The following is a 132473-nucleotide window of genomic DNA, read 5'->3' on the forward strand; positions in this document are numbered from 1 at the left end:
TTTGGATTTGAACAATTCTCTCCAGGAGATGAAGTGCCTTCAGCCAAAGAAATGCTCTCTAATGGTGGGAATGTCAGTCACTGTGTCAAAAGTTTAGGGGACATATTTTTAATCAGGATGTCCTGGATATCCACAGTCATTCACATTACAATGTAGAATCTGGCTGTCCATTTACTATGTCTAAGGTAGCCCTAGTTTAAATAGTTGGATTGACCCTGCTCTTCTTTGAGTATTGTAATTCTGTAGTCTTGGCTTAGTTCTCACCAAAGATGCTCAGTTTTTCAGTAATGTTCCTCATCTATCAATTAGGTCCTAGAAGGTTAAAAATATGTACATGATGTTAAACTATGAAAAATAAAATAAAGTAAATCAAACAATGGATAAAATGTTTCCCTTTCTCTTGAAGTCAAACATCAAAACAGTTTGTTCTCTGCTTTGCTAGGAGGTGATAATTGTTTCTAATGGGTTAGAAACAACATACTGGCTTTTGTTTGTATTAAGTTTGGAACAGGAAAGCTTTAAACTATTAACTCTTTGTAAACCACACATTTTCTTAAATTTCTTCATGAAAAGAATAGTTTTGGTATAGTCATCTTCTCTTGGTGCCGAACAAAACAAAGACATTAAATTTTAGATCCTTGTCAGGGCACTACACAAAATATAGACACATATTTACACAAATAAACTTTCCCTTACACACAGGGGAGAAGTTTGGGAAAAGTAGAATACATTTTAAAATATATATGTATATATATTTATATATACATATTTAAATATATATATATGTGAGTATTGCACATGCATATATGTATATTCATTTGTACTTACATATACATATGATTGAATTGGATCTGTGATTTCATTGGTATGAGGTCTTCATAGATAGCAAAACACTCTTCCAATATAGATTGGTACCCTTTCTGCAACTTATAGTCTTAGAGAAGTACCTAGGATACTGAGTGACTCTAAATTGTTGCCCTTGGTCACATTGTCAGTGTGTCCAAGGCAGGTCTTGAATATAGGTCTTCCTGGAATTGTGGCTAAATCTTGCTTAATTGTGTCATGTTGCCTATACACACATGTACACATGTGTGTATCATATTACTCATATACACATTTTATATGATGTTTCAATAAGATATATACATGATTTAGTCTGATTGCTTATTCATAAGGAAAAATGTCAGAATATTAAAGAAGCAAACATTCAAAATATTTTAAAATCTACAGCAAAATACATATGAAAATGAGAGGGTTGAATCCTGAGGCTCCTTCCAGCTCTGATATTCTCTGAGTCTGTTAATTTACATGACATTGCTCATTCCAGTTAGTAATTTATTACCTAATTGAATTAATGAGATTTTTCTGTCTGCATTTATAACTGCTTTTTTCACTATTCAAATTATGTATACCATTTAGCAAAGAAAGTTTTGGGTAGGTATAAAATGCCAGATATAATGACAAGTACCATAACTACTCCTTTGTCCTACTATATTCTTTTTCATTATTAATAGATTTATCTGGAATGAGTATTCAAGTAGTATTTGCCACGGCATGAATAAAATGATCAAAACTCAGACTGCTCCCTTGTTAACAGAACTTAGCACAATGCCACTAAGTTTCAGCTCAGTGATGGAGCAGTTTCTATGGGAATCACTGTGAGAGGATGTGGAGTCAGAAAGGAAATCATTTTCCTCTTTGAAAACCAGTGTTCACACTAGGCTTAGTTCCTTCAAGATTTGAGTAATCCCAGCCTTTCTCTTTTCTGCTGCTTCAAACAGTATATATTTTAGCAGGAGTTGAAATGAGCAGAAGTGAACATAGCAGAGGAATTACATAAGAATTCACAGTGACTCAAAAGTGACTGTTAGAATGAGGGAAATGGAGGGAATCCTTGTTTTCTAATATCAATCAATCAACAAGCTTTCCCCCCACAAATATATTTTTTATTTCATTAAATATTCCTTAATTATATGTGAAATAATTTAATTTTTTTTTAAATTGAGTTTCAAATTCTCTTCCTCTCACCTTTCCCTATCCCCTTTTTCAGCAGGCAAGAAACTTGATATAGATTAGATATGTATAGTCATGCAAAATATGTTTCCATATTAACCACAAACCCCAAGAAGAATAAAGTAAAAAAAATGCTTCAATCTACATTCAGTTGTTTCTTTGGAAGTGGATAACATCATAAATGTTATCATTATCAAGTGTTCCATATTTATATTTGAAAGATTTATATATCTTTCAAAATTGTCTTGAATCATTATATTGCTGAAAATTGCTAAATCATTTTTAGTTGATCATCATACGATATTGCTGTTATTCTGTACAAAGTTCTCCTGGATCTGTTCATTTCACTTTGCATCAGTTCATATGTCTGTCTAGGTTTATTCTTTGAGTATCCTGCTCATTATTTCTTATAGCACAATAATAGTTCATCACTATGATATACCCCAACTTGTTTAGTCATTCCCCAAATGATGAACATCCCCTCAATTTCTAATTCTTAGCCATCACAAAAAGAACTCCTTTAATTTTTTCATATGTGTAGGTCCTTTTCCTTTTATTTTTTTAGAATACAGATTCACTAGTGGTATTTCTGGCTCAAAGGTTATGTTCAGTTTTATAGCACTTTAGGTAGGCATGGTTCCAAAATGATCTCCAGAATGATTAGCTCAGTTCACAATTCCGCCAACAGTGTATTAATGTTTCAATTTTTCCATATCCCAGGGGCACCAACCTTGAATTCAGGAGGACCCGAGTTCAAATCTGGTCTTAACACTTAATACTTCCTAGCTGTGTGACCCTGGGCAAGTCACTTAACCCCAGCCTCAGGGGGAAAAATTTTTTTTTTCCATATCCCCTTGAACATTTGTCATATTCTCTTTCTTTCATATTAGCCCATTTGATAAGTATGAGATGATATCTAAATTTGCATTTCAATAATCAGTAATGATTTAGATCATTTTAATATGACTATGGATAGCTTTGAAGTCTTCTAAAAACTGCCTTTGACCATTTATCAATTGGGGAATGACTCACATTTATATACATTTGACTCAGTTCTCTATATATCTGAGAAATGAGGCCTTTATCAGAAAAACATGCTGAAAAACATCTAAACTAGGAAGAGCCAAAACAAAAAAAGAAAATTATAGACCAATCTCCCTAAAGAACATTGATGGCAAAAAATTTAAATACAATATTAACAAAGAGATTACAACAACTTATTACCAAGATAACACACTATGACCAAGTTGGATTTATACCAGATTGATTCAATATTTAGAAAACTACTACATAGTTGACCATATCAATAACAAAACATATAGAAATCATATGATTATCTTAATAAATGGAGAAAAAGCTTTTGACAATATACAGCACTCATTACTATTAAAAAAAAACCACTAGAAAGCATAGGAATAAATAGAGTTTTCCTTAAAATGATAAGCAGCATCTACCTAAAACCACCAGCAAGCATTATTTGTAATGTGGAGAAGCTAGAAACATTCCCAATTAGATTAGGGGTGAAGCAAGGATGCCCATTATCACCACTATTATTCAATATTGTACTAGAAATGTTAGCTTTAGCAATAAAAGAAGGAAAAGAAATTGAAGGAATTAAAATAGGCAATGAGGAAATAAAACTATCTCGTTTTTGCAGATGAAATGATGAAATGCTTAGAGAATCCTTCAGCTTCAACTAAAAATCTATTTGAAACGTTAACAACTTGAGCATAATTGCAGGATATAAAATAAACCCACATAAATCATTGGCATTTCTATATATTACAAAGTCCAGCAGTGAGAAATAGAAAGAGAAATTCCATTTAAAATAATTATAGGTAATATAAAATATTTGAGAGTCTACCTGCTAGGAACTATATGAACCCAATTTCAAAACATGTTTCACACAAATATAGTCAGATTTAAATAATTGGAAAAATATCAGTTGCTCATGGATAGGCCCAGCTAATGTAATAAAAATGACAATTAGTCTACTCATTCAGTGCCATGCCAATCGAACTTTTAAAAGCTAGAAAAAATTAATAGGGGCAGCTAGGTGGCGCAGTGGATAGAGCATCAGCCCTGAATTCAGGAGGACCCGAGTTCAAATCCGATCTCAGATACTTAACACTTCCTAGCTGTGTGACCCTAGGCAAATCACTTAACCCCAGCCTCAGGGGGAAAAAAAATAATTATTCATTTGGAAAAAGAAAAGGTCAAGAGTATCAAGGGAATTGATGGAAAAAAAAATGCAAAGGAAGGTGATCTAATAGTACCAGACCTATAGTGGTCTTTGAAACATTATTTAATTATTCATTATTTACATTAAACATTTAATTTTATTAAATGTCATTAAAACAATTTGGTACTGGCTAAGAAATAGAATGCTGGATCAGTAGAATAGATCAGGTACATAAGACAATTTTCAGATGAAGAAATTAAAGCCATATGAAAAAACGCTCTAAATAACTATTGATTAGAGAAACACAAATTAAAACAACTCTGAGGTACCGTCTCACATCTCTCAGATTGGCCACAATAACAAGAAAAGAAAATGATAAATGTTGGAGGGAATGTGGGAAAACTGGGATACTAATGTATCATTGATGGAGTTGTGAAATAATCTAGCCATTCTGGAGAACAATTTGGAACTATGCCCAAAGGGTTTATAAAACTATGAATACTCTTTGATTCAGTAATGTTATGAGTCTGTATCCCAAAGAGATCATAAAAAAGGGAAAAGGACTTCATGTGCAAAAATGATTGTAGCAGCTCTATTTATGGTGGCAAAGAATTGGAAAATGAGTGGATGCTCATCAGTTAGGGAATCGCTGAATAAGTTGTGGTATATGGAAATAATAGAATACTATTGTGCTATAAGAAATGATGGACAGGATGATTTTTAGAAAAGCCTGGAAAAACTTAAATGAATTGATACTGAATGAAGCAAGCAGATCCAGGAAACCATACACAACAACAGCAAGATTGAGTGACGATCAACTATGACAGACTTAGTTCTTCTCAGCATTTAAGTGAACCAAAGCAATTCTAATAAACTTTGTGTGGAAATGCCATCTGCATCTAGAGAGAGAACTATGGAGAAAATGCAGGTCAAAATATACTAGTTTTACTATTTTTTTCTTCTTTTTTTTCCTTTCTCATAGTTTTTCCCCTTTTGTTCTGATCTTTCTTTCCCAACAAGACTCATATGGAAATATGTAAAAAATTAATGTACTTGTATAACCTAAAAAAATTTTTAAAAAATTTTTTGCCCAAGTTTCCAGCTTTCCTTCTGATCTCTGACTAACATTTATTAAACACCTGACTAATAAGGCACTGTGCTTGGTCTTAGAGATAGAAAAAAAACAAAAACAAAAATGAATAGTCCCTGTCTTGAAAAAGCATATATTTATTTGGGGCAGGTATACATATAATGCAAATATATGTACAAAGTCAATACATGATAATTTCTATGGGAATTAAAGATACTAGCAGCTTGGAATAGGGGGGACACAAGAAAGACTTCATGCAGGAGATGGCACCTGACTTGGGTTTTGAAAGGAGCTGGGCAGATATGAGAAAAGAATGTATATCAGGTATGTGCCAACACATAGAGATGGGGTCAGGGAGAGAACAAGTATTTAAGTGGCTACTATATGCCAGAGCTTATACTAAGTGCTTTTCATATAGCTTGTTTGATCCTCAATTGATGGGGAATGGGATGTTATGTTTGGGCTAAGGAGGTCAGGTTGGCCAGATCACTTAGTTTATGAAGGAAAGATAAGTCTGGAAAAATAGACTGGAATATCACTTTGGCAGTTGTATGGAAGATGAATTGGAGAATGAAGACTGAATGTAAGAAGACTCAAAAGAAAGCTTTTGTTGTAGTTTGGGAGAAAAGGGATAATAAGGAGGTGAGCTGGGATGAGGGCATGATAATCAGACTTAAAATCAGGTTAGCCTGTGCCATTAGACCTTTGGGTAAGTGTCTGGACCTTAAAGATACAGTTAATTTTCCCCTGATATTGTGATATTGGAGATGACCAGTTAGGGGTGTTGAATTAGATAGAGAGAACAGCATATTTAAACAATTTACTTAAAAACAACTTAGCTTTTGTAGTGGTTAGTAAATTATTTTGAAATCCTTCATTCTGGGAATGTGTTTCTAGAAATACTAGCCCAATTCTGACTATTTGTCTGTCCTTCCCCATGAAAATCCAACTTAATTACCTTCTTAGGGAGTAAAGACAATTTTAGAGGACAATATGTTTCCCTTCTCCATAATTGTCAGCTTTCAAAAGGACCAAGAACTTTGGAATTAATGATTGACTTTTAGGTTTGGGGGACTGTTTTTACATCTCTGAAGGCTATTCAGCTATTCAATTCAATTCAATTCTACAAATATTTATTATTTAATAGTTCTGTTATTTCAGATCTAGCATGAAGGATAGTTTTTTTTTTTTTAATAGGTCATAAGATTTAGAGTTAGGAGGGATTTTAGAAATCATCTATTTCAATTCCTTTATGATAAGCATACAGGTTTATAGAGACAAATTGACTTGTCTTAAAATCACATATTGAATAGACTTTTTCTTCTGAGTTGTATATGTTCAGAGATTTAGAGCTGGAAGCTCATCATACACAGATTTACTTTCCCAAGGTCAAACAGGTAAGAATCAGCAAACCTGAGACTTGAATTGAGGTTCTCTGACTCCAAATTCAGTTGTCTTTATAATACTTCCGGGAATTTTATCTCTGCCTTTTAGTCATGATTCCTTCCTGAGGCTTAGATTTCTACTAAGTTACCTGAAATTCCTCAAATTCCACTTCAAAACAAGATAACTTCTTTTGACTTTCCACAGGATGAGGAAGTAAGCAGACATTCCCTATTTAAATTCCAAGGTAGAATCTAAGACAGGAGCTGAATGTTTCATGAGATCACTGGAAAGATAAAATTTGATTTTTCAATTGAATTCAGTCTTTATGACTTCCACAGATACTTTGACAGATTTTTGCTCTCTTGAGCTGATCAGATATTATGACATGTGGAGATATCTTCCAGGAAAGTCCTTAAAATTTAAGCTATTTATTTATTTAAATTTAGCTATTGGCCTGGAAATCTTTAATTAGCAAATAGAAATAAAATATGCCCGTGGCATTTATATACCACTTTAAGATTTGCAAAGTACTTTAGAAATATCATCTCATTTGATCCTCACCACAACTCTATGAGGTAGGTACTATCATTAACTTCACTTATAGATGAGGAAACTAAGGCAGACAGAGCTTAAGTGACAAGCCCATATAAAACTACTAAGTGTTTAAAGCCATATTTGAATTTGGATCTTTCTGGCTCAAGGTTCAGTAAGCTGTGAATAGGGATGAAAGCAACAATAGTTTACATTATATTCTAAGATAAGCAAATTATATATGGGTGAAGCAGCAAGCTTTATTTCTATCACATTCTTGTTTTTACAAATGGAAAAACTGAAACCCAGATTGGTTGAATGTCTTTCCAACTGTATTGTTACAGAGATGGTCACATCCAAGATGAGAACTCAGGTCTCCTGACTCTCAAGACTAGCTGTCCTACCTGGAAGTTAGACCACTTTTCAGAATATTATCTCTCTTTCAAGGAGGTGGATGCTTAAATCTCGGTGGGAGTTTGACTTGTTATAATGTTCTATTGTATTGGGGTGTAATTAGAGGCCTGGCAAGAGTCTCCATTCCATTTTCTTCTGGTCCACTAAGAGGCAGCATGCTCAATGATCAGAAGATGAATTTTATCTTTGGCTTGTTATCTCACTTGTTATCAAGTGTTATCTCACTTGTTAGAATATAAGCTCTTTGAGGGCAGACATTCTTTCATTTTTGTGTTTTTATTCCCAGCCTTTAACACAGTGCTTAATCCAAAGTAAACACTTCATAAATTCTTATTCGCTTCTTGAAACACCTTAGAATTCCTATCTATTGGAAAAGATTTTTTTTTTTAAACTTCTCACTTCTTTCTTTCACTTCTATATAAGCAGAACTCATATGCTTCTGAAAGTCTGTGTGAAGGTCTGAAAAGCTAAATTTAAGGCTTTAAATTTCACGTTCAAGGTGGAAAACACAATCCAAGAAGCTGCAATTTCAGATTGGAGGATCATAATAACTTTTTCAGCCGAAACACAAGTAGGATGGAGGAGTATTTACTCTCATGTATAAATCAATAAGGCTGTAATAATGGAATATCATACTATGTAGGGTTTTTTTTTATAATTTTTTTTCACAGAATATGTGCATGAGTAAATTTTTTTTACACTATTATCCCTTGTATTCATTTTTCCAAATTATCCCCCCCTCCCTTCACTCCCTCCCCCCTATGACAGGCAATCCCATACATTTTACATGTGTTACAATATAACCTAGATATAATATATGTGTGTAAATACCATTTTCTTGTTGCACATTAAGTATTAGATTCCGAAGGTATAAGTAACCTGGGTAGATAGACAGTAGTGCTAACAATTTACATTCACTTCCCAGTGTTTCTTCTCTGGGTGTAGATATTTCTACCCATCATTGATCAACTGGAAGTGAGTTGGATCTTCTTTATGTTGAAGATATCCACTTCCATCAGAATACATCTTCATACAGTATTGTTGTTGAAGTGTATACTATGTAGTTTTTAATGGAGAAATTCTGGCTTTTTCAAATGGGGAGGCCTAACTGTATCTCAGTGAGAACCACGGCTGGTTTGGAGCAAAAGTAGACGTGATTACATCCCAAATAACATCAATTCTACCTGCTCTTTCAGACTTGTTTGAGACCAATAATATCTCCTATTTCCCTTTTTAATAGACTCAAGATACAAGCCTAGATGTTGAAATCATACAACTTTAAAGGAACTCTAGTGCCCTTTGACAAATGACAACAATATGCAAGAGCATTTCTTAATTAATTAAAAGATGTTAATCATCATCTTGTTGTACTAGATTGACCATTGTAAAAAACATAATTTTATAGGAGATACACATTTCTCATTCATACATATAGTACTTGTCTCTGTCTTAGATAGGACTGTATTTGTGTATTGATTTATTTTTTAAATTAAATTGAATTTTTTCCAATTAACTCAAATTCTCCTTTTCTCCCTTTTTTTCTTTCTGCTCTACCCATCATCCTATCCCACTGAAAAAGAAAGAAAAACAATTTAATAGGAAATGAGACCTCCTTTTTGTCCAGAAATCTTACTTCTTCTGTCAAGCAAAACAAATCCCCATTAGCCATGTCCAAAAAAAAAAGTTTAAATCTGTACTGTAAGTATATCATCTCTGTCAGGAGATATAGGTAGCATATTTCACTGTGAGTCTTCTGGAATTGTCATTGGTCAAAGCATTAATCAGAATTCTTAAGGCTTTGAAAATTGTTTGTTTTTACATACAGTTTTCTCCTGATTCTGCTCCCTTTACTCTGTAACTGTTCACAGAAGTCTTCCTAGGTTTCTCAAAAATTGTCTCCATCATTTTTTTTTGTTATAGTATAGTAGTTTTTGATCATATTCATGTACCTGTTCAACTTTTCCCCAATTGTTGGGCACCATCTTAGAAAGAGGGAATGCAAGACTTCCTTTTCCACATTTTTAAACTTAGAATGCAAACACTCTTGAGAACCAAAAATATATAGTAGCCTCAATAACTATTTCCCTTAAACTTCTTTTGTCAAATGGGAGAAAAACAACAACAAAACAACAGTAACAACAGTACCCTGTGCCTTAAAAAGAAAACTAATTAGATTCTCTAAATTTGAGCTAATCATAACAATAAGTTATAGTAGCAGTTGCTTTATCTCTTTGAACTCAGATTATTTTTCCCCCTCAATAGTATTTTATTTTTCAAAATGTACAAAGCTAGTTTTCATCATTCATCTTATAAGCTTTTGTGTTCCAATTCTTTTTCTCCCTTCCTCTCTTACCTCCCCAAGACAACAAGAAATCTGATGTAGCTTATACATGTGCAAAACTTTTAAAGATATTTCCATATTTGTCATGTTGTAAAAGAAAAATCAGACCAAAAGAGAAAAAAACACAAGAATGGAAAAGCAAACAGACAAAAAGGTGAAAACACTATGCTTCCATTCACATTCAGTCTCCATAGTTTTCTCTCTGGTTGTGGATGGCATTTTCATACCAAGTCTATTGGAATTGCTTTGATTCACTGCACTGTTGAGAAGAGTCAAGTCCATCACAATTGATCATCACATTATCTTGTTGTTACTGTGTACAGTGTTCTCTTAGTTTTGCTTACTTCACACAGCATCAGTTCATGTTAAATCTTTCCAAGCTGTTCTGAAATCAGCCTGTTCATAATTTCTTATAAAACAGTAATATTCCATTACATTCATATATTAGGTTAATGTTAGTAGGCTGATTTATTATAGATTAGGGACTTTAAGATTTTAAAGTTGAAAGGGCCCATTGTCTTTTGTCCAAGCCCAAAGAACAAACAGGTAGTAGAACCAAGAATCAAATTCTAATCCAAACTCCAAATCCAGGATCTTTCTTTTTTAAAAAGTTTATTTATTTTTATTTTTATTAAAAGTTTATTTATTTTATGAATTATTTTGGGAGAGAAAAATCAGAGCAAAAGGGAAAAATCATGGAAGAGAAAAAAAACCCAGAAAAAAGAAATGAACATAGCGTGTGTTGACTTACATTTCAATATCTATAGTTCTTTTTCTGGCTGCAGATGGCATTTTCTGTCCAAATCTATTGAGATTGCTTTGGATCACTGAACTACTGAGATGATCCAAACCTTTCATAATTGATCATTGCACATTCTTGCTGATATTGTATACAAGGTATTCCTGGTTCTGCATATTTTGCTCAGTATCAGTTCATGTAAATGTTTCCAGGCCTTTTTGTCATCAACTTTTGTTTTTAGAATTTTTTGTAGAACAATAATATTCCATTACCTTCTTTTGCCATAGCTTTTTTTCAGCCATTCCCCAATTGATGGGCATCCACTCTTTTTCCAGTTTTTTGCTATCATAAAAAGAGCTGCTACAAACATTTTTGCATATGTGGGTCCTTTTCCTTTCTTCATGATTTCCTTGGGATACAGACCCAGTAGTGACACTGCTGGGTCAAAAGATATGTACAGTTTTATAGCCTTATGGGAATAGTTCCAGATTGCTTGAATCATTTCACAACTCCACCAGCAGTATATTAGTGTCCCAGTTTTCCCACATCCCCTCCAACTTTTATCATTATCTTTTACTGTCATCTTAGCCAATCTGGGAGGTGAATCCAGGATCTTTCTACTAAATTCTAGTTTCACAGACACAATTTATTTAATACATGCAAGTACTAGAAATGTTTTCTTCAAATTTTTCCTAAAATTTAGTGAAATGTGACTAGTTTTTTTTTTTTGTGTTTTTTTTTAAATAAGTTTTAAAGGCGACTTTAAAGATTCCTTGTTGACTTTCCCATGGAACTGTGGACTGAGACTATAACCTTCAGATTAAGACATTAATCTGACATTAAATAAGACCAAGACTCTTTGACATTTTGACCCTAGGAGGATTTTCTTTCTCATGGGTAAGTTTTCATAATAGTTGGTAAGGAACATTGAAAGTTACAATGAATAGGGTTCACAGACACCCTGTGTTCAGCTATTTCTGTGGATGTTAGAACTGAAATCCAACAAAGTGATTTATCAAATAAATCCTACCTAAGATGTTTTTAGCAAAATGAAATAAAATTCAAAATTAAAATGAATGAGTGAATGAATAATAATAAAAAAAAAAAGATGTTTTTGCCTTAAAGGTTCAGGGAGATCACAAAATATAAGGATGGTGAAATCATGACATATGAAGCCAGGAAAAGCACACAAGTCTAGAATACTTTTTCCTTAATGTACTACTATCAGAGTAGAATGGGAAGGACCTCATTTCACATTTACATGGAATTTTATTGTTCACACATTACTTTTCGCCTAATTCGCCTGGAAAAACATACCATCTCCCTTTTACAAGGTAGAAAATTAGGACTAAGAAATGTTAGGTGAGTTGTTCAGCTTAGGCGAGGCATCTTTTCAAACTGTCTTCCATTATCTCCACTACACCATACTCTGTTCAAATTGGTGAAGGTCACAGAACTTTGTTTTCTTCTTCATGTTCTCTCAGTATAGAAACTCTCACTAGCTTTTCCTTGTATTTTAAAAGAAGTGATTATTAAATCAAATGGAATCATTTGTGGGATCTGTAGGGGAAGACAAACCTATTATATTAGTGTTAGAAGGAACTTTGAAGGTCATCTAGGATTATCACTATTGAAATCCTATTTACAAGTGGTCATTCAGCCTTTGCTTAAAGACTTCTAGAAATCTAGTGATGACTTCCTTATTCTTCTCATCCTACTTGACCTTTCTTTTCTACACAACCCATTCTATATTTATGTGAATTGTAAATATTAAGAAACTTTTCCTTCAATTAAACCCCAAATCTGCTTCCCTATAACATGTAGGATTGTAGAATTCAGAGTTGGAAAGACTTTATAGATTCTCTAAGTGGGACAGTGAAGTATAGGGTTTTGGATTTGGCATTTAAGGACCTGAAGAGCCAATCTCTTCAAGTTACTGTGTTAAGTATGGGCTAGTCACTTTCCTCTATTTTCCTTAATTCACTGAAGAAGGAAATGGCAAACTACTCCAGTATCTTTGCCAAGAAAACCCCATGGAGAATATTGGCACGCTATTATCCACAAGGTTACGAAAAGTTGGTTACAACTGAACGATTGAACAATAACTTTGGGCAAGGACATGAGTTTCCATCTCTGTAAAATGAGGGATTTGGATTAGAAGGAGGGAAGAAAAGAAGAAAGAATGAATTTATTAAGCACTTACTATGTGCCAGAAATTTTTTTTATAAGCTTTACATAATTTCATGTGATCCTCATAACAACCATGAGAGATAGTTGTTATTATTACCCTCATTTTACAGTTGAAGAAACTGACTCAGACAAAGGTTAAGGGACTTGTCCAGGGTCATCCAGGAAATGTCTGAGACCAGATTTGAACTCAAGTCTTCTTGCCTCGAAGCCCAGTGATTCTGTTCATGGAGGCACCGAAATGATTTCTACAATTCCTTTCAGTCTAAATCTGTGAATTTTGTTATCTAGCTCAGTTAGTTCTGTAATTTTATCAATGAGAAAAATGATGCTGAAGGGAGCTTCCTCATAATTTTAAAGTAAATTTATTTTTATGCTTGCCTATCCTTCCTTTGCTATAAAGGTAGCACCTAGAATTGAATACTTCTGATCGAGTGTGAGCTAAAAAGCATAGATATATTTATTAATTTTAAGCAGAAGCATCAACCCATTCTCTTGCTCTCCAAACTTATACATATATATATACATATATACCTATACCACACATATACACACATAAATTTCCTTTCTATTAATTGAAATACCAGAAATAAGAATTTCCTTTATCTCCTATCTTCCTTCTCTACTCTTGATTCTCTAGCCCTGTGAAACTCAGGAAAGGAAAGAGTCTTATTTAAAGGCAGATCAATTATCATAGTTTGCACCACAAATATTAAACATTTTATATTACTACTTGATCAGTATCTTTATATAATAACTATAACATGACTGGAATTTTATTCAAGAAGATCTAAGTTCAAATCCCACTTTAGAAGTGTATTACCTTATAGAAATCTGAGCCAATCCTTTAACCTTTCTAAGCCTCATCTTAGAGACTTGATGGTATCTGCAATCCTTTCTAGCTTGAAATGTATAATACTAACAAATTGTGTTGTACTTTAAAGTTTTTGGTGCACTTTCCATCCATTATCACATTTTATCCTCACTAGAATCTTGTAACATAATTGCACATGTATAATCTATATCAGATTTCTTGCCATCTTGGGGAGGGAGGGAGGAAAAACAATTGTAACTCAAAATCTTTTTTAAAATGAATGTTTAAAATTGTCTTTACATTTAATTGGAAAAAATAAAATACTATTAACATTTTGAGAAGAATCTCATAAGATAGATACTATTTATATTTTCACAGAGAGGTTAAATTACTTGCCAAGATCACATAGCTAATAAGTGTCTGATGTGGGATTTATGTATCTAACTGACTACAATTTCTTAACTTGATCTACAATATTGCACTGTTTCTTACCTGGTATGATATGAGATTCACTAGGTAGTCTGCAAATAGTAGGGTTTCTGAATAAAAAGCAGACTGTGCTTCATTATTAAATAAAAAGCCAAATCCAGAATGAAATATTATAAATGTAGCCAAAAAAAGCAAAAAAACAAAACAAAAAAAAACTAATAGAATTTGAGATGGATAATATTAAAACTCAACCATTAGATGGAACTTCCAAAGATCTTAAGATAAGTTGAAGCCTAAGGGCTAGAAACTTGAACTGTGTTTTCTAAAATATAGAGTTCTGCTAAGTCATTTCTCCACAAAAATGCCAAATCAAGGACTAATGATCAACATCGTTAAAATGAAAGATAAAATCAAAAGCAAGTACCAAAGTCTTGCTAAGGTTCTATCTTAATGAAACACATCTGTTCTATTTAGGACTTCTGCTGGTCCATTCTGATGACCTAGAGTAAATGATTTAGTCAATCAATGAAAGTTTACATAGTTCAGCAAACATTTATTAAGTGCCTGCTGGGAGAAAGGCGCTGGGGATACAAAGCCAAAATTAAACAGTATCTGACCTTCAATATTGCTTCAGAAAGAGGGCACCAACTTCACTACTATGCTTTATATGCATTACTGTGAATATCAGCCATTTCACTTATTGACTGATTGACTTTTGTTATTACTAAGGAAGAATTTTATATTAATAGAGGCGGATTTCTTCCTTCTGATTTACATACTACCTATAAGCTCTTGCTTTGTATAATCTTTATTATGGAATCCTGTAGAATTGGAAGAGAACTTCTTAGATTGTCATCTATGCCAACTTTTTCCTCTTCTCTGTATGTGGGATTCCAATAATATGTCAAAAGGCTTTAAAATATGATCATTTCTGATGACTGAGGTGAGCAGGAGCAAGAGAACATTGTATACAGTAACAACAAGATTATGTGATGATCAACTATGATAGACTCAGCTCTTCTCAGCAATGATTATCCAATATAATTCCAACAGATTTGGAATGGTAAATGTCATCTATATCCAGAGAGAACTATGGATTCTGAATGTGGATTGGAGTATATAGCATTTTCACTTTTGTTTGTTTACTTACTTGCTTTTTCTTTCTCATTTTTTCTCCCCTTTGGTCTGATTCTTCTTGCACAACATGACAAATATGGAAATATATTTAAAAGGATTGTACATTGTTTGCTGTTTGGGGGAGGGGGTAGTAGGGAAGGAAGGGAGAAATAGATTTGGAACACACAATCTTAAAAAATTGAATGATGAAAACTATCTTTACATGTATTCAGAAAAATAAAATGTTATTGAGAAAATAAAGTAAAATATGATCATTTCCCAAACAAAACTTTTCCCAACTAAAATGTGCCTCTCTTGCCTTATAGGACTCTAGTTCTCTCAAATATCCAGAGTTTTATTCCCAGTATGATATCCATCAACATTGACAGCTTAGGGAGAGAAATATGGTATAATAACAGAGAATCTAAGGAAGGTTGTTGATCTGCATTAGGAAGCACGAATATAGACCACCTCTAAATATATAGTAATGATAAGAATGCAGAATAGACTAAAATTAGAGCAATCAATGAAGCAATCAGTAAACATTTATTAAGTACCTACTCTGTGCCAGGCACTATGCTAAGCCCTGGAGATACAAAAAAAAAAAGGGGAAAGCTATCCTTGCCCCCAGGGAGCTTGCAATCTAATAGGGGAGACAACATGCCAACAAATATATACAGAGCAACTTATACACAAAATAAATAGGAAATCATTAAAAGAGGGAAGGCATTAGAATTAAGAAGGTTTATAAAAAGGCTTCCTATATAAGGTAGGATTTTAGTTGGGTCTTAAAGGAAACCAGGGAAGTCAGTAGTTAGAATAAATGAGAGAGAATATACCAGGTATATGGGTCAACCAAAGAGAATGCCCAGAACCAAGAGATGAAATGATTTGTTCATGGAACAGCTAAGAGCTTAGTGTCAACAGATCAGAGTTTATATCAGAAAGCAGAATGTAAGAAAACTGGAAAAGTTGAAAAACTGGCTAAGCTTATTAGGGGCTTTGAATGCCAAACAGAAAATTTTGTATTTACTCCTGGAAGCAATAAAGTTTACGATATTAATTATAATAATATAATTATATAAAAGTACAACATGTGTTTTTCTGTTTAATTTTATATATATTTATATCAATATATTATATTTAATTACATGTATTTTTATATATTTAATTTTATATATTAAACAAATAAAATAACAAATTAAATTGGAATAGAATAAATAAATAAGATTAAATAATGAATACCCCAAACTCCACTGAGTTTATTGAGTATGTGGGATGGATTGGAGCGAGGATATGATATGAGAATAAGAGACATACATAGTTTGCTATGAGACTCAAGGAAAGAAAGATCAGTTTTGACTGGAGGATTCTAGAAGGGCTTCAAAGAGTAGGCAGCATTTGCACTGGGCTTGAACATGTTTATAGTTTCAGGCATAAAATAAGACATGAACAAGGTACAGTTATCAAGCATAAATGAGAAATATTTTGAATAGAGTATAATGACTATAAAGGGGAACAGAGTGGGATAAAGCTAGAAAAATAAGGAAAGCCTTAAGCTCCAGGCAAAGAATTTTAACTTTAGTAGGCAACAGAGAACTTCTGAAGGGCCTCTTCATGCAACATGCCCTTACTCTTACACTAGAGCTGCTTAGGAGTGACTCAGGATCCAAGCTTCTCTTAGTTCATTCACTTAGTATATAACATGATCAGATTTTTGCTTAAAGAAGATTAATGTATTACCAATGTGAAGGATGAAGGAGCAACTCGAGTAGAAAGCCTTGTTATGTACTTGTTGCAAAATTAGTCTAGGTGTCTGATAATGAAGATTTATGCTAATATGGCAGTGATCAAAATATAAAGAAGAATATACGAATTCAGAGATATTGAGCTTAGAATTGACCATACAAAAGTAACTATTCATCTCAAAATCCAATTAGGATCTATATACAGTGAGATTGGTCAAAGAAATTCGGGAATCTAGAGACAAAGTGAATGTTATGGTTTGGGAAAAAAGAGCAGTGTCCTTCAGAAGCTGATACATAATCCTAGCTAAGTCTAAATGGACTAACTTCCATATTCTATCTCTTGCCTATCTGACATTACTCAGATAAATAGTTCAAACACACTATTCTTTAGCACCCAGCTGGGAATTACCAGTCTAAACTCAGATTTTCAGAGGTAAATTCATCCGATGCCCATTAGTGACTGCCTGGGATAACTGAAGTTAACTTTTTCAGAGTTTAATTTAAACTTCTCACTCTACCCTCACGATGCCTGATTAACAACCACCACCAGTTTAAGAATGCAGTTTAAGTTGACCCTGGATTAAAAGTGTATAATCTTGGCCAGGTCAGTCAAACAATTTGCTTTCAAAAAGTATTCAGAGAATGTTCTTGCCAATATCCTCCCTCATTTAGACACTTGCATCCTCTGGTGAGATCTTATAACCTTGACTAGAGCCAAGAACTGCTTGAAATAGCAGCCAAGCATTTTTTTCCTTACCCACAAAAATGTTTGTATCCCTCACTCTGACCATAAAATATGTGATATTAATTTAATTCTCAACTTGTTCATAACTTTTATTTTAGATGTCCAATTTTTAGTTCTATCTTTCCTTATCCTCTGGACTTGGCCTGCCTGCCTTCTTGGGTGGTTTATTCCCTTCCTGTTTCCTTGTTCCCTTGGCAGATCACTGAATGAATGAATCAAGAAAAACTAGGGTCCTCAGTCACCATTAAACATTACTTGTATAATAACAATTTGAGAAATCTCATCCTTGGTAATACTCTCCTTCTTCACTGTTCTCATCTCTACCCTTTAGAATTCCTTGGTTTATTTATTTTTAAGACTTGACTCTTAAGAAAGATAGCATGGGACAAAATAGAAAGGATACTGGATTCCTTTATTGCCATAAAATCCTAATTTGATCATTTCTCCAGCCATGAAATTTATTGATTTTACTCCCAAGGAGAGCATACTCTACCTGATTCAGCCATGTTGGAAATGTTTTGACTATAATATAGGAAACAAATTATTTCTGCTTTCTAGATAAATATGGAAAATCTTACATCAGCTGGTTGGCTCCTAGTGATTGTTACCAAGCATGGAAATCTCTGAAATAAAGATTAAAAGAAAAAAGAAAGGATATTGGATTTGTTGTCTTGACTAAGTTCAAATCCTGGCTTTGCCACTTTCTACTATCAATACAACTTTGGGCAAGTCATATTATTTTAAGCAATCTGGTTCTTGGTTTCTCTATCTAGAAAAGGAAGGAAACATTAGATGGCTTCTAAAGTTCCTTCTACTCTAAAGCTATGATCCTTATAGGAAAATTGTCCTTATTCTTCTAGTTCAGGAATTCTTAATGGAATTTTTGTTTTTTTGGAAAATAATTTAATAACAATGTCAATATATTTGTTTTTTTTTTTTTTTTGCAATCCTACATATTTATTTTTATGCATTTTAATATATGCATATTATTTTGAGTAGAAGTCTGTGGACTTTACCAATCTACAAGAAGGGCCAATGATATACATGAAGATTAATAACTCTCACAGTTTTGGTTTTCTCTTTTTCCTCTTCAAACTATGTAAATTTATATTAATATTTTGGGACAGCTAAGTGATGCAATGGATAGAGCACTGACCTTCAAATCAAGAAGACTCATTTTCATGAGTTCAAATCTAGCCTCAGACACTTGTTAGCTATGTGACTACTCAAGTTATTTTAACCTTGTTTGCCTCAGTTCCTCATCTATAACATGAGCTGGAGAAGGAAATGACCACTCCTATATCTTTGCCAAGAAAACCCCAAATGGGATCACAGAGGGTCTGAAGAGACTGAACAACAAAAATATTTATATTTTTAATTCCTCGGAAGAATTATAAGTTTGTTGAGGTTAAGAACTGTTTTTCATTATGTTAGGGCCTAAACCAGTATGTCATACAGAAAAGGCACTTACCTCAACATCAGAGAAAGAATTATGGAGATTGAATGTAGATCAAAGTATAGTATTCTCACCTTTGTTGTTATTACTTGTTTACTTGCTCATTTTATTTTTATCTCATCTTTTTCCCCCTTTGATCTGATTTTTCTTGTGCAGCATGATGAATATAAAATGCATTTAGATGAATTGTATGTATGAACTTATATTGTTCTAGGGAGGGTGGGGAGAGGGAGAGAGGTTGAAAAGTTTTGCTTTGCAAACACAAGGCTTTGCAAAATGTTGATAACTATCTTTACATGGATTTGGAAAAATAAAATTCTTTTAAAAAAAGAAAAAGAAAAAGCATTTAGTAAATACTGAATCAAACGGATTGGATTGTCTTGATATTAATATATCATACTCATATTGATTCCTCTTTAGTTAGTAATGTGTCCAATCTAGGTCTTTTCCAACCAAGTATATTCCTCTTTTCACTCTTGATAGAAGACACTATCAGTTTAAGATCTAATTGTTCTCCTGCTCCCCTCCCCCCCCCAAAAAAACCCCAACAAAACAGTGGTAAGATTGGATTGGCATGAAGACATGGAGCATATAGAGTACTTTCTTACAGACATCTAGAACAGATAGGAAATATCAGTACTGTCAAAGGATGTACATTCTCATTATGGCTTATCTAATATGCTCCAGGGCTATTACTGGTGGTGGAAAAGAGAAAATGAACTTGCTGAGAGGCTCCTATCATACTCTCCATGTTGCAGATCATTCTAGGGAGGGGAAGTAAATCCTTTGCTGTGTAAGCATTTCATTGTGGCAGCAGTAACTAGTTGATCATTCCCTACTTCTGAGAACAAGTCTAAAACAAAGAGGAAAACCAGGGAAGCAAATGCAAAAGCTTTTTTTTTTTTTTTTTGTCTAGTCATTTAGCCATGTCTGACTCTATGTGACTCCATGAACTTTGTATCTGGGTTTTCTTTGCAAAACTACTAGAGTGGCTTGCCATTTCCTTCTCTAGTGTGTTCCCATTTTACAGATGAGGAACTGAGGCATAGGGTTAAGTGACTTGCTTAAAGTCACATAGTAAATATCTAAGACTGAATTTGAACTCAGGTCTTGATTCTAGACTTGTTGCTCCATTTACTGAATGCCCCAGAAAAAGCATATTCTCACGCCTCCTGAATTCTCCCTCCCTCCCTCCTGCTCTCTCTCTTTCTCGATCTCTTCCTCTCTTTCTTTCATTTTATTTTTTGTTATTCTGAACCTGACAAACACCAATGAATAAAAACATTTCTATATGCAAAGAACAGGAAAAGGGATACATTTAAGAACATTATGTACAGTTTGGTTTTTTTTAAAGTATATAACAAAGTCAACATGTAAGTTTCAAAGCTGTTTCTCATCTGTCTCCTTCTGAATTTCTTTTTGTTGTCTTCAATGCATTGAAAAAATGCTTCAGTAACTCTTTTTTTTTAAAATCCCCTTTTTAGCTGTTTTTGGGCTTTGCTATTCTAATTTTTCTCTCCCTTCCTCTCTTTCACTTATTCTCTCTTTCCTTCCCTCATCTTTGTCTTTCTCCTTCTCTCCGTCCCCTGTTACTCTCTCTCCCTTCAAACTTCCTCTCCATTAAAAACCAAATGGAAACTCAAAATGTTCCTTTTTAGCAAATAAGCTTACTCAAGCAAACTTGTTGTTCTATCATGACTGATTCTTCATGACCCCCTATTGAGGTTTTCTTGGCAAAAGATATTGAAGTGGTTTGCCATTTCCTTCTGCAGCAAATTTTACAGATGAGGAATCTGAGGCAAACAGGGTTAAGTGACTTGCTCAGATAATGTAGCTAGTAAGTTTCTGAGACTGAATTTGAACTAAGGTCTTCTCAATTCCATGCTCAGATCTTTACCCACTGTGTCACTGAATCAAGCAAACATCCACATGTTGGACTATGTATGACTGGGAACCTCTGCTTCTGCATCTCTAGGCCACTCTATTGGAAGAGAAAATAAAAAGTTTCATCAGGAACTCTTGTTTATGCTTAGCCATTGCGTTCCTAAGTCTTTCCCAGCTTGTTGTTGTTTGTTTGCTAGTTATTGTTGTTTTTAACATTGTTGTAGTAACTGTGCCTCCTGCATCTTCAAAGGGAACCAGGAAACTGTGTAACAGTGGCACATGTTATCTATTTATATAGCTAAATCCTAGAAAATAAATCCCATTAGAAATGGGAAAAATGTGCCAGGAGACTTCTGTGGGATGAAGACTCAGTCACTATCTTCAACCATCACTTTAGCACCAGATCTGCTATGTCCAGAAGAATAAGAACTGGACTTAGAGATGTGAACTTCAGATTTAAAAAAAAAATTAATAATCACTTATTTTTTGTTTTTAAAATAATAGCTTTTTTATTTTTCAAAATACATGCAAAGAGAGTTTTCAGCATTCTCCCTTGCAAAACCTCTTGTTGCAAGTTTTTCTTCCTCTCTCCCTCCTCACCTTTCCCCTTTTCACTAATCACTTCTTGAGATAAGAGACTTATTCTCTTAGTTAGAAAAACTTTTTTTTTTTTTTAAGATAGAAAACTCTTTCTAACTCTATTCTGATTAGAAGAAAAAAGGGGCTGGATTCTTCAATAACGCTGGCTAACATCCTTGGTTGGATGGTTGAAGCTGTATAACCCTGCCAGAATTATATAACCTCTATGATCTTCAGTTTTCTCATCCATAAAATAGAGTATAATATCAATCATGCTTGCTTTAGATACAGGGATGTTGTGAGGAAATTGCTTTTTGAATCTTGAAGTCATACAGAAATGAGTAATTATTATTACTGTTATTAAGTGAGGTGAAAAATTAGGCAACAGAAAACAAGTCAGAGAAACAAGGTTTCAAAGCTTCTGATTTTTGCTTTCTTGAGTCTCCTATGATAGTTAACTATGAGTATACAAAAAATATTAAGCTAAGTGATGGAAAGAATATAATAGTTAGAGAAGGTATAATTTAGCATAAACCTAAGACTCCAGTAAGAATAGTTATATTACATGACATTACATGATAAATGCATTTGCAAATTTCAAAGCAAGGTGCTATGAGAGGACAGTTTGTCATCAATCAAGGAAATGAGGGAGGTCTTCTGAGTGTAGATGGCATTTGAGGGTGTCAAAGAAAAGTAGGGAGTAAAGAAAGGCATGGAGACAGAAGAGGAAATAAATATATGAAGAACTTCAAATGTTCTTATTGGGGAACCCCTCACCTTAGGCTGAAAAGACCATCATAGAAAATGAGAGTAGTAAATATCATTTTCCCAACTTCAAGTCTCTCAGAAAGGATGACAGCTATCATGTTTTCTTAATTTCATTTCAAAGCAGTGAATGAAATCATAGAAAGGGCAGACATGGAGAGTAATAAATTTTTTAAAAGCTAACTTGACAATGTTCTCTAAATAGAACTGTTGATTATAAGCGCCTCCCTTTTAAGAAAAGCTTCTGAAGTCAGCTCCATCCATAAAAATGTCAATGGCATAATTCATTACCCTTTCCTTATTCATAACAACAGACTTGAAAACATTAGACACTCCATCTGTCATAGCCTGCTCCCTCCAGCAAAGGCACTGATTGGAATAGCAAGGGGTGTGACCAGAAGACCAAGCTGACAGGCCCATGTATATATAGCATTTCACTTTGAGAGATGCCATTATTTTTTGTTTATAAATAGCATCCTCTCCCCTTCTCCTGCCCAAAGTAGAGTAATCATAGCTAGCCTTAAGATTTGCAAAATACTTTACATATGTTAATAATTATTAAATCAACATAAAATGTTAAGAAATAATTATGACAATAATAATAAGATATATATATATATGTGTGTGTGTATATATATATATATATATATATATATATATATATATATATCTGTATATGTATGTTTATATATATATATATAGCATCTCATCCTAGAGATAGGTGTGTAATTATCCCATTTTACAACTGAGGATATTGAAGATGTCCAGGCAGCTACAAAGGCAGATTTGAGGAAAGTTTTAAGCTTGTCTTCTTGACTTCTAGTCACTTAGCTAGGCCCTACTGGAGTTTGAAGGCATTAAGTAGGGCCATTGTCATCATATCACTGCCAGATTTTTTTATTTAAAACTTTATTTAAAAATTAAAATCAACAAAAATTTTCATTAAAATATGGACTGTAAGTAACTACAGAATTCAAAGGATACTTGGTGCATTAGTCCTGATAGAACTAATTCTATAGAATGAGGATCAATCATCTAGTTTTACTCATTATCAACATGGAAAATTACCTGAAGCTCTTAGCAAAGTTTTCTGAGGTCCTGAGTCAGCAAGACACTGCCAGGAACTTAAGAAAGGGGGGGAAAGCATCAACAAAAGCAAAATATCATGGTTAAGCGAGCAAGCCCCATCATGCAAAGGGATGAGCTCTCTGGGTGGAGGCAAAACACTTAAATTTTATGGACATGTGATTTAAGACATGCCTTGAGGAGCAAAACTATGAATTAAGGTCAACTAAAACCAGCAAAATAATGCTGAGTATCAAGAGCCCAAGAGGGAATATTGGCAGAAGACAATCCATTCGAAAGTCTTTCATTCTGGAAGACAGTCTTTGGATATATTGAAGAATTCTGTCCTAATTTGCAGTATAAACAGAAAGCTTCATAACAAAGGATTTGAGTTTTAAGAGACAGTGCCTACGATCAAACTCCCTCTTGAATATGAGCAAATAACTTAACCTCTCTGAGCCTCAGTTTCCTCAGAATAATAGGAGCTGTCTGATGAGGATTAAATGAAATCACATATATACAAAGTGTATATACCTTTATATCTATCTATCTATATAGATATATATCTATATAGATAGAAGTAGATATACCTGTAAACCTTAGAGCATCAGTTAGGTTTGAAATACTATTAATCCTCATCATGTGATATTGACTCCCAAGCACTGGTGTTCCCTTTCCCCAGAATGATCACTTAGTCTTCATTCTTTCCTTTCCTCTCTCCCTCCCCCCTGCATCCATCACTCTTCATTCTCCCATCTTTCTCTCTCTTTTTTTGTCAACTTTGTTGTGTAGAGGCTATGAGTTTGGAGAATTCATTGGAGAAGAGGATTTAGAAACGAGATGGACCTTGGAAGAAAGGAGGAAAGGAAGGAAGGAAGGAAGGAAGGAAGGAAGGAAGGAAGGAAGGAAGGAAGGAAGGAAGGAAGGATTTATTAAGTTTCTAATATGTTCCAGGAACTGTTAACAAGTGCCTTGCTATTATCTCATTTGAGATTCCCAACAACCTTGGGAGGTAGGTACTGTTATAATCACCCCCATTTTATAGTTGAGGAATTGAAGCAAACAAGGTTAAGTGAGTGGTTTAAGTATTCTGGACTCCAGGTCTAGCATACTTACCCTTTGTGTCACTGAGTGGTCTCTAAGAGCTTTTCCTCTTGAAGTCATCTAGTACTAAACCATCTTTTTATATATGAGAAAACTGAGGTTCAGAGGAGATAAATGTCCTGTAAGAGATCTGATTGAATTACCTACTTCCTGCTGTATTATTAGTGAATAATAATTCATTATTTTTTCCCTCAGAGTGTATACTAATTTAATTTAGAAAGGTCAAGGTCCCAGGCCATTGTCAATCATTTTAAATTTTACTTGCCCCTGGATTTTGAGGACTCCGGAGGAGAGAATGAGGCTGATGACCTTGTATAACAATGTTTCACTTAAATCCACTTCTTACAAGTGCACTTACAAGTGAAAGTTAAGACATCACTCTGTGATGTTATTGGACCTCTTGGAGAATGAAGGGCAAACAATAACAATATAAACAGGATTTGTGATTTTAGTAGATAGAGCACCCCCAACATGGGTATTCCTCCCAAAAACTTTAGATTACAACTTGTTTCTGACCTAATAGATGAATCACAGAGATTTACCTGAGGTATATAAAGTTAAGCAGCTTACTCAGGGTAAAGTTTCAGAGATGGGATTGAAACCCATGTGACACCAAGTCCAGAATTATCCATTCTGGTACATTAGACAAGGACAAGGACAATAAATCTCCAATCACCAGGTTGAAGGATGAATTGCAATTAATAATACAATTGTTCATTCTCTTTACAAGCTGAGAATTTGGAAGAAGAAATCATAGAGCTAGAATGAGGTCTTAAATGCAATTTAATAGAATGCTTCTTATATAGATAAGGATACAAAGGTCCATAAAAGGATGGTAAATTTAGAAGTGCTGGAAGGGATCTAACAAACCACGTATTCCAGGCCTTTTGCAGATGAGTTACTTACTTCAGTAAGACTATACAGGTAAGAAGCAGTACAGATGGGATTTGAATCCCAAGTTTCTAAATCTATCATACTTTCCATAGTTCCACAAAGCTTCCAAAATAATTTATCCAGAGGGTTCTATAAAAGTAAAATTGTACATTTAGGAGGCACAATGAGAGAGTTAGTTGGAGTCAGGAAGACCTGAGTTCAAATATAGCCTTTGACACTTAATTAGCTTTAGACATTTAACCAGATATGTGACTGCCTTGATTTACTCATCTAAAATATGGGGATAACAATAGCATCTATTTCTTAGGCTTTTTATAAGGATAAAATGGGATAATATTTGTAAAGTCCTTAGCACAAAGCCTGACACATATATTTTAGTGGTTTCTCACTCTCATCTTTCCCTTTGGGGTTTTCTTGGGCATTTCCTTCTCCAGCTCATTTTACAGATGAGGAAACTGAGGCAAACAGAGTGAAGTGACTTGCTCAGCATCAGTGTCTGAGGGCAGATTAGAATGCAGGAGTTCCTGACTTCTGAACCAGTACTCTATCCATCCTCTGTGCTCCCTAGTTGGCCTTACCTGGCACATAGAAAAGACTTGATGCTTATTAAATTTAAAAAATAATAATAATATAACTCTTCAATTGTAGAACCTGACATCAATAGGATCCATTTGAGTTCAAAACACTTAACACTTACTAGATGTGTGATCCTTGGCAAGTCACTTAACCCCAAATGCCTTATTAAAAAAAAAAAAAAGAATTTCAGGCTTGAGAGGGTTCTCAGAGGGAGTATGCTCTAAACTAAGAGGAACTTATCTATCTAGTCTATCTAATGCTATCTAGTCTAACCATCTCTTTTTTCAGAGTGGGAAATTGAGTTCTAAACAGGTTCAATGACCTCTCTAAGATCACAAAGTACTAAAAGGCAGAAGGAGCATTTGAACCCATTCCTCTAAGTCTGTATTCATTCCCATTGTATCATATTGTCTCTCTCTGACAGCCAATCTTTATGTGAGGACCTCAATGGTGGCAACTTCCTTCCTTCTGAAGTATGACAAAGCTCAAAGCTTATGGAGGAAGGGCTACCAACTCTTGAGTTTTCTGAATCACATCAGAACTCTTTCTACTGGACTACATTCAATATGTTTGTCATAGAGGCATCTTGTAATTTAGCTGGTGAAACAAAATTTAGAAGAGGGGATGAATTTAGAGCTCTGAAAATTATTGGGAAGAAATGAAGCGATAAGAGCGAATTCCCTTGTATACAAATCCTCACATGCAGGAACATGCATAGGAACATATGTGCACACATACACATCAGCTGGCTCTGTTACTGACAGTTTCCTTTTCATCCCTGATAATTCCACATGGTTTGGTCATGCAGAAGAAAAAAGACCTTTAGACATGGATTTAAAAAGTTTTCTGTAAATATTTTATTCTTTCATATTTCATAAATCAAAAAGAAATATTTGGTAATAAAAATAACAGAGAACTATTATTTCTTCAAGTCTATGTTGATATGTTTCCAGGCTTCTCTGTTCCCTCAAGACTCAACATTCATTTCATGAAAAGCTTTTGGAGTTTTTGTGTGTGGTTTCTGATCAATATTAGTCTTCTCAGCTATTTACAAATATATTACAAAGGTTTGGCCACAGGGCAAAGGAAGATTTCAATGATCGATTGTAAGGATCAGTAGCTCCTATCGAACTTCAGTGTTTTTTTAGAGAAACTATACAGCATAAGGAGACTGAATAATTTATACTTTTTTTTTTTTTTTGTAAAAGAAAAGCATGAAAAGTTTTTGGTTATAAAGTGTGTAGACTGTTTCCGTGGAGGCTACTGACCAGCTTGCTCAGTCGGAGGACAAGAATGTGATGTGATGTCACCATGTTTATACATAGCCTCATCTAAATCCAATGTTTTTTGGTTGACCATAAGGGTCATGCAGCCATGGTAGAATGCAGTGACTGGAGCTGACATCACAGGAACATCTGGGTTAAAAAGGAAGGAAAAACAAAACATCTTTAGCATGACATGCCATCTGTAATGAATGTGTCCCTCAGCTTCAGAAAATCATCCCTTTGATAATAGGCCCCATACAGTGGTCAGTTTTCTCCTCCCTGTGCTCATTCTGTCACCAGTCAATAATCTTGCCCATTCTTTATCCTTTGCTTTTCTCTGATCCTGTGAATTCTCCTTATAGTACACATATTATGTATTGTATATTACACAATACATATCTTATTTCACTTGAGCTTCTGTTCCTAGGAAGTACAGACTAATAGGGGAATAAAACACTAATAATAGTTTGAAAGAGTATACAACATTATGTGATGACACCAGAAACTATCAAAACCAGTTGCTCTCTGATGTCTGATAGGGAAGTTAATTACCATGTTACTAGGAAAAGCTTTCCCTTTAAAATCCATCTTAGTTAGGTTTTAAAGGAGAAGTAAGGATTCAACAAGGAAAAAGAAAAAAAGGAAAGGCATTCTAGATGGCATAGGCAAGAATGAGATATGGAAGAATATAATCAAAGATATAGAAGAGAGAGAATACAGCATGAACCTGAAGGTAAGAGCTGTGTAGTTTGCTTTGGGATACAGAGTACAGAGAAGGGGATAATATGAAATTAGTTTGGAAAAAGAGGGTACCATGAGTTTGAGGAAGCCAGGAGGCAAATTTCACTTTTATTTAAAAAGCAAAAAGATTATTGAAGGAGTAAGATGATTCAAGCTAGAAATCTTTAGCATTTAGCTTGTTATTGCAGCCAAGAAAAATGGATTGACTCAGGGAGATAACTGACATGTATAAACATCTGGCTCTGGCTTTATAGCTACCATCATATTACTGTGATCACATGCCTATGGGCAACAATATTTAAAAATAATTAAATTGGAAATTCTGACTATCAGACTGACATGCTACTTCTTTAGATTCAATACTTCCTAGCCTTTAATGGGTGACCCTTAGTATAGAATAGGCTAGTGGGATTATATTTACAGACATCTTATCATTTCACAAGAAGCAACTTAACATGTGAGACATGATGTAACATAACATAGCAAGGGGCAATTTTTGTCTTCTGGATCTTCTATACACTATAAAGATGTCTAACATGCATTTTGAACAGATATCTATGTGCAGATTGCTCTTAAAGTAAAGGGAAGAACATTAACTTGGCTCAAGCCAATTGTACTATAGTTAGAACTCAACAAGACACCTCCAATTTATAGACAAAAGAAAGTTGGAGAGAAACCACCTGATCATAGAGCTGACTTTGGAGTCAGGAAAGCTCAAGTTCAAGACATATTACTGGGGAACAAGTCACTAAACCCAGGCAACTCCCTCTAAGACTCCAGAGTATGGAACACTTGCCATTTTGCATTGGTTGGGAGCAAGGGTATTCTGATAAGTGTTTTAGCAATTGTCTCTCTTAAAAAAAATGAATATGTAATACATTTTAAATTCAATCTGCATGATTAATTCAATCATAAGCCTTAAAAATAATCAACAAAACAAGTTAGGTCCTCATTTGAAGCATTTGCTTATATCCAATGTATAAAACATTTGACATTCAGCTGCGGAGTCTAGAGCATATTTTGAGGTTGGCTCCAGCATATCCTTGAGTAGGGGGAATTTCCTCACTAGGGATTCCCTCAGGCTGGTGAAATCTGAATAAGCAATGCTGACCACAGTCTTTGGTTGCAGAAGTGATTTCCCCACTCGACCAGAGAAAGTCTATAATCTAGCTTCTCCTTTCCCTACTTAAAAAAGTCCTAAGCCTCATTTTAATCATGAGAAAACTGAACCTTCCTCTAAGTTTCACTTTGCTGTAAATAACTTCATAAAGGTCAAGGCAGATGAGGGCAACCATATTGCTCTTATCCTCCCACTACTACTGGCATGTGGACAGAAAGGAGTGGAAATTTGTCGTAGCAGAATCACAGCCTTACCTGGGAGTCCACCAGCATATGTTTTTAAGGAACTCTGTGTGTATTTTTTCAAGGCAGACAATCTTTCATTCAATTGGAAAGGGCTCACTTCCATCTGTCCCTTCGTTCCATCCACAGTCAGGGCTATCTCTCCCTCCTTTATACGGACTTCCACCAAGTGGTCTTGACCGTCACAGACTTTGATTTCCATGAAGGTCATAGGCACATGTTCTATTGCCAGGACAACTAACTAAAGAAAAAAAACAGATAAACCTGAATAAGCAAGGGGAGATCAGTCAGAGGCATACATATTTATTTATCATTTATTCAGTCAATTAATAAGCAATCATTAATAAGCCCCCACTGTGTTCCAAACACATTGCTAGGTACTGGGCATACAAAGACAAATATGAATCACTCCTCATCTTCAAGGAGATTACAGTCTGCTAGAGGGGTACAACATGTTTACCGAGAACAGGCAGCAAGGTTTTGGGTAACTAGGTGGTGTAGCAAAGAGAACACTTGATCTGGAGTTAGGAGAACTAAGCCCAAATTTGGTCTCTGACACTTACTGGCTATGTGACTGTGGACTTAACCCTATTTGTCTTAGTTTCCTCATCTGTCAAATGAACTGGAGAAGGAAATGGCAAACCACTCTAGAATCTCTGCCAAGAAAATACCAAATAAAATCACAGAAGAGTAAAAAATGACACAAAGTGACTAGGAAAATATATAAAAAATATAGGATATACAAAAATCTCTAGTGATGTGCCTATACAGAGAAGGAACTACTGGGAGCATTTGGGAAGGCTTCTTGTAAAAAATGAGCCTTGAATTAGAGATCATTATTGATCACAAAATAGAAGATTTTGATTACATCAAACTAAAAAGTTTCTGTACAAACAATACTAATGCAAACAAGATTAGAAGGGGAGTAACAAATTGGGAAAATATTTTTAAAAGTAAAGGTTCTGACAAAGGTCTCATTTCCAAAATATATAGAGAACTGACCCTGATTTATAGGAAACCAAACCATTCTCCAATTGATAAATGGTCAAGGGATATGAACAGACAATTCTCAGATGATGAAATTGAAACTATTTCCACTCATATGAAAGAGTGTTCCAAATCACTACTGATCAGAGAAATGCAAATTAAGACAACTCTGAGATACCACTACACACCTGTCAGATTGGCTAAGATGACAGGAACAAATAATGATGAATGTTGGAGGGGATGTGGGAAAACCGGGACACTGATACATTGTTGGTGGAGTTGTGAAAGAATCCAGCCATTCTGGAGAGCAATTTGGAACTATGCCCAAAAAGTAGTCAAACTGTGCATACCCTTTGACCCAGCATTGCTGTTACTGGGATTATATCCCAAAGAAATACTAAAGAGCGGAAAGGGACCTGTATGTGAAGGTTATGGAATATTATTGCTCTGTAAGAAATGACCAGCAGGAGGAATACAGAGAGGCTTGGAGAGACTTAAATCAACTGTTGCTGAGTGAAATGAGCAGAACCAGAAGATCACTATACACTTCAACAACAATACTGTATGAGGATGTATTCTGATGGAAGTGGAAATCTTCAACATAAAGAAGATCCAACTCACTTCCAGTTGATCAATGATGGACAGAAATAACTATACCCAGAGAAGGAACATTGGGAAGCGAATGTAAATTGTTAGCACTACTGTCTATCTACCCAGTTTACTTATACCTTCGGAAGCTAATAATTAATGTGCAACAAGAAAATGGTATTTACACACATATATTGTATCTAGGTTATATTGTAACACATGTAAAATGTATGGGATTGCCTGCCATCGGGGGGAGGGAGTGGAGGGAGGGAGGGGATAATTTGGAAAAATGAATTAAAAAAAATGAGCCTTGAGAGAGTCAAGAGTTTTCCAAGAGGGAGAAGCAAGAAGGAAGAACATTTTAGTCATAGGGAAAGAGTCTGGACAAAGGTATTAAGGTATAAGAAATGGAATGTTGGGTTAAGGATTCAGCAAGCAGATCATTATGGTTAGCTTTTTGAGGAGGGGAATAATATGGTCAGATATAGTCAGACCTGGGTTTTAGAATTAGCATTTTGGCAGCTGGGCAGAGGATAGAATGGAAAGAAGAGAGATGCAGGGAAGTCAATTAGGAAACTATTATAATAGGCCAGGAGAGAGGCAATGAGGGCTTGAACTTGTGGTAGGGATAGGGAGAATGGGACAGATCCAAGAGTTGTTGGAGGTGGAGTTGTTGGCAGCTGGTGGATAGTGCTCTATACCAGAGCCATAAGGAATGTTACCCAGGACAAGCATCACAAAACAAGCTCAATGCAATTAGTATGAATGACATCATAATAAATTTAATTAATTTCTTTTCTATGATGAATTCATTTGACTTGGAATGGAATGGAAAAGATTTTGGGATACCTTGAATTTGCTGTTGGAGCAAAGTATCTTAGGGTGCAGGTGAAGAAATTTTGCCTCATTTAGTAGCTCCTGGTTTTAAATAATTATTCTTGCTAACTAAGTGCTGAATTGAGTTGTTTTTACTTGAAGGAGCTACAAGGTACTTCTAAATCGCAGTGCCCTGAACAAAGTCTGGGTCAGCCAATCCAAGTGATGGTTCTGAGGCTTATAGAACAAAGCTTGGTTTTCCTTTTTTAAGAATATCAACAACATGGAGATTATCTTGGAACAATTCATCTACCAGTTTCATCCAATGCCCATTACTCTTCCCAGGGTTCCAAGTAGAACATATATTTAGACTATGGGCTAGATATCTGCACAGTTCCAGAGAGAGGATTATACATTCTAGAAATTTAGGAAGCCAAATATGCATGTCTTTGTACTGAAAGTAGAGGCTAAATTTAAGTATTTCCTGAGAAAGGAAATGTTGACTAATGCTTATTCTTTTGGTGTGTTGCTCAGTTCATATTAACAATGCAATCAAAAGCCAATCTTTAATTGCATCTAGTTAATAGCATAACAGCATAATCTAGTTTCAATGGTGTGTCCACAAAGGATCCAATAAGACTCTACCACTGAGTATAATGTGAACTCTTTGGAGAGTAGAATAAACCTTTGACTAAGTGCTTCTGTACATTTCCCTTCCTGACTCTCCCATCCAAGGAGGAAGTTCATGAACAGAAAGCTATTTAAAGGAACCCACCTATGTATGTTATCTTGCAAACATTGGTTGTTTGGCCTGGGAGAAAAATTGGAAAGAATGTATAGACCATGGTCATCTCTGGTCAGTACACCTGAAAGCTAGCTCATCATCTGGCAGATTTACAAGGTAGAGAGCCTCTATTTCATGGTTCCAGTTGGGCTTCTTTAAGTAACACTGGTTTTTCAAAGAATCCTAAGTTTTGAGCTGAAAAGGACCTAGAGATTTAGTACAATCTTTTCAATTCATAAATGAGGAAATAAAGGCCTAGAGAGAATAGTTTTCCCAAGATCAGGCAGGCAATACTAATGATAATTATAATAGTTAATATTTATATAGTGATTACTATATGTCAGACACTGTAATAAATGCTTTACAATTGTTCTCTCATTTGATGCTCATAACAACCATGGAGGTAAGTGCTATCATTATCTTTATTTTATAAATAAGAAAACTCAGGAAAATAGTGGTTAAATGACTTGATAGGGTCACACAGCTAGTAAAGTCAAATTTGAATGCAGGTCTTCTTGATTCCAGGTCTGGTGCCCTATATGCTCTGCCAACTAGCTGGCAACTACATTTTTTGTTGCCCCTAAGGCCAAATGAGACTTTTCTAAGCTTTTGTGCCATAGTTTTTCTAGGATCAAAAACTAAGATAAATTTTAAAATCTAGTTAAAGTAAGTTTTTGAATCTACAAAGCATAGAAAACAAATAACTTTGCGCACTTGGAGAAAGATTGGCTAATAAAATAATAATAATGAATAGGCATTTATGTAACACAAAATTTTGCAAGTACTTTATAAGTATTTATATCTTATTCTCATAACAACTGGGGCAGTAGATGTTTTATTATCCTCATTTTACAAATGAGGAAACTGAGGCAAAACTAAAGTTAAAAGATGATTTACATAGGGTTACTGAGTGATTAAGGCTGGATTTGAACTCAGGCCTTCCTAATGAAAGTTTCCTGTTTGGACAAGTTGTGAACAGTTTTAATAGCTTTTCCATTATTACTGAAATTAGTGGAAACACTTACCTGTTTTTTGAGTTTTACTCCAGTATCAGTGGCAGGGCGGATCTCAGCAGTTATTTGTATTCCCCAGGTTCTCTGAATTTCATCTCCATTAGCTGGTTGAGCTATGAAGAAAGGCACATGGAAGGAAAAAAAAAAGAATAAAGGGATAACAAGAGGGGTTGAGAGAGAGAGAGAGAGAGAGAGAGAGAGAGAGAGAGAGTGTAAGTATACAACCCACTTCAATAGCTTTGATGATGCTCCAAAGCAGAGAATCTTAGGCTTGTGTGTTTGTGCCAAGGATTCCTTGAACACTCTGGGACCCCTTTTAGAATGAAGTTTTTAAATGAAGGGATAAATTACATCAGATTATAAAATAAACCAATTATATTAAAATATAATTATCAAAAATTTTTTCTAAAAGTTTATGAACTCCAGGTTAAGAACTTCTGTTCTAAAAACCAGGGCTTCTCAAACTTTCTACTTGTGACCCCTTTTCACTTGCGAAATTTTTATGTTACCCAACATATGTAGGTAAATAAAATTGACATACAAATTAAACATTTACTGATAATAAATCATAATTTCATGACCTGCTATTCAGATGAGACCCCATATGTGGGTGATATATGTAAAAATATATGAACCATATTTTAAGAAGTTGGGGTATCTAAAAGGTCATAAGCAATGTTGTATAATGGAAAAATGCACACAATGGTAAATCTGTCCAATTATATTCAGTTGAGCTTGAGATTTTAAGGTAGTAAACAGGAATAAATAACTTGGAAAGAAGCCAATCTAGTAGTTGACTCTGCAAATAGTGTCTAAATATATACATGAAGGGCAATGGGATGTCCTACAACTGTAGAGAACTAAGTGATTTCTAAGGTCCCTTGCAGATCTAAAATTGTACAAGTGTATGAATAGCCCTCTCATCCCTCCACTTGTCTTTGAATCTGTCCCATTGTCTATATTGTTTTTTTTCTGAATTCTTCTGTCTTCCTAGAGGAATTCAATAGCTGGCTTCTCTAATCTACAAGAAATCATAAAACTCTTCCTGAATCCCTTTTGAGATACTAAATCACCCTAATAGCTGTTGAATCTTCTAACTGATTTTTCAGGTGATTTAAAAGACAGATAAGTACATGAAAAAAGTAAAAGTGATACAGATGCCAGGCATTCTGAATATGACTTCAAGCAGAAACAAATGTTTTCTATCTTGTGATTAAATGTACTTGATAATAGCTTCCTCATTCAGTGGAGCAGAGTAGGGGGGGCTGGAAAGAGCAATTAACTCTGGAAATGGGGAGCTTGGGATCAAGTCCCAGTCTTCTCCTACCTAGCTAGGAGACCTAAAACAACTTACTTTATATCTCTTAGCCTCAGGCTTCTCAGGCCCTACTAAGGGCAATAATATTAGTGTTAATACTTCGAAGGATCAAATAAGATTAATTATGAGATACATGGAAGGCATTATACAAATGTAGCTTTATCAATAAATAACTTCAAAAACTTGAAGTAAGTTTTTCCGCTGTGATTTGCATTTTGCAGAAACAATTTTCAAGAAAACAGTACCCCAGGGTATCACACCATCTGAGAGTTATTGGCTAAAGGTAGCTAGAGGGTATAGTAAATAAAACATTGGACCTAGAATGAGGGAGATTTGAATTCAAAACCAGTTCTGGGACACTTTCTGGGTGACCTGGGAAAATCACTTAATCTTTATCTGCCTCAATTTCTTAATCTGTAAAATAGGGATAATAACAGCACATTTCTCCCAGTATTGTTATGAGGCACAAATGACATAATATTTGTATAGTACTTATTTGCTATTATCATAGTAAGTGCCATATAAAATATCAACTATTAAATGTGCTATATAGATGCTAGCTATTGTTATTCAAGCAATTCTGCGAGACTGTGAGTTATAGAACAGCTTCTGAACTGCCTCTCTAGCAATTCCCTCTGTTGATGTAATTATAGGTCTAGACTCTACTAAAAGTTAATTTTTAAGTTATTTGAGATTTTTTTTTTGTTTGCATGGGTTTTGGGAGGTATGTTTTGGTTTTTCGTTTTATATTTTTGTTTGATTTTGCATATTTTTAAGAAATTGAACTTATGAGTTCATCCTTGTGAGCAATTATCTACTCTATAGATAGACTTATCTATAGCTATAGATAGACTGGGAATTTTAAAGATGCTTAAAAAAAGATGCTGTAATTTATAATTAGCAATATACTCTTCCTTATTTAGGAGAATAAACTTCTCTAAGGCAATTGTTCCCAAGGAAAAAAATATAGAAACTATACCACTTAACACCCCGCCTCCAAAATCCCTTCTGAAAATTTCCCAAGGATATAAGGACTTAGTGAGTGCATAACCCCTTCCTAATTCCTAATAGATATTCCTAATAGATTCATCTCATATCCCAAAACAGACATGGACAACATTTAGGATTTATGAAGAGTCCAGAAGAATCTTCATAATGTGGGCATCATTGTCCTAGGACTTCATTCATCAAAAAGATAAGGTTGAAAAAAATTAGCTTTCAATGTAGAGGAGTGGTAGGAATTTTCAACAAACTGACAAGCTGAACAAGCAAACATTAAATATGTCTGTGCTCCTCCCTGAATTGGGCTTCATTAGGATGAATTCAGTTAAACTCTTGGGAAATGGCATGGTCTATAACAGTCTTGAATGATGGTGGTTCATTGTTGCTTTGGTTGAATGAACAGGTTGAGAAGGTATGAATGAGAATTAAAAGAGAATCACAGAATCTCAAGAGTTAGAAAGGACCTTAAAGACTATTTAATCCAAATAAAGATGGCTTTTATACTATATCAAACAAATGGTTGCCTAGCCTTTGCTTGAAGATCTTTAGTGGAACTCTATCTGTCAAGTCCATTACATTTTGGGGTAGTTTTAATTCTTAGGAAGTTTGCTTTTTTTAAATTTTTGCATCAAGCTGAAATCTGCCTCTTTGTAATCTGGTTGGTATCTCTTAATCCCATTTGGGATTTATTTGGCAAAGATACTGGAATGTTTTGCCATTTCCTTTTCCAGCTCATTTTACAGATGAGAAAACTGAAGCAAACAGGGATAAGTGACTTGACCAGGGTCACACAGCTAGTATTTATCAGAGGCCAGATTTGAATTCACTTTAGGCCCTACCCTCTATCCATAACACTAGGTAGTCAGTATATACAAATCACACACACACACACACACACACACACAGACATTTCACCTAATTCTGACCTTTGGGGGGTTCCAGAGTAAATAAATCCCTTTTTCCACATGACAACTATTAAATACTGAAAATCAGTATTCATATCTTAAAAGGGACTTAAGATTAAACATTGGTTGTTCCTTAAACAGCTAAGCCATGAATTTAAGGTCTTTAAGTCTTCTTTCTTTCCTGTAGAGGGCCAAAATTCTGGAGAAGTATACTTGAAACAAGGTGTTAACTCAGTGGAATTGATGAGATGATGGTTCTCTAGTTCACATATACACTAAGGGCTTAGTATGGTGATGTAATGGTTCTCTAGTTCACACATACTCAGTATGCTGTAATGATGTAATTGTACTAAGGTATATAAGGGCTGAGTAGGACTGGGAATGAAACATTCCATTTTTGATCATCTTCCTGGTGACTCTTCTGCCTCCTGCACTCCTCCACTAAGACCAAGGACTCGGGCTGATCCTGAGGACCTCCAGAAAATTGGCCTGAACATTACACTTTCCCTCACATGAAGACCCTCAAACTGAACAATGCTCTTGCTAAGAAGGTATACTTAGAGTCGATCTAGACGTGGCCTAATTGAGGTCAAAGATTTCACTTTTTCAGATATAAAATGGCTTGAATGTTGAATAAGAGCAGCAATGTTAGAGAGACATTTCTAAGACTGAGTTCGAATGTGGGAAAAGGAAGGTTACAAAAAAAAAATCTCTAAAGAAAAGGTTACAATTCCATCAGTGACCAAGAAGTTGGGCAAGAAAGAGAGCAGTTGGGTAGTGAGGGGAAGGTGAAAAGTAGGATCAAAACCACATTCATCTTGAAATGACAATAATCCATATAGGTCAAAATATCACCCCTACACCCCCCCCCAAAAAAAAAGCAACACAAAGAAAAAGGATAAAAAGATGGATTAAATGGCCCTTGCTACCTTTAGGTTGATTATAGCACTATTTAGGAAAATTAAGGACTCTTGCTAAAGAGAAGCCAGGAGTGATATATTCGGCAATGGACAGAAAGTTGGAATACTGCAAGATCTTATTATCCTTTCTAAATGAAGATGGAAGGATTATATGAAATTGTTAAATTTCATTGACTTGATGTCTTAACTGTTCTTTGATATACGTCTAGTTCCTAAATTCTTACATGTTTCCTATGCTGTTTGGGTGCCCCAGACATCATGACCAAGATGAGAATAAAGCATTTTGGAGTAGGGATGCCACAGAGAGATAGTTGTGAGACTGATCTAGGATCTGAATGTGAGAATAAAGAGAGAAAAAGGCACAGCAAGAGCCTAATTTCATCACTGATGAGAATTAGAATGAAAACATAGATGGTATGCTTAACAAATTTAGAGCTATGAATAATATATTAATTAATATAAAGAACTGACATTCCACTAAATCTTAACACAATGGAATAGAATTTAATAATTTTGCCCTCTTGAAGATTCATATTTTCATATAGTTAGAACAGGAATCAACATCTTTGCCCCTTTATCCAATAATATTTAAATGTATCTAAGTGAAAGTCATTGGATATATATACACATACATATCTCTATACTATTATTAGGCAGAAGTTTTATTTATTAAGTAACAAATTTATCAAAATATGATATAAGTTTCAAGGACAAACTCCTTTCAGTCCAAGTTTCTTTTTGACCAGAGAATAATATTGTTGTTCAGTCATTTCTGATTTTTTACTGGACTGGTTTGGCATTTCCTTCTTTAGATCATTTTATAGATGAGGAAATTGAGGCAAACAAGGTAACTTTTCCACTAGGGTCACACAGCTAGTAAATAAGGAATATGATTATAGCCATTGTATTGTAATCACTTACTGTAATTTAGACTAAAATATGCAAATCCACTGCCAGGGTAGAAGGATCCTCTTGACATCACTGAGAAACACTGCATTCTGCTATTCGTTTTTACTATATCTTGGATTGTGGTATCATCCCCATCCAACCAGTTCCAGCTCCTCATGCAACCATCCAAACGAGGGTTAATCTGGAAAGACAGGAGAATCCCAATAGCTTTCTTGGGGTTGGGGGGTGGCAAGGAAAGGTGTGTGCTCCCAGAGACCAAAAAAGGGGCAGTGGGACCCAGTGGTGTCACCAAATCCATAGAATAACTCATCAGGAGACAGTCAGGAGTAACTCTCCATTTACAGATACATTTGGAATAGATATATCTGACATTATTATAGCTTTCAATCAGACCATGTTTCGATTTGCAAAAATCCAATTTATTTTAAATACCCACAGAGGAGTTGCTAGGGAACTCAGAAACTATCTATTCCAACCTAAAGCTCAAGTAAGAATTCCTTCTATAAGACCAAAGAAGGAGACAATAAGATCAATACTATTATCAGTGATTGTAAAGGGCTGAAATTCTGAATAGGTGAACTGGAATCAGACAACCGAGCACTTAAGGCTAATTAATTATCTATTGGATAATACTCTATTAGCATATGCTTGGAAAAATGGCCCTTCCCACTATTCTGTGCAGGCTCCATCTTTTGGTGTATAGAGATAATCACAGGAGGGATTGGGAGTGGAGTAAGACAAGCCAGAATCACTTTGGAGGAGGATGAGGAGAAGGGAGATTGATTGGTGGAGCGTGTGTAGCAGTTTTGTCAATCCTCTTCACTTGTCCCCCTAAAGACCAAGGATTTTTGCTTATCCTGACTGCAGCTGATTCTGAGGCCTCCAGGGAGCTAATCCGGACTTCACATTATATATTGTATGTGATACACACATTTATATGGTATATTAAGCTAGACAAAACTATCGCTATCACAATCTATGCCCTCCTTCAGTCTGAAAATTATGCTTCTCTTATTGCATCTTTCCTGAAGCTACATTAGCTTTTTTAGCTGCTATATCAGTTAAACTAATATTGGGTTTGTAGACTTCCAAAACTTTCTAGTCATATCTTCCATTCAGTATTTGTGCAATTGATTTTTTGAATTCAAGTACAGTGTTCTACATTTATTCCAACCAAATTCCAACTAAATCTTTTTAGTTATGATGCATTATTCTATTTTGCTCAGATTTTTTTTGGGGGGGTGGCATCCCAATTCTATCATTTGCATTAGCTAACATATTTCTCTTAGCTTTGTGTCACCCATAAATTTGATAAGCATACCAAATATCTTAATCCCAATATCATATCAAGGAATTATATGCAACTTATTAGTGCTGAAAGGATCTTGGCACTCTTAGATATGGGGTAATAGTATCTAAAACTGGAAGAGAATTTGGAGAATATAGAATTCAAACCATTCATTTTAAAAATAAGAGAATAAAGCCCATTTTATCTTCTGTGATCCCTTATATTCTTTTTTGGTCATGAACTGTTCCCCAATTTAATACAGATATAAAGGATAATTTTTCCCTTGTTCCTCTAATTCATTTATGATGTCACCCTTGATGTCTAAAGTATGTATCCATTTGGAGCCTATTTTGTTTTTCCTTCTTTTTAAATGGTGGGGGGAAATGGGAAGGAGAAAAATGGATATCTGTTCACCAATTTTTAATAAAAAAAAAAAAAAAAGAAAGGAAGTGCTAGAAAGCTTATGTGATTTTTCCAAGATTTATTAATCAAGTCCAGAAAATAATACACTGAAGTTCTTTGTACTTTGACTTTCCTTCCTTTAAAACTGATAGTAAAACATCTGTACCCACCTCAAAAATATGACTAGAGAAGATGGTCATTAAAAAAAAAAAAACAACCAAATAACTTTGTGTTAGATATCTGTTCCCTGATATTCTTAAAGCTAATTTTGTTTAAACTATATAGGAAAATTCTGATCAACTCAAGGCCTTTTAATGTTAATGCTATCCATGTCAGAATGCTCAGTGGTAGGCAAATTTTACTGACTTTTGTTTACTTTATCTCTAAAATTAATGGGCCAAGGAGGTCTAGTATCAACTGCTGTTGAACTTGAGACCTTGAAAAAATGAATCAGGCCTTGGAGGGGAATGTGAGAGCTGACACTCCCTTATTCCTCAGATGCCTCCCCTCTGACCACCTGTGAAGAGCAAAAGCTAGGGAAGGTAGCCAAGAACTTTCACAATCTGGCATCCCTAGATGCTCATGCAGCTTTTTTCTTTGTTATGGAAATTAAATTTACACTCACGAGAATTTTAGCCAATTATCTGAGGATCATTAAAGATAAAGAAAAACCAAGGTGAAAGGTCCATTTTCACAAAGGGAGGTTGGGGTGGGAGTGAGGAAGAAGGCAAAGATAGTTTTTTGAAAAATGATAGCTTCAGATTTTCTCACCAAGATTATTTCTATGGAAATTTTAATATGAATAACTTTCTAACATACTCCCAAATTTCAGTTCAATAAAACAAGTTTCTCTTTTGAAAAAGAGAAAGAAAATTACTTTTCTCTTAATCTTAAATGATTTTCACTCTGAAAGCTAAGTTGGAATAAAGAAAGAGGGATGACTAGCTCATATGACTTTAAAAATGTAGATCTTCTTTTTGAAATGGTGAAATAGCTTTCTCCTTTTCCTAGGCCCCTTGCCAAGCTTAGTTAATATTATCCATTGGCAGATAGAGGAAAAGTATCTTCCTAACACAAGTCTCAGCCTCTAGGACATACTGACATACATTCATTAATAGTCAGTGATTAATGATGGTACTTACCGGGTGAATGAGGTATTTATCTTTAAAAGGAATGCCTCCTACTGTTAGGTTCAGCTGATACAATCCTCGGTACAACTGAAAAAGTTCCCCAGAGACTGCTATTTTCATAACAGCATCACTGTTAACCTTGATCACAAGATTTCTCTCCACCTCCTCAACAGAAATCTGAGGGAGAACAAAGGGTGAGAATTTTCCTTTAGAGAGGGGCAACTGAATTCCAGGGGAGAGGATAGAAACTTACTTCTACAACTGCTCAAAACTTCAGCTGCTTTGACCTTTCTAAGTTCAGGGCAAATGAACTCATAAGGAACAACATGCATTTTTGCCATGAGCCAGGACAATGTTTTGAGAACTTAGAAAAGCTGGTGCTGTCAATTGAAAAGCAGCAGCAGGTCTGTCTAATACTATGATGCATACTTAATATAATAAGACATGATTTACAACATAATCTTTCAGGGCACCAAAAAGTCCACTTTTTAGATACTGGACTCATCTAAAGAACAAATAGACTGATGTCTAACTATTAAAAGCATCAAACAAAGGTTAGAAGACCCAGACATATTTGCAATGTGGTTTTTCTCTCTTTAAAGATCTCAGACTTCATATATACAAAACATCCTTTGGAACAGCTAACAGTGAAATCTATTTTCCTTCTTCCCTCTGGGTGGACAGAATGTTCTTCATCTTTTCTGGCTCTCTGAAGGTGTACAAGACATGACTCCAGCAGTAAGAAAACACAGACACAAGATTGTCTTTTGATAAATCTACCTGAGATTAGTCTCAAATGTTAAGTAAAGGAGAAGTTCTACCATGTCATAGGACACATGGGACACTATATGTCCAGACATGAATTTTGTGTATTACATCTAAGGATCAATCTAGATAGTTCTGATGTCATTATCACCAGGTTGTTCAGATAATAATACTGAAGCATGTACTTTCATACATATATTAAGTTTAGATGGTTCATATGACGGGAAGAGTTTAAAATTTAGAGTTAGAGGAGCTGGGTTTATATATTGCCCCTTATTCCTATGCAACTTCAATTAAATAATTTAATTTAAGCTTTTACAAATAAAGAGCTGGACCAAGTGACTTCTAAAGTTCCTTCTAGTTCCAATGTCATCCTCCTGTGAAAATTAATGTATATTTCTCATACCCTCTACTGCTGGGGAAGCTAGCCTAGCCTTTTACTGAGCAACATGGGAAATCAATTTGGGCAACCTATATTCATAGGACAGCTAGGTGGCACAGTGGACAGAGTGCCAGGCCTGGAATTAGAAAGACCTAAGTGACTGGTTTTAGACACTTGTAGCCATGTGACTCTGGACAAGGCATTTAACCTCTTCTTTTTGCCTCAGTTTCTTCATCTGAAAATGAACTAGAAAAGGAAATGGCAAACCACTCTAGTATCTTTGCCAAGAAATCCCAGATTAAGGACACAGAGTTAGACATGACTGAAAACAACTGAACAACAACAAATTGTTAAGAAAAATTTCCAGATATGAAGCCTAAATTTTTTTCCTGGCAACTTCCTTCTAATACTTCTAATTCAGTCCTCTAGGGCTAAACAAACAAGCTGAATCTCTCTTACACATAACAGCCCATCAAATCTTTGAATAGAACTATTATTTTTCGTTTCTACTCCCCTTCTAGCTTCCCCATTCTGCTATGAGGCTTAAAAAGGTAAGTACCAAGACCTGGACCCAGGTCCTCTGATTACAAGTCTAGGCCTTTTCCTATTCTACCATGCTAGATGTTGGAATCTTGGATGCTTTGGGGATTTATCCTGCATAAAGAACTTTTGGTTTTGGCAAGATTTAGTTCTATTAAAAAAAACCCAATATAATGACAACAATAATAGCAGCATATCCATGGCATCTAGAATTGGAAGGGATCTTAAAGATCATCTAATTTAATACTTTGTGTAACAGATTTAAAAAAAAAACCCTAAAAGCCATGGAGTTTAGATGATTTGCCCAATGTCATGTAGCTGGTGAGTGGCACAACCTGAAATAAGATGAGATAATCTTAAATAAATGTAACAAATTAGGGGTTATAGTTAAGATAACTAGATTAAAAACCATAGCCTACTTCAGCTTTTGCCTTAACTATACCCCCAAAAGGCCATTTTGATCCACTTGTGTAGTATAAACTGCAATTTTGGAAAATGCCTGTAGCAAAGCCAATACCACTTGGTCTTCCTTCCTCAGTCCCAAAAAGCTATTTCTAGAGACAAGGAGCTAATAGTGAAGGGAGAAAACTCCCAAATTCATTGTCCTGAGGATCTTCAAAGAGATCGAGTCAATTCCAAGTCCAATACAATGATTCACATTTGTTCTAGGAAAGGCACTGAAATATAATTTAATCTCATACTCCAAGGACTACTTCAAAGGGTTCTCAAGGTAAAGATATTACATTCTTTGCCCACTTGGATCCCCCAGGATAACTGGTAAAACCAATTGATCTCTAGAGCTGAAGATCATAGAATTTAAAGTTGAAAGAGTTCAACCCTACCCTATCCTATATATCCAATGCTATTTAATTCTATCTATCCTGTCCTATCCTATTTGTCCTGTCACTATCTTATCCCATCTATCCTTAGTCTATCCTATTTTTATCCTATCCTATCCTCCCTAAACTTATCTATCATATCCTATTTGTTCTATCCTATCCCCTCATTTTATGATTGAAAAAATTGAAACTTAGTCTAAATTCACCAATCGACCAACCAGCATTTATTAAGCACTTACAGGCACTCTGCCAAGAAATAGGGATACAAAGACAAAATTTAAAACTTCCTTATTTTCAATGAGGTTAAATTCTAATGGCAGAGACAAGGTAAGCATTTACAAGTATATACAAAATATCAAGTAATTTTTTGGGGATAAGTGCACTCTGGGAAAGAGGTACCAGGAAAAGCCTCATAAAGATGGTGACAGCTAAGTTAAGAAAATCAGAGATTCCAAGACGTGGAGGTGAGGAATGAGTACATTGTAGGCAAAGGAGACAGACAACCTATACAAAAGCATGGAGATGGGAGATAAAGCAGCCTGTGTAAGAGAAAATACATTTTAATTTGCTAATATGACAGTAAGATTGGATTGCAGAGGATGAGTAAGGGTGAAGTGAAGTGTAAGAATCTTGAAAAGGTAGAGAGAGGCTGTATCATAAAAAGCTTTAAATTTTAAACAAAGGTGTATGTATTTGAATCATAAAACCATAGGGAGAATTATTGGAATTTGCAGAATAAGGGGGCAGGATAGAAGCGACATGAATAGACTTGAACATTAGGGAAATCATTTTGGCAACTATGAAAGGGGTGTATTAGAGTGGGGAGAGGATTAAAGAAGGAAAAGAAAATAGGAACTTTCAGGTAAGCAATAGTTCAGGTAAGAAGTGATGAGGATGGCACAGATAGGTGACACAGTGGATAGAGTCCTACTGGAATCAGCAGGACCTGAGTTCAAATCTGATCTCAATTAATATTCATTAGCTGTGTGACATTGGACAAGTCACTTAACTCCAATTGCCTCATTCCTCTCTACCAAAAAAAAATAGGGTGGTACTGTGTGGATGGGGAGAAGGGAATCTATGTGAGATAAGTTATGGAGAGAGCATTGGCAAGATTAAGCAACTGAGCCACTATGTGAGATGAGTGTATCAGTGAAAAATCACAATGAGGTTGCAAACCCAAGTGTTTCAAAGGATGGATTACCCTTGAAAGTAGTAGGGAAATTTTGAAAATGTGTGGGTTTATGAGGTTAAGTTTGTGATGGAGTGAAGACAATGAATTTTAGTTTGGACATGTTGAGTTTGAGATGCCTATAGGGCATCCAGTTTGAAATATCTAATTGGCAATTAGTTGTGTGGGATTAGAACTCTGGAGAGAAAGAGCAGGAACAGATCAACAGATCTGGAGGTTACCTGCATAGAGATGATTATTGAGATCATGTGAGGTGATGAGGTCATAGAGTGTAGAAAGAAAGAAGAAAAGCAAGGGAGTCTTAGGATTTTTCCACAATGATATGGATTTCATGATGTAACATTAGAGAATACAGTTTCAGCTGATCAATGAAATCACAAGGTAGATTGCAGAGTGTCAAAAAGAGAATGAAAAGAGAAAAAGTGGATGTATTAAAATCATACAGGCTTGAATAAAGTCCTTAGTACTTTGGCCTTTCTTAACATGGAACTTCCAAATAAAAGCCGGGCTTGAAATCTAGTCCTTCCTGGTTAATCCAGTGTTCTCTTCATTGCTGCTATTATTTGTCCTTTATTCTCTAAAAGTACCATAACTTCAGGAAGTTGATGCCATGACTTGCAAGTGAATTGTATTTAAGTGACAAGGAGCTGTGCAGAGTCAACAGCCTCACTTTTTCCTCCAGAGCCATCTGGGTCCAAGGGCAAGATGTAGATTAGGATGAGTCCATTACACTAAGCAGGAAAAAGCCTTTTTTATCCAGCAGTTTCCTCTGCCAATCATCATTTTTACTTCATTTTGGCTATGAACATCTACTCATTGAATTTTTAAATACATATTGTCTACATAAGGTTAGACAAATAAGAATTAAATCCAGGCCAAGATAATGTTGGTAACACAGTCCATAAACACCTACAATCTATTCCTTTTATTATATTTTTAAAAGTCAGTCTTGGAATTAGCTACTCCCCTACTCGCCAAAGTGAGAAACCATTTGAACCAGGTAAATGAAAAAGGAATTCATTCATTCCCTCTATTATTAACAGTGATCTTCCCCTGGGAAGTCAGGCTATTTACTAATGAATGTGAGCTTGGAACTCACATTATTGAAGTGAATATTGAAGACTATTTTATATAGTGTCCTATATCTCTGAAATGCTGAAGTTAAAGGAAGAATGGGATGCAGTTTCTGACTTAGGAACACAACTTATGAAGTATCTTTCAATGTGAACACTCACAACTATCCTGCCCCACTTCTTCCTAAGCCATTCCTTCTTATTTTCCAACCCTGAGAATGTCTTTGTGGTAGAATTCTTCTGTTGCTGGGGAGCTATTCCTCAAGAAACACTCTCTTACCTTAATGTTGCTTTCTCCCTATGCCGCCAAAGCAATTTGCCAGATAGCAGAACTTCCACCGATCCACCATCCCCCTATCTGACTTCCCTCTCTCCCTTAGCTAAGGTTCAGAGGGATTCAGAGTTCAGAGGGACACTAGCTTAAGGATCTGAAGGGATCTTGGGACTCTGGGCTATTATTAGTACTGCCTTAATAGCATTATGTGTGGGTTGGCTTCAGAATCCTGATAACATGGATTTAATTAGAAAATATATTCCAAATTCCAAACAAGGAACTTACAAACCAATATTTGAAACTCAACCCAGTTGTAACTGAGAGTGCTTGTATTTAACAGAATAGTCTTTAGAAGCTATTTAAGATCAACAATCTAGACCTAGATGGTACCTCAAGGGTACTAGTCCTTTCATTTTTTAGATGAAAACAGTAAGACTCAGAAAGGCAATGAGATTGTTTAAAGTCACACAGCAGCCAAGACCTTGGCTAGCCAATATATATTTTATGGAAAACAAACTCTTCCCAGAATTGACTAGGAAGAGTTTGGGCTAGATTGCTTTTCGGAAATAGCACCATGCTCTCAATGATCCCAAACGATTTGCAGCAAAAACTCATCTATTCTCTCAGTCATGTCATAGTCACACCAAAATTTCCAAAAGATTAAATTTATAAATAATCCAACTGAAAGATACATGATGACTGTCAGACAGCTAAGTGGTGTGCAATAGTGGTGCAATGGAATAGCTTGCCAGTCTGGAGTCAAGAAAACCTGAATTTATAAATCTAGTCTCAGAAACTTATTAGCTGTGTGACCATAGGCAAGTTACTTAACCTCTATTTGCCTCAGTTGACTCATCTGTAAAATAGGAATAATAGCCACCTATCTCCCAGGGTTGTTCTCAGCATCAAGTGAGATAATAATTGTAACATGTGTAGCCCAGCACACAGCACATAGTAAGTGCAATATAAATGTTAGCTATTATTACATAGAATAGTAACATATGTTGCTAAGTCAAACTTTTATGTAAGAAGTGACGTATTAAGACAGTATTCAGAACAGGGATGATTAAAAAAAAAATGTGACAGGCAGTTCTCAAAGACAAAAGAAACATATGGTCAGCTCAAGTGATATATTAGTAGCCCAAGATATTAAAGAATAAGAGAAAGACCTCTAGCATAAAAGGTAAGTTTCCTGGAGAGGATCTATTAGTAAAAATGGATAAGAATCACAGTCTAGACTGTGGGGACTTTGGAAGTCATTGTGTCCAAATCTCTTATTTACAAATAAGGAAACTTAGGCAAACAATGGTTAAGTGACTTGCCTAGGGTCAGACAGCTAGTAAGTATTTGAGGCTGGATTTGAATTTGGATCTTTTTGACTTTCAGACCTATATACTGAATATCCAGACATGGTCTTTTCCAAACAAAACAAATGGAATAAGAGACAGAAATAAGAGAAAGAGAGCAGAGAGTCCCTCCCTATGAAAGATTGATTGCTTTTATGCTAAAAATCTCATTTGTTCTCCTGAATGAGATCTGGCTCCTCTAAATTTGCCACACTCCCAAATAAAACAGGGAAATTAGTTTACTTCTGCTGGGGTGGTGGCAGCTGTGACTCAACAGTGGGTGAGGACTATATCAGATATATTCTGAAAGCCTTTCCCAAGAGTTATCTGTTCCCTGGGCCATCCCAGGCTCCCACATTTGATTATAATGATACCTTTGTCCAAGAGATTATAGAAGGAACAGTATTTCAAATGTCTACAGACCTGTAAAACCCTTACTTTTTGGAAACCCTGGTTCCTCGAGAGTATACAGTTCCTCGATGTTCTACATTTTTATCTGCAACTTTGCTGAAACACACCCTTCTTGTTGCTTTGGTGATCCTTGTTACTTTAAGAGGTCAGGAAGGGAATGAGACATTACTTGATGGGATGGAAATATTACCAAATGTCTACAATGTCTTTATGAATACAGTTCAGAGTGAAATTTTCCATATCATTTTATTTTTTAAGGTTTAAGCTTAGTGGTTTTTCTTCTTTTATTAAAAAAGGAAAAAAAAAACTGCTGTCAAAAAGTATACTACTTTGCTAGGGCCAAATTGACCCCTGTTATATTACAATTACAAAAATTCAGATCTCTTGCCAGGAAAGTTGTATCTAAGGAAACTTCATACCAGCTACCTAGACAAAAAAATCTCGTGATGCAATTGAGAGGTACCTTTTGCTCCAGAAGGAGCAAAAGGCTTAACTTGTATTTACATACATATAAATAGCCAGAAATATTTATAACTATGCATGACTAAGAATTGAACCTTGAATAGATAAATTTCTGCTTTAAGAAGAATATAATTAATGCATATATGGAAGATGATACTGAAAAGTCAGATTGTGAATGTCAAACAATTCATAGATATTTAATAAGTAGCTATTAAGTGCAACATCTTGCTAGATGTTTGAAATACACATAGAAAACAAAATCTAGTCCTCAAAGAGTTACATTCTAGTGAGGTGATACAACATGTAAAGAGATAAATGAATACAAAATAATGTGAGGACGTATTAAGTGAGTACTACCAATTAAGGGAATCAGTAAAGCTCTTTATAGGAGGTAATCCTGGGGCTGAGGCTTGAATGAAGCTAAGGATTTGAAAAGGCTAAGGAGAAGAGAACATATAGTCCATAGTCTGAGTGTGTCAAAGAACAAAAGTGGGCAAGATCAAAGGCCTCTCGGTTTCTCACTTGGTTCTATTCCACAATAGTAAACAATTAAGAAATCTAGACACATTTGTCTGGGATCAACTGCAGCAATGTCAAATCACTAACTCCAAGAAACTAGCAATGACAATGACTCTAGGAATGGCTTCTAGGAAGTGGTAGCAATTCCATCAGCGATGAAGGACAGTATTTTAGGAGAACTCAACCAATAGCAAACCCAACAAGAGTATGTACTTACCGTTTGCCACATGCCATGGTTAATGACTGGCCCACTGCTGGTAACTCTCCCTATGCCGTTGTATTTCAGTTGCAGTTCCAACCTCCCAGCCCGTAGAGCCAATATAATCCATGTGTTGTCTTGACGGCCTCCGGCAAAGAAAATGATACCTTCAGGATCAAAGGTTCTAAAGTCGAATTCAGCCACAACTCTGATCATGAGGATGTCAAGAAACAAATTAGAATTATGCAGAGATCATAACTATCAAAAGTTTGTTTACCTACTGACAGCTCATTTTTTCATATTTAGAATACAGTTGTGTTTTTTTTTTCCTTTTCCTGAGTCTGGGGTTAAGTGACTTGCCCAGGGTCACACAGCTAGGAAGTGTTAAGTGTCTGAGAAGAGATTTGAACTCAGGTCCTCCTGAATTCAGGGCTGGTGTTCTATCCACTGCACCACCTAGCTGCCCCCTAGAATACAGTTTAATGTTTACAAAAGCACATACTCCAATTTATGACTAAATATCAGCCTGGCTACTACCTAAATAGTCCCTGAAGTATTCTAAGAAATCTATGAAAGGAGGACTTCCCGCACATGACATTTTAAAAATTCATTTTGAGGACAATGATCATTTATTTGAGGGTTCAATGGTTTTATTACTTTTTCCTTTGGCCACTACAAGCAATGACCCTTTAAGACAGTATCTCTATTTGTGTCTTCACTAAAAAGACAGATTAAAATATTCATTCTTGGCATATCCTCACCTTGTGGGCTGCAACCTTTTGAAACGGAGTCTGATGACCGGGGCCCCATTGGACATTCGGCCAAGATATAAAGATTTCACACTTTTGGCCACATCAAAAGAAATACAAGGCAATATGTCCTGTCCCAAAACAAAAGTTGTTATTGTCATTGTCAATCACAGACAAAGGAAACCTACTGCTTTAGTAATTAGAGAATTAAAAGCTAGAAAACATCCTCCAAATACCTCCTTTTATGAATAAGGAAATTAAATTAGGAGAGATGAAGCAACTTATATATACCTAATAGAGAGTGCAACTGCAAGTCCAGTTCTCTTGGCTTCTAGGAGAATGTATTTCTCACTATATTATTTAAAGAGAAGAATGGGGTGTGGTGGTGATATTTAATGAGGGCCATGAAGAAGTTTTTGCCAGATAACTAATGAGCCCTTGGGCCACTATTGGAATGGTAATTTATAGCTTTGTGAAATAATCTGGGAGAAAGTATTGATTAATAATAATAAATACCATTTATATATCACTTATTGTGTTAAGTGCTTTACATTTATTATCTCATTTGATCCTCAAAAAAATCCTTAGAGGATAGATAAGTAACATTATTATCCCCATTTTACAGTTGAGAAAACTGAGGCAGATAGTTGTTAAGTGACTTGGCCAGGGTCACACAATTAGCCATATCTGAGTTTAGGTCTTCTTGACTCCAGCTCCACACTTTTCCTATTGTGCCTCTGGGGCCATCACTTTGAGTTAGTCTGGTATCCACTGCCTCCCCAACTTAGTTATAATAGACTGCAGAAACCATGTGTTATACTTTCCCAGTATCTTATAGCTGTAGAAATCCACAACACTTGTAGGTTTCATCTGGAAGTATTTTGCTTTTTCATTTCTTCTTTCTTTTTTAAGGCAAAATATAATTGCTTGATCAGGCAGATCTCTTTTATGCTTTACTCAGAGGCATCAGGTAAACAGCAAAAGCTGTGGATAAAGTCAGTCCTGTCAGCCCATGGAGGTGTGTGATTGTCCAGCACTTAATTACATACATGTGTAACTGAAGCCCTGTTTAACAGACTAGCTTCCTGAGTAAGTGTGACAGATTTAGGAGAAAATGCATATTCGCATGTGTCACACTTTTTGGTCTACAACTAACAGTACTGGTCAGTTGTTCAAGCTCATGGTTACCATAGTGATACTGCAAATACAACCAAACACTATTATTAGTGCAGAAGCAGGTCTTATACCATGCCTCAGTATATTTCCAATGAATACAGAAGCTACAGCCTTCGACAGAGGCAGAGGAATCGCAGACCATCTCTCTTGATAGTTACAAGTAGAATCAAGTTTTCCCTATAATCCAGCCTAGATAGAGATTGGTTACTTGTTTGTTTGTCTGTTTTAAAGAAAGAAATCCTCTCTGGGGTGATGAGCCCTTCTCATAAGGCCATTTATGTATATGGAGTTCAGGAGGTGGAGCCTGAAGCTTTTCATTGTACAAGTATTGAAGTGAAAGGTACCTCGCAAGTGTTCATGTCATGGGACAGTTTTACTCCCCCTCTGCCATCACAGTGACAAGCGTAACTCCCAGGAGAATTGACACAGGTCTGTTCACAGAGTTTTTCTTCACATTCATTCACATCTGCATGCCACAAAAGGGGAGGCAGGGAAGATAAAGAAGTATTGGCGCTTGTTGAAACAAAATAGTCCCTAAATGCAATCTAAGCAATAAGGAGCTGATTATCAGCATTAGGCAGTTAATCTCTCCTTATTCCTACTCCTTTTTAACTTTTTCTTTAAAAAGTGGCAAAAGAAACTTATCCAAGGGTCATTTTAAAAGACAAAATTTTAGTAATTCACCCACTGTGAATTACTTGAGAATTTACACTTAATTTCAATGTATATATTTGTATCATGAGCGCACATACAGAGATTAAGGTAAGTGCTGGAAAACAGGGTTACTACTGGAAATAAGCCTCTTCAGTGTTAAGAAGGGAAAGGGATCCCCAAGTTTCATTGTTGCCTTTTAAACCTTACTTTTTAATGCTGGTCCACAATTGTGAAAGACAAAATATCACCCAACTTCTTAGGACATGACCAGGGAACTCCTTATCACTCCCCATACACTCTGTGTGTGTGTGTGTGTGTGTGTGTGTGTGTGTGTGTGTGTGTGTGCAGCAGTTAGAAATAGTATAGCTTCTGAATAGTATAGTTGAAGTTCAGCAATTAGATACATTCCATCCTCAGACAAGCATTCACCCCAAATAGAGTTTTGAATATTAAGAAATTCACATAGAGCGCAGTGTTACTTTCTACAGACATGCACATTGAATAGATGTGTCAAAATGTGGTTTCATTAATATGTGTGCATGTATATATGTGTGTATATGAGTATGTGTGTGTATGTTTTCATATATATTTGAAGGGAGCAGTTCAAAAAGATATCGAAGATATAAGTTCAAGGTAATCAAAATTCTGGAGTGTGGAAGGTCTTTTGGTCCCAATCTTCACTCTATATTCCCTTTTCCTAAATCCATTTCTGACAGTTGCACAGAGTCTCAAAGGCTAACATAAAATTTTCCTGGAAATGGGAACAACTTGTTTTGAAATAATTGTACATACCCTGTGAGCCACAAGTAAGCAATGGCATATGGTGCAGGGAGATAGAGGAGGGATGTTTCTCCTAGGATGTATTACAGGGTAATGAAGGAGCAAGGTGAAGGAAGAGGCATGCTGTTTCTGAAGTACCTTGGCAAACTTTATTCTTATTATCATATATGTAGCCTTCTTCGCATACACACGAGTAGGAACCCAGCAAGTTCTTACATCGAGCTTCTCCGCAGGTACTTGCATCCATACATTCATCTATATCTGCAACCAAAATCCCCAAAAGACACTTTATCAAGTTGTAACACCATTCATAAGAACACTCTAAGATTACAGAATCATGGATTCAGAGATAAAAGGGACTTTAGGGGATCTGATCCAAGCACCCTTTATTTTACAGATGAAGAAACAGAACCCCAGAGAAATCAAATTACTTGTCTAAGATCTCATAAATAGGTCAGTCAATCAACAAACATTTATTTTTTTAAATTTACAATAGTATTTTGTTTTTCCAAATACATGTTAAAGATAGTTCTCAACATTCATTTTTTTTTATTATAGCTTTTTATTTACAAAACATATGCATGGGCAATTTTTCAACATTGACCCTTGCAAAACCTTCTGTTCCAACTTTTCCCCTCCTTTCCCCCACCCCCTCCCCTAGATGGCAGGTAGTCCAATACACAACATTCATTTTTGTTAGATTTTATGTTCCAAATTTTTCTCTCTCCCTCCTTTACCTCCTCCTTCCCCAAGAGTAAGCAATTTGATATAGGCTAAATATGTACAATTCATCTAAACATATTTTCATATTTATTATATTGTGCAAGAAAAAATCAGATCCAAAGGGAAAAAATCATGAGAAAGAAAAAAACAAACAAAAAAGTGAAAATATGATGTTTTGATTCACATTCAGTTTCTATAGTTCTATCTTTCGATGAATATGGTACTTTCATCCTAAATCTATTGGAATTGTCTTGAATCATCCCATTTCAACAAACACTTATTAAGCACTTCTTGTGTGTTAAGATTCATTGCATAAGGCTCATTTACTGTCCTTTAGTGCCATATATAGTGTTCTTTCTTCTATATCACTTGTCCTAATCCTAAACAAATTGCTATTTACTCTCTTACTGTGAGACTTTTTAAATATTCTTGGCTAGCTGCATCCTTTCAAAAGGGGTTGGTTTGGTTTTAATTTCACCAGATTCTTATTCCCTTGCCTCTATCAGTCTGAAATCCTACTTTGCTAGGTTCATCTTATCTTCATCATCATCATCCCTTCCTCCTCCCATGGCATCATCTTTCTCTTTGGCTTCTATATAAATAGGATGGGTCAAATGCCTTTGGCTATGATCATTAATCACAAATGCTTGAGATCATAACATATAGAGCTTGAAGGGATTTGGAAACTAACTTAGCCAATTCTCTTTTTTAATTGATGAGGAAACTAAGGTCAGAGAGATTATAAGAAACTTGCTCCAAGGTATATTGTTGTCCCACTTTTTGTGACCACATGGTCCATAACCATACTGTCCGTGGGATTTTTTTTTATTTATAATTTTTTTCACAGTATATATGCATGAATAATTTTTTTATAATATTATCCCTTGTATTCATTTTTCCAAATTATCCCCTCCCTCCCTCTATTCCCTCCCCTTGATGGCAAGCAATCTCCATGGGATTTTTTTTGACAAAGATACTGGAGTGGTTTGCCATTTCCTTCTCCATTGAGTTAAGGCAAACAGAGAACTTGTCCAGAGTCAAGTGTGTGAAGCTGGATTTAAACTATTGAGCCACCTCATTGCCATTTAAAGCTGGAATGGGATTCCAGATCCTCTGAACCCAAATCCAGTGCTTTTCCTATGGTACCAGGATACCTTTTTCAGTTGTGTAGCCAAAATCCAATCCAAAAACAACCTAGAGCAAATTGGCTATGTGCTTGCACACAAGTTTATATCATATAGCTTCACAAAATATTAACCTGGAATATTTTAATTTAGAAAAATAGACTAGAGTTTTCACTCAAATTTTGTTTTATTACTCCTGCCAATCTCTAGAGATCAAATAGTCACAGTAAACTTTTAGGTCTTCATCACCCAGATTGAAGGGTGATTTGTCAACCCTTCTAAAATCAGCTGCTTAAATAATTATTATAAAATTGTCAGCATTTTTCTACTGAAGTTTTCCACCTCATTTTACCCTTTTCAGATGATTAGAAATTAGAAAAAGGAAGCAATTCCTTGAGTGACAGAGGGAATACCTAGAGAGTGCAGTTGAGGTTATAAAGTTCTTGTAATTCTTCTGAGGTAGCAACAATCTTATTTGGAGGCTTTGAAATTATTTACGACTATCCTTCCAGGGCCAAGCAATGACAGATGAGACTTCCAAAGTAAACAACTTCGAGGCATCACTTGTTAACCCCCAAAACAGGACAATACTAGTGACTTATTTCAAAAGGCATTTTGTTGTGAGTTTTAACCTATGGGTTTCCTTCTGCAAGAATGCCCTTGCAACAAAGACACAAAGCACTACACTATAGAAAGATAGTCTTGACCTGGTTGAAAGAGGTATTCAAATACACTGTAGTCTTACTATAAATAACACTGAGGATCAGGATTTGGTCTAACAAGGGATACATATTTAGCTTTGGATCTTATTATAACATAACCTCACGCACAGTCCCATGGCATGGCCACCAAGGGTAAATCATATGATAATACTGGTTATCACATCACAGCCTGCTCAGAATACTCCAGCTCGCTCAAGAAAGGGATCACACCTTCTCTGTGAACTGTGTTCTTTATGTTCAGCAGAGAATTAGGCATCATGCAGTGAACAGCTACTGAATTGCGTCAGTATAATTTCATTTAATTCAGTGGCTGACCCAACTGTTAGCTTTGCCAATATCAATACTAACTTCTTAGGTAGAATGCATATTCGGAGGCTATCTTTCCAGAACCTAATTCTTATCCTGTAAACTTCACAGAGGATAAGTTTGGGCAAGTAAGCTCTAGGTAAAAACAGTTCTACACTCTTTGTAAAAAGCCCAAATTTTGCCTGTCACTTCCAGGAATATTTTATGTACTTGGTTATCAGCAGAGCCATCATTTCTACAAAGGGACTACTATTTTACTGCCAGCTATGTCTCAAACAGTGGCTAAAGTCCTTCTCAGTTGGAAAACATCCCAGAATATTCTACACCCAGAGGCTTGGCCTGATTTCTGATCACAGCACAGTGCACCTGATAAGATCCTGGCTACAAAACAATAACAGGAAAAATCCGAGGAACAACACAGAGACCTTTACATGGTCTTTACTGGGATGTTGAAAGCTTTTGATAGTAATATGCACTCTGGCAGAATCAGAGGTTCTGGAACAGAAAAAAATAAAGAGGAGACTTATAAAGTTTATTAACTCTAGGAGAGCAAGAAAAGACCCAGTTAGACAAGTAAAAGGCTCCTCTAAATTTCTCTATTGCTAGTTATATAAGCTAGTAAAATAGAGGAAGACCTACAAGAGTAACACTAGGAGAACAGTAAATTCACTACCAAGGCATGCCATGGAGTGGACCCCAGATATCCTAGATGATGAAATGAGGCATGTTTAGATTGAAAAAGAGAAGCCTTAGAGGGAAAGGAGACATTATAGCTTCAAGGTATGAATCTATAATCCCTACATTCTCAGCTCTATTACCCATTGGCTATGTGACCTTATCCAAGTAACTTAAGCTCTAAATGACCTCAGGTAGATCTCTAAGACAGAGTTAAGCACATTTTCAGCACTTGGAGAAGAAATCCTTTATTAGGACCTCTTTCAGCAAAATTATAGTTTCCCTGTCTATCTCTTTATCTCTGACTTTCTTTCTCTCTTTCACACACACACACACACACACACACACACACACACACACACACATATCCCTTTCTCACAGCTAACAAATTCTAGATTTTCATTATTGATTAGAGAAATGCAAATTAATATAACATTGAGGCACATCTTTCAGATTGGCTAAAATGACAGGAGAAGATAATGATAAAAGTTGGAGGGGATGTGGAAAAACTGGGACACTAATACATTGTTGGTGGAGTTGTGAACTGATCCAACTATTCTGGAGAGCAATTTGGAATTATGCCGAAAGGGCTATCAAACCGTACATAGTGTGATCTAGCAGTATCTCTACTGGGTCTATAACTCAAAGAGATCATAAAAAAGGGAAAAGGACCCACATGTGAAAAAATGTTTGTAGCAGACCTTGTGTAGTGGTAAGAAACTAGAAACTGAGTGGATGCCCATCAAATGGAGAATGGTTGAATAAGTTATGGTATGTGAATGTTATGGAATTTTATTGTTCTATAAAAAACGACCAGGATGATTTCAGAAAGATCTGGAGAGACCTACATGAACTGATGCTGAGTGAAATGAGCAGGACCAAGAGAACATTGTACACAGAAACAACATGATTATCTGATGATCAATTCTGAGGGATGTGGCTTTTCAACAATGAGGTAATTTGGGTAAATTCAAATACACTTGTGATAGAACCATTTACATCCAAATGAGAACTATGGAGACTGAATGTGAATCACAACGTAGTTTTCCCCATTTTTCACTGTTATTTGCTTGCTTTATTTTCTTTCTTTCTCATTGTTTTTCCTTTTTTAATCTTATTTTTCTTGAGCAGCATGATAAATGTGGAAATATGTATAAAAGAATTGCACATGTTAATATATATTGGATTACTTGCTTGTAGGGAAGCAGGGTAGAGAGAAGGGAAGGAGAAAAATTTGGAACACAAGGTTTTGCAGGGGTGAATGTTGAAAAATATTTTTGCATATATTTAAAAAAATAAAACAAATTATTTTCAAAAAAAATTCTAGATTTTAAGTGAGAAATTTTGTTGTCATTTTTTGGAATGGTGTCTCACTCTGACAAAGACTTTGGAAACCCTTCTCCAACTCATTTTATAGGTGAGGAAACTGGGGTAAACAAGGTTATATTATTTGCCTAGGGTCACCCAGATAATAAGAGTCTGAAACTAGATTAAAGATGAATCTTTCTGACCCCAGATCTAGTGCTCCATTTACTGAACTATATAGCTGCTCTAAGGGAAAAGAGATCATTTCAAATCCCAGCTTTGTCACTTACTTCACTGAGCACATCATCTAATATCGTTGGGTATTAATTTTCTCATCTATAAAATGAAGGAGGCACAGTGGATGTCTGAGTGTCTGAGGTCCCTTTCAGCTTTAAATCTATAATTCTGTGATACTCCTCTGATGCTCTCTATCTTGAATAATAATAATAATAAAACTAGAACATCTGCAGTTAGCTCTCTGCAAAATTCCTCATGTACATTGTCTAAGTTGAACTTCACAAGAATCCCGTGTGATAAGTGCTATTACATGTTCATTTTATAGATAGGAAATAGATTCAGAGAGATAAAATGTCTTTTATAGCTATTAAGTATCAGATCTGGGCCATAAATCTAATTCTCCTGACTTTATTTTCATTTCTTTTTCCAAATTCCTCTTATGAAATCCAGAGATACCTAAATTGCTCTTGTCCAACTTTATGAAAAAATGATATATCAGTGAATTCATTAGCATTGGGATCTCTTTTCATCTATATAATTGGATCTAGTTAATTATATGACTGAGTACCTAAGTTCTAAAAAGTTTCTTGAGGTCCCCAAGATTTAGTAATAATCACAGGATAGATTTGAACCCAGGTTGGCCCTCTTCTAAGGTCCAAGTATTTCATCCACCATGCCATACAATATTCTTGTAAATCTTTTCAGGCTTTTCTAAAATCAATCTGTTCATCACTTTTTAAAGAAAGAACAATGATATTCCGTTACTTTTATATACCATAACTTATTCAGCCATTTCTCAATTGATGAGCATGCACTAAATTTCCAATTCTTTGCCACCATAAAAAGAGCTGCTACATTTTTGCACAAGTGGGCCTTTTCCTCTCTTTTATGATCTCTTTGAAATACAGACCCAGGAGTGGCATTGCTGAATCAAAGGGTATGCACAGTTTTATAGCCCTTTTGAACTTTCCAGAATGGTTAGATCAGTTCACAACTTCACTAACTATATACCCTCCAACACTGATCATTATCTTTTCCTGTCACCTCAGTCATTCTGATAAGTATGCGGTGGTACCTCAGGATTGTTTTAATTCTATGCAACTTTCTTGGGAAAAACTTTTATTTAAGCATAACTTTAAATTCTTTATCTCTTTTCATCCTCAGAATGCTCCCTTGAGGTAAGCAGAACTGGTATTACCAGTCTTATTTCATGGATAAGGAAGTTGAGTCCAGAGAAGTAAATTATCATGTCCATGGTCATAAACCTGGCAAGTATTAAATGCTAGATTTGAAAGCTCTTCTGATGGACTCCAAAAGTTGTATTCTCTACTATATCATTTGACATTTCCTTACCTAAAGCCCAAAAGAGTAGTGTGCAATTGGGATATAGTAGACACTTACTAAGTTTGCTGAATATAATTGTAAATGGACCTACTTGGAGACAAAAAAGGTTGAGAAGTCAGAGTTAGTTTCTTATATAATTCCATTCCTTCCTACCTAGTTTTCTCATTTCCTCAAGTCCCCTACCCCCAAATTCTCTTTCTTAACACTCCCTACACTTCTTAGTAGTGTTTACTCACAATTTACCACAAACAACCATAGCGATCTCAATGGCTAAAAGAAACAGCCTGATTAGAGTTAGGTCAAGTAAATACTTTTAGAGTTCCACTCAGAAGGAATTTACAGCTGTGTAGTATTGGCAGCAAGCAATGGAAAACTCTGGCTGCCAGCAGAGCTCAACACGATCAGAGGGGAAGAAGGCCCCTTGAAAATAGCTTTCATGCTGACACCAAAACAAGGGGATGACTGCATCTACTGAAGCGACCTGAAGTAAGCCTGCCCTGCTAGTCATGAGTCTCCCCCCATCCCTTCCCTTAATCTCCAAAGTAAAGAGATTGGGCAGGTCAGATCCTCTGCCAACACAGACCGAAGAGTGCTGCCCAGAACAAATGGGCATACAACCCAAGGTCTTTGCTTTAAAAAAGGACAGCTTCTGCGGTCATCTGTGCTGAAAGCAAAGCAAGCCAGACAATTTAAAAGTTTTGAGTTTCTCTGTCTCCTGTAGCTGAGGTTGAAGGAACCCTTGACTGGGTTTGGTGTCCCTTGCCTTATTTTTCTGGGAAGCACTGAAATAAGAATAATAGCTAGCATTTCTATAAAACTTGAATGTTGGCAAAACACTTTACATAAGAAGATTTCAGGCTGATCAGAGGATCAACAGAGAGAAAAACACTGATTCCAGATAACCAATGATGAAGCCTTCTATCCATTTCCTTAGAGAGAGGCAATGAGAGCAGAATGAGACCTTTTATCTTTCTTGGGGGGGGGGGGGGGGGCGGAGGTAAGAGGACATGGTCAATGGTGGAATTTTTTTTTTTAATCCACATTTATTACAGTTTTTTTTTTTTTTATGATATCAGATAGTGGAAGAGAGAAAAACATTCATTAACATCAAAATAAATTTTAAACAAAGAAAAATCCCCTACTACTTTATATATGTTATCTTATCTGATCTCTCACAACAGACCAGATCAGTGCTAAAATAATCACTCTTTTTAAAGAGGGACAAGTTGAATGTGAGAAAGATTAAGTGATGTCAAATATCATACAGGTGATGTCTAAAGTAGGAGTTGAACCCAATTCTTCCTGATTCCAAGTCCAATACTCTTTTTCTTTTTTGGAAGCAATTGGGATCACATAGGGTCACATAGCTAGTAAGCTAATAAGGGTCTAAAGCTGGATTTGAACTCAGGTCCTTCTCACTCCAGGGAAGATGCTCTTCATTGCACCAGTATCTGCTCCCAGTACTCTTAATCATGCTTGACCTAGCCAACTCCTTGGAGGCTCTGTGGGATCCAAATAACTGATCTAATTCCCCTCACCCCAATCCTTCCCTCTTCTTAACTTCCAGCCCATCCTCCTAGTCACCTAAATTCTCAACATAGGTGTCATTCAAGACTCTTATCTCCCATATCCAATCTGTTGCCAAGAACTGTGGTTTTTATCTTTATTGTATCTTTTCCCATATAGTCCCTTCTTTCTTCTGACACAGAGAGTCCAAACTCTTTGATCCCCACCCCGCCTTGCCCTGGAGTGGGTCCTTATCATCTCATGCCTGGACAATTGCCAGTGAGTCTGCTTGCCACAAGCTTCTCTTCATTCCAGTTCATCTTCCATTTGGCTAAGTAGTCTTCCTAAAGTTTAATTCTCACCATGTCCCTTACTATTAAATAAGTTCACTTGTTCTCTGTCACTTTCAGTATCAAATATTAAATCTTCTATTTGGTGTTCAAAGCACTTCATAACCTGTTGCCTTTAATCTTTTCAGTTTTCTTACATCTGGTCCATCCTCCTACACATATAACCTGTCAACCAGTGATACTGAGTTTCTTGCTGCTCCTTGAAAAAGACACTCCTGAGCTTTTCTCTGACTATCCCCCATGCCTGGAATTCTCTCACTCTCCACCTTTGTCCTCTGTCCTTCAAGTTCCAGCTAAAATATCAACTTTTACTGATTCCCTTTTCTTTTAATGGCCTCTTTCTTTGGTTATTTCCATTTTATTCTTCATACAGTCCGTTTACATGAAGTTATTTGCAAACTGTCTCCCTCATTAGGCTGTAAGCTCCTAGAGAGCAGGGACCCTCATTTGCCATTCTTTGTATCCCCAGAACTTAGCTCTTGACACATGGATGTGCTTAATAAATACTTATTGATTCACTGACTTTGCAGAGCATTATCTTCCTATTTCTGAATCACGCTGACAATGACTGCTTGTAGAAAAATTTTGATTTTTCCTCCTATGCCAAGAAAAAAAAAAGACATTTGAGTCCTAGCTTTCCAAGACTCATTTGTCCATAGATTTAGAATTCCAAAGTTAAAATACAAATGGTAAAATAAAGAGAAAGTTGTGAGTGGGTGAGAGTATACCCACAGCATCTAAGAAAGATCCTCTAGACTGTGTATTATGCTAATTAGTGTCTTGAAGCAAGATTTCAATGGGCAGTGGCTTGCTCATCAGGACCTGTGCCTAAATGACTCAGCGATGCCAAACTGTTCTGAAAAAAAGATAGTCTGTGATTCCAGGCTAAATTAAAAACTTGAGCATAAAACAAGGACGGGAGTGAGCTTTCTATTATATTCTCATTATACAAGGCCCTAATTAGAGAAAAGCTTTCTTGATCAGCATCATTCAGAAGTGAGGTAGAGAGACTGGGGAGGGTAAAGAATAGAGGAAGACTGGATCAAAATTGGTAGAAAATAAGTTCTTGAAGAAAGGTAAAAGAAAATGAAGGTCTTTAGCTTACTAAAAAGAAACTTAAGAGGTGGTTTGATAATAAACCTTCAGGAGGAGCTGTCCCATTCCAGGTGCTAATTTATTATCCTCCAAATTCATGAAAGCCTGATACCAGACAATTGTGAGTTAGTATCCCTTCTTCCTCAAATTATTTGTATTTACTTATCTCTGAATTTATTATAACTTCTGCTTGAATATACACTCCTTGAGAACAGAAAAAAATATTTCATATTTTTGTTGGTGCTATCTCAATTTCTAAATATACAGGATCTCCCACATTGAGGGTACCTGATAAATGAATTAAATTTGAGGCTGTTTTTTTTAAAAAATCAGGTTAAATTATAAATGGAAGCAGGAGATTTTTTTTTCAATTGGACCTTATACATAAGTTAATATTTTATTCAAGAACTAATTGTCTTCTATAGGCAGAGATACAAAGACAAGTGAAATAGTTTTGGGGCTCAAGGAATTTAGTCTTTGCAGGAAGAAAACATGAACAGATAACTAAAATATATATAAAGAATTGGGGGGAGGTCAATAGCTGCTGGGGAGATCAGAAAAATTTTGAAAGAAATAAATGACTATAAGAAGAAGGGAGGAATGTTGGAGCTGAAAGATGGCTTATAACTGTCTAGTCCAACAGTGAAGACCCTAAGGCCCAGGGAAGTAAAATTGGTAATCTGGCTAATAGAAAAGCCAGGTTCATAGGAACTCTGGACTCCGGACTTACTTTCTGTTATGTTCAATCCATTTCTTGATTAGAAGAGCAAAAGGTGGTCAGAATGGGATCCTGATGGCAGATGTGAGGTTTCTATCTTTAGAGATCTTTATTTTTTATTTAAAAAATTTTTAATTTATTTAGTGCACATTTCTTTGTGAATCATGTTGGGAGAGAAAAATCTGAACAAAACGGAAAAACCATGGAAGAGAAAAAAAAAACAGAAAAAAAGAAGTGAATATAGCATGTGTTGATTTGCACGCAACCTCCATAGCTCTTTTTCTGGATGCAGATGCATTTTCCGTCCAAAAGTCTATTGGGATTGCTTTGGATCACTGAATCTCTGAGAAGAACCAAGTTTTTCATAGTTGATCATCACATATTCTTGCTGTTATTGCGTACAATGTATTCCTGGTTCTGCTTGTTTCACTCAGTATTACTATGTATAAATCTTTCCAGGCCTTTCTAAAATCAGCTTATTCATCATTTTTTAATAAAACAATAATATCCCATTACCTTCATATATCACAGCTTATTCAGGCATTCCCCAATTGAGGGCATCTAGTCATTTTACAATTCTGTTACCACAAAAAGAGCTGCTACAAACATTTTTGCACATATGGATCCTTTTCCTAGAATCAATCTTTCCAAAATAATTCATTAGGTTTAAATTTCATTGTCCTTGACTTGGATATGATGTAAAGTGAACAGAATGACAAGGCAATGCAAAAACTCTCATTTTACAATGCTCTAGAATTTGTAAAACAATTTTCTTTGAATCCTCATAAGAAATATAGGATGTAGGAAGGGAGGAAAGGGAATAAGTATTTACATAGTACTTATTATGTTCCAGGTACTATCCTAAGTGCTTTAAGAAAAAAACCCACAAATATTTCATTTGATCCTCATAACAACCCTGGGACACTATTATATCTATTTATTATTGAGGAAACTGAGACAACTAGAAGTTTTATGGCTTGCCCAGGGCCACAGACATAGTAAATGTCTGAGTCCAGATTTGAACTCATGTCTTCCTGACTTCATGGAAGGGGAGAAAATAAACCTCACTGATAGACTTTAGTGCAATACTAAAAGCTTGACACCTTGTACAAATAGAGTATAGCTCTATTCCATGTGGAGTGACTCCCCTGCACCCCTTGGTACATACATAGACTTAAAGGGCATGTTCTAAAGAAGAAGTAAGGATAACAGAAGCCAGCTGGATAATCAAGCTGCCTGGCTTGGTTTAGAATATTTGAGAAAGGAATAGGAGATCATGGAAGGTACAATCTCCTAGTAGGGATAGTTACATCAATTGATATGAGTGGATAAATGAGAGGCACACAGGCTTTTTGTTTTTTTTATTGGCAGATAGCATCAAGCACAGTAACCCCCGTGATGCTGGCATAGTTCCTCTTAAAATGTCCCAGCTCATTCCCACATAGGAAGCAATGCCAAAACAGCAAACTTGTATATAATAAGCCCATCGAGACTGGAAAGAGTCATAACAATTGACCCTGCCAAGCCTCTCCCCTCTTCCCAAATCAGGATGTGAGGGCTGATCAGCTGGACCAATCTAGGCCAGTTCCAACCCACAAATTCTCTGGTGAGTCATTTTAATGTTATGGTGTTAGAGAGTAGAGCCCGGGAACCGCTGGCATGCCTAGGCATGTACTGACTTTCCCCTGGCTCCTCTCCCCTTTCTCCATCTCAGCCCGCAATTAGACAAGGTCCCAGAGTTCTCCAGAGGCTTCTTAGAGGGAGACCAAACACTGGTTCATGAGGCTGGCCATTAGAAAGGCACAACATCCAGAAAAACTTACAGAAGGTAAAGGGAGATCTAGATAGGAAGTCAGGGTACCTTGACACATGATTGTCAAATGGCCCCATTGATTCACAACTCTGAACATCTTAAAGTAGGTCAAAGTAGAACTTTCCTTACCTTCACAAGTCCTGTTGTTGGGGAGGAGATTGTAGCCACTGTGACACCCACAGGAGAAGCCACCATCCTCGTTGTAACAGATCTGACTGCAGCCCCCGTTCTGGTGGTTACATTCATTGATATCTAAAAGTAGAGACAAAGGTGACTTGGGATGACCCGAAAGTAGAAATTTGGGTACAATGGCATAAAGTAATAGTGTATGTCCCATGTCAATCTGTCCCTGGTGCCTTAAACTAATGGGTAGCTCTTAGGTATTGACCCATTTCTCAAAATCACAAAACCTTTATTGGCGGAAACCTCAGAAGCCATCTTGTCCAACCTGTGCCCACAAAGAGTTCCCTCCGTAACACTCCAGGGCAGTGGTCATCCAGTCTTGGCTGGAAGACCTCTTGGAGGAGGGAACCCAGTCTCTCCAAGGCAGCTCATTCCATTTGGAGCTTTTTTTTGATAGGAAATACCAAGCCTAAATTTGCCTCTTCCACTGATTTCTCCAAGTTCTCCCTTCTGGGACTAAGAAAAACATAACCCATTTCTCTTCCATAAGCTATTTCTTCAAATCTGGACTCGTCTTTCCAGACTAAACATCACTTGTTCTTTCCACCAGACTTTGTGTGGCAGGAACCTGAGACCTATCACCATGCTGGTGACTTCTGGAAACTCTTCAGTTGAACAAGATCCTTCCAAAGGCATAGTAATGATGACAATTCTCCAGATAGGGTTTGACAGTGGCAGAATACAATAGTATTCTCTCTTCCTTATCTCTCAAAGCTCACTATCAAATAATAGCTTTTGAGGGAGGGGAGGGGAAGGGAGAGACTGTCATATCATACTGTTGAATTACATTGATCCTATAATTCCCCCAGATGCTTAGATCTCTTTCACAGAAATTGCTGTCCAGTCACTTTGCTTCATCTTGTGATAGTGAAATCTGCTAACATTGATTTTATTCAATTGAAAATATTGGTTCTAATCTGTCAGTTATTTTTTTGGCATCTCATGCTATGCTTCACTTTGGGTCACTTGAATTTTTTGCCAACTATGGCTTGCTTTATGTTATGGGCAAAAATGTGGGATCACAGGATCAAACAGAGGTCTTTGGGATACCCAAAGGGAGGCTCCTTTGGGAATAACCATTAAATAGTGATCAATCACTATTACTTGGCACCAGCTATTTAACCAGTTTTGAATAAATCTCGTTATTCTTTTAGCCCATATCTCTCTGTCTTTTCCTCAAGAATAGCACGAGACTTTATCAAAGGTTTTGTTAAAATCTGGGCAAACTATATCTGTAGCATTTCCCTCCATGGATAATTTGGTTTCGCATTAGAAAAACTCCTCTGGGTATATGTTCTGTTACCCCATACTTGGCTTTCCTGTTCTTTCTTCTGGATAATGTCAGTCCCATGTTGGAAATTTCACAGATGTTTAAATTAGAAGAACTGACATGACTAGCAATATCTGGACACTTACAGAACATATGTAATGTTCACTTTCTTCTTGGAACACAACTGGTTGCCAACTTTAAAAATAATCTCTTTTTTCTTCTCATATTTTGTGGTCCTATACCCTTGGCTGAAGATAGCTCCCATTCTCCTGGAAGTACAAAGAAGGATTCCATTTCTCCTCTTTCTTTCCCTTTTTTTGCCTCAGACCAGAATTAGAATCCTGTGCCTGAGGCAAGACAAGGATTCAGCATTCTATAGCAATTGGCAGAAGGTAAGAGGAGAAAAGGAAATAAAATTCAAATCTATAAACATTCAAACAAATAAAATTCTAAATTCAAACAGACTTATACACATAACTGTCCTTTTAAATAGTGATTTATGATTACAGAGTTTTGCTCACAACAATCCTTGTGAGATAGGTACTAAAGTATTATTATCTCCATTTTGCTGGTGAGAAAATAAAAACAGCAGTTAAATGACTTGACCAAGGTCACATAGCAAGAAACCAGAAAAACCAAGATTGAAACCAAAATAAACTCAACTCCAAACATCTTTATTCTATCTCGCTACCCACTATCCTATTATCTATGTGCTAAGCTATCAAGTGAGATAAGTAGTGAGCAAAAAGTCAGAAGGCATTTCTATTTACCTTGATCACAAATTCTTCCACTCCAGCCAGTTTTACATTGACAGTAGAAAGTCCCCATCAGATCCTGACAGTTTATTGTTCCTTTTCTTTCACAGGGATATGGCGTACACTGGTCTGGCAAATCTGATTTTTGAAACAATAAAACACAAAGGAAACATCTCAGGAAAATTACTTCAATTACATTTGCAGCTTTTCTATTTATTTGTCTTTTAAATGAGAGGAACATGAAGGAACAAGAACAGATGGTCTTCTCAAAGAACTTTCCCTTTGCCCCCAAGACAACCAGGTCTTGAGAGGAATTTCAATGGAAAATGGTAAGACAAAAGCATCATCTGTCACTAAGGAAGTGTGTGAGTATGGGACTATCTTCCTCATATTGGCTATCAAAACAAGAGTAGTAGTACTCTCACCTTTTTGACAATGGACAATGGAATATACCGCAACTTGTTTTAAACATATTTCAGTGGTCAAATTTCAGGGGAAAAAATCCTAATAAACTCTGAGTAAGAAGCAGCCAGTTGGAAATATTGCTACAACCCAGAAACATTCAAGAGTCTGGGGTTAAGGAAGCAAGAGAGGGACCTTGACTTTCTCTTAAGAATCCCAGAGAACCTCCCAAAGAGAAAATCAGATGAAATCATTCCACTTGACCCAAAAGTCTTCCCAAATAATTCAATACATCTTTTACATCCCTGATTACAACTTCTCTCAGTAAGCCAAGCCATGGCAAAGGATGTAACCTGCCATTGATGCTTAGCTAAAATTCCCATCATCTTCAGTAAATTTTCCTTTCATAGGGAATATTAGCAGAGGATAACTGTGAGTTTACCACACCCTCTCTTTCTGCTAAGCCAGAAGCAAGGCAGTCATAGGGAGTTAAATCTCTCTGAAATAAGGTACTGCTTCAAAAGAGCTCAAATATTCTTCCTCCGTAACAAAGTTTTCTAGCTTGAAAGGAACTTAAAAAAATCCACTGGATGTCCTTATTTTTCCACTTAATTTTATATTCTGAGATAGAATTTGTCTCATTTTCCTACCTCCTTTCTCTATCTTCCTTTTCCCCAACCCCCTTCCTCAATACTCCCCAAAAAGTTTCAAATCTAGACTTGTATTTTCAAAGTGACTGGAATTTCTGGTCAGGTTTGCTCACTTTGATTCAATCGATGCAACAAGGAAACCTCATTTCTAAATGAATTTCAACTGATCTACTACAAGTGATGACAAGTTAAGTTGGGCATAATAAGTACATAGTTAAACATTTGCATAATTCCAGCCTGTTGTTTTAAGTGCCCCATGGTTAAAGAATAGATCTCATGTGGCTGCTATTTATGCAGAGAGTAGGTTCTCACCAGCATAGCTGAAGTTTCCATGATGCAGTCCAATACATCAAAACAATATCACAGAGACAGGAAAACTCACCCAAATGTGACAATTAGGTAATCCAAAAGTTTAAGGAGTTCCTACCATACAGGGCTAAGAGTTATTATTATACATGGATGCCAAAGAAAATTTGCACAATGCTCATTGCTATATCAAAAGTCTCAATGGCTAGAATTTCCGGGGGATGGAAAGGGGAGGGAAAAATAGGGAGGGAAGGAAGAGGGCTAAGGATAGAAGATTACTATGCAATAGACTTTAAATTGCCAAGATTTCACCTCCATAACCACTGTCTTTCTGCTCTAACTTGAATATTTTCAGACTTTTTCACAACCTTGCTCAGTACTAGTATTCAACATAATGAAGAAAAGGGTCATTGTTCAGAAACAAGTATGTTATCCTTGTTGCATTCCTTAAAGGATCCATAACCTTATTCTCTTTGCCTCAGGTATTAACCTCTGGGACTAAGTGCTGCCCAACTTGTTTCCACCTACTAGGAGTACCAGAAAAGCAGGAGATAGAGCTCCTTAAATTTATGTTAGAAAATATAAATGAGCCCCTTTTCCTTCAGACTTTTAACTTTTTGGGCTCAGAGTAGAAATCATTATTTCTAAAAGATATCCAGCCAAAAAGCTGAATAAAATCCCGTAGATGGGTTGTGAATAGTGTAAAATGCCTCCTCAGTCCTCAGAATATCAGGCCTCCTTTGATGCAGATGAGGTTGAAACTGGCTTTTTAGCTGTTAGGCCATACAGTTAGCTCATATTGAGTTTGCAGGCCACTAAAGTCTTCAAGACTATTTCATATGATGTATTGTTTAGTCACATCTTCCCCATTCTATATTTGTGAGATTGATGTTTTAAATCCATGAAAAACTTTGCATTTGTATCTATTAAATTTCATCTTATTGTGAAAAAATTCTGCTCAATTGTGATATTTGGGTGTTTAATTTTGCCAAATAAACGCTATCCTAGCCTTTTCTCTATTTTATATAATTTGGGTTTAGCCAATAGATTGTACAATATCCCTGTAAACATTGCATACTATCTCTGGCTTTGAAGTGGCCCAGATTAAGGAGTAGCTCTTTAATCTCCTCCAGTTTAAGAGACCTTGGGTTTTAGGATACTCTGGATAACTTTGGGTATGCTTCTAAGCTAAATAGGATTAGCATCATGGAAAATGGGCCTTGATTCCAGAGTAATAATTCTAACCAATACTAATTCAATATGAAATTTTACTTAGCACATGCTTAAGAACATACTTTATCTTACTTGATTTCCCAATAGCACCAAAAAGGCCTCCCTAATAGCACCAAGAAGGCCTAGAGAGGTAACTCATCCAAAAAAATGAAAATGGCTGCCTTTTCTTGAAACCTTAAAAGAAGGGGAATAAAGGAATATAATATCTGCTTTAAATATAATATATAATTTTCTCATGTATGAATAATGCAAATAGAATGGTGTAGCTAATTCTAAAGCTATCAGCTCCCATAGTAGAAGATTCCGTCTCTATTCTCTGTATAATATTTTCTTATTTCACACTCATCTATGAGGAACATAAAACTTTGAAGGGACCTTCTGAAAACTACAGAGTTAAGTGACTTATATAAGTTCACATAGCAAGTTCTTGGGTTTTATGTCTCCAACTCAAGCATTCTTTCCACTCCAGCATACTCAAGTGAATCCTGTAAAATCTTAACCACCACAGCCACAGAGAAAGAAGTGTTTTTCTTCTCAGGGGAATATACTTATGATAAAACAAATATAGAATTACTTGTACTGGAGGTGTTGTATTACACACATTATCTATAGGACTGGTTGCCACTCATAGATTCATGGAGCCATAGAACCATAGATTTACAAATAGAAAAGACCTTAGGTCATTTAATACAACCCCTTCATTTTGCAGATAAAGAAACTAAGGCTCAGAAAAGTTATGTTTTGCCCAGGATTACAAAATTATTAAGTATAAGAATGAGGGTTTGAACCCGAGTTTTCTGGAATCTAAATGTAAAGACTTCTCAAATCATTTTGATTTCACCTTGTGTTTGGAGAGAATATATAAGAGATTGGCTTTTTTTAAGGCTAATGCTTATGTCTATGAAAACATGTAGTACTGAATGCCAATGGGCATTCTCCCTCTTGTTTGTCAATAAATGTTTTATTTGTAAAGTTTTCTTTCCTTATATTTGTACCTGAAAAAATCACAAAAGAATAGAGTTCATGCTTGGTTTTCTAGCTAACTTTGCAAGCAGTTGCTCATCTGATTTATGGTAGGGATAGTCGTTATTGTTGTTTTGAATTGTCTATGCCACTTTGATTTAGTGTGAATAATAACACTATACAATAGTTTCAGCCCTGAGAGTCATCTTAGCTCCATGAAGAAGAGGTCAGGTTACTCAGCATTCATAGAACGACTAAAAGCTGGCAATTTGGGAGCTTCTCTCTGAAACTAAGCAATCTTGCACAATTGTTTTTTTAGTGTCTTAGCAAGTTTCTCCTTGACCTTGAAGGCATACCCTAAAGATTATTTGTTTTCCAAAAAATTCAGCCAAAAAAACACTTGCAAAATTCTGGACCCGAGACAGCCCCTTGATATATTTTTAGGACACTTGCATAGTTGATTTTGGTTGGTTACCAATAAATACCTTTTTCTATTAAATGAATAACATTTGAGTCCAGAAATGAAAAGTGGCAACTATGTAACAAAAATAGGATTAAAGAATTAAAGAGTAACACAAAGCCATGAAATTCATCTTAAGGTAAAAGTCTAAATGTTTTAAATCCCTCTTTCCTCAATATATATTGCTCTACATCTATAAATCTATATTATGCATTTATTTCATGGCTGGATTTATTTATTTATTTATTTTTGGTTCATTTGCAATATGCAGTGTCTGATCTCAAGAGGATTAAAAAAACAAGCATAGATGGCAAAGGCAAATTCATTATTGGAAAAAAGATTGAAAGCACATGGCTCACTAAGTGGGTGGGTAATTTTTCTTGATATAGAGAAAATAATTTGGTAATTATTACTCATACTATACCTCAGAACTTAGAGTTTGTTTTACTTAGGACTAATTTCTTCTTTAATCTATCTTCCCTCTTAAGTCCTTATTTCACTCTTCTTTTCCTCCTGTTTATTGACATGTATTTCTGAACTCAACTGTGTGTGTATGTATGTGTTCTTCCCTCCTTTGACTAAATGAGATGAGAGTGAATTTCAAGTGTTACTTCCCCTACTTTTTAAACTTTGTTTTTATATACTTCTGCTTGCCTCCCTGATTATGAGAGATATCTTTCCTAATCTTTTTTCTCCCTCCACTTCCTCTCACCATATTCCTGTCCAAATGACCACAAAGAAGGAAGAAAGTATTCATATTCTTCTTTTACAATCAATATAGAACAGACATATCCAGATCTTCTAATTAGACTTCCTTTATGATCCCTAATGATATTAGAGTAATGAGGAGATACATGTTCCTATTTTAGAATGTAAATAGGTAATACTTGTTTAGTTCCTTATAATTCTCATATGTTTACCTTTCTATGTTTCCCTTGACTCCTGTGTTTGCACTTCAAAATTTCTATACAGCTTTGGTCTTTTAATCAGGAATACACAGAAATCCTCAATTTCATTCAAAATTCATTTTCCACCTGTAGGATGATACTTAGTTTTGTTGGGTAAGTTATTCTTGGTTGTAAACCTATACCTTTTGTATTTTTATTCCAGTAATTCCAATTTAACTTTTGACCACTGTTCTTCATTCTCTTCTGCATTTGTTTCTTGAGCATCTCTGTCACCAAAATTGCTCTATATAGTGGGATTCTTTTCATTGTTTGCTTATTATTTCAGCCTGACTTTGAACTTTATATTAGGGCTGGACTCTGTGCACTTCCAGCAAAAATGTCAACTGTTTTTGCTATTGCTTTCCTGAGGCACCAGTTATTGTGTATTTCAGGGACAGTTCAGACTAGGGACTTGCAAATTTTCATTGCTTCCAAAGTGGTCTGAATCAATGCAAAATCTTAGTACAATTTTTTTGGCCCGAACTCTGCAAGTGCCTAACATAGGCTTGGGTCTGAGCAATATGCCTATGAGCATGCTCCATCTTAGTAGATTGTTGCTGGATTCAGCTTGGGCTTAAAACTAGAAATGAAACTCTGCTCTGTTCTTTGTATCTGAGTCCCATAGTTACTGCATGGTTCTAAATTTGCTCATTGTTCAGTAAAAAGCCTAGAATCTATATTAACTACATCTCATTCCTAGGCTAACCTTCCTTAGTCAACCCTAGATCGAGTAGTGAGTGGCAAAGCTGCCAGTTGGTATATATACTTTTACTCTTCTCAATTTTAGGCTTATCTGTGCTAGGATTGGGGCCTCTAGCCCTGGTTCACAGTCTCTCTCTGCATTAACATGCTTTGCCATTACTGGGTATACCCTTCCCTTGGTGTCTACAGACTTCTTTGTCTATCTCCCTATGCCGCCTTAGACTGGAAAAAAAAAATAACTCACTGTGATTTTTCTCTTGGATTCTCTGCTCAGGATTCAATCTGCTACATTTCTCAATCATTTTGGAAAAGTTGGATGAGAGGTAGTTTGCTGTACTTCTTCCTATTACTGCTCTATCTTGTATCCTTTCTGTGAGGCATAGTTTTTTTCAAAGAATATTGGAATACTAAGAGTTGGGGAAAAAAACCCTAGAGATCAGATTTTCCAATTCAGTAAGAAATTAAGAAATGAATGCCAGGAGAGGAAGCGTCATTTGCCCGGGACCAAATAGTTAATTGAAAAAGAAAGTAGAGCAAAGACTAGAATTCAAGTTTCCCAACTTCCAGTATAGTCTGGGCCCACTAAACTACAATTATCACACAATTTTTAAACAACCATGGTGTTTTACATATACTCCCCAAAAGATTTCATTCATATATGTATGTATTTTTGTATATGTATATGCGTGTATATATAATTTCCAAACTAAATACATATATATATACACACACACACACATATACCCATATAATTTTCACACACACACACACACACACACACACACACACACACACACACACACACACAATTTCTTGCTTCTCTTTTTAGTTGGAAATTTAATCAGACAGATAAAGGAAAGATGAGAAACAGAGTTATTTAACAGAACCCCTGAAAAATCCATAACTGCTTCCCTAGCTACATATTTGGCTGTAAAACTGGACCAAAATCCTTCCAGGCAGGTCTTTTTCTGAACTGAATCGTTGGACTGAACTTTTTCACAAGTGACATCAAGGACTGAGTTGTTCAAGAGATAAAGAATTTATCTTGGCCTCAGCAGAAAGCTGTGTTTCAGGAAAGGGAGGAAGGAACTAGTTCTTTGCTATGGAATGGAATGTGAAACATTTGCTGACTGATGAAAGAATACTTTTCTCTGTCATATTTTGGGTATACCCCCAAGAATTTCAGGGTGACAACAAGTAGTGATTTGGTCCTCATATATACATATGGCATCCTTTATTTTGATCTTACAGAAGGAGATACCAGAGATATTTCTCCCTTATAGAAATCTGATATAGGCACAGGGATGAGGTAGTGATGGTAGAATTCATCAACTCATATTAGTCAAAAGCTGTGTGAGCTTCCGCCTCATTTTGAACCAGACATCGAAAAAGAAAATAATGCAAAACACTAAAGAAAAGGGAAAATAGCTGGAAAAAAATATCATGTACAATATATGTTGATGCCAAGAACCTCATTTCCCCTAAACAAAATGTTTTAATACTTGAAGAAGCTTTAGGCTTTGAGAGGAGGAACCTAGAAGTGTCTATACCTTTTGGAAAAAAGACTAAAAAATGAGCTTTTTTAATATTAGGAGACCCTGAAAACTAAGGAAATGGAATGCTGGCTTTTGGCCAGAGATGCTTGCGCTGGTGGCTGTGGACAGATTTCAAGAGGTCCAACAAATTGAATAATAGGAAAAAAGTCTTTCTTTATTTCAACATAATTGATTTCCTTTCTAATTCTATTGTATGCATTTAAGAACATCATTCAGGGTAGTCTATAGCCTTCACAGATTTCCATGATGTACAAAAGGAAGTTTAAAACTCCACCCCCCTACTACCCAATGTCCACAGTCTTTTGAGTTGTTACCCTCTCATTTCATAAAGAACAGCAAAATGAGTTGATTGAATATTATGTGTAGGACATTATAATGAAGACAGAAAAGAAACAAAGTAATATCAAGCTTCAAACTCACTTATATCTGTCCAGTTTTTAAAGGATACAGAAATGCATGTCTTTAGGAAATTGAGTCATTGTTTCCATAGGCTAAAGTGTCATATTATTTATTTAGTTTCAATAGGCTTAGATAATCAGCTAAACATCAGTAATACTAGTGCATGGTGTGTATGGAACATGTAAGGAAACACTGCTAGTCATTAGAATGTAAGCTCTTTGAAGACAGGAACTTCTTTGTAACTCTGGACCTAGTAGAGAGCCTATGGCATAGAAGGTATTTTATAAATGTTTGTTGATTGATAGCCCAGCAAGCAAGCAAATAAAATAACAAGCAAACAAAAAGCTTTATCAGGTCAATATATGGCTACTGACTCTGTCTTAGCATCTGCTTATTAAGGGAGATAACTTTTCTTGTTCTACCTGACTCTTTTAGCATGATGCTGTTGACAGTTTTTGCAATCTCTCCCCAACACCCACAAATTCACTGTATGTGAGGGAGGCTATTATATTATTCTAATGTAATTGAATGGAAATCATATATGAAATGTCTAGTGGGAGAATAAGCACAGGATTAAATAACCAGTGACTAGCCCAGGGAGGCAGGCTTTATTGCTCATTAATTATTTAATCTCCAAAGGATGCTCAATCCCAACAGATCTTTATATACTGTCTCATTTGACTTGAACTTCACAATCAATAGCACCATAATAACCTTGCCAAATAATAATAATGAAGCCCTCCTAATTTCTATAAGGCTTTAAAGTTTACAAAGTACTTTCTTCACAATTCTAGGAATTAGTAAAAAAATATTTTTTGAAACAGGTTCAAAAAATTAAGTGGTTTGCTATCATATAGAAAGAGCCAAAGCAAGAACTCAAGCCTAAGCTTTGAGGAAAGTTCAGTGCACATTTGACCTTGTGGAGGGCTATGTTTCCTATTTGATTTCTTAAAATACTTTAAGAAATACTTCAAATAATCTTGGTTGCTCCTGTCACAGCCATAAAAATGAATTACTTATTTCCTCATTAAAATGAATTATTTAGTCTCTCATTATTTTTCCTTTTCCTTTGTGAAAAATTCCAATTCAATTCAGTTAAACAGTGGTCAATTCTACATAATGAACAATTACAAAGTACCTACAAAGTGCAGACTTAATAGAGTCAGTTAGATGGTTCAGAGGATAGAGTGCTAAACTTACTAAGTATTTAAACTCCACTTGCCTTAATTTCTTCAACTATAAAATGGGGATAATAATAGCAGCTGCTTCCAAGGGTTGTAGTGAAGATGAAATGAGGCAATAATTACAAAGTATTTACACAGTGCTTAGCACACATTGGTGCTATATAAATGCTTTTACGATTATTATTAAGTACAAAACTGTTCTCAACACTGGTGATACAAAGAGGAAAAAAAGAGGAAAAAGTCATTCCTCAAAGAGTTTGCCTTTTATTAGAGATGTGGTACTGGTGGAGGAGGGGAATGCAACAGGGCACAGGGAAGAACTTGTACTTGTGTGCACAGGTACACACTTATGGGTAAGTACAAGAACATGCAGAGTAAATACTGGGTAATTTCAGTGGTTGAGGAAAGATCTTGTATAAAAGGTGGCACCTGATAAGTGCCTTGGCAGAAGTGCTGAATTGGAGCAGTAGAAGGAGGAAGAATATTTCAAGGAGAGTAGTAGGAAAAAAAAGACCCAAAACAACGCCAAAAACAAAACCCAAACACCCCAAAACAATAAAACCAGTCCTAGGGAAGACCTTATTGCTTCTTTAAGAAAAAGAAGGTATTTGAAATCCTTTCCTTAAACAAAGAATAAAACTCATATCCAATTAAACTATAGTTAGAATAAGTAGTATAGGAAAGAGACTTACCACGAACACATGAAATGAAATTTACATTTTTGGCATAAGGGGAACCATATTTCGTGATGCAATCTGTAGGAAGAGAAAGGCACATGTTCATTATAAGAAACTGCTATGAATGAGATGGTCATATTTGAGAATGTCTACTATATATCTTTAAACAATACTTGGGAGGGAAAATTCACACTCACACATATAATATTCCAGATGAATTATATAATATAAATATAACATTTTCCTAGGCAAACTTTTCAACACAACAAAAATGAGAATTACTCAAACAAACTAGAACAGTCTACCCAAGATTCTATGAGGTATCAAAAAACTAAGTAACCATTAACAGTTACTCATTTGAAGTTGCTATTATATAGCAACACATTTGACAATGCACATTGAGGTCTCTGATATGACAATGAAGATGGCCAGCATGGAATAAATCATAGATTAGAGCTAGAAGGGATCTTTTTAAGTCATTAAACCCAATATCTCTCATTTTATAAATGAGGAAATAGTTCTAGAACAGCTAAGTGACTTCTTCCCTACAATCAACAAGCTAGGATTTGAATTTAGGCCAGAGGTTCAGAACTGATAAATATCTTTATCTACTTTCCCTAAGATTTGACATTTTTCTAGTACTTTAAAATGGACAAAAACCCTTTATAGACATCTCATTTCAGCCTCACAATAATACTGTTAGAAAGGTGAAAGAGATATTTCTGTGGTGGTATTATTCTCATTTTGTAGCTAAAGAAATTGGGCCTCAGGGAAATTAGATGACAATTAAATTCAACAATTATAAATTAGATTAGATTAGAATTAGATTAAATCAGATGCCAAGTCTCTTCTGCCTCTAAGGCCAATACTTTTAAAATTCCATTCATAGAAGCAGCCAAGTGGGTACAGTGGACTCACTGTATAGTGGATACAGTCACGGAGACCCAAGTTCAAATTTAACTACAGCTACTTAGCTGTTGAGTGACCCTGCATAAGTAACTTAATCCCAGTCTGCCTCAGTTTTCTCAATATAAAATGGGGATAATTATAAACACCTACTTTTGCATCCTTGTTGTGAGGGTCAAAAAGGGATAATATTTGTAAACATTTGAACATTTTATTTTTCAGTCATTTTTCGGTTATGTCCAACTCTTCATGACCTCATTTGAAGTTTTCTCAAGAAAGTTACTAGAATAATTTGCCATTTTCTACTGTAGTTTTTTTTTTTTTTTAACAGATGAGGAAACTAAAGCAAAAAAAAAAAAAAAAAAAAAAAAAGGTGAAGTGACTTCCAGGATTATGCAGCTAAAAAAGTATTTGAGGTCAAATTTGAACTCAAGAAGATGAGTCTTCCTGACTCCAGTTCTTGTCTGCTATTTTATCACCTAGCTGCCATACCATACCTAAGAACGTTGATGGCTCTTTTTTTTTTTTCAAAAAATTGGTTAGTTTTTTTTTTCAGCTTTTTATTTTTAGAATATATGCATAGTTTTCAACATTCATCCTTGCAAAACCTTGTGTTCCAATTTTTTCTCCCTCCCTTCCCCCCATATCCTTTAGACAATAAGTAATCCAATAAATGTTAAACATCTGTAATTCTTCTATACACATTTCCACAATTATCATGCTGCACAAGAAAAAAATCAAACCAAAAAGGAAAAAAAATGAGGAAGAAAACAAAAACAAGCAAACAACAACAAAAGACAAACAACAAAATACACATAGTAGGTTCTTAATAAATGCTTCTTTTCTTCCTTCTTACACCTTTCTGAAGTTTAATGAGATCCTACTGTTGATCCTCAGATTCAGGAAAATATCAAAAGTGCCTATATGAAGGATTGTCCCCAAACTCAGAGTCTAGATGGTATCCAATATGCAGAGGTTTTTATTCTTTTCCTCATCCTCGTGGGTAAATTCATTCAACTACAACTGTTCTAAAAATATTTTTGCCAGGAGGTCTATACCAAGGGAATGGAAAGATTAGGATCTGAAATGAAGATGGGTGTCCCAAACAGCATTCCTTTGCATGCAAAAGAATCCCTGTCCTGTTTCTTGTACCTGGAAGACATCAAGATATTTCACTGCCAATCAATTATAATGTTTTATGGCAGTGCTGATCAGGAAGAAATACATTTCTTTTGTAGTCAAAATTTAGGTCCCAGAAATGAATTTTTGAAAGTATAAAATCAAAAGAAGTTTACAGAAATGTCCTTTACTTTAAGAGCATGTTTCCTTACCTGGGCTCCTTTATAATGTAAAGTATGGTATTACAGATTTCAACTTGTGAGAAACCTCAGAGGCCATCTGGCCTGACTTCATCATTTTACATATGAATAATAGTAACATCAGAATTCAAATTCAGATTCTGTGGGTTCATATTTTGGAATCTACCATGCCTCTTGCAGACTATTTCTAAATAATATAGACAGACTCTCAGACAAACTGTTTTTTAAACAGATAGATAATGCCTTTAGGATCAGTCAATATGGGTCACTTAGTGAAAATCATATTAAAAAAATTGCCTATATGATCTTATGACTACCCACACCAGGATATAATTAGACAATTCTCTCCACTTAAGTTGGTAAGTAGGTAAAGCCTAATAATTGTTTTGTGTTTATCCAATATAACATACATCTTTCCACAATGCCAATGAAAGAAAAGTAATAATTAAGACTCACCTAAATATCTTGGGTAAAAATATTCCTATGAAGAAAAAAGAAAAAGGGTTGATTAACTCAATAATTGATTTCATGATACAGCCAGCAGTCAGTTAATGACTGATGGCCCATACCAGCAAACCCATAGCCCAAGTTTGGGGCCAACCTGGATGTTCTTTTTCCTAAGTGAATTGAGATAGTAACTATCTTACAAGTAGTGCTTTTGATGAGTGGTTTTGGCCAGGTCTTGGAGAAGTTCTTGACATATGAGTAAACATTGGCAGGGACTGTCCAGAAAGCTACTTAGCCCTGTTATCTAAGAGGTAAAGTGTTAGCCATGAAACAATAAGAAGAATCAGTGGATAAAAACCAAAAGGAAGAGGTAGAGAATCACCTAACTGCCTGCTTTCCCTTTGCTACAGAAGGGTGCTTATGCAATGGTATCTGTGACAATACCCTTTGTATAATGTGACCCTTCTTATTCTGAATGAAGAGGCAAAGCAGAAAAAAAGCTAAAAGTGCTAATGGCAGAAATGACCTTTGTCAAACAGCTGGTGGTCTTCCTTGTTCAGAATATCCATAGAAAGTTATTCTAACAGCATTACAAGAAGGCCAACATTCGTTGGGAAAGATAGGACTTAGAAGTTAGGATTCATTCAAGATTCAACTTTCTATTAGTCTTTGATTAGCTCAAGAATCCTTTCTAAGGAAATTTTGATAATATGACATAGGACTGCTGCTGTCTAGTCCAAACCCTCATTTTACAGACAAGAAAATTCAGTTCTTGAACTCAACTTCCCTGATTGCAAAACAAATGCTTTTTTCACTGGATCATGACTAGAAGAACTCTGTAATTCTGCACAACAATTAGTCCCATGCACCTTCCATTATTTGCAAAAATTATTCTTGTGAAATAAATTGATTAGTTGTATCAGAGTACCATTATGAAATCTGTTCCCTCCCTTGTACTACAAGAACTATAAATAGGTGTTGATAGAGAAGGAATCAAGGATATAAATGACTCAAGAGATGAAGAACTTACCTCAAAGAAAAAGATTCAGAGCCATGACCTGACATTGAAGCTGCTGAAGGGCACTATTATCAGGCAAATAGGTGCCTGTTGAGTCTGTATCCCATGGAATTCTTTAGGATTTATTTTGTTGTTACAGAACTGGTATTGTCACTTATTGTGACACTTTCTAGTATCTCTACTGAATTCTATAGAGATGGCATTGATAGTCTAAAAAATCCTGTTATACCAACTACAATCCAAACAAGCAATCTGGATAATGGATAGTATGATTTTGCCCTCTTGGTCTCCTACCAATGTAGGATAGTTCTGGATACATTGAAATATTATGAGATTTGCCAAGTTTCATACAAAATCTGTTTATTTAACTTGGTTTAACCACAAAGAAACATTAATATTAAATATCAAATTCACCTTACAAATATTTTCAAAAACTTTTAGATTTTTTTTAATATTTAAAAAATTTCAACCTTTTCTTTTTTTCATAATACAGAAATATTTATTATGATCCACATGCAAAATATGGCTCACTTGAAAAATAGAACATGCCACCTGTTCAACAACAGAAAACAATGAAATTAACTTTAAAAATTATTATTTGGGTTTTTATTAAAACATTTTATTTTCAAAACAAATGCATAATTTTCAACATTCACCCTTGCAAAACCTTGTGTTCCAAATTTTTTCTCTCTTCTTTCCTTCCACCCACTCCCCTAGACAGCAAGTAATTCAATTATGTTAAACATGTGCAATTCTTCTATATATATTTCCACAGTTATCATGCTGCACAAGAAAAATCAGATCAAAAAGGAAAAAAAAAACTGAGAAAGAAAACAAAATGCAAGCAAACAAAAACAAAAAGAGCGAAAATACTATGTCATGATCCATACTCAATCAGATGGCTCTTTTCATCACAAGACCACTGGAACTGAAAAAATGCCAACTTTTTGAATTTGCACTGGTCTCACCCCATACTAAATATACCAAATGTAAAAAAAACAAACAAACACATATTTATTCTGCATCTCTCAGTCTTTTTTCTTCTCTCCTCTTTTTATTGAGAGAACCCAGGTAGTCCTATGGTGTAAAAATACTTGATAATAAAAAATACTTCAAAAGCCTTGTTAAGTTCATTTTTCTATGTGTTTTCAAAAGTTATTTTCTAGTGAAATTGTAATAGTTTACCACTTCCAAGTTCTTTAAAAGAAAACAGCTGTATCAGAAGCAATAGTTTGTATCTAATCCTGTGTGGGATGGTTGCTAAGGGACCATTCATTGCAAATGTTGAGTAAGACTAATTCTGGTCTTAAAATGCTAAGGACTAAAGTTAAAAAATATGAAAATTACTCCCTACAAACTGAAAAACATAATTCCTAGTTTTTGCATGAGTTCCTTGCTTTTTCTTTCTATTTCTTTCCATGATGAAATTAGACTAAACACATTGCTAGCAGTAGAGTGAACAGCTAATGTTTGTCCTCCCTTTTACTGACTGACTATGGCTGATTATATAGATTCTCTGATTAGAGGGAGAACAAACAACTGCAGAGGCTTCTTCTGCTTCAACTTAATGTTGAAACATAGTGAGATAGGTAGAAAGTTACTCTAACAAGTAAGACTCTTTACAAGTCAGTAAAATCTGTCCAATATTCAAAGATGCTCTCTATGCAATAGAGACCCACAAAGACACTAAGTAAAGGATTAGCGATGTTAAAGTAAATTATTTAAGGTAGACAAAAGAAATGTTCTTTTTAAGCCTTCTACATGTTAAATTTATGATTAGTGATTTCTTTAAATCTGATGCACCTGGAGAATTGGGATAGAAAATGCTATCTGCATCCAGATAAAGAACTGTGGAGACTAAATACAGATTAAAGCATACTATTTTCACCTCTTCTCCCCTCCCCCCCTCTCATAGTTTTCCTCTTTTGTTCTGATTTTATTTTCACAACATTACTACTATGGAAATATTTAAAATGATTGTACATGCATAACACATATCAGATTGTTTGATGTCCTGGGGTGAGGAAATAAGGGAGGGAGAGAAAAAAAAATTGAAACACAGAAGCCTACAAAAATGAATGTTGAAAACTATCTTTACATGTAATTGGAAAAAATAAAATACTATTAAATCAAAATAAAATAAATCTAGTACAGTTGAGTACCTCTTTTTTAAAAAATTATGATTAGTAGACTTGGTTAATAGTTAGCTCTTTTAATAGTAAGTTATATTTTTACTAAAAAAAAATAAATTGGAAAAATTATATCAATCCCTCTTCAGTAAACCATACTTTTAAAGAACCTGGATTTTGGTTATATGGCCATAACTGGGGCATTGTCATTTATTTTTCTTTTGTTTCTCAACAATCTATTGAGTACTACACTTGAAGCTTCAAACCTATGAAGTGACAATAAGCATCATTCCCAACAATTGCACATTTCTTTGAAAGCCAAGAAAAATGGAAATTCATTCATTCCTCAGAAAACTAAGTATCTGTTTGCTAAGTATCTGTTCTATGTTAGAAATGGTGCTAGGCAATAAAGATATAAAAACAAAAGGGAAATATATTCTGTCCTTTCCAAAGAGTTTATATTATGTTGAGAAGAGAGGGCAACTTATACAGGAATTTTAGATACAATATACATGCAAAGTATGGACAAATACATACATCGGTTAGATGGTGCAACTCTGTTGAAAACAGAGTCAGAAAGACTTACAGTCTTAGATATCTACTAGTTGTATGACCCTGAGCAAGTCACTTAACCCTGTTTGTTCAGTTTCCTCATCTGTAAAATGAGTTGGAAAAGGAAATGGCAAATGATTCCCATATCTTTGCCAAGAAAATCGCAAATGAAGTCACAAAGATTTGGACATGACTAAACAACAAACATGCAAAGTAATATTTGCAGGGTGGAGCACTATATTTACAGAGTTTTGCATAGGTTTTCCTGTAAGAGATGACGTGATTTGAACTTTGAGAGAATCTAGGGATTCTAGGAGGAGTAGGTAAAAAGGGTGGGCATTTGTGGCATAAGGAAAAGATGGGAGATGGGAGATGGAATGTTATGAGTAGTGAATGGTAAGGGACCTAGTTTAGTGTTAGAGAGCATATGTGAAGGAGACTATTTATTTTTATTATTTTACATGTAACTAGGAAAAAATAAAACTTTTTTAAAAACCACCTTTTCAGGAAAATAAGCAGGGTAATGGATACAGTTCTGTATCTAGAGAAAGGAAGAATCCTGAGTTCTAGCTTCTGACACTTAGCATGTGAGCTGAACAAGTCAATTAACCTCTACAGCTTCAGTTTTCTCATCTATAAAATGTGGCAATAATAACCCCTGCCTCTCAGAGGTATTGTGAGAATAAAATTAATGTTTGAAAAGATGAAGAAAAGGTACTAATTTACATTGGTAGAAGGAATTTCCTCAGACAGAAGCTCAATCAACCAATAAAATCACGGGTGAAGTACCTATCCCTGTCCCTGGGTTTTATATTAATAACAGCTGACATTTATATAGGATCTCATATATATGAGACCCTTACATAAGGGTCTCATATAACATTACATAATTATTTAATTTTATATTCACAAGATATTGTATGGCAAATACAAATAATGAATTGTTATCCTATACATAAGAAGAATCTAAAATATATGGAGAAATAACTTGCCTAGGGTCCCAAAACTCAGTAAGTGTTGAAGGCAGAATCTAGACATAAATATCTTCTGTCATGAAGAATTCAAGTTTGACATTTTTTCTATTGTACCAAACTACCTTTCTTCTTATAAACATAAAACAAGATTAAAACAATGAAAACCAATTTATAAAGTCAAAATGAAGACCATTCACATACTTCTAAGAAATAATCATATATTCTTCTAAGAGAAAGAGGAGGTACAATATTGGGCTGGCCATTAAGTTTTCAAGTGCCAATTTATAAAGATTTAAAGGGCTACCCCACTGACACCCTCTTAATCAAACAACTATGGTAATGCTGTAGACTCAAACATAAATTAATTTCCTCTCAGGGTGAGCCAGACTCTTAGCTGTCTGAGTCTTTTAGTTGGGTCACTAAAATTTGGCTGAGTCCCCTATGGCTAGCATTCATTCTTATAAAGAGCAGTTAACAGGAATTTAACAACAGCAGACAGGATTCTTGCTTCCAAGATAGACACCGCCCTCCAGGGCCATGAAATTATGAATCCCATCAATGACTTACTGATTTTTTTATTAACCTTGCTAGGAGAATGGGCCACTGCAGCTAGTGCATTAAGAGAAGTCAACCAATCAACAAGAATTTAAGTTCCTACTATATGCTAAGCAATAGAGATGTATATATAATAACAGAATAGGAATGAGTTGTGGTAATAATGTGTAAGACAATCCCTACTAATAAGGAAATTTAATTTAAGTACTCTCCTAACTCGGAGCTCTAATACAGAAGAAGCAGAATATGAACCTGAGTTACACTAGACCCAAATTTAGTCCAGATTTATTTGTATATTTAACACTAATCTCAAACCAGAGAGATATTTGATTTTGCTGAGATATTTTCCCCATAGAAATCATTCTGTTCTAAGGGTTTTTTTTTTTTTTTTTGATTGTTGTTCACTTGTTTTTCAGTCATGTCATGACTGTTCATTTGGGATTTTCTTTACAAAGATGTTGGGAATGTTTTGCCATTTCCTTCTCAAGTTCATTTTACAGATGAGGAAATTGAGACAGGGCAAAATGACTTGCCAAGAATCACACAACTAGTCAGTGTCCAAGGCCAGATTTGAACTCAGGAAGGTGAGTTTTCTTGACTCCAGCCTGCACTCTGTCCACTGCATCAGCTAGCTGCCACTCTTAAGGGGTTTACAAAGGGGTTTTCTTCATTATAAAATCCTAAGATTAAAAGATACCGTTGAGATCATCTAGTTTAAATCCCTACCCAAATACTCAGTCATCTTTACAAAATTCTCACCCATCATACATTTGAATACCACTATGATGGATAATTTATTATCTTATAAGGTAAGCCATTCCATTTTGGAATTGCTCTAATTTTTAGAAACACTTGGATTCAGCTCCTAACTCTGACACATATTGGCTTAAAAACTTTATCAAGGCCTTCTGGTTTTATATCAGTGATATTTCTGTTAATAACTACCCCACTGAATTCCCTTTTGTAATAAGGAAACAAACAAACCTAGGGACATAATCATCTTTTATGCACTGAATACAACATCTCATATCCTTAGTCTCCAGCTTCTCTGTGGAAGAGAGGGAGGTGAGTTTCATCATATACCAATACTAGTCTTTAAGATTACTCAGAGTTTGGCTCCTTTCAATGTTTTAGAGTTCTTTTTATTTATATTATTGTAAATTCTTCTATCTCCAAAAATTAAATGCAATAGATTAGCATTTATAAGCCTTTCTCTCCATACATCCCAATGGAGTGTACAAATATCCCTTTAAGTGTCTACCTAGTTTTTGGATATTATGTTATTTTAGATCTAGGTGGTGCAGTAGGTGGAGCACTGAGCCTAGTCAGGAAGATTCATCTTACTGGAAAAGGCATTTAACATCTTTTTGCCTTAGTTTCTTCATGTGTAAAATGAACTGGAGAAGGAAATGGCAAACCACTTCAGTATCTTTGCAAAGAAAACCCTTAAATAGGATCACAAAGAGTTTGACATGACTGAAAAATGATGGAACAACAACAACAAAAAATTGTGTAGAATATATAAAGTACATGCTAGAGTTGCCTAGGCACTTAGCATACTATCTAGTGGTAATGAGCACTTAACAATCCCCAAATGATCCCATGGGCAATTAAGGAAAGAAAGCATTTCAGCATTGAAAATGTCATATATTATACATTACCCTGTATATACTTGAAAAAATATAAAGTATGTTCTTGGAGATAGGCAATTATTTGAAGCTAATTTTCCCCCTTAGATTTCTGCTCCCAAGATAGAGAAGTTAAGTCAAAGCTAAGAATTGATCTTTTAAAGTCTTTTTTGAGAATGGGGAGAGCTTAATACTAGAGCACTTGGCTGTGCAGGAATACAAGCAGTCTTAGCTTCCAAAGCACTCATATTTTATTTGCATTCTTTCTCAGTTTGGTTTTGCAAACAGAATAAACTGAACCTTGGGACTAAAGGTACCTTGAAAGGAGTTAGTCATCCTGAACCTTGGGGCCTGCATGAAGAGGCCAAACCATAGAAATCCCTCCTGGAATATAGGAAAAGGGCTCAGCCACTACCCCTCGGGAGCAGACACTAACGGTTACTATTTTAGCATTACTAGTCATCGAGTTACTACTAATAAATCAAACATACAGTCTTACTTCCAAGGGGCCTCATTAGGGCTAATAATAAATATAACATTAATTGTATTTCTTGTTCTAATAAAGCATTTAATGCTTGGCTCCCCAGAGTGTTACCTTTTGCAACTTAACAAAAAAGGTCAGAGGTCTCTTGATTCAAAGCCCTAGATTGCAGTGAAAAACGACAGAATTTAAGCTGGACCTATTAGATTTTAAGCAAGTCCCTTCACATTCTTGACTCTCAGTTTCTCTTTCAGTAAAATGGGACTATTCATTATGCATTATTTATTCTTACAGGGTACTTTGAAGGGAAAACAATTTTCTGAATCTCCCAGTGTAGCAGAAATGTAGGCTGTTTTAGAAATATGGGCTATATCCAGGGTATAAAGTACCTACTGGCATCATTATAAGTAAAAGATTGTTTTCAAAACTCAGAATGAAAAAAAAAAGACAAAGAAAAGTCTGCTTTTCTGTAAATGAGGTGAGAGAATATTATCTAATAGAGCAGGCCATGTGACTCATGGAATAGGTCATTAAATTTCTGTTAGGGTGTCAGCAAATTTGGTGATTGATACTTACCTCACTGATAAATATTGAGATGTTTTCTATGAGAAAACTCAAAGAATCTCCACCCAACTCTTGTTATTCTGTGATCACCAGATTTTATTTTATTTTACTTTTTTTGCCTGCTAGCAGGCCTGGCTGGTTCCAGTAAAAGTGGCCTAAGGAATAGTTGAATTATATTGAATTTCTAGAATACTTTGAATTCAAGTAAGTGAAAGTGTTTCTACAGATACTTTCACTATATTCTTTTGGAAAAAGGACAATCCTTTCGCTCAGCTACTTACTTTTTTTCAAGGTCTTACTTCTATGGTCTTGGACAAATTATTCTTTTTTTCCAGTGGAAAAGATTAAGGTACATTTTTAGAGTCTTACTATTGTTAGGATGAAAACTTTTTTTATTACTATTTATATTGTTTTAGAAATTGTGTGGGCTTCAATGTTCTGCCCTTTAATATGAAGGAGTTACAATCCTATACTTTGCAATTAAATATAAACTCAGCCTGACATTCAATGTCTTCCATTATCTGGCCTCAAGTTACCTTTCCAGCCACATTCCTTATCTATAAACACTGCCTTCCAGCCAAACTGCTGGCTCTTAACCTTTTCCTTCATGCTATTCTTCCATGCTCAGAAGGTCCTCTCTTCATCTGTCAATCAAAATTATCTTTCACTGAAGATCTTTTCATTGTATCCATGCTACTTCCTCTAATAGTCCTTCCTGATCCTACCAGGAATCAATTCTGTGCTATTTTGTATCACTGGAGGTTTCTCCTCTCAAAGAAACAAAATATATATCGCCATGTATAGAGGCTATTAATGTACAGATCATATCTTCTCTCCTTTGAGATTCTTTAAACTCCTTGAGAATAAGGATTATCCTTTATTCTTATTACTTATTTATGTTCATTACAAAATAAAAATGGAGAAGGAAGTAGGGGCAAAGAAAAGCCTGCTTTTCTGTTATAGTGCCTCTTATATAGTTCTTCATAATTGAACAAACATTTACTGAGCACCTTACTTTTTTTTTTAAGTCATTTTCAGTCACATTCAACTTTTCATGATTCCATTTGAGGTTTTTGTGGCAAAGATACTGGCTTGTCATTTCCTTCTCCAGCTCATTTTACAGATGAGGAGGCAAGGAAGGTTAAATGACTTACCCAGAGCCACGAAGCTATTAAGGCAGGACTTCCTGACTCCAAGTCCAACACTCTATCCATTGTGTCACCCAGCTGTCCCCATTAAGAACCTACTGTGTGCAAAGATAGATTGTTGATGCTATGGATGCTAAGACAAAATGAAACAGTTCCTGCCCACAAGGTGATTATTGTTTAATGGATAGGAAACTGAGGGATAGGAAACAACCTAATAGAGAGTATATGGTATATAAATATATACATGCCTCTTGATGCACAGAATATACATGCTTTCTCCATATGCATGCACATTATAATATACTTATTATGCACACATATTTGTATATCATACATGATGCTTCTACACATATGTGCATATGCTATATACATATATCTTGTAGGCATGTATAAAGGAAAGAATGGAGAAAGATTCAAGACTAACTGCCCCAGAAAAATTTTCAGGAGCTTTCTGCTGAGAGAAATGCTTTTTGGAGATAATAGCCTCTGAACCTAACTTAAATAAAAATTAGGATTTTGAGTGACAAATGAGAAGGGAGCAGATTTTCAGCAGAGGGAATAATATAAGTAAAGTGGAAAAGTTAAAGTGCATTCTTAGAGCAACAATTTGGCTATGATATAAGGTACAGATAGCGCAGTGGAACTATAAAGGTAGAACAGTAAGCTAAGGTTAGATTGGAGAAAGCATTGAGTGAAAAGTTAGCATAGATAGATAGATATAAGATAAATGATTTGAAGGAATTCAACAGAAAGTGATGAAGAAGGTATTCAAAGCACACATATATGGAAGGGGAAAGAGGGTTAGGATGGGGTTGGAGAATAGTGAATAGAAAAATTTGTCTGGAATGGAGAATTAAGGAAGGAGTGTGTTAGAAAGTAGGCTAGAATAGTTGGTTGCAATAGATTGTAAAAAAGTCTTACATGCCTACATTGGGAACTTATATTTTATTCCATGAACAATAAGGACCACTGATGATTTTTTAATGAAAATATGACAAGGGCAGACCTGTGCATTAGAAAGAATATTTTGGCATTGGTTTAAAAAAAATGGATCGGAAAGAGAGTGAAAGTAGAAAGAATAGTAAGGAGGACAATAGAATCAGAGATGTAGAAACCATAGGTCTAGTTCTCTACCTCACATTTCAAAGGCACAGCTGTATTACAGTGGATAGAGTGCTGAGCCTGGAGTCAGAAGACACATCTTCCTGAGTTCAAATCCAGCCTCAGACACTTCCTTGCTGTGTGACCCTGGGCAAATCACTTAACCCAGTTTGCCTCAGTTTCCTTATCTGTAAAATGAGCTAGAAAAGGAAATGGCAAATCAATCCTGTATTTTTGTCAAGAAAACTCCAAATAGGGTCACCATGAGACAGATACAATTGAAATGCACTGAACCGCACCTCTTATTTTAAAGAGGAACCAGCTAAGGCCCAGGGAAATTAATTAATTTGCTCATAGTCCCACAGATACTAAAATTTTGGGATAAAAATTTGAACACAGATCCTCTAATTTCAGAGTCAGAATTGGTTCCAATATGTGATTAGGCTATAACAAAAGTTTATATAAATTTTCCCCAGTCCTCTTTAATCTTAATGCCTTTCTTCTGAGACTGTCTGCAATTCCTGTATGTATGTGTATGTATATATATATATATATGTGTGTGTGTGTGTGTGTGTGTATATATATATATATATATGTGTGTGTATATATATATGTGTGTGTGTGTGTGTATATATATATATGTGTGTGTATATATATATATATGTGTGTGTGTGTATATATATATATATATATATATATTTGTACATAGTTGTTTGTGTGTTCTGTCCCTCATTAAACTGTTAATTTCTTGAGATTCTGGCCTATATTTTTTGTTTGTTTGTTTGTTTTTCATTTCCTTACATCCCTAAGGGCAGCTAAGTGGCCCAATGGCTAAAGTGCTACATCTGGAGTCAGGAAGACCTGAGTTCAAATATGCTTCAAACATTTAATAATTGTGTGGCAAGCCATTTAGCCCTTGCTTCATTTTCTTTATCTGTAAAATGGTGATAATAATAGCACTTATCTCCTAGGATTATAATGAAGATTAAAATGAGATAATAATTGCAAAATGTTTATCATAAATGGCACATGGTAAGCAATTATATTAGTAGTAGTGGTAGCAGTGGTAGCCATAGTAGTAATAAAGGAAGTTGTGGTGGTGGTAGTAGTAGTAGTAGTAGTTGTAGTTGTAGTTGTAGCAGTACAATGCCTGGTACAAAGTAGATGCTTAATAAATACAGGTCACTAGCTGAATGATAAAGGCCTAAACTATTGTGGCTATTATGTGAATGTGGTGGAGAGTTTGTATATAATACACAACATGAAGAAAGTACATATTTAAGAAATATTTAAGAAATGAATGAAATGAGCAAAAAAAAAAGCAACAATAAAGTGGGTAGTCAAAGATCCCACAGTGATGTGCTATCAGAATTGGGACTAGAGAAAATTGAGACTAGAAGGCAAAGAAATAAATTTTGGTCTTGAGGTAAGACATCTGCCTGAGTCCTTCTCATGCTTATAAACAACAAGACCCTGAGCAAATAATCTCACCTCTCTGAACTTCAATTTCTTCATCTGTATAATGAAGATAATAATACTTCTACTAGCTACTTCAAAAGGTTTGTCAAGATAACACTTTGTAACCTTTAAAAAGCTATACAAATGAAATTTATTGTTTTCAGAGGCCAGATTTCCTAATTTCTTAGTCTAGTGCTTTCTTTAATAGATTAAGCAAAACAACAACAACAACAACAAAACCCAAACCAAGAAATCCTCCCCAAAGCAAAATCCCCAAAATGTGGTAACTCTTTCAATGCCTAGTATTTAAAAGCAGTAGTTATAATGTATGTATTGTGTGATCTTCAAATTTCACATTTTCTTCTTAAGGTCCTGCTTTCTGATATCTAAGTAAAAAGCTCCCATTTGTAGCAGCCCTTTTTGTAATGACAAGGAACTGATAACTGAGTGGATGCCCTTCAGTTGGAGAATGACTGAATAAATCATGGTATATGAATGTAAGGTAATATTATTGTTCTATACGAAATAATGAGCAGGCTGATTTCAGAAAATGCTGGGAAAGAATTACATGAACTGATGCTAAGTGAAGTGAGAAGAAACCAAGAGAATATTAGACACAGTTGGAAGAAGATTATATGATGATCAACTGTGATGGACCTGGCTCTTTTCAACAATTCAATTCCAATAGACTTATGATGGAAAGTACCATCTACATCCAGAGAAAGAACTACGGAGATTTAATGTGGATCAAAGCACTAGTTTTTTCACCCTTTTTAGGGTTGTTTGCTTGTTTTTTTTTCCTTTATCATGTTTTTTTTTTCCCTTTTGATTTTTGTGTGTATGCATGACAAATATGGAAATATGTTTAGAAGAACTGCACATGTTTAACCTATATTGAATTGCTTGATGTTTTTAGGAGGGAATTGGGGAGAGAAAAGGAGAAAAATCTAGAACAAAAGGTTTTGCAAAGATGAATGTTGAAAATTATCTTTAAATGTATTTGGAAAAATAGTATTAAATTTTTTAAAATGAATCTCAGCAATAAAAAAAGAATATTGCATGATTTGCCCTCTCTTCTCTAGTTCAGGAACTGAATGAAGGGTGAGGAACTGAAGCAGAGTTAAGTCACACAACTATTAAGTGTCAGAGATAAAATTTGAATTCAGGTTCTCTGACTCCAAGTCTGGCAATCTATTCATGTACCACCTATCTGTCCAGAAGTCTATCCACACCAGACATTTTAACATTATAGAGAGTTTTTTTTTTCCCCCATAGACTTCCACAATCCCTTTGTGTCAGCCCATTTCCTTTTAGGAAGACACTTTGAATCAGTAGGGTCATAGAATGAAAGGTCAGTGTTTTAAGACAAAGCAATCTAGTAATATCTCTCAACAAGCTTATCTGCTTCTCCTTATTACTTATTATTACTGTGATTATTGCCAGTAATAACAATAATCAGAAATTCTGTATGCAAAGTGTTTTTAACCCCTGGATTTGAGAATTCTTTATAAAAGACAGCTGTTAACTGTTTCCATAGTTAAGGGATAAAGACTAGACATTTTAAGGAATCTTTAGGTAAAGGAATTTTTTGTATACCTACAGATTAATAGCTTCTCTGGAAATGATAACTCTTAACTTGAGGTTAAATGATTTACCTAGGTTCATATATCCAATATTTATCATAACTGAGACTCAGATTCAGACTTCCCTGGCTTTGAAGCCAATTTACTTTCTGCTGTGCCTCTCCATTAATAGTTTACATAATCTATGTATATGTATATACATACATACATACATATATAAAGCAGTTACTAATTCAAGCCTCATTTTGGCACCACCCCAGAGTATCTCCAATTATCCCAAGGAAAGGTTTGATATTCTTGGAATAAAGAATGTTTATTTTCTTTAATTTTTAAAACAATACATAGACTATACTATACTTTCAGGGAGGGGAGGAAGTCAAAATAGCAAATAAACAAGGACAGGTTATTATAATTCCAAAAAAGAGTGATGAAAGTGAAAAATATTTAGAATTTTACAGAGCTAAAGAAAGTCACTGGAGTTGATATTTTAGTCCACTTGGATCTGATAGAACACATCCCTTCCCTCTTTCTCCTGAATGCTTATGAATAGCACAGAAAACTGGTTTCAAAACATTAACATCCATTAGGATGATTTGAAAGGCAGCAGGAATTCTTATTTTCCTCTAGCCTCTGTGTCCATTTAATTATGGTCAAGGTTAGACAATCTCCCCCAAACTGGATAGGCAAGTTCTGAAGATGCCAAGTCAGCAGACCATATTTCCAAATGTGGCAGAGAACAGTTGTTTTCCCCTTGACCCTCTGGAAAAGTTCAAAGAGTTTATCACACCCTCTCCTGTTCCCCTCTCTCTCCAGGTACCCAGAAAAAATATCTGAATGTTCTCTTGGGGAATGAGAGCTTAGGTACAAGAACATTTTGCAGAGCTAACATTCCTTATGTCCCAAGACAGCATGGAGGTCATGAGTGGTTGGTTTTAATTCCATACCCCCAAAATAAAGCCTCTTGATTGTTCTTCCTTCCTTAAGACACTAACAGAGACTATACTGTAATTCTTAAATGAACAATGTAATGCATTTCAGGGGGTTCCTGTTATAACAAAATGCTGGGCGTTGTCACCAAATCACAGAGAGGACAGATGGGAAAAATCTCTTACATCATTTATCCTGGATACCCAGGGGACTGCTGCAGGGTTGACCACAGCATACTTGAATACTGGATCTTTTTCTTTCTCAAATGACTCAAGAAAAAGGGCTTTCCTCACTTCCCAGATCAGAACTTCTTTCAGCCTTAAACAATCTGTTTCAAACAACTCCACCAATGATTCAGCTAAACTAGACAAACATTACCAAAAATAAAGACAATAAAAAATCCCTCAAATTTACCTAAATCTTTAAAATTTGGAAACAGTATGGCTGGCAGAAAGGATAGAAGGCTGGTCAGGAAGAGCTGATATCAATTTCTGCCCCTGAATGGCTGTGTGATCAGCAAGTCACTTAACCCCTCAGTTCCCAGGCTGCAATCTAGAAATTGCAGGAAAAGTGCTTCTTTAAATGGGAAAATAATTTAGCCTATAGTGACTCATGATCATTATAACAAACACTACTTATTATTTTACATTGTATTAATGATATGCTTAGGACCTGTTGAATTATTTAAGGTTATTTACTCCTGATTGAAACTCCTCAGGCCAATTGGTGAACTCTTATTTCTGTTTGGTCCATATTTTTTCCTGACTCTCTCTTATTGTCTTTCAAATGTCTCTTGGAACTGGTTTTGGTGTAGTTATCCCTTCCATATTTCGACTTTACCCATCTCAGTTTTGATATACTGTGGTTGGGCATAAGAAATTAAATGGGTTTTTTGGGGGGAGTTTTGCTAAAGCTGCAGATGACACTCAAAGACCAGCAGATGACACAAAAACTTTTGAAACTCAGGAAAGCATTACATATGTAGTTCTGTATAATAGCAACATATTTTATTTTTTAATATCATAATAAATCACATTTCTTTTCTGGTACAAAAAGAGGGCCAAAATTTTTTTTCCCAAGTCATCAGGGTATCCCATCCCTAATCCCCGTGATGTGGAAGAAAGAGCTATAACTACTTTTAAATTGTCACTATGAACTCTGACAAGCAAACTTTTTAGAATTATGTACAAAGTTATAACAAAGAAAAGTGGAGTGAGCATTTGAGCTTCTCCTGTAATTCAAGTGCATGAGTCTCCTAACCCCTATTTTGGAATCTCAGCAGCTTTTGCCCTCCTTTTTTCTTGGTTCTTTGCTGTATTCTGCATAGGCAAAGGTGTTATATATCTGAGTTCTAGATAGATGAGATCATATTTGTAAAGAGTTTAGCACAATGCCTAGCATATAAATGGACTCAACAATAATGTTTATTCCCTTCTCCTTCCTTCAATTTTCACTTGGAAAAAATATGTTGTTACCATCTTTCTGATTAAAAAAAACAACACCAGGAATGAAACCTGCTACCTATGACTGGAAAGTCCTGAAGTCTTTTCTACAATGTGCCTATAAAAAGATCCTCCTTGACTTTGCTGACTCTGCTTCATATTACCAGAGCCAGATGTTGACTTCACGTTATAGTCTGTCTACAGTCTCTGCCACTATAGTTCTGATGAGTGTTTGCCAGACTAGTCTGGCAATGAAAACATAGAATTGATATATAAAGGAATAATGAAGTAGTTTGCAAACTTTAAAATGCTAAAAAAAATTCTCACTGTTATTACTAAGAAGAAGCATGGTATAATGGCTAGAGTATAAAGTTAGGAGTCAAGAAGACTACAGGATTTTTCTCAGAGGCATCTCAGGAGCATTGAGCATCTCAAAAGGACAATGAAGCAGTATGTGCCACAGATAGGTACCAGTAGAGGACAAAAAAAAGACATGGCCTATACAGTTAGTCCCTTTGCTCTAAGAGGTTATATTTTAGTTGGGTTGACAAATATATGGACAACCCAGAGGGCACATAGTCCATGGAGACAAATAATTAACTGTATGGTATAGAGTAGAATTCAGAGAAGAGAAAGGTCATTTCTTGTAAGGAGAGCTAATTAGAGTTGGTTTCATGACAAAGTTTGAACTGAACCTTGAAGAATGGTTAGGATTTAGACTGAAATAAAAGTTTTAATTATTATTTATTATTATAAACATACTAAACTTAGGGTAACTGAATGAACAAAAACATAGAAGCAGGGAAAATAATCAAGTATGTATAAATTAATAAGTCTAGAGGTCCTATAGAGGAGAGGGTCTCTTAAGAAATAGTGGATGTTACGACTGAAAATGGGTTCCAATTGAGATCTGAATGCTTGGCTGGAGCTAGATATCCTCAAAATCCAGAAGATTTTTGTAGGTTTTTGAATAGGGAATAGACAGTGCCTTACATCTGGCAATGATATGTCAGATGGATTTAAGGGGCTGGAAATGGTACACAAGTAAACTAAATTTAGAGCCCATAAAATAATTCGGGCATGAAGTGATACAGAGCCTGCTAAAATGGTATTATGAAAAATTTAGAGATATTACAAAAGAAAAATCCCCTAGGGTTTTGTCACTGATCAGCTATCAGAGAGAAGGGAAGATACTGATAACAGCCTTCACTAAAATGGGAAAAAAAGGGGGAAAGTGTTGGTTTGAAGGAAGAAGAAACAAGAAGGTTGAAAAAGAAAGGGATTCAAGGAATATTGTCAGAGAGGTATTTTTAGTAGGCAGTGGTAGTGTTTTTAATGGTTCTCTCAAGCATCATCCCATGGCACTAGCTCCACAGGCTTTCTTCTACTCTTTGGACCTCTAAGGTGACTTTCAGGTTCCAAGGTTCTATAATCAGGGAAGATGGCATAATACTACTACCTCCTCCATGTTCATAGACTCAGAAATTTTTTAGAGCTAGAAGGTCACTAGTAAGGAAGCTTATCTGGGTTAGGAAGCTCATTTCCTTTACCACCCACATCAAGAATATAAAAGCTAAAAATATAAAAATATAAACTAATGAAATTAGCTCACATTTTCCTTGGATTAGCTAGTAGATCATAGAATTTACAGCTAGAAGGAACCTTGGAAGACATCGACGTTTTACAGACGAGGAAAGAGAGGTTCAGAGAGGGGCTGTGACTTTCCCACATTCATGGGAACAAAGACTGCCCCCCTCTCTAGGTCATTCATTTATTTTTTTAATTCGAGCCCTACTTCAAATTCAATATGACATTCATTTACTCAAACATTTGTTAAGGTATTAAACACAATAAGATATTAATCTAAAATTAAGGTTTTATCCCTGTTCTGAAGGAATCTAGAAAATCTCATAATCTTTTATTCCTGAAACAATTGGAGTTAAGTGACTTGCCCAGGATCCCACAGTTAGTAAGTGTCTAAAGCCACATTTGAACTCAGGTTCTCTATATTCCAAGGCAAGTACTCTATTCACTGTATCATTTTACTGCATCCTGTGTAGGGCTCTTGCTAATTCACTGTCATTTTTGTATAGGTGTTGCAGACAGAGCCAGAAACAGGACAAGACAAAATAGATATCTTCTTATGTAGATATGAATGTGCATTGTGGTTCAACAAGGAATGTTTTTAAATACTACTTTTTATAAGTGCACATAATTTTTAATGACAGAGAATTCTAGTTTCCATGGCAAGATATTTTCCCCACAAATCAAGTTATCTGTTTAAGTCAATTTTTGATGGCAGCATATAGAGAAGGAACTCAATTTTCAAACCCCAAGGTTTACAGGTACCTTGACCTGGCACTGCTGTCAAATAAAGCTCTGTACAAGAAAGACAAGAATATTTTTCCCTACCCTAGCAACTTTTGTGCTGAGGTGTACTAATGATCCAGTGACAAAGGCCTGAGAAGAATGCCTCTATGGATAGTTGATTTCTGTGATCCTGGCTTCCAGATCAAAGTTTGTAAGATGACTCACCAATGCTTAAGATAGATAAATCATAGTAAATTCAAATGACTTTGAAAAATAAACTCTACTGCTGTGCTGAGAATTTTTTTTCCTTTTGTAAGTCAATTAAGGTAGGACTTATGGGACAACACATCTTATTGCCTGAAATTATTCAATTGCAATTCTGCTGTGAGTTTCAAAAATTCCAAGATACTAAGTCTAAAAGTTTCTGATGCCAGAACTTTCTTGGTTGAACATTTAGGGAAAAAAGTGTGTGTGTGTGTGTGTGTGTGTGTGTGTGTGTGTGTGTGTGTATACATGCACACATGTATATATGTATATGCATACATATATTTATGGTGTATGTGTGTGTGAGTATATATATATATATATGTGTGTGTGTATAAAATTACACACACACACATATATACATAGCCTATGCTAATATTCATTCTGTCTCATTATAGTTTTCATATGTGTTTCCAGAGACAGAAATATACATATATACATTAATATATTTGTTAAATATAATACATTTATATAGACATATAACATATGTGCATGTGTTACATAATCTAAATATAATAGCTTAGTCCAACACATAGCAAATACTTAATAAATGCTGGTTGGTTGACTAATCATATTAACAATTACGTGTGATATACAATATTGTATTTATTTATTCTTCTCTATGGCGTGAACTGGGAAATAATGGATCTTAGGGTAGGAAGTGACCTCAGAGATTTTCTGGTCTAACCTTTCACTTTTTGGAGGAAGAATTGGAGCCTCCCCACACCCATAGTCACCCAGGTAATGAATAGAAAAGCCAGAATTCTAAGTTGTTTCTACTGATTCTGAATCTTACTTCAGGCAGTAGAAAGAATTTCAAAGCCCCAAACCTGACTTAACTCAAGGATTACTGACTTACAAATTTATCAATTTAGGTGTAGAAAACCCCTTCAAATCCGATAAAAAAATTTATGGTCTTTGAGAGTTACTTGGATTCATACAGAAGTTAAGTGAGTTATCCAGGATCCTTTAGCCAGTAATACCATAGGCAGGTCTTCCTGACTCCAGAGTCTGTTTTCTTATCTATTATATCCCATCATACCTTTTCTGTAAATGACCTGAATAGGCCATTTCAACCATGAATTACTTGGATAATTACAGTTCTAAAACAATTGCCTTTGATTATATTATGAATTGTTCCTATTCTATCATTTTATAAGTGACAAATTGAGACAAATTTTGCTTTAAAATGACTCAATCCAAAATTATGTAGTCAAAGTCTCTCTGGCTATTCAAAAAAGAAAAAGAACTGGGTAAAAACATTAGATTTTGGATTGTATCAATAGTATTGAGTAGGCCTGGAAAATTCATCCACTTTTTCATTGTATCACTGGCCCTTAATTTGTAAAACAAGGCTCATTCTTTTTGTATGATGTTAAAGAAACTCAGATTACATTTCTTTGTGATCTCTTTCATCACCACAGATATTTGAAGGGTTTGATGGTATTTTATCACATAAGCTTCTTGCTGATAAGTTTGTGTCATAACTAGATTACATTTATTTATTTAGATTTTTTTTTTCTTTTTTGAGGCAATTGCAGTTAAGTGACTTGCTGAGGGTCACACTGAAGAAGTATTAAGTGTCTGAGTCCACATTTGAACTCAGATCCTCCTGACTTCAGGCCTGGTGCTCTATCTACTGAATCACCTGGCTGCCCCATTTATTGGGTTTTAATTTGGGTAATTCTGGTCCTAATTCACACTAACAGTAAAGCTTTGAGTTTCCTGAGTTGTTTTTTATATCTCTTTCTGTTATTAATTCATCATGAATTACATGCTAGTCAGCAAGTTTTATTAACTCCAACCAGAGAGGGACAAAGGTCTGATGCAACAAAACATGAAATTCTAGACTTGTAAACCAAGCAGAACTCTTGCTGAATCCTTTTCTTGGCCAATAAACAGGCTTGATTCATTTTCTCTTGGGCTCTGCCTCCCAGTCCTGGACATGAAGGCTGAAAGAACAGAGACTTCTGGACCCTAAAGTTAGAGGCCTTCCATTTCAGCCACTCAGTGGTTACCATGGCACCCAATGTCTCTTGTGATTTTAACATGCTCATTTTCTATTGCTTTGGAAAGATGTTTCTTTAGTAACCATGCATCAGACTGAAGCAGAGGAGGATAGTAGAGGGCTGTCATTCTCAGTTGTCAGGAGGCTTTTTCAGGGGGTAGCCTTCTTTTCCTTTTTCCTCACTAATTTAACAAAACAACAAGAATGGGAAGTCTGATGCTCAAAAAAAGCAGCCAACCATCCTGAGATGGCATGTAGTAAAACATTAGACACAGTTTGGTAGGACAAGGTTTGCACATTAGACATCATTTTTTGACTTGGCATCATGTTTGAATATTGTTTTCCAAGTGCTGGTCCACAACAAATTTTCACTGTTTTCATATTTCATGACCCCAAAACTATATTTTTAAAAACCTATAAGCTTAAAAAAAACCTAATTCCATCCTCTCTTCCTCCATATGTTATATTCCTTCTATTCCTATCTTCTTTCTTCTCTACATTTAGTGTGTCCATTCTTTAGAGGAAAAAGTAGAGAATTTAGATGTTTCATTGGTCTCTGTTTAGGAAAAAAAATACCTTAGAAGATCTCTCCCAGGAATCCTGATTCTATATCTAGGAGATTAGGGTCCTTAAACTGATGGAAGAATTTGGATTATGCCTGCATTAAGACAAAAATTCACCTCTAGGTCCTTAAAAAAATTTATTATTTAAAATAATAACTAATAATGATATGGTAGGTCAAGTCATTTAATTAGCAATTAATACCATCAGCAGAGAATAAATCAACTCTATGCTAATTAGCATAGTAACTGACACAGAGCACATAATCTTCTCTCCCCTACCCAGACTATTTGACTTCTCACAGTTCTTGGATAAGACTGGAACTCCATTCCTTTTGAGGAAATGCAGTACTATCCAGTCTTGTCATTTGTCTTGCTGTTACCTTTTAAAACTGTCTTTGAGGCAGCTAGGTGAAATAGAGCATTGGACTTGTAGTCAGGAAAAACTAAGTTCAAATTCTGCCTAACACTTTGCTGTATAAATCAAGGAAAGTCACTGAACCTCTTTCATACCAAGTTTCTCCATCCACAAAATAGAAATAATAAAAGTACCTGACTCACTGTGTTGATGTAAGTATAAAATGAGATAATATATTTCAAATGCTATTATTATCATTGCCCTACAATCTCCTGAAACTGTCATCCTAACTCTTTCTAAGAATCTTTAGTTTGGGCTTTTGTTGGCAGAGACACTGGAGTGCTTTGCTATTTCATTATCTACTCATTTTACAGATAAGGAAACTGAGACAAAGAAGGTGTCATAGCATGTAAGCCTCTGAGGTCAAATTTGGATTCAGTTCTTTCTGACCCCATTTTGGGTACTCTATTTACTGTACTACCGAGCTATCCTCTGCTGATTACATCAAACCAAAGAACACTATTGGGTCTTCTCAATAAAATTTCTTTACCAAAAAAAGATCAGCCTAATAATTCTTGTGAAAAATACAATGAATAAAAATTATTATTAGGATTAAGATTGTTATTATTATTACTATGCAGACTTTGACATGAATATGGATGGTCAGTCCACTGAGTTAGTACATTCGAACATGTGTCTAGGAGAAAGACCAAAAAGGGAAAATAAATTGTGCTCAGAGTTGGATAGACAAAAAAAGAATAGGTTGGATTGTTTAGGGGAATCTGTATAAGTCTTTGAGTAGTACATTAGAGAAACATTAAACCCAGAGTCAGGAAGACCTTAATTCAAATATGGCACTTATTTGTTGTGTGACCCTGGGCTAAGTCATTATCTTAACCTAATTACTTCATCTGTAAAATGGAGATAATGATAGCATGTACTTCCCAAGATGGTTATGAGGATCAATGAGAAAATATGTAATGCTTTGTAAAATTTAAAGTGCTATATAAATATTAGATATTATTACTGTTATTTAACAGTCCTAGGGTGTCACTGATGATTGTCAGTAGGCATTTAGTTTGTACTTTCTAAGGCACCAAAGATACAAATGTAAATATATTAAACAATTTTTACTCATAAGGACTGACACAAAATCTGTTCTAAGCTTTCTTTTTTTTTCTTTTTCTTTTTCTTTTTCTTTCTTTTTTTTTTTTTTTTAAACATTAGTGGTTTTCTGGAGATACATAATTACAAATCTTGGGATGACACAATCTCCAAAGAATCAAAGTTACAAGTAATCCAAAGGTCAATGGATAGACACAGGGTAGATATTGAAAATTCATTTTAAAAAATTAGCCTGTCTTCCCCAGGGAAAGTAAAACATAGCAAAATTTTTAGAATCAGTATTCATTTATATTTACTGTTAAATTAAATAAGAAAGGGGGCAGGAGGTGGCACAGTGGATAGAGCACCAGCCCTGAATTCAGGAGGACCCGAGTTCAAATCTGGTCTCAGACACTTAACATTTCCTAGCTGTGTGACCCTGGGCAAGGGACTTAACCCCAGCCTCAGGAAAGAAAAATAAAATAAATTAAATTAAATAAGAAATAATTACCAAGAGCCAATAGATGAGCAAAACTACCTTAGATTATATAAAAGAACCATTCATTCACAACTTTTTCATCATTGTCTTAATGAACTCCTCCCATTAAGCCAAACTCCTGTGCATTAGAACTATGGGGATATTGCTATATAACGTATTTGACTACATTCTGAAGGTGACTGAGCCAGATTTCTCTCATTTGTCATACCAGGACTGATACCAAGTATCATTGGTGCCTGAGTCAAAAAAATGTTTTTCCCATTCTTAGAAAAGCAGGGTCACAACAACTAGTAAGAGTCTGAGACTATATTTGTACTAAGGAAGGTGAGTCTTTACACCACCCAAGGTTCCCCTTCCCCATTCTACGTAACAGTGGAAGGACCACTGGGAACTAAAGTCAGAGGGCCAAGTTCTCTGAAACTTTAGGCTAATCCTTTCCTAGCTCTGAACCTCAGCTCCATCAACTATTAAATAAAGATAGCTGTATTAGATCTTAAAGATTACTTCCAGCCCTAAATTTAGGAGGTCCAGTGCACAGAGTGATAGGCCAGGTGAAAAAAAGACTTAAATACAATCCAGTCTCATAAACTTACCAGCTATGTGACCTTAGACAAGTCCCTTAATCCTGATTGCCTTAGTTTCTTCATCTGTAAAATGAGTTGGAGAAGCAAATGGAAAACTATCCCAGTATCTTTGCCAAGGAAAAGCCAATTGGGTCCACAAAGAGTCATACATAACTGACACAATTGAACAACAACAAAATGAGGTGAAAATCAAATGAGCCAATATTTGTAAAGCACTTAGCAGAATACAGCACACAGTAGGGGCTAAATAAATGCTGGATGATTTCAGAAAAGCCTGGACTTATATGAATTGAGCTAAATGAATAGATCCAAGAGAACACTGTATACAGCAACAAGATTATGAGATGATCATCTGTGATGGACTTGACTCTTCTCAATGTCATGATTCAAGGCAATTCAAACAGACTCATGATGGAAAGTATCATTTGCATCCAGAGAAAGAACTATGGAGATTGAATGTGGATCAAAGCATAGTATTTTCACTTTTTGTTGTTGTTTGTTTGCTTGGGTTTTTTTTTCCCTTTCTTGTGTTTTTCCCTTTTGATCTGATTTTTCTTGCATAGCATGATGAATATGGAAATGTGTTTAGAAGTATTGCATATATTTAATCTATATCATATTGCTTGCTATCTTGGGGAGGGGGAAGGAGGAAAGAGAGGGAGAAAAATTTGGAATATAAGGTTTTGCAAAAGTGAATATACATGTACATATACAAATACCTACATATATCCTTTGTAATTCAGTTGTCTCAGTCACCCAATCTGGGTATTCATGATCCCATCAGGGGTTTTCTTAGTAAAGTTATTGAAATGATTTGTCATTTCCTTTTCCAGTTCATTATACAGATTAAAAAAAAAAAACAGACAAACAAGGTTAAGTGATTTGCCCAAGGTTACACAGCTAGTAAGTATCTGAGGCTGGATTTGAACTCTCTTCCTGACTCAAGACCAAGTGCTCCATCCACTGTGCCACCTAATTGCCCCTACATATATCTACCTGCACACACTTCAATAGTAGTGGTACTTAGGTCCCTAAGTTTGTTTATACACAATAATATAATATAGATATAATATAATATAATATAATATAATATAATATAATATAATATAATATAATATAATATAATATAATGATATGTATATATCTTAATAAGATATATAAATATATCTTTAGTTACATATACATAAATACACACATACCAAAAGCAATAATGATCTGCACTGTTTGTACATATTTTTATAACTATGACTAGAGACATATCTACATAGGTATATTTTTAATTTTATATATTATATACGAACCCCAACAGAAGTGGTATCTAGGCACCTGCCTTGTGTATACATGTATGTGTATTAAAAATTATGCAATATAACATATGATATGAGATTGTATATAATATACATATACAAAATATAGAATGATATATAAATATACAATATATTTTATATACATATATGCTAAAGAGGCAGCAGTTATATATATGTGTATATCTATACATATTTATGTATATTCACATGCATTTATGTATATACACATATATTTATGTATATGTATATGTATATAGACATTTATATATGTGCATGCATATATATATATGTATATATTCATATGTGTGCTGGTCTTGACCTTATTTCATTGCTATCGAAAATTCCAGGTGAGGAGATTCTCTACTAATGCAAATTGGCACCTTCTCTGCAATTGATAATTTTAGAGACTTATCTGGAACACTGAGAAATTAAGTTACCTGCTAGGGTCACACAGCCATATATCAGAGGTAGATCTTAAGCCCAGGTCTTATAAACACACACACATACAAATATACACTTAAAAAGGTCACAGTCTCCCATTGCAACCAGAGCCATTTATGGGAAGGCACAGATAAAAAGACAGAACTTTGTACTGATAGAAAAATTCTAGCATGGTATACAAGAAAGAGAAAGCTCATCCATCATTAGCCTGAAACACAACAAAAATAGAAAAAAAAGACCACACGCTAATTCCAAATTAAATGTAATTTCCAGGCTCTTCTCAATCATATTTATATTTAAAACAATAACATAATAAGTATAGAAGTTCAGAGTTTTGGAGTGATGCATTTCCATTTGAATCTGACTCTAAGCCCTGGGAATTTAGTTTGAGTAGTAAGTACTCATACAGAAATATGTAAACATACTTACATTGCATATACTATATTTTCCCTATAATCACTTAAGTTTCAGGCTGATGCAAACATGCTTCCCATTCCAGAAGAAATGAAAGAATGAGATTTATGGTAGAACCTTCCAGTATATGAGAAAGAACCTAGGAGACAGAATTCAGGAAAAAGTGGGGCTTGGCTCTCACTTCTAATTTTACCCAGGGCAAGGCATTTAATCTCCTAGAGCTTCAGTTGGATGCATAGCCAATTGGACTGTTTTGCAAACAACCAATTTAGAATTTTAAAAAAATTAGCTGAATTGGTGGCCTGACTGGTTACTCAACAGAACGACCAGTTTTCTAATTAGGAAAATAACAAAGGAGCAGCTTTAAGAGGGGAGAAGTGAAACAGTTAAAAAGAGATCAATACTACCATTTCCAGAGAAAGAAGTGATATTGATTGAATATATCTTGAACATGCTATTTTTCATTTTCTTTCTTTTTTTTCTTTTATTTGAGTGTTGTACAAAATGATTAATATGGAAATGCTTTATAATAATTGCACATGTACAATCTATATCTGATTGGTTACCATCTCAGGGAGAGGTGAGGGAGAGGATGGAAGGAGGGACAGAATAAAATACTTAAATAAAAAGTGTTTAAAAAGTGAAAAATACTGTGTTGGCCAGGATATAAGCCACCACACTTTTTGGTGTCAAATCAAGCTGAATAAATGAAAAGAGGAATAGAGACTACAATTAGTATTTAAAAAAAAAAAAGAATATGGATAATCCTCCTTATTTCTCTTCTTCTTTAGCCCTTCAGGCAGCTTTTTCTTGCATTAAGCATCATTTCTGTCACCTAAAAGATTATTTTTTAAAAAAGATTAGAACTGAAAAGGAATTTAGAGAGAAACTCACTTCACATAAGAGAAAACTTAGGTTCACAAAAGGGAATGGACTTATCAAGACCACACAAGCTAAGGTTAAATCAAGAGACCAAATAATTCAGAAAACAAAGAATTTAGAAGATGAAAGAGACTTTAAAGGATTTCAATCCTCCTTCTGATTCTTACTATCAGTGTGCTGCTGATTAAATCACTTAACCACTGGGGCTTCAGTTTCCTCATCGTAAAGTGGGCTGAACTACGCGGCTTTTGAGATCTTTTTCAGCTTTAGATATTAAATCTCAACACTCTTATTTTAGAGACCATAAAACTGAGATATTTGGAAAGAAAGTGATTAGCCCAGAGTCACAGAGCAAAATTCCTTTCCACATTTTTTTTTTTTTTGTCATGGACTTTCCTTCCCTTTCCCTCCACTGGCTAGTGAAGTTTATAAACTCTTTTTTTCCCTCAAAATCATATTTTGGGGCAGCTAGATGGCATAATGGATAGAGCACTGGTGTGGACTCAGTAGTACCTGAGTTTAAATCCAGCCTCAGACATTTAACACTAACTATGTGATTCTGGCCAAGTCATTTAACCCCAATTATCTCTCCAAAAAATGTTTTTAAGAGTACAAAAGTGTATAACATAAAATGTATAACATAAAACATATAATTAAGTTCATGGACTCCAGGTTAGTAGAATTGGGTTTCAAATCCAGGATCTCTTTCCAAATATCCAAACCAACTGGATCATGAATTTCTCTACTAACCACGAACTTCCTATATTAACTTCTTGAAAAAACAAAATTAGGGAAAAGCTAAGGGGCAGCTAGGTGATGCAGTGGATAAAATGCTAGCTCTAGATTCAGGTAGACTAATCTTTTTGAGTTCAAACTTGGCCTCAGACACTTACTAGCTGTGTGACCCTCCTCAGTTTCCTTACTTGTAAAATGCACTAAAGAAAATGGCAAATCACTCCAACACCCTTGCCAAGAAAGCATCAAATGGAGTCAGGAAGAGTTGGACAAGACTGAAAAACAACTGAACAAAAGGGTACCTTAAGCCAGTGCTGAAGGTTAAGTAGGTGAATATTGGGCTTAGTTAGATAAAGGCTCCAAACTGAACTGAGTTGACTAACCGGCTTGTGGATTATCCTGAAATGTGACTGTACCTGTATATAAGAGTAGATAAGCTAGGATGGCTAAGCTCTGGGAGATAATGGAGGGTTGGTTTTTTTTTTTTTTTAACAGGGATTTACACACCAGAGATTTATGAATATGCTGTGAGCATATAATATACTTCAGAAGAAACAACTATAGGGAGTAGAGGGGAGAGATGAAAACAATGGCTTAATTTTCTACTAAGTAGAATCCTATTAGTCTAGAGCCTGAAGATAGACAATAGAGACCATCTTTTTTTTTCACTGAGGCAATTGGGGTTAAGTAACTTGCCCAGGGTCACACAGTTTAAGTGTCTAAGGTCAGATTTAAACTCAGATCCTCCTGACTTTAGGGCTGGTGCTCTACCCACTGTGCTACCTAGCTGTCCCAATAGAGACCATTTTATCTGACTTCTTTATTTTACAGGTAGGGAAACTGAGGTTCAGTGAAGTGATTAGTCTGAGATTATAGAAGTAGGAAGCCAGAAGGACTAGGCTGTAAATCAAACTGTTGTATATATCTCTAACAAAATCACAGGCATTCACCATTGAAAAGGACTTTAAGGTAAGAGTAATCCTCCCATTCTGCAGCAGAGGAAACTGAAGTCTAGAGATCATCATCATAATAATAGCTAATGTTAACATAGTTCTTATTATGTGTCAGGCACTAAGCTAACTGCTGTAAAATTGTTATTATTTCTTTTGATCCTCCCAACAACAATGTAAAATAGATGCTATTATTATCTTCATTTTACAGAGAAGGAAACTGAGGCAAACAGAAGTAAAGTGAATTGCCTAGGATCACATTGCTAATAAGTATCTGAAGCCAGATTTAAACTTGGGTCTTCTTGACTCCATACTCAGTGCTCTATCCAATGTAACACCCAGCTGCCTCAGTACCTTCTAGGTACTGAAAACAGGGTGCTTTCCAGTAAGTGGTAGAGGCTACATTAGCAAAAGTTATCTTTAGTGCAACTATCTCATTTGAACTTTACAGGATGGATGAAAAAACCACAAAGGAAAGATTCAAGGTTCAAAATGAATAAATATTTAAAATTAGAATTATATAAAATAATATGTAAAAATTTGGATTAAATGTTAAAAATTAGAATTTTAAAAAATTAAACCAAAACTAGGATTAGGGACTTACAGAGAGATCATAAGTACCACAGGATCTTAAAAACTGAGAGTTGGAAGGAACCTTAAATGTCATTAGATTCTAGAGCAATTCCCTGATTTTGCAGATGAGGAAACTGAGGCCCCTTCATTTAACAAATAAGGAAATTGAGGATTAGAAACTTAGACTTATTCAGGATCACACAGTAAATGCCTAAAGATGAACCCAGATCTTCCTGACACCAGGTCCAAAACTCTACCCATTACACATATGTATACATATTTACACATGAAGGTTTCATAACTCTTGCCTTAGACGTGTGCCTTTAGATGTGTGAAGGACCTTTGAGATCATCTGATTATATAGATAAGGAAAGTTTGAGATCCATAGAAGTATAAGATCATATAGCTAATTAGTAGCAGAATGAGTTTATTGTCCTGAATCCTTATTACATTAGGGTTGCTTCCACTTCATAACAGGAAAAAAGAGAAGATGTGGTTTCCCTACCATCCTGGTAGCCCAGAAAAATATTTGTAATCATTCCATAAGGATTCCCACAACAGTTAGTGCCAGAACTAAAGAGCTCATTTAGGAAAAGAAAAAAATGGGCACAACAAATTCAAAACACATAGGGAGTTCTTAACATCCTTAGTTAATGAAAAAAAAAAAAAAGTACCCAATTCAGAAATACCAAAGTAAGGGAAAGGATTGTTAAAATGTGTGATTTTATTTGAAATTTGATCTGTGTAGAGAGCCTTAAGGAAGAAACTTTATAACAGGTCAATATCTTCTCAACTTATAGTCTTAGAGTTGGCTGGGGCTGGCATGGGGATGTTGTCCTCCATGGTCAAGGAGGCCCCAAATGATCTCACACTGTTAGGATACACTGTGTCCAACTATGGCTGATCAGAACAATATAAGCTCGAAAGACTCTATTGCAGCTGGGGAACAAATAGTCCATATGAACATTTGGCTTGGTGACCTCTAAATTTGCGCATCTCACGTATCTTTATTTTAATTCTGCTTTGCTCTCAGTGCCTTCTCTGATGAGATACATCAAGCTGGAAAGGCCTGTGCCAGTGTCCCCCATATCTCACAAATGATTCCAAAGTTCTCCAGAGATACTTTGAGAGTGTCCTTGTATCATTTCTTCTCACCTCTGAGTGCTTGTGTGAATTCTCCATTTAAAAAAACAAAAACAAAAACAAAAACAAACAAACAAAAAACAAAAAAAACAAAAAAAAACAAAAAAACATGGCCAGACTATTGGAGTTAATTAGGACACTAAAAAGTTAAGCCACTCTGTGTTAGAGAACAGAATTTGAACTCAGGACTTCTTGAATCCAAAGCAGGTGTTCATTCTCATTATTATAGATAATGTTAGTATTGAATTTTGAGGGGAAAAATGAATCAAGATGAAAAAAAAGGCTGAAATTGACTCCCCTCCTTTTTCAGAATAGAGATTGTTATTGCTAATTTCACAATGGTGAATAGCATTGCCTTTTCAAATGAATTAAAATGAATTAAAAATTTAATCATTTCCATGAAAATGTGGTTATCTCGAAGTACATTACAAAAGAAACCCTGTGAATTCATTAAACTGGAAGAAATAGAAGGGAAATTCAATACAAAAGATATCCTCTTGTAATATCTATTTTAGCTGTTGATATTAGTGTTTTATAACCCTTAATGAAATAACAGGACTGATAAAATTTGATTCATCCTATTTTAATGGGTTTTACAACTGTGCTGCTAAATATTTAACAACCAGATTTATCTATTTTAAAGTTTAAGCTGCATTATTAAAATTTTCTCCATCACTTTATTAAGTACAGACAATCCACAAAATAATAAATCAAGTCCTGATTTATGGCATTTACCATTTCCAAGGTGAAAATGCTCAAACTGAAAATTTACCAATCAGCTCTGAACTGTAATGAGTGAGCTCCAGTATACCTCTGGAATAATGATCAGTGATAGTATTTTATATTTATATAAGATCTTTCTACTTCACAAAATATTTTATAAACATTTTTATTTTTCCTTTTTTAAAATTTTATTTAGTACTTTCTCCTACTTATATGTAAAACTAAATTTTAACATTTGCTATTAAAACATTGAGTTCCAAATTCTCTCCTTTCCTCTCTCCCCAACTCCGCTTTATTGAAAAGGCAAGCAATTTGATACAAGATATAAATGTGTGGTCATGTAAAACATTTCCATATTAGTCCTATTATGAAAGAAAACAGACCTCCCCCCCAAAAAAAAAAAAAACCCTCAAGAAAAAAAAAATTTAAAGCAAATTTCAATTTGTGTTCAGTCAGTCACCACCAATTCTTTCTCTTGGAACCAATGGCATTTTTTATTCTAAGTCTTTCAGATTTGTCTTGGATTATTGCATTGTTGAGAATAGCTAAGTCTTTCACAGGTGATCATCTTGCAATATTGTTGTTACTTTGAACATAGTATATTTCACTTTGCATTAGTTCAAGTATGTCTTTCCAAGTGTTCGTGAGAGCATCTTGTTCATCATTTCTTATAGCATAATAATATTCCATCATAATTCCATTCTACAATGTGTTCAATTATTCATCAATTTATGAGCATCTCCTCAATTTCTAACTCTTTGCCCCCAGAAAAGAGCAGCTTTAAATATTTTTGTACATATAGATCCTTTTCTTTTTCTTTTTCATTTTTTAATCTCTGTTTGAATGGAGAAAATGAAACATTAATGCATCATGGGTAGAGTTGTGGACTGATTTGACCATTAGAACAATTTGGAACTACAAAACCATGTATAATCTTTTAACCTTGTAATACCACTACTTTTTATAATCACGGCTTTCAGGAAGTCCAATAATTTTTAAGTTGTCTCTCCTGTATCTATTTTTCTGATTTGCTGTTTTTCCAATGAGATATTTCATTTTGTCTTCTATTTTTTCATTATTTTGGTTTTGTCATTTTTTATAGTGTCATTAACTTCCATTTGCTCCATTCTAATTTTGAAGGAATTATTTTCTTCTGTGAGCTTTTGTATCTACTTTTCCATTTGGTCAATTTCACTTTTTAAGGCATTCTCCCTATTGGTTTTTTGGTACCTCTTTTACCATTTGACCTAGTTTGGTTTTTTAAAGATGTTACTTTCCTCACTGATTTTTAATGTCTCCTTTATCTAGCTGTTGACTCAGTTTTCATAGTTTTCTTGCATCACAACATTTCTCTTTTCAATTTTTCCTCTATCTCTCTTACTTGACTTTCAAAATGCTTCCACAACCTGAGACCAATCCATATTTTTCTTGGAAGTCTTAGATATAAGAACTTTGACTTTCTTCTTCTGAGTATGTTTTGATCTTTCTTGTCACCACAGTAACTTTCTATTGTCAGAATTTTTTTTTTCCTGTTCTTTGTTCATTTTCCCAGTCTATTTCTCAACTTTTAGCTTTTTGGGAACTAAGTATGGATCATAAAATAACATTCTCATTTTTTGTTGTTATTCATTTGCATTTTGTTTTCTTATTCATTTTCTTTCCTTTTTGATCTGATCTTTCTTGTGCAGCAATATAATTGTATAAATATGTTTACATATATTGGATTTAACATATATTTTAACGTGTATAATATATATTGGATTACTTGCCATCTAGGGGAGGGGGTAGGGGGAAGGAGGGGAAAATTTGGAACACAAGGCTATGCAAAGATCAATGTTGAAAAATTATCCATGCATATGTTTTGAAAATAAAAAGCTTTAATTAAAAAAACAAAACAAAACAAAAAACTTTTAGCTCTTTGTTAAAGTGCACCCTGCTTCTTAGTTGGAAGGTGCACTGTCCCATGCTTCAGGGGTATTATGTAATTGTTTTCAAAAGTAATTCTGGAGACATGTAAGTTTTCAGTTCTTCCAAGGTGTTATGTTTTAAGAAGTATGGTTACTACCCTCCTGGTTTGTGCTATGGTCTGTGAGTGACCACAAGCACTCTTTTCTATTCTAGAACTGTGAGAAGGGTCCTTGCTCCACTGTGGCCACAAGTTCTGGTGTGCTAGTGCTCCTCTTCATCCTGCAACTGACACCCAATACTGGGATCTGGATCTCAGTATGGACAAAGCAACTCTGGCCTTCCTCAGTGCTAGCAAAGAGATCCCTGTGATCCTTCTGATCATTTGTTCATTCCCTTTACTTCTGTGGCCTGAGAGCTCCACCAGCCACCACTGTTGCTGTTAATTCAGTAGCTTCCAAGACCAGCTCCTGGTTTTCTGGGGCTGGACTGTGATCTACTTTTACTCAGGAACAACTGAGCTTTCTGCTGACCTTCTAAGATGTCTTAGACTGGAAAAATATTTCTTCCCAAGGTTTTGAGTTCTGCCACACTAGGAATTGTTTTATGACATTATTTAATGGTGTTCAGAGGTGTTTTGGGGAGGGCTCAGGTGAATGGCTGCCAATTCTCTACTATCTTCTCACATCCATTTTCATTATGACATTTCACAATTGAACTTCCTCCAAAATCTGAGATTCTATAATGTTTCCATTTTTGTTGAACAAAAGAAAAGAGATAAAAGTACTGAAAAGGGGAGCAAAACATGTTTCTTCCTTTTGGAATTATGGAGGAAGGCTTCAAAGAATGTAAAACTTAGTGAACTTTAAAGAGACTTCATAAAAATGATAGTAAGAGAGCTTAGTCCAGAGTCTAGAGTGCTGGCCTTCAAACAAGAGACTGGGGGTTAAACCCTCATCTAAAGCCAACTCTAAGACTAAGTAATAGAGAAAATGCTTTTTTTTTTTTTTTTTTGTCAGAAGAACTTTCTCATTCAAAGTTCCATCTGCTAATGAAATCACTGATCTGGCTTTATTTAAAAATTCAAATTGCAGAGTTTTTTAGCTGAAATGGGCTTTGCAACATATTGCTTCAATTCCATTCAGTTTTACAGATATTTCTAAGTCCCTGCTAGTGCAGATCACCATCTAGGCACTGGGAATCAAACAATCAATCAAAAAAATCAAACAATCCCTATCCTTGAAGTGTCTGAATTCTGTACTAAGATAGGGTGTGGGGAATGGGAGGTAGTTTATGACATATACATAGAAAACAAATATAAAATATGTCCAGAACAATACAAAGTAATATCAAGAGTTACAAAGCACTAGCAATCAAAACAACTAACATTCATATAGTGATTTATTCACAACCACTGTGGGAAATATTTCTTAAACTATTATTATTCCCACTTTGCAGAGGAGAAAATGGAGGTAAACAGAAGTTATCTCTATCCTTAGCTGCCTCAGGAAGTTGAAGAGTATCAGGAAAGCTCTTTTCAAAAGAAGTGATAATTGATCTGTGCTTTGAAGGAGATAGGTTTTCTAAGAGGAATCAGTGAAAGGAATATTTTCTAGGGAGGAAAAGGAAGGGAATAAACATGTACAATGATCTGCTATCTGCAAGGGATTAAGCTAAGAACTTTCCAAATATCTCATTTGAGACTCACATTATTATATTCTGCCTACTTTCCAGTTGAGGAAACTGACTTGCTAAATTACTTGCTCAGAGGTACACAAGCTAGTCAGCTTATGAGACTGGATTTGAACTTAAGCTTCCTGTTTCTAAGCCTAACACTCTGTACTCTATTATTGTTATTCAATTATCTCCAACTCTTTGTGACCCGTTTTGAGGTTTACTTGGCAAAGGTACAGGAATGGTTTGTCATTTCCTTCTGTGGCCCATTTTACAGATGAGGAAACTTAAATAAAGAAGTTAAGTGACTTGCCTAGGGTCACACAGCTAGTAAGTGCCTGAGAGCACTTAGCAATTTAAATTCAATAGAACTGATGTGCTTTCCGGATTCTAAGTCATTTAATTGCTCTATGTTCACTAGCTGCCATTCTAGACAGAAGATTACCCTATCTGGTTTTATCAATTCTATGGAATGAGATAACTCTGGCTATCCCCTTTCCACTTTTCTGCCTCCTTTTATGTGTAGTCTCCCCACATTGGATTATAAACTCATTGAGAGGATTATCTTTTCATTAATTCTATCTTCAGTGTTTAGCATTGTGCCTAGCATATTGCTTAGTCGTAGTGTCCAACTCTGTGGCCTAAGGACCATAGCACAGCAATGTATGGGATTTTCTTATTAACGATAATAGAGTGCTTCATCATTTCCTTTCCATTGCAATATAATAGGTACTTAATAAAATTATAAGATTAGACTGGATTGGAATAAGAAATTCTAAGAAACATAAAGAACTCAAAGATATAATGTAATGCATGATTTTTTTCTGCCTGGGAAATTAAGGAAACTACATGGATTGTAGTTTTATTTTTGAGGGGGTGGTGCTGGAGAAGATGCTTTGTTGTTGTTGTTATTTTTTTTAGCAGGGGTAAAAATCAAAGTATGTATAATTTAGATGTAGACTCTGAAATATGGTAAGGTCCTCCAACCACATCAAGATGTTAAATAATCAATGAGAAGGACTTTCTTGGAGCAAGTAACTGAAAATAGGAAGGTAAAAATTAAGGACTTTCTTAAAGGACAAGGTTAAGGAATGGACCTGTGATTTTAATGAGGAACTCCTAGTACTAATAATACATGTGGGTACCTTCTGTGCAGCTTATAGAATTACAGAGTTGCCCAGAGTTCTGAGGTGTTATGTGACTTGACCAGGGTCACAATGTCAGTATGAGTAAGAGACAGATTTGAACTTAGGTCTTCTTGGTTCCTGAGATCAACTCTCTTTCCATTGTACAGTAACTGCCTTTGAATATATAGAACTTATTATAGGAAAAAATTCTTTTTGTATAAAAGATTTCTCATCTTTTATGAAATTAAAATAATTACATTTTAGGAAATCAAAAGATGGCGGGAATCACCCCTTTAGCAAATGCAGCATTATGAGACACATGGAATGGTGAAAAATCTTACAGTTCTGTTAATTCTATCTTGTTTTTAAAAAGGTCAGATTCTAGAAGAGAGCTCCTCAAAGGAAAGATACTCTTATCAGGGCTATTCCTAAACTGGTACAACCAGTGCTGCTGCACTAGGGCACAGACTAAATCTGAGCACGCACTAGTCCTGCAGCTCCACCCTCTCTGTGTTAACCAGAGTCCCACATTAGACTTCTAGTTTTGGAGGGGGCCAGTGCACCTGCTGCCTATAGATCCAGAAATAGCTATAAACTTCAAGAAAAAAATTTAAAGTATCTAACCACTACTTCTTTGTTTTTATAAATTATATAGGAGAGGCAAAATTCAGCAGGTGAATCATTGATGACAACCATATGGAAAATGAGGAGAAAAACAGGCAACAGTGAAAATGACAGAAGAGGTTACAGGAGAGGGAAATATAGTGGAATTCTGCCTCATAGGCAACTCAATACATCTTTGTTGATGGGAATGAATGATGCTGTTACTAGGGTCATTTAATTTTAGACCTGGAAAATTCACATACATGGTTTTTTCCCCCAATCCTTTCATTTAAAAATGAGGGAACTGAATTCCGGGGCCTCAAAGATCTGATCAACATCACACAACTACAAAGTAGAAGTCAGTTTTTGAATCCAGGTTCTGACTCCAAAATCATTCCTCCTTTCATTACACCTGGTTAGTTCGGAAACCAATAGTGTTATATCAGGCTTTTACTATATTTAGTAATTCTTGACAAGATATTATTTGACTTGTATCATATCTAAATCTGTAAAACAATTAGTTTTATTATTAGAAGATCCTAGTTTGGTTCACTAATTATTTGGTTTTGGAAAAAAGAACCCCAGAAGGATTGAAAAAGTTGATAGACATAATGATAGGTACATATTATTCTAGTTGCACTTGGCAACTATGATTAAGTCATTATATAAGCAATCAAAATGAAACAATATTAAGACTGACTCCATTTTAGATATTTAAAGAAAAACTTTATATGGTGCATATTTGTATGATAGCACTGGAAATTTATTTGGTTTTAGAAAGTTGCCTTTAGGACTGAAAGGGCAAGTAGAGGTCACACAATCAGTATATGTGAAAGATAGCATTTAATTCTAGGTTTTTCCAGCTCTGAAGCCACAATGTCTACCACTGCAAACATAGGCCTTTTTCTAGAAAGAAAAATGTTGTCTTTTTAGAATAAAGGCTGAGAAAATGAATTTTAAGTGAAAATGTATTTGTTGCATATATATATATATTTATATAGATCAATAAATGGAGGATGGTAGGGGTAGATAAATTACTCAAGAATTTTATGGGAAAAGGGCATGATATATTTTTATTATAACTACATTTATCTGTCTGTTTAACTATCCTTTATCTGCCTATCATCTAGCTAGCTAGCTGTTTAATCCCTCTTGCTTTAGAAAAAAGATTTGAGGCAGCATTATAATTCATTTTCTAGTAGGAATTACAATATACTTATTCTTTTAATTACCTGCTTCTAGGGGAAAGGCAGTGCTCTTCCTTTACACACACATTCACTTGATAAAGACAGTTAATTCTCATACAAGTACTCCTCTGTCCCCACCTTCCAAGCTTACACGCACACCACTCTCCAGAGGCATTATTAATAGACAGATATTCTCTGCCAGCAGCAATCAAGCTGTGATCTGCAAACCATGCAATACAGGAAATAATAAGGCATTCACCTTTACATAAAGTCTTCCCCATCATCTCCCCCCCCCCCCCCCAGTTTTCTTTGGTGACTTTACAAGCAAGCAGACAAACATAACAGTAATTCCAGGGATATAATAATCCTCTGGAAGATGATTCCAGAAAGAATGTCCTCTATCATTTCTACTTTTAGAGAAAAAATAAAACAATTTTCCTCTAAGCTAATTGCCCTTCCCCTTCCTTCTCCCCAAAATAAAGCAATACAACAGAGCCAGACTCCTCCCAGAACATCTAACTAAAAAGGGAAGAAAATAAGAGGGGAGAAACCAGATGGGTTCAAAAACAAAAGACCCACCACATTTCTATTTCTAAAACACACATATGTATATATTTCATATATATGTGTGTGTGTGTGTGTGTGTGTGTGTGTGTGTGTGTGTGTGTGTGTGTGTAGTTTCTTTAATTATTTCAAAGTGGAGTTTCCCTAAAGTTTCTGCTTTGGGAAGTCTTGCAAGTTTCAGAATAAAGATAACAAGTCTGCAGTGGTAGATTTTATTTTACTTAGAAGTACTAAAAGACACGCCTCTTCTATTCTTGCTGAATTCCAGGATCTTAAAGATTTTTATCAATTAAAAAAAAAAAAAAGTAAAAAGAGATGTGAGAGTGTCCTCAGAGCTCTGTCCTCCTTAACAACCTTGCACTCATTTCTCATTCTATCCGTTTGGAATGACTTTAAAAAATACCCTAGGATGTGAAATGAGAACATGTTCCCCCAAACCAAAAACTAGACCATGAAATCCATCAGTGGAAGAAGAAGTGATAAAAGAATCTCAAGGACACCCAATCAGCTAACCAGAGCGTCTGCGCATGCATATCATGTGTGTGTTTAAACGTGTGTTTCCAGAATTGAGAAAGAGAATTGGACTTTTCTCGGCGCTTCCTCAAAACCCTGTTCAGCAAAGCTCTAGTTATGTTGTGGTTTAAATTATTTATCTAATGGTTTCTCCTCCAAACATCTTCCCCAGCTGTGTGGACAGCTGGCGACCTAATTCCAGCTGCTTCTACCAGGGACGGAAGGGTTGTACAGAAGAGAAGGACGGGAAAGGATGCATGGACGCAGGCATGCACCGGCAGCTCCGGTAGAGACAGATTAAGCGCTCCTCTCCCCGCCACCCCGCCCCAGGGGTTCTATTTAAACTCCCCACATCTCGTCCCACGCAGACACCCAAACCATTCTCTCCCCCTCCCCCAATCCCAATCTCCTTACAGTCTCAGGGTCGTTTTCGAACACTTCTCGGGCTTCCTCCTTGTTGCACAGCTCTTCTATGCATTCTCTCTCTAAATGGCCTTGCTTGGTCTCTTCGAAGATCTGGTAGGCTCGGCGCTGTCTCGGCCTCAGGAACTGGGCTGCCTCCCGGGCCCGCAGCAGCACCGCTGCCCCGCACAATGCCCGGGGCGGGAAAGGGGAGAGGAAGAGGGGGGAAAGGAGGGAGGGATGGGAAATAGAGTGGGGAGATAAGGGGGAAAGCAGAAGAGGTACCCATAAATTCAGGCACCGGCACCCCACCCTGCTTGCAACACGGGGATAGAACTGCTCTCCCTCTCCCCAACCTCCTGCACATGCACGCTCTGCAGTCGCAGCAGACTGGGGATTGAGCACTTTGCAGAGTGCCCTTGAAGGAAGGGGGATGCTGTGGCCGCGGCGGCGGCGGCCCGGGCTGCTGCTTGCTGCTGTCGCATTGTGGATGGTGGGGATTGGGGGAGGGGGTGAAGCTATGGATAAGGTGGGCACTAGATCCCCTCCCCGGGTTCTGAGCCAGAGAGGTCAGAGGCGAGACTGGGTGGTGGTAGGAAGACAGGCGCTTCAGTGCTCTCCAGGTCGGTGTCCTGATCCCCCTTGCCCAGAGGACAGAGCAGAGCTAGGGAGGCGCCCGCTGGGGCCGGGGGTACTCACTCTGCGAGGAGTCGGTAGCCAGCAAGAGAAGCAGCAGGACAGTACTGAAGGCGGCGGCGGGAGCCGGCTGCTGCTGCGGCGGCGGCATGATGTGGGGCTGGGTTCGGCTAGCTAGTAATGACCTGGAGCCCAGCGCAGCCGGAGCCGGAGCCGGAGCCGGAGCCGGTCAGGCAGCGCTGGCTCCCGGCGGGTGCAGAGTGCAGGCGGGCAGGCGGAGCGAGCGCACAGCTACTGTCAGCCTGAGCCAGGGAAACTATGCTGAGCGCTGTGGGGGAGTCGCTTTCTTCATCTTATCCAATCATTTATAAAGTTTACATCCCGGCTCAGCCACGGAGGCACACCTATCACCCTTCTCACCATTTCTTTGCGTCTATCATTGGAGAGAAGAAGGCGGAGGCGGGGGAGGGGGTGGTGGGGAGGAGGTGCTGGGGAGTGGGAAGTCACTTTTAGAGGTTCGCTGTGGAGTCCACTGACTCATAAGGACATTAGGACCAGGAGGCTTTGCACTGCTTTGGGGCTCCGGGGTACTCAGATCTTCCCAAGTTAACTAACTAGCCATAAGATAGTTTCTTTATCGAAAGGTAATGTTAATAACAATAATAAACAAAGGGAACAAGAAGGTGCTAATATCTACATTAGGACATTGGCAAGGTGAACGAAATCCTATACGTAGAGGAAGGACTTCCTTCCAAATACACAATTACAAAAGATTTATAGCCATTTTTTTGGAGTAAAAGAAAAAAAAATACAATTTACACGTGGTTTTTTGTTTGTTTGTTTTTGGTTTTTTTTTTGTTTTTGGTTTTTTGTTTTTTTCCCTCTCAGACTAAAGCAAAACCCCAGGTTCTCCCCTCCCCTCCCCTTCTCCCTAGCCTCTTTTCAGCTTTCAAGTCTTTGCCCTCCCGACTGGCCAGCCAAGGAATAAAGATAAACTGAGGTCAAACCAAATCCATTTGTGCTTTAGAGGTGAGATTAAATTATTTCCTTTTGTAATCTACTCTTTTCATAATTATGATATTCAGAACCTTGAGGTTTCTCAGTAGCTATTTCGGCTGAGAACAACATTGTGTCTGTCCTGAGAGACCATATCTTTCTGTCCTCTGTGTTCTTAGAACATATCTTGAAGAAACCTGCCAAACAAGGGAGTATTTCCCTCACTAAGGGGGGAGGAGGGGAAGGAAACACGAGAGCACCAAGCTTAGATGATGCGTAATTAGATCCATCCTGCTAAGGAAAAAGAAATCACTGGATCATAGTTTTAAAAACCAGATCAACCCCATCATTTTTTATTTTGTTTTGTGAGGCAATCAGGGTGAAATGACTTATCCAAGGTCACTCAGCTAGTAAGTCTCAAATGTCTGAGGTCGGATTTGAACTGGAATCCTCCTGATATCAGGGCCCATGCTCAATCCACTCCCTCCTAGATGCCCCTAACCTCATTATTTTCAAGATGAGAAATTGAGGCCATGAGAGGTTACATAAAATATCAAATATTTAAGCCCTGGATGGGTTAAACATTCAGGAAACCCGTTTCTGGCTGTGGACACATCAAAAATCGAACTAATTTAACAAGCTGTTTTTATCTAAGCAATCCACAAATTTGAGCATCTACTATACCAGACATTGTGCTAGGTGCTAGAAATAAATACAAAGAATGAAACAATCTTTCCTCTCTAGAGGCTTACATTCTAGATGATTAAAAAATAGTTTAAGGGATTGTATTTTATTTTCTCCGGTGAATTCTCCAGCAAGAATTATTCCCATAGATTCTATTTACTCTTTGTAAATAGAGCAAAGTAATGCAAATTATCTTTAATATATAGCAAGATCCTCAATTTTAAAAGTGTTAAATTAAAATTAAATATATATGTTGTTAAGCAATATTACTTGGGGGAGGGGCATATGTAGTACTAAAGAAATATTATAACTAGCTTCAGACAAATGATGTTACTAAAACATTCTGTGACCTTATAGAGATATTTATTGTAATTAGTTGTGGTACAATGGAAAAAACACTGACTCGTGAGTCTTGAGCTCTGATCAGAAACTATGTATCTTTGGGTACATCATGTCACCTCCTCATCTGTAAAGTGAGGAGTTAAGATAAATTAATCTCTAAGGTTTCTTTCATCTGTAAATCTTATAAAATAGCTGACACTCATATTATGCTTTAACTTTTGCATTTGATCCTAATGAGAATCCTGGAAACTAGGTTTTACAAGTACTGCTATTCCCATTTACAGATGTGCAGGCTGAGATTCAGGTAGATTAACATAAGCAGGATTTAAGACTGTCACTTCTGACTCCAAGTCTCACACTTTTGTCACTTCACCACATTGGTCTATCCTAAGACACCTGAAGAGTGATAGAATCTGCTAAGACTTGCAAATAATTGCAATTAACATACAAAAAGTTAGGTACAATATTGGATTTCATTAAAATCCCTAAGCTTTGTTATCACTACTCCTGCTAGGTAAGTAGATAAAAAATGAAATTCTTTTATTTCCCTGTCTGTATTATTCTTTTTTGAGGACTGATTTAAAAATGTGGGTTGGATGGGAAATGTTCATTATTTTAATAACAGATTACTTTATGTAATAGATATGTGTGTATCTTCTATTGTGCAATGCGCATATTGTGCATCTACTGATGTGGATAATAGGGAGTTGGCTATCCAGGTTTCAGTATCATTCTCTCATCTGCAGTTAAGTGTTCCAAAAAATGTTTAACCATTAATGTTTAACCTCCTTTTAAGAAGAACCAGTGCAGGCATTCTCCACATCTCTATTTCCTTCCTTTTTATATTACTCCCTTCCCCTCAAAGTGAAAATGTTGACCTAATAGGAAAAATCCTGACCCTGATTTTTTTCTTCCCTAGGATAGGATGAAGAGTGATGCTGTGGAATGAATACTGCACTTGGAAGCAGAAAACTTGGGTCTGAATCCTGGGCCTCAGTTTTGTCAGCTGTAAAAAGGAGAGTTCAGACTACATAATCTTTAAGATTGCTTCCAACTCCAAATCTGTGATTTGTTGTTGTTATTGAGTCATTTCAGTCAAGTCCAATTCTTTGTGATCCTATTTGGGGTTTTCTTGGCAAAGATACTGGAATGGTTTGCTATTTTTCCTAAACATACTCAGTTCTCTTCAACCAGATCACAAAAGGGCATGATTTTAAGGTTCTTTGTTCTTTTGACTGACCTCTTTTGAATGTTTTCCAGCTTATCAATGCCCTCCTTCAAATATATTGTCTGAAACTGACTACAATATTTCAATGTAGTCTAATAAGGGAAAGGGTAGGGTGAGAGTAACACCTTAATATTCCTGGAATATTAAGACCTTTCCTTCAAGCTAAATATCACGAATTCCTTCAATTGATTATCTTTCATAGTATAGTATTCTGCTGGAACTCTATCTTTCCAGAAATCAGCAAGAGTCAGGATCACTAAACGTCTTTATTCTAGATCTTTACCTTCGCCCCCAACGCCCGGTCACGAGTGCAAGTGAGCGTGAGTTCCACCACCCAAGTTTCTCTTGCTCCTCCCACACAAGTCACTTCCCTCTCTTTGTCTCACCAATCAAGTCAGCACAGAACAGCTGGGGAGGGTCAACCTTAAACAAGTTAATAGGGAACCGTCCAATTGGCAATTAGTCTCACGTGCTTCATCATCCAAGTGCATTGCTCAGTTCTAGCCCTTTACATCTCCCGCTTTCTTTTGTTTTAGACCACAGGAGGTCACGCCATCCCTGACCTTTCAGGGAGATGAGAGCCCCAAAAAGGACGTGATCACGCCCCCCCCTGACTTCTCAGGAGGGGAGATGAAAGCACTAAAAAGGAGATAATCACGCCCTCCCTGACATCTCAGGAAGGGAGATGAGAAGCACCAAAGAGAAGTGGGGATTTGCTAGCGGGTTTCTGGATTGAAGGGCCTTATTAGAGACAAGTATGCACAAACCCATCAGCATGGGAGTTATTACACAAGCACATAGCAATAACGCAGAGGCTATTATTAGTGGTGACTCTCCCCACAATCAGTGCAGACTCGATGTGGTGTAACAAACAGGAATTGTACATGCAAATAGTGACATAACAAACAATATAAATCAACATGGTATTGTAAGAGATTTCCAGAAGTCCTAGAAGGAGGGTATGTAGACACCAGACACACATACCCCTTCTTCAGCAACCAAGAAATAGTCCAAAACCAATCTATTGTCCATTGCTTCACTGTTAGGGAATCCAATGATCCCCACAAGTTTTTGAAATCCCACATCAGTCTTTTTATATGTTAGGGAATCCAATGATCCCCACAAGTTTTTGAAGTCCAGCAACAGTCTTATGATGCCTCAGAGAATCCAATGATTCCTGAGGACTTTCAGTCCTACAATAGTCTTATGATATGTCAGAGAATCCAATGATTCCTGAGGATTTCAGTCCTACAATAGTCTTATGATGTCTCAGAGAATCCAATGATTCCTGAGGACTTCAGTCCTACAATAGTCTTATGATGTCAGAGAATCCAATGATTCCTGAGGATTTCAGTCCTACAATAGTCTTATGATGTCTCAGAGAATCCAATGATTCCTGAGACTTTCAAGTCCTACAATAGTCTTATGATGTCTCAGAGAATCCAATGATTCCTGAGACTTTCAAGTCCTACAATAGTCTTATGATGTCTCAGAGAATCCAATGATTTCTGAGGATTTTCAAGTCCAACAGTTTTTGATGTCCATGGGTCAAACGCCATAACTGCCAGGTTCTTTCAGTGGTGGGCACAGTCAGCAACGGAACCACCCGATGTTTCTTGGGCCTTCTCCTTCGTTTCAAGGGTCTGCTCTGTCTCTCTCCGATGGACAAGGCGAATACGGCTCGTTGGCACCCATCTGATTCCTTCTCCATCTGTAGAGATACAAGCAAACCCTCTCCCCCAAGCAGTTAACCTATCTGGTCCCTTCCATTCACCACTTTCTGGGTCTCTCCACATCACTTGGCGATTATCTAAAGACAGTGGAGCTGCTCGCACTGGACACTGCCCTTCCGGTGAGTTATAAAACCTGTCTGCTGGAGCCAGTGCATCTTTGTCAAAAATTAAAAAATTAATGGTATAGAGAACTAAATTTAGAAGTTCTCTAGGGTTACCCGTGGCTCCCCCTTTCTTTTGTTTTTGGAGGAGTGTCTTAATATCTCTGTTTCTTCTCTCTACTATTGCCTGCCCTTGAGGATTAAAGGGTATGCCCGTGGTGTGTAAAATCTTATACTGTGCACAAAAGTGTGTAAAATGTTTAGATGTATATGCAGGTCCATTGTCTGTTTTTATTGCTTGTGGCACGCCCATAATTGCAAATGCTTGTATAAGGAATTCAGTGACCACTCGGGCTGTCTCTTTTGCTGCTGGTATTGCAAATGTGAATCCTGAAAAGGTGTCTACCACGACATGGATAAAAGATAGACGACCAAAAGATTTATAATGGGTCACATCCATTTGCCAAATTTCATTAGGTCTCAAACCACGAGGGTTCTTCCCTGGAGGGAGTGTAGGAGCATGGAAAGGAAGGCAAGCTGTACAGGCTTTTACTATGCTCCTAGCTTCTTCTCTTGTTATTCCAAACTGCAAACGTAAAGCTCGGGCAGCCTGATGATATTTAGAATGAGACTCTTGTGCTTCTTGAAATAAAGGAGTACTGGCCAGCATGGTTAGAAGGCTATCTGCCTTTGAATTACCATCAAAAATAGGACCTGGAAGTCCACTATGGGAATGGACATGCAAAATATAAATCTTACCTGGATGCTTTCTCACTTGCTCTTGAAGCTCTTTAAAGAGCTGATATATATTGGAGGCTACAAATTTTATTTGGGCTGTGGCAATTCTTTGTACCACACCTACTGAATAGGCTGAATCAGATATTATATTTATGTCTCCCGGATAATAAGCAAGAGCTAGAATGATTGCATACAATTCATTCTGCTGAGTGGACTGAAAAGGAGTTCTGATTACTCTCTTTATAGTTAAGTCACGAGAATACACAGCGCAAATATTATGTTTGGATGCATCTGTAAAGATAGTTGGTCCTTTAAGAGGAACTTTAGAAACCTTTTCTTCAAGAATCCATTGCCAATTATGTAGCAGTCTGGTTATCTTTAATGGAGACCCGTGTGCAAAATTTGGAGCCATGGCTAATAAAATTTGCCACTCTGGGATGGTTTCGCAGCACACATTAACTTGTGCATTAGTATAAAAGGTATATATCTTATCAGGTCTTGTCCCAGATAATTGTACTGCTCGTTTAATGGCCTTTAATAAAATTCTAGCCACAAGCACTGGGTAAGGAATAAGGCTTTGTTCTGGTTGTGCTGGGAGGTTCACCCACTCTATCACACTGTCTCCTTGATGAAGGACTGCTGTGGGGGCCTCTTGTGTAGCAAAAACTGATATTTCCAAGGGTTTTTGAGTGACTCTTTCAACCACATTGGATAAAGCCAGTTCAACTTGTCTCAAAGCCTCTTGAGCTTCTTTTGTAAGCTGGCGTGGTGAATTTAAAGCACTGTCTCCCCTTAAAATGTCATATAATGGTTGCAATTGACAGGTAGTCAAGCCTAGCACGGGACGCATCCATTGGATATCTCCTATCAATTTCTGGAAGTCATTTAAGGTGTTTAGCTTCTCTGTTCTTAAGGAGAGTTTTTGTACTGTAAGCACCTTAGGATATACTTCATATCCTAAATATTGAAAAGGAGCATGTCTTTGAATCTTTTCTGGAGCTATGTGCAATTTATAATTCCTTAGTGTTTCTATGGTTTTTTGTAGACATGCTTCTAACATTTGTTCCTCAGGTGCACATCCCAATATATCATCCATGTAATGTAATAACATTACTTTTGGAAATGCTTTTCTTACTGGAGTAAGAGCAGCAGCAACATACATTTGACACATAGTAGGGCTGTTTTTCATTCCCTGTGGCAAAACTGTCCATTCATATCTTTTATAAGGCTCAGCTAAGTTAACGCTGGGCACTGAAAAGGCAAATCTTTTCATATCCTCCTTATCTAGAGGAATAGAATAGAAACAATCCTTAATGTCTATAACCCACAGAGGCCATTCTCTAGGCAACTGAGTAGGAGATGGAAGTCCAGGTTGAAGAGTTCCCATAGTTTCCATCTGTTCATTTACCTTTCTTAAATCAGTCAACATCCTCCATTTTCCAGATTTCTTTTTTACAACAAATACTGGGGAATTCCAAGGACTTAGAGAAGGTTGTAAGTGTCCTTGATCAAGTTGTTCCTGTACTATATCTAGTAAGGCCTGAATTTTATTGTTATCTAAGGGCCACTGTTCTATCCACACTGGTGTATCAGTTTTCCACTGGATAGGAACAGGTGAAAGTGTTGGCAGGCCTTCAACAGCAGCCCTGCCTAAAAAACCGAAGTACTCATTTTTAACCCTAATTGTTGTAAAATGTCTCTTCCCCACAGATTGATGGGGATTTTTTCAACTATAAAAGGAGTAAAAACTCCTGTTTCACCTTCAAATACCCATCTTAAAGGGGTAGCACTAACTTCAGCTGCTATTGATCCTCCTACCCCAGACATGTAGGTGTCTGCCTTAGTCTTTGGCCAGTGACTGGGCCAGTTGGCACCTCTAATGACTGTGCGATCTGCACCTGTGTCCACCAGTCCTTCTAATGCTATGCCGTTTATATAGATGGTGAGCATAGGTCGGTCAGCTGTCACAGCTGCTGTCCAGTATATTCCTGGGTTTTTCTGCTTGGAGTCCGAACATGGGTGACTGTCACCAGGTTGCTTATTAGGAGTCTGTATCAATAAACCCGATGCTACTACTTCCCCTGGTTGATAAGTCACACATTGTCTCCCTGTGTTAGTGACTGGGATATTATCTACACATTCCCCAGTTTCCCACATCAGTGTATGAATGAACACTGTCTTGTAAGTACTCTCAGGAGGTGAAATGGTCAAGCCTACTGTGCCTGGAGGCAAGGGATCCATAGGTTGGAGAGGAACAGATTTCACCTCTCCAGGGGGTATCTCAATTGTCCCAGCTGCATACAACTCTATCCTCCCTAATTGTAGTCCCTTTCTCCCATCATGTTGCTTCCTGGCTGACTGATTGTGTAATCCCTTTCTCCCCTCAGATGGCTTCCTGGCTGATTGATCATGTCTGGGTATTGGACTTGGAGGCACTCTCTGGGTGTGGCATCGGCTGCCATCATGCCCCAAGTGTTTTTTGCTTGGGGCCCTGGAGCTGGGCCCCTCATCCCGTTTCCCTGAATCAGTCTACACTCTGAGGCCCAATGGAGTCCTCTGTTGCATTTTGGACATGGGGTTTTGGGTCTTGTTCTCCCAGCCTGTCTTCTCACTCTGTCTCTGTGCCAACATTGAGCTTTCAAATGGCCTACTTTACCGCATTGAAAGCATTGACGAGTCTCTCGGGAAACCCCTTGCCAAAAGGGATCCTGTCTCCCCATGTTGGGATCTTGGGAAGTCTGCACCATAGCCTGGCTATAAAAGGTATTTGTGCCCATTGCGGCACAGCGTCTTATGATCTCCTCTAAAGGAGCATCCTTACGTAGTCCTAGTATAATCCTTCTACAAACCTCATTGGCATTGTCTCTAGCAAGTTGCCTCACCAAAGTGTCTGTTACTTCATTTTCACCATTTGCCTGTATGACAGCTGTCTGCAAACGTGCCACAAAATCAGCAAAAGGTTCATTTGGTCCCTGTACAATTTTTGTGTAGGTCTCACCCTTGTAGTTTTTACTGGGGAGAGAAGCCCATGCTTTGATAGCAGCAGCAGAAATTTGCTCAAATGCTGTTATGGAGTAATTAATCTGTACCAAAGCGTCTGCATAAGAACCTATACCCATTAGTAGGTCATAGGTGATGGAAGTATTAGCTGCATTTTGACTATTTTGTTGGGCTTGAATTCTACAGAGCTCAGTAAATTCAGAAAGCCACAACAAATTTTGTCCAGGTTCTAAGCACACTTTTGCAATGACTTTCCAGTCACTAGGGGTTAAGGTTTCATAAGCCAAATTGTGTATTAACATTTTAACATAATCTGATGTAGCCCCAAAGACAGTGCAAGATTTTTTCAGGTTTTTAAGGACATCCATATTAAAAGGAGCATATCTTCTACTCTCTTGACCTGCAGAATTACGCTGTTGAATCACGGGAAAAATTTGAAGTTTGAAATCATTATCTACTTCTTTTCCATTTTCAATTGCTTCAATAAGCCCTCTTTCTAATCTAGTTACAGGAGTGGGCAGTTGTTGGGGGGGGGCTCTGTGTGGGAGGAGGGGGGGGCGCTGATGAGGTCACCGCCCCTCCCACTACTCCTCCTCCCTCTGTCCCTGAAGGTGGAGTGGATGTGGGCTGATCAATAATCTGCTCTCTAGGTGGGGTTGAAATTTCTTCAGGACAATCAGAGTCTACACCCTCAGATTCCTCATTCAAATCCCCTTGCCCTCTGGCAATGTCCTGAGTTTGCCTATCTTCTATCTTTTGTTCCTCACGCTTCCTTCTCTGAGCCTTTTTAGAACTCTTCCTTCTTCTAAACTCTTCTTGATAGCTTAAGTCTAATAGAATCAAGTTGTATAGGTAAAATACCTCTGGGAAAATTTGACAATTCCCATTTTTTGAGTAAAATTCTTTCATTTCAAGTCCCACTAGCTTCCATTTATCTATACGTAGTTTTTCTTCATTTAAGAACCAAGGGGACGTGCGAATCAATGAGTGTATGAGATTATTCATTTGTGGGATGGGAACAAGTAAACTTTTCTCATCAATTATCTTAATTATATCCTCTATAGCATTGCTAGATGAGGCAGGGGCTGGGGTTGGAGCAGGGTCAGCTGAGGCCCAGGATTTACCTAACATCTGCCCCATCTCAGTTACTAGAGATTGCTGATTTAGTCCTTAACAAGGTAAGTTCCTTATTTCTATTAGAATACTCACCTAATCTCCTGGTCACAGGAGGACTTCGGTGGAAGTAGGGTGCCAGCCACACGTTGGACGCCAAATGCTGGAACTCTATCTTTCCAGAAATCAGCAAGAGTCAGGATCACTAAACGTCTTTATTCTAGATCTTTACCTTCGCCCCCAACGCCCGGTCACGAGTGCAAGTGAGTGTGAGTTCCACCACCCAAGTTTCTCTTGCTCCTCCCACACAAGTCACTTCCCTCTCTTTGTCTCACCAATCAAGTCAGCACAGAACAGCTGGGGAGGGTCAACCTTAAACAAGTTAATAGGGAACCGTCCAATTGGCAATTAGTCTCACGTGCTTCATCATCCAAGTGCATTGCTCAGTTCTAGCCCTTTACAGTATTCAATCTTCCTACTGTCCTAATCTTTCTTTTCTGGATATACTCCCTTTCATCTATGTCCTTCCTAAAATGTGGCACCTAGAATTGGACATGTTATTCCACATATATTTTTGGGATTCTGTCATTCATCATGTCAACTCTCATTTTCAGATCCGTATCATCTGTAAATTTTATAAGAATTCATTTACACAACAAATAAAACAAACAAAAAAAAAGTAATTCATTTATCCAAAACATACCTTCATCCAAATCATTGATAAAACACTGACCTTGTTTACATCTTATCAGTGAGTTCCTTGACAGTAGGGACTATTTTTTTTTTGGTTTTGCCTTTTTTGCATCCCTAGATGCTCACTGTGTGGCAAATCCTTGTTGATCTGACTTGGCCTCCAAAGGACCAACCACAGATCCTTGAGTTACTTTAGAAATGGACTGAATAATGAGTTCACAAGAGACTTTCTCCAAGTGAAAACTAATCTTTTACAACTATTCTTTGGATCTGGTATATTCAATCATTTCTGAATCTATCTGGTTCTACCATTATCAAATCCAAATATCTTCAGCTGGTTGACAAAAATCTTTGTTAAATGCTTTACTGAAATATAAGAATATTATATTGTTAGAACTTCTCTGAACCAGTCTCATTACCCTTAAAAAAAGGACTTGAGGTTAGTCTATTAACACCCTTTCTAAATGTTCAAAAACCATGCATTTAATAATGTGTTTTAGAATTTTTCCTGGAAAAGAACTCAATCTACTTCACTGTTTTTTGACACCACAACAACTCTTATCCTTCTCTAATCTTGTGGAACTTTTTCTGTTCTCTGGGAACTTTTAAAAGTCACTTATAGCAGGTCTATAATAAAACCTACCAATTGTTTCAGATTCTAGACTGCATCTCTTCTAGGTCTGGTGACTTAAATTCATTAAGGACAAATTGATGCTTTTTTTTTTTTTTTTTTTTTTTTTTGTCTTCAGTTCTCTTGGATTTCAACTCCTTACTAATCATTTCCTTCACATATTGCTGCCCAGACTATAAAACCTTTCCAAAGCTTAATTCCTCATCTTACCACCCAAACTTGTCCTTCCCCCAACTTCTCTATTTCTATAAATGGTACCACTATCTTCTTAGTTACAACAATAAGGATTTATCAGGCAACTGTTTTGCCAGGCTTCTGATTCTTATTAAGTAATAAACCCTTTAAAAACAAGCAAAGTCTGTGCTATGTTTGATGAGGTAAAATAGGAACTAGGAATGGTAAATAGAAATAGACTAGGGGGAGCAATAAACTGTAAAAAGAATATTATATAAAAGTTCATGACATGGAGCAATCATGATAAGACACCATTACAGATTACAAAATTTTGCTATTTATTATGTGAATTAACAAGGGCAAAGATAAGTTTCTTAGTGAAACTCACAATTTACGAGGAAGAAAAAGCCATAGAGGGCTTAGTCCTGAAAAGGACTTAGCAAGGAAAGAGATGTTATTTATTTATGTGAATAGCTTAATGGGCTCAAGCAATTACGATGCAGAGTCATAATTGAATGAATGATTTGCATTTTGGGGAACACCACTTTTAAAGTGTCAGGAAGTAGAGGCAGGATCTATGAAGTAAGGGGAAAAATAAGGGAGAAGTTTGGTAGCTCAGAGGGAGAGATCAAAGAAGATCTAGATGGAATGAACTTACCTGGCCTACCAGGTTCCCCACCAGTCTAAAGATATGCTAATCAAGGTCTTAAAGATTGTTTAAAGATGCTAAAGTTAGTCTGGGCACAATTTCATTGTCTTCACTATGGTAAAAAGAGAGTCTGGGAAACTAAATTCCCAGGATAGGTATTTTAGCATTTCCTGACAAGGGGAAAGAGTAAGGTGGTTTCTGAATTTATATCATATCTCTCTTTGTATCCTTAGTATCTAGTGTATTAACAATTTTGTTTAATTGAGCTTATTAGAATAAAATGATTTCATAATAGGGAAAGTTGTAGACATAGCATAAGATTCTAGGGATATTGTAGTAGAAAGAAGATGGGATTTAAAGATTGGAATTGAAATTGTATTTAAACACTTCCTATGGGGGATTGGGGATCTTGAGAGTTATTTAATTCCTCTGAGCCATAGTATCCTCATCAAATAAATGAGTTGATTTTGAACATCCATCCCTTCTATTTCTAAGACTTACTATCTTACAATGAATGAAAAGCATTTATTAAGAATTTATTAAAGTGACAAATACTATTCTAACCTCTGGGGATATGCATATATAGTGTGTACCTTCTAGAAGCTTATATTCTGAAAGAGAGATAATACTTATTTGAATTATATATATATATATATATATATATATATATATATATATATATATATATATATATATATTTCTTTTCCAAAGGCAATTGTAGTGTTGATTAGATTACATTTCTCAGAATGAGATGAAAAGGAGCAGGAGAGGGTAGATATTCCTGGTAGTTTGGTAGAAAATAGCCACTGTGAAGAGATTATATGATTCCCAAGAATGTGACTTAATTTCTCCCATGCAGGTTTCAGAGGAGAGGGATCAGGGATTTGAAATTTAGCTGGTAGCAGGGTAAAAAAGTGACATTAGCTTCAAATGATTTTCCTTTGGTGAGATTGTAATCTCATTACTCTGCTTATTCCCTTCAGTGATGAATATTACATTCTATCTATGCTTTCCCATCAGCCAGTTACAAGGGTTTTATTAGTCTACCAGTTCTCAACTCTGAGCAGATTGATGCCTGGTCCCTGGGGAGTAATTGTCAAACTTCAACTTCTTCCCAAAGCAGGTTTATAGATTCAGGTCTTCTATTACATTTCTATTGCTCCATCTCTCCTGTTCATCGTTATCCTTGTGTGATCTTCTCAGCTATTATTGCTCTTAACCCCCAAAATAATGTATCATTCAGGCATAAATCTCTATACCAAATACTCTCCAAAAATTAGGGTGCCTTACTTTCTCTTTACAATAGAGTAATTAATGGAGACAGCATAACTAACTAGAGTACCAGTTATGGAATTTGAAAAATATGATTTCTTATCCAATCTCAGGCACTTAATGTATGGCAATGGATAAGCCACTTAAATTGCTTCAGTTCTCCCATCTGTAAAATGGAATAACAATGGCTCCTACCACAGAATTGTTGTGATGATCAAATGAGTTAATATATGCAAAGAATTTTGCAAAACTATATAAAAATAATTACCATTTCAAGGAGGGATAGATAGAGCTCTGATCCTCTAGTAGGAATATCTGAGTTCAAATACAGCCTCAAACACTTAACACTTACCAGCTGTGTGACCCTGGACAAGTCACTTAACTCCAATTGTCTCATGCTGGCCCACCAAAAAAATTTCTCAAGGAGGGTTAGAGGAGGGAGAACATTTGGAACTAAAAATTAAAATAAACAAATATTTAAAAGTGTTTTTACATGCAGTTGGAAAAATTTATTTAAAACATGATACAAATATTAGCTATTATTACTGCTTTGTGGGATAATATTTAACACCACAAATTCAAAAACAGAAAATCAATTTGGACAGTTCCTTGTCATAAAATTTGACTTGGACACTTAGCATATGCTGTCAGTGATGCTATTTCCCTTGCTAAATAAACTCTTGCTTCTTCAATATCTGTTCTCTCAATTTTCCACTCCCAGTGCCCATGCTATATTTTTTGAAATATCCAAGGGTATGATGAAACCAGTTCTAACTACCTCCTATAAACCAATTGTTAAACTTTGAGAATTTGCATTTTTGGAAAGTGGCAAATGTTACACAGTAAGAATTGATTTGTTGCTTTATTGATTTTCTAGTCTTATGAAATTGAAGAAGAAAAGGTTAGCAATATAGATTAGACTTTAAAATGTGCGGTGCTGATATTTCAGGGTGTTGAGAAGAGCCAT

At 35.9% G+C, this 132473-nt stretch overlaps 2 protein-coding genes across 7 annotated transcripts in view; one reads left to right on the forward strand and one right to left on the reverse strand.

The window, feature by feature from the left end:
• TMEM255B (transmembrane protein 255B) overlaps positions 1 to 386 on the forward strand; it is a 117439-nt gene extending 117053 nt beyond the window's left edge. For all 3 annotated transcript variants that reach the window (XM_074299596.1, XM_074299597.1, XM_074299598.1), the window contains one exon: positions 1 to 386. This exon is cut by the window's left edge and continues 2207 nt beyond it. The gene's annotated coding sequence lies outside the window, so the exon portion shown is untranslated.
• Positions 387 to 26891: 26505 nt separating this feature from the next.
• On the reverse strand, positions 26892 to 118593 carry GAS6 (growth arrest specific 6). Of its 4 annotated transcripts, none has more exons than XR_012487828.1 (15): positions 118216 to 118593; positions 117529 to 117695; positions 79136 to 79160; positions 76470 to 76532; positions 66991 to 67113; positions 64897 to 65019; positions 52988 to 53110; positions 51760 to 51881; positions 50252 to 50370; positions 49509 to 49698; positions 41501 to 41665; positions 38681 to 38849; positions 33605 to 33727; positions 29439 to 29667; positions 26892 to 27473 (listed from the first exon to the last, which is right to left on the reverse strand). XR_012487828.1 is itself a non-coding variant. In XM_074299600.1 (15 exons), the coding sequence occupies exons 1-15, from the start codon at positions 118301 to 118303 to the stop codon at positions 27319 to 27321; spliced, it is 1998 nt and encodes a 665-aa protein (XP_074155701.1). In that variant the 5' UTR covers positions 118304 to 118593; the 3' UTR covers positions 26892 to 27318. The 4 variants fall into 4 exon arrangements, 2 of the variants coding, with proteins under 2 accessions (XP_074155701.1, XP_074155700.1); XR_012487829.1 differs by having other exon boundaries at positions 33568 to 33727; XM_074299600.1 differs by having other exon boundaries at positions 33591 to 33727.
• Between the last annotated feature and the right edge of the window lie 13880 nt (positions 118594 to 132473).

The sequence above is a fragment of the Sminthopsis crassicaudata genome, chromosome 3 (assembly GCF_048593235.1).
Source record: "Sminthopsis crassicaudata isolate SCR6 chromosome 3, ASM4859323v1, whole genome shotgun sequence".
NCBI lineage: Eukaryota > Metazoa > Chordata > Mammalia > Dasyuromorphia > Dasyuridae > Sminthopsis > Sminthopsis crassicaudata.

What these genes read in the sequence shown, in the direction of transcription:
- GAS6 (XM_074299599.1), bottom strand. Translation starts at nt 118,303, where the DNA reads ATGCCGCCGCCGCAGCAGCAGCCGGCTCCCGCCGCCGCCTTCAGTACT. An exon ending in TTTTTACCCAAGATATTTAG is followed by an intron (nt 76,533 to 79,135) that starts GTGAGTCTTAAT and finishes CTCTTCCTACAG; the next exon opens with ATTGCATCACGAAATATGGT. An exon ending in ATATTTTAGTCTAAATTACA is followed by an intron (nt 33,728 to 38,680) that starts GTAAGTGATTAC and finishes CTTTCTTCATAG; the next exon opens with CTCAACCAGCTAATGGAGAT.